Source organism: Musca domestica, unplaced genomic scaffold, assembly GCF_030504385.1.
Source record: "Musca domestica strain aabys unplaced genomic scaffold, Musca_domestica.polishedcontigs.V.1.1 6, whole genome shotgun sequence".
Lineage (NCBI taxonomy): Eukaryota > Metazoa > Arthropoda > Insecta > Diptera > Muscidae > Musca > Musca domestica.
Genome location: NW_026712363.1, coordinates 11,872,671 through 12,016,849, shown reverse-complemented (window position 1 = coordinate 12,016,849; position 144,179 = coordinate 11,872,671). Strand labels below are relative to the sequence as shown.

The 144,179-nt window shown below is 34.3% G+C and overlaps 1 protein-coding gene and 1 long non-coding RNA gene across 2 annotated transcripts; one reads left to right on the top strand and one right to left on the bottom strand.

The window, feature by feature from the left end:
* Positions 1-61,448: 61,448 nt before the first annotated feature.
* Positions 61,449-114,539, top strand: LOC131805741 (uncharacterized). The gene is made up of 4 exons (XR_009343801.1): positions 61,449-61,659; positions 71,989-72,103; positions 101,513-101,589; positions 113,374-114,539. It is a non-coding gene; the product is annotated as an uncharacterized LOC131805741 (long non-coding RNA).
* LOC101897790 (homeobox protein Nkx-6.1) lies at positions 99,016-129,886 on the bottom strand. The gene is made up of 4 exons (XM_005178731.3): positions 127,935-129,886; positions 121,288-121,473; positions 108,983-109,179; positions 99,016-99,233 (listed from the first exon to the last, which is right to left on the bottom strand). The coding sequence occupies exons 1-4, from the start codon at positions 128,872-128,874 to the stop codon at positions 99,030-99,032; spliced, it is 1,527 nt and encodes a 508-aa protein (XP_005178788.2). The 5' UTR covers positions 128,875-129,886; the 3' UTR covers positions 99,016-99,029.
* Positions 129,887-144,179: the final 14,293 nt, after the last annotated feature.

The following is a 144,179-nucleotide window of genomic DNA, read 5'->3' as shown; positions in this document are numbered from 1 at the left end:
AATATTTCGTGGTGTTACATAATTTTTGGCCCAATCAAACTTATAATACCCCCAACACATAGTGTTGTAGGGTATAAATATATATCGGAGCCGAGTTTCACCAAATTAAAGCGTACGTCCTGAAATTCACTCCATTTGGGCTGATATTAGCCATTATTTGCACAATAAACCGGAAAACGAATTAAGAATATATATGGGAGCTATATCCAAATTTTATCCGTTCTCTATAAAATTTGGCAAAGGTATTTCCGAGCTCTATAAGATATCTGACAACAAATATCATTTTTGTGGAGTGCATATTACATGCTTCTAGACTGAATTCGGTCGGATGTGCCAAAATTGGCCATTTAGTGCACAATTTAACCGAAATTTGAACCGATTCTCACCAAGTTCAATATGGTTCGTCCTTTGGCCAAACATATATTTTTTTGCAAATTTTCATCTATACATGAACAGACGGACTGATATGACGACGATACTGACGACTCAGACAGTGATTCTATGTAGGTCCTAAAATGTAACTATGGGTTCATATCGCTTCCTTCGCCATGTTACAAACAAATGCACAAAGACCACTATGTGATGCAGGGTATAACCAGTAAGGAAAGACAAAAGTCAGGCGGTGCGACTTTATGATACTCAACACCACTATGACTATTTAATTGGCAATTTAGATGTTAATTGCTTATTAGGGCATTAGAGCGGTTTAAATTTATAATATGTTAAGACTAACCTATAAAAGCTATATCTTAATCGATTTTCAGTAAACTTGACTGAGGTAAATTGTTTTTGTGTGTGACCTCTCGAACCAAATATCGTTGCTATGGAGTGCATATTATGTCTTTCAGAATAGTTAAATATAAAATCCAATGAAACTTCTTAATATGACCAAAAGCAGCGTCATTGATGTATTGTTTACATCCAAGTATATATAGGAGACATATCCAAATCTGAACAGATTTCGACAAAACTTGGATAAGTTATTTTCACGATGTACCGAATATCTTGTACCGGAAATCCTTGTTAAGCCGTGCATTACACGAATTTGGATGAAACATATATAGCCCCCATATATATGTTTCACCCAAATAGCTATGTCTGAACCGAAATTTAACACACTACATTCTACGCTAAATTTGGTAGTGTCTGCCAATATTCATTCCATTTGGGCTGATATTACACATTTGGCGAACAGTATACTTGAAATCGAACGAATATATATAGGGGAGTCACATCCAAACCTGAGCCGATCTCGATATTAGCAGAGGTATTTCTCTATCTGATATCTTGTAACAAATATCATTTTTGTGTGGAGTGCATAATACGAATTTGGGGGACTTAAACACCAAATCTGATGAAACGTATATAGCTATATCTGCACCGAATTTCATCAAATTTTATGCACTTGCTTCTCGGAAGAATTAGGTCATATGTGCTACAGTCCATTCTATTTGGGCTGTTGATTAGGATGTACCTTTAAAAAGGGAGGGGAATAAGACTTCCAAATCTTAAAAATCGCCAAATCTTATTTGATTGTTTTTTTTTCGAGATTCTGAAAATGGGAAATGCCGTTTATTGGGATTTTATTTATTTATTTATTTATTTATTTTTTTTTTTTTTTTTGTGAAAAAGCCCGAAGTGTGACAAGTGCTTAAGTGTTGTGGATGAGACACTCAAAATATCGCACATGACAATCGTCGTCAATATGTAAATATATATAAACAATTAAATTTAAAAAAAAATAATAATATTCTATTTAACTCTCAATTTGACGAATTTTGAAGTCAAAAATGTTTTTTTTTTTTTTTTTTTTTTTTTGATTAAGATTTAATGTTTGAAAATCTAACTTTTTCTTCTATTTTTTCAAGAATTTTCACCGAATCCGGACCGAATTCGTCCAGAAAATCTAATATTTTTTCCGAATTTTTTCAGAAAATCTTTTCGGTGACCACGTCCATACAACTTTCGTACCGAAATCGGAAGGAATTCGGAATCAGAATCGGACATCTTTTCAGAGATTCTGAAAGAATGCGGACAGAATTCGGCAAAAAATTTTTACTGGGTACCTTCTTCCTTGCAAAATAGGTCTTATTTTTAATGTTACAACAACTGCACACATACAAACATAGGGATCTTGCAGGAAAATAAGTTTTAACTTTTTTGTGGAAAGATTACATCAGTTAAACATAAATCAAATCTAACACGGCCCAACAACTCAAACACTTCAATATTGAATTTTTGCAAAGATTTAATTTATTTTATAGCCAAAGGTATTTTTATATATGGATATGGGACACATTTGAAGCAGTTGTTTCAGTTCTTGTATTTAAAACTTCAATTACATAATTAAATTATTTTTATTTAAATCTAAACAAAGTAAATACCTCCAATGCATATTTTGTTGATTGCACAAAAAATATGTTACCCTAACATTACATACCAATAAAATAAAAATTGTTCGAATTTCCAAACAAATAGCAATCACAACAACGCCGTGTGGTGTCGTGTTTTTCGGAAATGACATGAAAATATTTACAAATAATACCCCAACCACAACCAACAAATAAGCCCCCCAATCACATAAAATCAAGCCATAAACACAACATTGCTATGCATAACAATCAACCAAAGGACTCCGCCCCAAACAATTAGGGAAAATGGAACAAAAATGTATTTGTTATTTCATCCAGAAACAACAACATTGCAAATTAATGTCATTAACTGAAATTAAGGCAATACTAATTGACCACAAATTAATTTATGTAAAATAAAGACCCAGAATGTCGTCAGCCAGCCAGCCAACCAACCAACCTCATTATGCGCATACCTTTGGTTAACAAAACTGTCCACCGGAGGCCAACAATACCAAGACCCACAAAAAATCCGTTTAAAAGGGCAAATATTAAGAGGACGACAAAGGCCATAAAATAAAAGGAAAAATTAATTAAAACCACTGGGTGAAATGGAGGTTTCCTCTCGTAAAGCTTGAATTTATCCACATCCTTATATTGTCGCTTAGTTTAATATTAAATGAAAGGACTAATAGCACCCCTGAAAGTAATTTAAATCATTTCAGTTTTACTTAGCACCAATAAGAGTGGGTCGTAAAGTTTAGGGATAGAGCTGCATGAGGAGTTGTGGATTGTTTGCTATGAAAAATGTCTTCACATTTCTAAAGGCCACTTAACAGTTTCCACATTTCTCTTCACCATTTATTAAACGTGGCCCTTTTAATAAGTCTGCAAACAAGGGTTGATGTCACATGTATTATGGTAGAGCATTTTAAACTCTGAAATATGTCTTTGAAGTTCAAATATTTTTGTTTATTTCGTAGAGTGATAAACTTATATGCTGTATCCTAAAATTATAGATACGAATATCGAAATCGAGGAGGTCAAGGCAATGAGCAGACTACAACAAAACGTAGAAAAATATGTGGCTATTTCGTAGGGGGCCGGCCCCCGGCCTATGTCGGTGCCACGTGTATAAACATGACAAATCCAGAAAAGAAGTTTTACACCAGCTCATCTAAGAACAAGGAAAAAAGCAGTAAGTTCGGCCGGGCCGAACTTTTAATACCCTCCACCATTTGCAACGAATTTGGAAATTTTCAAAAAATAAAATCCTTCAAAAATTCTGTTAAAATTTTAAAAATACCGAATATAGCCGTTATATTGGGGTCTATACGACGATGACATACATATGCATTGTTTGTCATAAGCCATTACCATATTCAAATTCGAAACTGGGCCCGCACCGACAATTTTCTGTCACAGACTGTAGTTTCCATAACGAACTTCAAATACCAAATTTTAAACAGTTCCGGTTAATAATGTCGCTAAAATCATCAAAATACCGAACATAGCGAGGTGGCGTTATATGGGGGCTATACGAAGACGTGGACCTGCACAGACAATTTTCAGTCTTAGGGTGTAGTATACATTTGGAACTTCAAATACCAAATTTGAAACAATTCCGGTGAATAACGTCGCTAAAATCATCAAAATACCGAATATAGGGAGGTACCGTTATATTGGGGCTATACGAAGACGTGGACCTGCAAAGACAATTTTCTGTCTTAGGGTGTAGTATACATTTGGAACTTCAAATACCAGATTTGAAACAATTCCCGTGAATAATGTCGCTAAAATCATCAAAATACCGAACATCGGGAGGTACCGTTGTATGGGGGCTATACGAAGACGTAGACTTGCACAGACAATTTTCTATCTTAGGGTGTAGTATCCATTTGGAACTTCAAATACCAAATTTGAAACAATTCCGGTGAATAACGTCGCTAAAATCATCAAAATACCGAATATAGGGGGGTTACCGTTATATGGTAGCTATATGAAAACGTGGACCTACATGGCCCATTTACGAACCTGCCTACTGGAAAAATAAACATGTGTGCAAAATTTTAGCCATCTATCTCAATTCATTCGAAAGATAGCGTGATTACAACAGACAGACGGACAGACAGACGGACAGACAGATAGACAGACAGACAGACGGACATCGCTAAATCGACTTAGAATTTTACGCTGATCAAGAATATATATACTTTGTTGGGTCTGACATGAGTATTTCGAGGAGTTACAAACGGAATGATAAAGTTAATATACCCTCCATAGTATGGTGGAGGGTATAAAAATGCAACAATATAGGGTAAGTGCGCCTAAGTTCAGCATGTCCCAGTAGTCGGCTGTTTTGAAATTTAAACTTAAATAACTAAGGACAGAATTGACCAAATAATGAAATAATTGCAAAAAATGTCAACAGTGTTCTCTGCTCTCTTTCTATAAAAAAAACAATGAGCTCCGATCATTTATTACGAGAGAATAACGGGTTTCGTCAGTGAGTGTCTTCCAACGCTTGCGATAGTGCTTGTTTATAAAGAAAAAATTAGTGGTGGCATCAACTTAATAAACGATTTAAGTAAATTAAATTTAATACTTTTGAAATCAGAAATATTTTATAATGTAAATAACACTCTAAAGATCATTTTATAACTTAAAAACATTCAAATCAAGTATATTTCTTTTATATTATTTAATGCCGACATTAGGAACAGAAAAAAAGAGATTTGCCAGTAGTCGGCAGTGGGTGCCGATTACTAAAAATATCTTTTTCGACCAATTTCACCAAAACTTGAGAAAAGTATTAAAAAATAATCTAAATAAAAATAAATAATAAATAAAAATAAAAAAAATAGTTTTGAGTCGCCAGTTGCTTTTATTTGTGCTTTTTGACCAACTTTTCTAAATTAAGTAGGTTTTTTAAATCAGCTATTTGACGTTTTAGATAGCGGTGGCATTTAAAAAAAAATGTTGGCTATCTAACGGAAAAAGATCAATTCACAAATTCCAAATATAAGAAAGGTACTTTTTTCTTTTTTATTTAATCTCATTTTTATTTTAAATGAAAATCCATACCTTACCGAGGGTAACCATTCCATTCATGAATTTCTACCTATATTTGGTTTAGAATGATAATAAAATGAAACACTATTAAAAACCAAATTCATTTCAAATTCTGGATTAAACTACGTTATTAGTAATATAGCATTGTTTTATACTATTTGAAATAAAACAAGTAAAAAAGCAGTAAGTTCGGCCGGGCCGAACTTTGAATACCCTCCACCATTTGGAACGAATTAGAAAATTTTCAAAAAAAAAAAAAAAAAAAAATCCAATAAAAATTCTTTTAAAATCCTTAAAATATCTAATATAGGGAGGTGCCGATATATGGGGGGATATACGATATTGTGGACCTATAAAGACAAATCTATGTCTGCGTGTAAAGTACTCACAAGGAACTCCATGTGTGGATTTTCAGGCAATACGATTGGAAAATGTGGCTAAAATTATCAAAATACCGAATATCGGGGGTACCGTTACATGGGGGCTATACGATATTGTGGATCTATATAGATAATTCTCTGCCGAGGTATAAAGTACCCACAAGGAACTCCTTGTGTGGATTTTCAGACAATTCCGTTGAAAAATGTGGGTAAAATCATCAAAATACCGAATATCGGGGGTACCGTTACATTGGGGCTATACGATATTGTGGACCTATATAGATAATTCTCTGCCGAGGTATAAAGTACCCACAAGGAACTCTTTGTGTGGATTTTCAGACAATTCCGTTGAAAAATGTGGGTAAAATCATCAAAATACCGAATATCGGGGGGTACCGTTACATGGGGGCTATACGATATCGTGGACCTATATGGACAATTCTCTGCCGAGTTATAAAATACCCATAAGGAACTCCTTGTGTGGATTTTCAGACAATTCCGTTGAAAAATGTGGGTAAAATCATCAAAATACCGAATATCGGGGGGTACCGTTATATGGGGGCTATACGATATCGTGCACCGATATAGCCCATCTTCGAACTTGACCTGTCTGCAGACAAAAGAGAGATCTGTGCAAAATTTTAGCTTCCTATCTTAATTCGTTTAGACTGTAGCGTGATTACAACAGACGGACAGACGGACGGACAGGGCTAAATCGTCTTAGAATTTTACGCTGATCAAGAATATATATACTTTGTTGGGTCTAAAATGATTATTTCGATGAGTTACAAACGGAATGACAAAGTTAATATACCCTCCATACCTTTTTTGGTGGAGGGTATAAAAATATACAAAATAATATTTTTTTTTACTGAAATATCATATGCCAACTACTGGCAAATAGACATGCCGAGCATTAGAAAATGGTGCCGACTACTGGCAAAAAATTACTATTTTAGTAAAAATGGCAAATTTTGCCAATTTAATAAAAACAAATTCAATTTTTGAGTTTTGCCTTATTAAGGCGAAGATCATATGTTTTTATGATTTATGTGTTTGATTTCTCTTTCGAGACGAGCTTAATGATCTGAAATTTACAGTGAAAAGGAAAGCCAGATAGACACTATCACACACTCACCACTATGCGACGCTCATCAGGCATATTTGGTGTGGATGATGGCTTACAAGGACCGTTCTCTTGTAAGCCATCATCCACATGAAATGTTCATTATGCTCGAAAAAAGAGTTCATTATGCTTGGAATCGAATGTTAGAGAACGAAACTTTATATTTTGAATGATTTTAAGTAGTACAATTGTGAATTATTATATTTTAAACTTAGACTTTGCATAATGGTTTTGTTTCGAAACTTTCGCAAACTAAAGACTTTAATAGGTTTATCAAGGTGTTGTCTACTTTTTTTAGGAACATCACAATCCTTGGCGTAAACGATTTGAAGTGAAGATAAAATTGTCGACTGTCCGATCGATAAAACCCCACTATGCATTTTTAGCAGTTCTAAAAAAGCTATGATCGGTATTGAATGAGCTTTTTATACCCTCCACCATACTATGGAGGGTATATTAACTTTGTCATTCCATTTGTAACTCCTCGAAATACTCATGTCAGACCCAACAAAGTATATATATTCTTGATCAGCGTAAAATTCTAAGTCGATTTAGCGATGTCTGTATGTCCGTCTGTCTGTCTGTTGTAATCACGCTATCTTTCGAATGAATTGAGATAGATGGCTAAAATTTTGCACACATGTTTATTTTTCCAGTAGGCAGGTTAAGTTCGTAAATGGGCCATGTAGGTCCACGTTTTAATATAGCCCCCATATAACGGTACCTCCCTATATTCGGTATTTTGATGATTTTAACGACATTATTCACGCGAATTGTTACAAATTTGGTATTTGAAGTTCGTTATGATTACTACAGTCTAAGATAGAAAATTGTCTGTGCAAGTCCATGTCTTCGTATAGCCCCCATACAACGGTACCTCCCTATATTCGGTATTTTGATGATTTTAACGACATTATTCACGGGAATTGTTTCAAATTTGGTATTTGAAGTTCGTTATAGGAACTACAGTCTGTGACAGAAAATTTTCTGTGCGGGTCCAGGTCTTCGTATAGGCCCCATATATCAGTACCTCCCTATATTCGGTATTTTCATGATTTTAGCGACATTATTCACCGGAATTGTTTGAAAATTGGTATTTGAAGTTCGTAATGAATACTACAGTCTAAGATAGAACATTGTCTGTGCAAGTCCATTTCTTCGTATAGCCCCCATATAACGGTACCTCCCGATATTCGGTATTTTGATGATTTTAGCGACATTATTCACGGGAATTGTTTCAAATTTGGTATTTGAATTTGAAAATGGATACTACACCCTAAGACAGAAAATTTTCTGTGCAGGTCCACGTCTTCATAAAGCCCCCATATAACGGTACCTCCCTATATTCGGTATTTTGATGATTTTAGCAACATTATTCACCGGAATTGTTTCAAAATTGGTATTTGAAGTTCGTTATGGGAACTACAGTCTGTGACAGAAAATTGTCTGTGCGGGTCCAGGTCTTCGTATAGGCCCCATATATCAGTACCTCCCTATATTCGGTATTTTGACGATTTTAGGTACAATACCCACCGAAATTTTTTGAGATGTGGTATTTGAAGTTCGTAATGGATGCTACAGCCTATTACAAAAAATTGTCTATGCTGGTCCAGGTCTTCGCACAGCTCCGATATAACGGCACCTCCTTATATACGATATTTTGATGATTTTAACTACATTATTCACTGTTTATTTCAAGTTTCGAATTTGAATATGGTAATGGCTTATGACAAACAATGCCTATATATGTCCACGTCGTATAGACCCCAATATAACGGCTATATTCGGTATTTTTAAAATTTTAAAAGAATTTTTTAAGGATTTTATTTTTTAAAAATTTCCAAATTCGTTGCACATGGTGGAGGGTATTAAAAGTTCGGCCCGGCCGAACTTACTGCTTTTTAACTTGTTTGTTTTAAAATGGCAAAACTTTTAAATTTTAAATTACTGCTATAGAGCAGTATTCCCCAAAGTATGAGTCGCGCCCCACCAGTTGATCGCCAGAAAATATGATGTGGGCCCCGAAATTTTTAGACGGATTCGTTCGTTCATTACTGGTTTTTAGAAATCCACCCTGACACCTATGGCACTTACGCCACCTCATTTTTGCTGCTAATATCATCTTACATTCATTTAATAATAATTACAAGCTTATGACTAACATTAACTTTTGGAAAGACAAAAAAAGATTATAATATTTTGTTCTGAAAGCCAAATGAGCGATGAAATTTTCTGTTCGAATATAAAAGGAATAGGGTTGGAATGGATATGTGTAACGAAGAGAGGGATATGTGCGGGAAAAATAGCAGTGTAGTTACAAGAGAGTTTTTTTTAAAGGTCCCAAGCTTTGTGAACTCTTCGTAGTCTTCACAGAGAACCACATTACCCCATAATTTAAAAACTGCGATGTATTTAGCAAATATTTTTTTTTAATTATCGGCTTCAAAAATTATAATGTATATCAAAGTAAGGCCTTTACAAGCTCCTTTGTTTCAGAAGTTGTGTGAAGATATAGATAGTCTTCAAACACCTCTTTTTCTCAATATCGACAAGTGGAACTACGACATGAAAAAAGTAATATACTTAGAAATAAAAGTCGAATATATTTAACGTATACAGGACGACGAATTCGAACGAAACGAACTGAACTTGTATCTGCAAAGTTCAAACAAAACCGATATGTCGTTCGTGTCATCCCGGCTCCTCCTCCTGGTGGTCTTCTTCTGACCTATGCCGATGATGTCCTTTTAGTCTTTTCCGTTCCGCTCGCTAAGTCGGTTAGTAGACGCGTTAACGAGTACCTCGATACTCTTCATCGGTACTTCGTTACATCACGCCTAAAGTTGAATGTAGGGAAATGTTGTGCTACGGCTTTCCTCGGTCGACCAGGCATAGTATACCCTAATTTTAGATGGTTTCAGCCTGTTCTAAGATTAGGTTCTGAGCAGGTTCCAGTGTCACCTAAGTTGAAATACTTAGGGGTTATATTTCAGGAGAGGTTCAACCATATTCGTCATATAGACTACGTCCTAGTTAGGGCTAAGGGTCTATATTTCGGATGTAGTCCAATCTTGAGATTGAGGAGTGGTCTTTCCCACGATGTTAGGCTTTTGATCTACCGGCAAGTGATCAGACCTATCGTCGCCTATGCCTTCCCCGTCTGGTTTGACATTTCGTCACATCAGATGGAAAGGATAAGGTCGTGGGAAAGAAAACTACTTTCCTCTTGTCTGGGCCTCCGGCCCCTCCGTTTGCCAGATGACTCCTATAGAGGCCGTTCTTGCAGGGCGCAGATAGATAGAATAGATGTCTTTATGACTAAGACTGGACTAGCATTTTTCGACAAAGATGCGGACCAGCTACGGAAGCATTTGCCGCCAGGCTCCCTTTACAGACTGAACGAGCTGGGCTTACTCCACAGAGATGAAGGTCTTCTATTCTACCATAGAAGATTTTTATCCTCGGACTGGAGTAGACTGGTGTTAGGTTAAGTAGTTTTAAGTGCATTGTAAATATTTAGTTTTAATTTTTCTTACCTAGTTCGTAAGATTTTCATAGCCCTTTTTTATATTGCTCCATTCTTGGGGGCATAATTTAAGTTGTAGCTATAAGGCATAATGTAGCTTGTTGTGATCACAAACTTGTTGTGACACTTTTTGTTAACGTAAAGTAGGCGTTGTACAAATGCATGTTTATTTATAGTATAGGGTAAGTGTGCCTAAGTTCGGCATGTCCCAGTAGTCGGCACTTTTAATTTTTAAGCTCAAAGCAATGAAAAAATGTAAAAAGAAATTTTTGTTTGCTTCGAATAAAATGTCAGCTATATTTGTGTACAATTTCGCTAAGAAAAAATTGATTTATTCTAATAAAAACTACATTTTTGTCTGTGAAAGCTCTTAGCATGAACGGGACAATCCATATTCTTAAGAAAAGTACAATAAAGACGTCGAATCAGTTTATCTAATCAAAAATATAATATTTTAGTAAATTGTTTTTTTAATATTATTAATAATCCTTACAAAAAAATCGGTTTGCCGACTGTTGGAACATGTCATACCGACAATTTGCAAGTGGTGCCGACTACTGGCAAAAAAACATTATTTTAATAAAACTCCAAATTTATGATATTTAATAAAAAGTTATAAAAACTTTATTTTTTATTGCAAAAACTGTACAAAATTTCGAATCTGAGTAAATTAACTTTGTAACAATAGAAAAGTTCCGCTCAGAATTGTGAACGATTGAAAACGCGAAAATCCTTAAAGTGACGACTACTGGTACACTTACCCTAGTTAGGTTTTAGCCATTTAACCTATGTTAGTATTAAGACTTGAATTAATAAAATGGCCATAGGCTAAAAATGAATGAATGAATTCGCGCGTTCATGAAAGAGCTACTTTTGTATGTGAGTTGTGTTTGAAGCGGTTAAAATGCATTTTTGGAAACATTTGAAACCGTAGTAGTGAAAACCAAGTTCTTTCTGAATTGTAGCGCATTTATCATTGGTAAGATGTAACATCGACAAACACTTCGAATAGATTAGAAAGCTATATGTATATTCATTCGAAATTTTATTTTTATTCCAGAAGATCACAACAATTGATTAACTGTTGTTGCTCAAATTTTATTTGTTCTGTATTCATCATGGAACTTAATATTCAAGTGAAATGTATTTTTCGAATTATCACTGTGTGAGCATTGGTTTTCACTCATATTTCTTATATGTATGGTCTTGTAGTCTTCAAAAGTAATAATGCATCGTGAAACTAATTTTCGATGGAAAAATATGACATTTATTCAAACAACATCCTTCATCCCTTCTAAAAGCAAATCCTTAATGACTCAAATATTAATTTGGAGATATTTCAATACGTTATTGTGTCTTGCCCAAAAGTCTTTTGCCAAATTGTTCTATATCATATACAAGTAACTTTTCGTTACATACACATTTTATTATTCTCTTGGGAGCAATTTCTGTAAAAAGAAATTACTATGATAAAGAGTTGGTATTACTTCAGCGGTGTGTATGAAAATGTAAAAGCACTAGAGATAAGAAAATTAGTTTGGCACGCCTATTTCTTTGATTAAAAATTACTATGAAGCTGTTGTAGATTATTACAATATCACAGGGTTGCGAATCATTTTGAAACTTTGTTGTCTATGTCATAAATATGTTTTATAACTTATACCTATTATACTGACTTTTTTATAAACCACTTGCATGTCTATAAGGCTCTCAACGATGGTTTCTGGATTTTGGCACAATCTTTTACAAATCCATTACTTCACACCCTTTGAAAAGTGCCTTAAAATTTAAGTACATCGTACCATTTATATTGCTGTAATGTTGTGCTGTTAAGTGCCAAAAAATAATTGCAATCTTGTCAGATTTATTATCTACCGTTTACATTTTTATAGTGCGCAAAGTGGATTCAGATACATATTGTCTTTAAAAGCCTTTTAATGTGTCCGAAAAATAAATATGACGGAAAATCAAATATAAACTGCTGCCCAAACAAGAGGCAGACACATAAAATTTCATAAAAAAAACTGAATAGTAAAAAGCTAGTTGAATGAGATGCGTACGAGATATAATGAATAAGCAAAGAATTAACATTTCCATGTAAAAACAGTAAGGAAAGGTCCGAAATCGGGCAAATATGATACCAAACACTTTTATGCATACAGGGTTGTCCATATTCGACGGACCCATCTGGCAACGCCATAACTTTTGACATATATATAATAAAAGTCAACCAAGGCGATCGGCCGAGAATATCGCTGCCGTACGAGCCAGTGTTGAGAGGTCCCCAAAAACGCCGTTCTCAGCAGTTGGGCATGGCTCGGTCCACTTTACAACGCAAAGATTGTTGCCTGCGGACAAGCCTCGTCGATTGGAATGGGCCCAAAGAGTCATGGGTCCGTCGAATATGGGCAACCCTGTATTTAGTGGAGCTCCCATTACAAAAAAATTTATGTCGGGCATTTATATGAAATAGATCATACCAACTATGAACCTTATTTGAATGCGTATCACGGCCTTATAGCAGTTATAATTAAGTATAATATAATATGGGAGATATATCCAATTCTGAATCGATTATAACCAAATTCGACGGAGGCATTTTTACTTCTCATACCAAATAATATTGATATAGAGGGAATTATACCTCTTTGAGAAGTGATAAATTATAAAATATATATCGAAGCCGAGTTCCACATTTCGGTTGAATGTGAAACAACCTACCCAACCCAACAATCTCGAAATCGGATGAATTTATATATGGAAGCCATATCCAAATCTGAACTGATCTCGGTAAAATTTGGCAGATGTATTCCTGGTACTAAATGTAATTGTTGTGGAATGCATATGCATATATCTGAAACGATTTTCGCAAATTCGAAATACTTGTTTCTACGCTGAATCCGGTCGAAAGTGATGAAATACGGCCTATTGGGACGAATATTACACATTTGGCGCACAATAAAATTAAAATCGAACGAAGATATATATGGGGGCTATATAAAAATTTGGACTGATTATCACCAATTTCAATAGGATTCGTCATTGGGATTAACAAATTTCATCTCAATCGGACAATGAATGCTACCTGAATTTTGTATACAAATATACATGGATAGATAGACGGACTTAAATCCATAAAACGACGTCACCGATATATAAACATACATACCAATACATAAACAGGAAAAGTCTATGGATGGAAGCAGATCATGCAATATCCTCCGTCATTATTCCTTTGACGACGCTGAACGGTAACTGTGAGAGGGCTTGGTCTATAATTTAACCATGAATCGTCTTACAACGCCTGGCTAAATGAAACATATGTAAGCCAGTTGTCTAGTTTGGAGTGAAGATCAGACAGAAACAATGCTACTAATGCATCCTTGGATAGTACTTCTTCATAGATGCTACGAATCGTAACGTTACTGTGAGTGGTGAGATGATATGAAACTTCATTAGCTTAAAATGCATTAGCTTGACTTACATGACACGTGGTTTCAACAAAACGATATCACGCGTAACAATAGACTTATTGAGAGGAGACTGGTGAATTAAAGTCCAACATTCTGTGCTTTAGCGCCTTCAGATTATTTTTATTTTTAAAACACCGAATACCGAGATATAAAATTATGTAATGGACATAGACCAATCTCGTCAATTTTACAATTTTCTTGAAATTTTAAAAAATACGTTAAAAATCCTCAAAAACACAGTATAATCGGATATACTGTTGTATGGCGACAACATATTATTGATCCAAGAATTCTTCGAAAATATGGACCTATATACAGGGTGAGAAAAAAAAACTACAACAAAGTCAAACGCCATAATTTTTACATTTTTTAAATTTAATTGAATGATAGCAAAAAATGTCTGAAATAGCATCAAATATTACAACCTTTGTCACGAATTATGGCCTTCAAGCGGACCATGAAACCATCACACGCTGCCGGAATGTTGCTCTGTGGTAATTTGGCCCATTCCCGGCGAAGCGATTGCTTGAGATGATCGACACTTTGGTATTTTTTAGTGCCGACCTTGCTTTCCAAAATACTCCAGACACAATAGTCCAACGCATTGGCATCCGGAGATTTTGGTGGCCATTGTGCGCTGGAAACGAAGAGAGGTGGCACGTGCTGAGTGCGATGGTGCTGAGTCCTGTTGGAATGTCCAAGGTCTGCGGCAAAAAAGTTTGCGTGCCCATGGCTTTGTTACACCCTACAGAATATTTTCGCAATAATATTCGGAATCTGATGAGCGGAGAGCGACCATCGGCTGTTATGGCAGTTCTGGTGGCCAACCGAAGGTGCACATTTTCAGCTGACCTCTTTGGCAAGCAAATACGATCAATTGGTTTGTTTATAAACTTCTGAACCACGAATGTTTTCTCATCGGAGAAAACCAAATTCGAGCTCATTTTTCAATATTTGCCGAATGGAACATTGCGATATGTTCAGCTAACGAGCCATTTTTTGGCCACTGCGCCACGGGTTCGATCAAGTCGTTTTTTTACTTTTCGAACCATTTCTTCTGATGTCGCTGTTTTCTTCCGTCCACTTCCTTGACGTCGGGCTACGCTACCAGTATCACGGTAACGAGTGAAGGTACGAGACCCAAAAGATTTATTTACATTTAAATGCTGGAGTGGTCTAACGATAGCCACTTGGGGTTTTCCAGCCAAATATAAAGAAATCACACTATCACGCTTGAATTCCATCATGAATAACTTTTTTCTGGAAAATTCTCACCAAAATGGTTTTGTACGCTTGGAAACAATATAATGTGCTGTCACTGGAATAATTTTAACAGCTGTCTAACAAGTGGCTTAGAAATGACAGCAGTATGAAGTTGGTTGCAGCTTTTTTATCTCACCCTGTACACGATATTGGTAGGTCAATTTTCTTCGCAACTAGGACTCACAGTAAAAATCGATAGATCGGTCCACAAAAAGTATAAAACGTCATAAACTTCTAAAATATTGTAATATCCAACAGAATACATCCCAAGTTGGTTGATAAACGTTTAGGTCGTATTATTGATCTCGCTGATCTTAATGAGGATAGTATCCTTGTGTAAGTCTTCCAAATCTGGCAAAGTTACTTCAGATGGCTTAAAACCTGGAGGTGGCGTTTTGTTCCAAAGACACAAAACTGTAAGGATTGAACAAAATACATATTGTTTTTTAATGTCTCGATCAGGCAATAGATGGCCGACGACATGGCAAAAATGCAATAGAAAATTCACAGAAATATGTTATTCCGATATCGCGAAAAAATGGCGTTAAGCTGTGGAGAAAAGTAACAGACATTATAAACATGGACTGGAATACGTATATAAAACTCAGGGAAAAGCCTATTAAAGTGTCCGCTCTGTTACATTATAATATAATGTTATGTTACGATATGTTGTCATTTCAACGCCACCTATTGAATCTATGCAACAATGAAATGTCCCATCTTGTTATATGCCTTTGTATTCAACCACCACGTTTCTGTCAAAAACTCTAATTATTATTTGTTCAAGTTTACAACCTTTTGGACGTATATAAATACGTCTAAAAAGTATGTCATATACGTCAGAATTTCTGACAGACCATCTATGTCAACAATGGTAAATTACTTACGTTTTATATTAAACTTATAGATGGACGGGTTCACATATACAAATATCGTGATATACAATATACAAATATCGTGATGAAAATTATGGGCATAAGACTAATATTTCGGACTTTTAGTAGAAGACTATAAATACTAATACAAAGAATACCTATATCCATTATTTTTGTAACCCTTCCCTCCACAACTCGTTTGTATTGCAAAAATCGCTTTCGGTCACATAAGCCATCCATTTGTACCTTGTACGTCATGGTGATATTTGTCATTTTTAGAATTATTTGTTGTTTATTTGCGTTTCAAGCTCGCAATGAAGAGAGATGGGTTGGGGCGAGAAAAGAGTAACAAATCGATATTTTTGAATGATTTGTTTTGATGATTCTTTTGGAAAGCAATCAAAAGTGGCATTCATATGCACCTGATGTCGTCACAGCGAAACACCTTTTTGATTTTGGCGGAGATTAGACATGATATGGGGGTGGCATAGATCAATGCTAATGTTTGACTGCAATATAGCGTTTTTGTTTATATCCTAAATCAATTCATATGTCAATGTTTTTCAATTGGCGAATCTTTGTAATAACAAGAATTGACAGTCGTAAATATTATTGGACTTCTAAATCAATTACTGAATTAGAATAATAAATATAATGCTCTTTATACCCTCAGCCATATGGCTAAAGAGATATCAACACATGCCTCATCGAAATATATTTTTTCTGCACAGAAAAAGAAACGATTATCCGATTTTGCTTAAACTTTGCGAATCTTAATATTTTCATCAGTGCTGGGTCAGGTGTGAAACTGGACAATATCGCTCCAGTCCATCAAGTACCTCCCCCACAAAGGGTCAACATTTTGAATAATTACAACTCTCATAAAATGTAATGTAAGAGTCAAATTTTCTTCAAATTAAGCGCATCCCAATATTTCTATTAACCCAAGGTCTGGTGTTAAGATGGAATATATCGTTCCATTAGAACTCCCCAACACAATGTCGAAATTTTCAAAAATATATATTTTTTGCACAGAAATGAAACGATTATGCGATTTGCTTCAACATTCTAATCCTAATAATTGCGTCAGTGCTAGGTCTGGTTTGAAAATGGACAATATGGCAAAAATCATCAAAATACCGAATATAGGGAGGTACCGCTATATAGGGCTATACAAAAGCGTGGACCTATACATACAATATTTCGCCAACGGAGCAAGAACTCATTATGACCAACAAATCCGCAATAAAATGTGACAAAAACCATCAAAATACCGAATATCGGGAGGTACCGTTATATGGGGGCTATACCAAAGAGTGGACCTATACATGCAAAGTTTCGCCACCAGAGCTCATTATGACCAACAAATACCAATTTTCAGACAAATTCGTGAAAAAGTGTGGCAAAATCATCAAAATACCGAATATCGGAAGGTACCGTTACATGGGGTCTATGCCAAAACGTGGATGGATATATCTCATTTTTAATATCAACCATCCTAGACTTAATACACATTATTCTGCTAAATTTTGACGCTCTACATCAAATAATGTGGGCTGTATCGTGATTTCAACAGACAGAGAGACAGACGGACAGACAGACAGATGGACAGACAGAATTTTATGCTGATTATGAATATATATATACATTATGGGGTCTACGACAAATTTTTAGGGATGTTACAAACGGAATGATAAAGTTAATATACCCTCCTTTCCAAGGTGGAGGGTATAAAAACGACAGAGATCGGATCATTCCTTCTGGTACCTCCCCCACAAAAGGTCAAAGTTTTGAATAACCAAAACGTTTATAAAATCCGGAATAAGCATCAGGTTATCTTTATATTTCACACAACCCATTATTTTCACTAAAAAAAGGTCCGTTGTGAAGATAGGATGTATCGGTCCACCCTTTCTGGTACCTACCCCAGAAAGGCTCAAAATTTTGAATATCCATGAAACTAATAAAAAACGAACTTGACATCCGATTCCATTCAAGACTTAGTACAATATTTCCATCAACACAAGATCTGTTATAAAGATGGTAGAGATTGGGCCATTTCTTTTGCTACCCGGCCCACATAGGGTTCTAAGATTTTGAAAAACACAACGATCACAAAAAGAGAAATAAGCAATCAACCCTTTTCAAATTTCACACATTTTTGCTTATACAATATCTGTTGTGCAGATGATATATATCTCTGAACCCTTTCTGATTCCTCACTCACAAAGGGTTACAATTTCCCATACTTTTATCTGTCATAACTTGTGAAACAAATCAGCGATTCTTTACAACTTGCTATATCTAAATAAGGAATTTATGATTTTCCATAAATTGGATATAAATGTTCGATTTTCTTGTAATATATGAAGCATCAAAATTAAATACTTCAGTCGAATTTATCTGGTACCTCACACACATTTTAACACTTTCTAAAAATGATCACATGTGTCATGTAAGTGAAGGAAGTAGTTGATATAGTCCAAACCTAGCACGCCCCATATTTACATCATATTTATATAGGTACGATACGAAATGGCTAATATTGGTCCAGTACTTCGGAACCTACTGCATAAGGGTTTAAACATTTGAATATTCATAACAGAAGGCAAAATATTTTTAATAATCGTACCTTGGCTGAGGGTATACATCTGTCGGCAAAACCGACAGATACTTTTCAACTTGTTTTTGTAATTATTTGACACAGAAATTTATAAAAATAACTATGTTTAGATATATTGTTACAAATTCCATTTTAATATTAAAAAAACAAGATGAATCGCAATCAATGGCCAATAATACCATCAATCACTAAACGGCTGCTTATATACCCCTTTTTATTGGCCAAAGGGCTGTTTGCCGTATTGGTGGTCAGTTTTATAATCCTAATTTAATATGTACAAATGTTCGAAAACCAAAACAAATATGTTTACTCCTCGTAACTTAAGGTTTTAAAAGATTTTTTTTCCAATATGCAATGAAAGACAAAAAAAGGCACTCAACTCATCAAAATCATAAATCCCATAACCTTAAAGCAGACGTGGCCATCTTGACCTTCGGATAAGCCAGACCTCTTTCCATTAAATTCTATTTGCTTCGGTAAAATAAGGGTTATAATTGGCTATCAATAAAATCATGTTTCATTGAGGAGGGTGGCCGAGAAAAATAACTTTTCTTTAGAAAAAGTATGCAACACATGTTGTTGATACTGTATTTTGTTATGGTTAAAAGGGGAAAAGGGGTAAAATATATTTTTAATTTGCGGTCCAGCCCTTAACTTTTTTATGGTCAAATATTGTTTGTTTGCATGTGGGCTTTTTATGTGGCTTCTAACTAATCACCTTCCAAACGGCTCACCCACTGGCATATGTGAAATCAATAGCAAGGATACGCCATAAAAATGGTATTTCCATAATCCGTAAAATTGATAAAACGTGCATATCGAATTTTATCTTGTCTTCCAGCCAAAATTAGAAAAATACATATCCCCCTTTTTCCCTTAACCGTTATTTGGTCATAATATAGATAGGTTCAGAAATGATTCATATTTTTTGTCCTTTTGTTGATTGGTTAATTGGTTGTTGTGTCGATTGGTCATTCAATATATTGGAATTATATTTCATTTAGTTTGCGTTTAGAATAACTAATTGAAACAATTATGTTTTCAGGGGAAATAGTTTTTTATACCATAAATCAAGCCATTCGGGAATGTTAAAAATTTAAGATTTTTGATTTATTCATGTGTGTCTTGGCGCTCAGGTGAAGAGATATTATAGTTGTTTAACACAAATAAATAGAATTTAAACATTTTCCTTCGAAAACCGATTCCCTTTATGATATCAAAAAATTGCCAAACAAGTAGATTCATGCAGGTTCTGGAATGAATCTCTTTAAATTTAAAGAAGTATATAAATATGTAGCAATATTTATAACCTACACCACATGGTGGTAATTGTATTATGTTTTTGTGCATTTGTTTGTAACATGGGGAAGGAAGCGAGATAGACCCATAGTTAGTTTTGAGGATCTTCACAAAATCACTTCCTGAGTTGATTTATGCATATCCGCCCGTCGGTCTATAAAATGCAATTCGCATTTATTATCCGATTGAGATGAAATTTTTAAAACAATATTCGCTTTTTGGCAAGGACGAACCCTATTGAAATTGGTGAGAATCGGTTCAAATTTAGATATAGCTCCCATATATATTTTCAATCGACTTTGTGCACCAAATGACCAATATCAGTCAAAATGATCTGAATTTTGCCACATCCGATCGAATTCTGTCTAGAAGCAAGTACATCAATCAGTTCAGGTATAACTATAGCTCCCATATATAAATGTATCATCCGATTTCGTGTTAAAGTCCCTCAAATTCGTAATATGCACTCCACAACAAGGATATTTGATACTGGACATAACATACAGCTCGAAAATACCTCTGTCAAATTGCTTGAGATCGGTTTAGATTTTTACATACCTTCGATATACACTTTCATCCCAAATTGGAATGATGATTTTCATATTCAACGGAATTTTTCCATCTATTGCTCCAATAAATATTTTTTTTCCAACATAAAAGTCATATTATGCGCTATACAGCAATGTTATTTGGTACTAGAGGTACAAAAGCCTCGTTGAAAATCGATTCCGTATTGGATATAGTTCCCAAATTGTGACTACTCTAAAGTCATGATACGCATTCAAATAAGGTTCATAGTTGGTATGATCTACTTCACATACATTCCCAATAAAAACATTTTGTTGCGGGAGCTCTACTGAATACGCATATTGGTGTAGGGTATCATATAATCGGCCCGCCCGACTTTTGACCCTTCCTTGCTTTAATTATAGAAATCAGACAAACTTTCCTTAATTAAGATTTAGCGTCTGTCTAGGAACGTTTCCATATGGAAACGTTGATTTTATTTTGCCAATAACGCCGAAAATGCACATCCTTTATGAAATTGGTGTTCATCAAGAGTTATGCGAGTTATGTTTGACAATCTAATCTACAATAGCATTTTTTTCAAATTCTCGTCACAAAAGGAAAGTTGTTTGCTGCAATTACCGTAATTACCATGAGTTTATAGTTACAGCTTACAACACTTTTAAAACTAATTGAAGATTTATTATGGATGACTTTTGCTGCAGAAAACTTTTTGTCAGTATTTTTAAGTTGTCAATATGTTCAAAATTTTAATTTTTATTTGCTGGTTTTGTAACACCTCGGAATATTTTTTTATCGTTCGTTCCTACGCCTCTCACACCCGCATCTGCCGACCGAGGGGCCACCATGCTAAGTCGATTTAGTTATTTATATCCGTCTGTCTATGTTAATTTTAATTACGCTACAGGTCGCATTTATCGTCCGATCTATACGAAATTTTGCGTGGAGGTGGGGTTATGATCAGAATAGAAGCCTAAAATGGACCGAAAGTACAAATATTTCTTGATTTTGTAGTTGCTATAGAGGTCAGCTTTTTAGAATTTAGATGAGACTAGAATTTAGGGCTGGACAGGAGCCTGGATGACCATCGAGTAATACTTAGCAAGTGGAAAAGACCCTAAAATTTATGTAAAAAACAAGTAAGTAAAGGCTATAGTCGTGCGGGGCCGACTATGTTATACCCTATAACACTACAATATGTTAGAAGCCCCCTTATGTCCAAATCCATATTGGAAGACTTCGCTTTTGAAATTAGGATTTTGACTAGGGACATTAGCCCAACATTTATGCACTCCGTCGTGCTGTTAGTTGTTGTCATCTAAAATGCTAGAATTCTTCCCTGTCCTTAACTCTCTTCACAGGCGTGTCGATTGGCTTCAATTGTGTGATCGGAAAAACATTTCTGTTTTTGGTTAATTTGAACCCCTAAATATTTTGCAATCATCTCCAAAAGCAAGAAGCCCCTCTGTATCTCCAAATTTAGACTCATCTATATTATATGGTTGTCTACGATATTTGACTATATTCGTCAACGAAATTAGCATAAACCAGTAAAGAAAGTCTTAAAGTCGGGCGGGGCCGGCTTTATGATACCCTACACCACTTTGCTAATTTGGTAGAGCTCCGCATAACAATTAAAAGTTCATACACGCTATGATTATAATTTAAAGTTCAAAGGACTGAATATGCCGAAGCATTTGTATCTTTTAAATTCGGACTTGTATTACCCATTTGGTGCTCAATTAACTTGAAATCGGATAAAGATATATATGAGAGCTATATCCAAATCGGAACCGATCTCGATAAAATTGGCAAATATATTTCTGAGTTGTATTTGATATATTTCCTTGAATATCGCCGTTACGGAGTGCATATTACAGCTCCCACAGCTGTAAATATAACAAATCGGATGAAGAGTATATATTGGAGCTATAGCTATATCTGAACCGATCTTCACCAAATTTGACATACTAGCTTCTAGACTACATTCGGTCGTAAGTGGCAAATTCCATCCCATTTGGACAAATATTACACGTTTGGTGCACAATAAAAGGTAAATCGGACGAAGATATATATGGGAGCTATATCTAAATTTTGACCGATCTCCAATTTCAATAGGGTTCGTCCTTGGGCCAAACAAATGTGTTGTGCAAAATTTCATCTGGATAGGACAATAAATGCGAACTGTGCTTTGTTTACAAAAATACATGGACAGACGGACCGACGGACATGCATAAATCGACTCAGAATGTGATTCTATGCAGATCATCAAAAGGAACTATGGGTCTATCTCGTTTCCTTTTGCCTATTACAAACAAATGTACAAAGACACCACCTTGTGGTGTAGGGTATAAAAAGCCTTTTGTGTGTTACGGATATCGCCTGTAAGTAATGCTGGTATTTTTTCACACAAAATTAGTGGTCCCGCTGTGCTAAACTCTAACTTTATTCGAGATTTCGTGGCCTTTGGTTTCTATTTGTGACCTTTATAACGGCTGCAAAATCAGGAAAATTTTTAGTTGTTGGTCCATAATATATTGCGGACATCTTTGAAAACAATAGGCCTAGCCCTTCTAAGCCCAACCATACCCTTGTGAAACTTTTTGTGAGGATCGGACGATATTTGCTATACTTTTATAATATCCAATCTGTGTTGTAAGGTGAAAAAATATTAAAAAATATTAAAAGTCAAATTGAAAAAATCGCATGCGATAAAAAATATGAAAAAATAAAAAATGTCACAAAATGCTACAAAATCTATATTAACATCTTTATTGGGATATTTTTCTGCGATTTTTTTAGATTTTATACTTTTATGTCAAGAGGGCACTCTGAATTGACAAAATTTGTCAAAATCGGTCCAGACATTCTTGAGATATAAGCTTTCTAACTAACATCCCCTTCCTTTGTATATACATATTGTATATATTTCGCTATATGTAACCGATATGTTTACTATCGGCATCTACGTAACGGTCAGAATTGACCTGTTCGTCTATTTGTGATTTCGCCAGGATTAAAAATATTCGCGGTTTAATGGAAAATTTGACTTTTATTTAACACAAATGTTGTGGCCTATTTCACCCACTAAATATTACCGGATGACCATCAAAATTGGAAGGCTTCTGCCCAGCCCTAAGCTCTAGCCCCATGCTAACTTCCGCTTTGATTGGTCTATAATTGCGACCTGTAGAGGAACTGCAAAATCAAGATTTTTTCAGTTTTTGATCCATTTCAACTCCTAAATATTATGCGATCATCTCCAAAAGAAATAGGAATCTATTCTGACCCTAGCCCCACCTCCATTCTAAATTTCGAGAAGATCGGACCATAATTACGACCTGTAGAGTGATTACAAATTAACATGGACAGACGGACGGACGGACGGACATACATAGCTAAATCGGCTCAGCTCGGCGAGATAGGAATATCCATATATACTTTCCTATGTGGGAAACCAATATTTCGTGGTGTTACATAATTTTTGGCCCAGTCAAACTTATAATACCCCCAACACATAGTGTTGTAGGGTATAAATAAATACAATGTTTATTAAACGGCGAATATTTTTAATTCCAGCCAAATGAAATATATACAATCTCATATATCAAAGAATGGAATGTTAGTTAGACTGCTTATAACTCAAGAACGTTTGACGGATTTTGACAATTCTCACCAATTCCGAATGGCATTTTGAAAAAAAGTAAGTCTAGAAAAATCGCATAAAATGATGCTTCTTAAAATGTAAATATTTTTCCGTAATATGAGCGATATGTTCAGCTCACGAGCCATTTTCAGGCCACTGCGCCGCGGGTTTCGATCAAGTCGCTTCTTTACTTTTCGAACCATTTCTGCTGATATTGCTGTTTTTTCCGTCCACTTCCTTAACGTCGGGCTACGCTACTAGTATCATGGTAACGAGCGATGGTGCGAGACACAAAAGATTTATATGGGAGCTATATCCAAATCTAACCGATCTCTGTTTATAATGTAGCTAAAATCGTCAAAATACCGAATATGGGGGGTACCGTTATATGGGGGCTATACGAAGACGTGGACCTGCACAGACAATTTTCTGGCATGGGCTGAAGTATCCATTACGAACTTCACATGCGAAATTTGAAGGAATCCCTGTAAATAAAGTCGCTAAAATTATTAAAATACGGAATATCGGGGGGTACCGTTATATGGGGGCTATATGAAGACGTGGATCTACATGGCTCATTTTTTGACTTTGGATGAAGTATCCATTACGAACTTCAAATACCAAATTTGAAACAATTCCGGTAAACAATGTCGCTAAAATCATCAAAATACCGAATATCGGGAGGTACCGTTATATGGGGGCCATATGAAGACGTGGACCTGCACAGATAATTTTCTGTCTTAGGCTGTAGTATCCATTACGAACTTCAAATACCAAATTTGAAATAATTCCGGTGAATAATGTCGCTAAAATCATCAAAATACCGAATATCGGGAGGTACCGTTATATGGGGGCTATATGATAACTTGGACCTACATGACCCATTTACGAACTTAACCTGCCTACTGGGAAAATATACATGTGTGCAAAATTTTAGCCTTCTATCTCAATTTGTTCGAAAGATAGCGTGATTACAACAGACAGACAGACAGACAGACACACAGACAGACAGACGGACATGGCTAAATCGTCTTAGAATTTTACGCTGATCAAGAATATATATACTTTGTTGGGTCTGACGTGAGTATTTCGAGGAGTTACAAACGGAATGACAAAATTAATATACCCTCCATAGTATGGTGGAGGGTATAATAATAATAATAAATAAATGAAAAAAGCCAAGAAGGCAGTAAAAAAACGAGGAAGCAAAATATACAAAAAAAATATATATATATATAAAAGCAAAAAATGGAAAAGGAGTTCCAAAATCAAAAGTTCCAAGAAGAGGAGCTAGAAAATACAACAGCGTCAGGAGATATTTAGCTCGAAAATCCTGGGGCATTGAATATATCCGAGTATGATATGGTAAAAATGGTACGAGAGTTTCGGGCGTTCCAGAAGGTGATGCTGCAGCAGCAGCAGGAGCAAATGAAGTCGATTATGGAAGAAATCGAGCAAATGTTCCTAATGCAGCACTCCAGCAAAAATAAAAAAGGGGACAAGGAACAAAAGAAAAGGCAAGTCGTCGAAGCTGAGAAAGATGACTTGTCCAAACAACTATGAAGTGTAAGAGAGGGACACAATGCTGTCGAACTAAAACAGATTACAAGCATGGAAAGTAATTCTGATAATTTTTCCCGCCGGAAAGTCCTCATATTGAGGAACGGAAAAAAGGAAGAAGAAAATTCCGCCCTGACCAATGAAGAACCCGAAAAACATAATGATATTGGGGAAAAGGAAAAAGGAATAAAGGCACTAAGCACAGATCATCGCGATGGACTACTAATTCGGTTGCATGGAAAATGAAGCCCGCAGATAAAGGTGGTGGTATCGGCAAGAGAGGCTGGATAGCCGGAGCCGTTTCCTGCCAGCGGCTACCTAGGATAATTTATACAGTATAGTATAATTAGTTTTAAATCTAAATATCTAAATATTTTTTATATAGTCCTGTTCTACACCCATTTAATTTCTAATACAGTCCACTAAACTATACACATTTAAGCCGCCCGGGAGAATGTACAAAATACTTTGTACATGCTTTTGAGTGCGGTTGAGGCGCTGGGAAAATCTAGCAATAAAGTATAAATATTCTAAAATTACATATTTCCCAGCCACCATAAAATATCACATGTGAAGAATTCAGTGACCTTGTGCGCTGACGCATACGATAATGTGTGAGATAATAATGGTTATAACCCACTGGCACAGATACAGATGCGCTCAGTAGATGCACAAGACCACTTGAATGAAATGACAAGCAGCCCTTCAATGTTCTCCATTCAATATTAGAATAGATAAGAATAATTGTGTGGCTGCGATTAGGTTAAGCTAGATTAGTTTCAGTAGCACTTAAGAAACATATTTTTTAAATAAAATCAGAATTGAATCTAAACCCAAGCGAAGCGGTCGTGTTTCTTTTCTCACTAAATATTGCTCCAGTCGAGCCGAAAACGGAATAGAGTTGACAATCGAAGAGGGAGATTGGACTCTATTCTACTTTACACCTTGACTATTTTGAAACTGGAAATTACAATAAGTTGAGGTTTAAGGTTTTTATTATAAATATTTATTATATACGCTTTATTTGCAAATTTCAAAATCGGTGACAAAAAGTTTTTGAAATGGGAGAAAATTTCAACAAAACAATTTTAAGCAATAAGTTTTTCGATATAATTTCTGTCCAACAATAAATAACTGATTTGTCCGTGAATATGTTGCCATTACCTTTTTTACTAGTTTTCTTATGTCGACGCATCATATTTTGTCTGTACGTAATAGTATTAAAAATATTCTATCGGCATTCAATTAAATCTCCCCACTAACTATTAATATTACTACCCACGTATTTAATTAACCAAACTATTGGCTTAGTAATAAAGTATCATTAAATTATATTCTATTTATCATTCATGCACATGAGTTTCAATGCAAATATTGGTTCATTAAGTGCAATTTATTAATAAATATCATCTGCATTTATGTCCATAAAAGAAATTAATGCAGGTTGATGAGATGAGGTATTTGAACATATTATACGACTGTTACATGTCAATGTTGTGTCACCTACAATCCAGGAAGGGCATACACTGTCTGTTGATCAAACTTATTCAAATTAGAGTTTTTATTAATTATATAATCTCCATGGTAGAATTAAGAAGGTAAAGTTATGAAATCATATGTTTACAATTTTTTCAAATTTATTCATTTTATAACATCTCATCGTCAAAATTTACATTTATAAATCCATTGTATACAGAGAAATCAGAGATAGGAACCTAGTTTTTATTTAGTGAAATTTGACAAGGTAAATTACAGATAATGCAGAGATGGATAGTCTTATATGAAATGACTTTACCTTATTAATTTTACAATGGTTATTTCTCTGAAATCTCATATTTCTTGATCTTCAATGGCTCAGTTCATATTGAAAACAAGTAAGCAAAGGCTACAGTAGAGCGGGCCGACCGTTGAATACCCTACAACACTATAATAAATGATACAGTTTATATAGGCGAGATAGTCGAAAGAATTCCACAAGATATTGTGACAGATAATAAAAGAAAACCATCAGGTTTCGTTCTCTAATTTTCGAATAATAGCAACTTAAACTAATTTTCTCATTCCCAATTTATTGGTAAATGGTCTTCCTAGATCTGGAACCAATATTTCCCAAAGACCTATAATCTCTCAGAAGTGGCAAAAGATTAACATTTATTATTGATTTTGACTGAAACGCATCTATATGAGAAACAGACATTTGACTATATTCTTCAACGAAATCAGCCTTAACGAAATAGTCAGAAGTGCGTCTTTCCTGTATTTGTGAATTCTCCAAAAAGTCACTGGAATGGACATTTTCGTATTTTGTCTACAAAAGTTGGCAAACTATTTCGCACATTGAATATTTTTGGATGGCCATCCAAAACTGCTTGGCTTTTGCAATGTCCGGTAACCCCCATTCAAATGTGCGTGAGGATCGGGCGATAATTACGACCTGCTTACAATTTTGCAGTTTTTTGGTCCATTTCAACCCCTAAATATATTGCGATCATCTCCAAAAAGAGTAGGCTTCTATTCTGACCCTCATCTTATAGCCATGCAAAATTTCGTAAGGATCGGGCCATAAATGCGATCTGTATATGATATCCTGATATCCTAACTACTTAGTTTTGTAGCTGTAGAAATATTACCAAATGTTTAATTCAAAATAAAAATATGCCAAAAATATGACAAAATTGAAAAAAATATGAGAAAATTTTTCAAAAACAATATTTTCATCTTTAGAGAGATATTTTTATGCGATTTTTTTAGACGTTTTTTCTTTCCTGCCAAAAGGCCATTCTGAATTAATGAGAACTGTCGAAATCAGTTCAGCCGTTCTCGACATATAAGAGATCTTTCAAGCATATCTTCTTTGATAGATATATATATCGCACATATTTTGCTATATATCCGTTTTGTTGGATGTTAACATCAATGTAAAGATCAGAAGTAACCTTGTCATGGCTTTGTGATTTCGCCGGGATTTAAAATATTCGCTGTTTAATGAAAAATTTTGAATTTTTTCAACACAAAAGATATGGTCTATTTTACCCGCTAAATATTATCCGATGACCACCCAAATTGGTAGGCTTCTTCCCCGCCCTAAACTCTAGATACATGCGAAAATCCGTGTCGATTGGTCTATAATTGCGACCTGTATAGCTACTGCAAAATCCGACATTTTTTCAGTATTTGGTCCATTTCAACCCCTAAATATTTGGCGATCATCTCCAAAAGAAATAGGGTTCTATTCTGACCCTAGCCCCACCTCCATTCTAAATTTCGTGAAGATCGGGCCATAATTGCGACCTGTAGAGTGATTACAAATTAACATGGACAGACGGACAGACGTACGGACGGACATACATAGCTAGATCGACTCAGCTCGGCGAGCTAGGAAGATCCATATATACTTTCCTATATGGGAAACCAATATTTCGAGGTGTTACATAATTTTTGGCCCAATCAAACTTATAATACCTCCAACACATAGTGTTGTAGGGTATAAATATATTTCATATAAAAAATTTTCATATATAAAAAAATATTTCATATTGTAGGATATTAAAAGTTCGGCCATTGATAACACAACCATTTTTTATTTGTTCACTGCATTCATTGTTTTCATTTTATTCAATGTGACATTTTAATAATATATGGTCTGTGATGTTCCCTGATATCAGAACAATTCAATTTATTTAATTGACATAATCAAATAAAAACGGCTCAGTTGATAACGATACACGCATTTTAATTATGTTTACATTCGTTTTTTATTTAAGTTGAAGATAGAAAAAAAATGCTGAACCCATGTGATAGATAAATACGGTGAGGTTAATTAATACTAAAACAGTTAATAATATAATATAGTTTGCAAATAGAAAAATTTGTATAAATAGGCAAATAATTAATATGCTTTAGATATTATCAACGATTGTGTTATTATTAGGAGGAAAAATAAAGGGGAGAAACCCGCCACGTACTTGTATGCAATATGAAATGGTGGTTCATATCATCTTAGAACCTAAAATGCTTAAATACTATTTGACTGGAAGAGACACAATATACCGAATTAGTCTGGTAAATATCTATATATTTTGCTTAAAAAAAAAACTAAATTTTTGTCTGTTGAGCCCGTCGAAATGGTCACGGAGGCATTTCTGGCAAACTCGGTGAGCCAATTTATTCAATTATTGGCGGAAAAGATTTCTCAAATCTAAATATTAGAGCTCATTCGGTCGGAAATGGCAGAAACATGCAAAATTAGAATTGGCAGGTAGTGGAATTATATGAATGCTAATGCTACTGACATACCTCCCTTAATATTAATCATCGTAAGAATCATGTATATGTCTCCACCTTGAAAAGGAGGGTATATTAACTTTGTTTTCCGTTTGTAACATCACTAAATATTCGTCGTAGACCCCATAAACGGCCAATGAAACCGTCACACGCTGCCCGAATGTTGCTCTGCGCTATTTTGGCCCATTCCCGGCGAAGAGCTTGCTTGCGCTGGAAATATAGCTAGGAACCTCATTTTGTAACCATTCTTGGGTGGCGCGTGCTGAGTGCGATGGTGCTGAGTCCTGCTGGAATGTCCAAGGTCTGCGACCAAAAATGTTTGCTTGTCCAAGGCTTTAATACACCCTCTAAAATATTTTCGCGAAAATATTCGGCATTTATTTTGACGCCACGGTCGATTAATACGAGCGGAGAGCGACATTTGGCTATTGTGGTGGACCACACCATCACCATGGCCGGCGCTTGAGTTCTGTTGGCCAAACGAAGGTCCACATTTTCAGCTGACCTCTTTGGCAAGTAAACACGATCATTTTTTTGGTTTACAAACTGCTGGACAACGAATGTTTTCTCATCGGAGAAAACCAAGTTCGGCAGTTCACCACTTTCGGCAAACCGAAGCAACTCTGTAGCACTTTTTATACCCTCCAACATAGTATGGAGGGTATATTAAGTTTGTCATTCCGTTTGTAACACCCCGAAACATACATTTTAGACCACACAAAGTATATATATTCTTGATCAGCATAAAAATCTATGTCGATTTAGCAATGTCCGTCCGTCTATCCGTCTGTCCGTCTGTGGAAATCACTGTAGCTTCCGAACGAAATGAAGTAGGTTGATAAAATTGTACTCAAATGTGTACTATATCTGCAGGACTTTTGGTATTGAAAATGGGCCATGTAGGTTCACGTCTTCGTATAGCCCCCATATAACGGTACCTCCCGATATGAGATATTTTGATGATTCTAGCGACATTTTTTACCGGAATTGTTTCAAAAGTAATATTTAAAGTTCGTAATAGATACTACAGCACAAAACAGAAAATGGACCATGTAGGTCCACGTCTTCGTATGGCCCCCATATAACGGTACCCCCTGATATTCGGTATTTTGATGATTTTAGCGGCATTTTTTTTACTAGAATTGTTTCAAATTTGGTATTTGAAGTTCGTAATGAATACTATAGCCTATGACAGAAAATTGTCTGTGCAAGTTCACGTCTTCGTATAGCCCCCATATAACGGTACCCCCCGATATTCGGTATTTTGATGATTCTAGCGACCTTATTTACCGGAATAGTTTCAAATTTCGCATTTGAAGTTCGTAATGAATACTAAAGCCTATGACAGAAAATTTTCTGTGCAGATCCACGTTTTCGATCAAGTCGCTTCTTTACTTTTCGAACCATTTCTGCTGATGTTCCTGTTTTCTTCCGTACACTTCCTTGACTTTGGGCTACGCTACCAGTATCACGATAACGAGCAATGGTATGAGACACAAAAGATTTATTCACATTTAAATGCTGGAGTGGTTTAACGATAGCCAATTTTGGTTTTCCAGCCGAATATAAAGAAATCACACTATCACACTTGAATTCTGTCACTAATATTCCAAATATAAAGAAATCACACTATCGCACTTGAATTCTATCACGAACAACTTTTTTTCTGGAAACAATATCATGAGCTATCACTGGAATAATTTTAACAGCTGTAGCGTAAAAATGTTAGCAATCTGAAATTGGTTGCAGTTATTTCATCTCAACCTGTAGGTCCACGTTTCCCTATAGCGCACATGTAACGGTATTTTCCGAATATCGGTATTTAGACGATTTAAGCCACATTTTCAAAAAGATTTGTGTAAAATTTGGTATTAGTACTTCATGATGGGTTCTGCAACCGGTGTCAACGGTTTCCATATAACAGTACCCACCGTTATTTGTTTTGATTTGGTCCCATTATAACGGCTCTAGCCAATTTCTTGAAAACTTTAATTGCATTCTCCTACCGATCTTATTGGTGGTTGTAATTTATGCAATGGAACATGTATGAGTCCAGACAAATTTATATAAAAATATTTTCTTCGCCTAATGATAGAGGGTCGGGCTGAAGTTAATGATTTTTTTAACAGAACCGAAAAAGTTGTTAGGAAGAGATGGACTTTGATAGCTTCGTCAAAACTTCGTCGAAAAATATCTTGGTAGTTGCCCCAGAAATTTATAACTATCCCATTCACTTTTTCCGAAATAGTTAAATAATTATTAACAAATGAGCGAAAATTGAAGTAAGTACGAGAATCTGTGGCTGCACTTGGTTTTCTAAAATTAGTGTTTCTAAATAATCATATTTACTGCTCTTAACTCCCGATTTTTTTTATACCCTACACCACAAGGTGGTCAGGGTATTATGTCTTTGTGCATTTGTTTGTAACAGGCAAAAGGAAACGAGATAGACCCATAGTTCCTTTTGATGATCTGCATAGGATCACATTCTGAGTCGATTTATGCATGCCCGTCCGTCTGTCCATGTATTTTTGTAAACAAAGTATAGCTCGCATTTATTGTCCTATCCAGATGAAATTTCGCACAAATCATTTGTTGGGCCCAAGGACGAATCCTATTGAAATTGGAGATAATCGGTAAAAATTTAGATATAGCTCCCATATATATCTTCGTCCGATTTGCTTTTTATTGTGCACCAAACGTGTAATATCAGCCCGAATAGTATGGAATTTTGCACATACAACCAAATTAGGCCTGAAAATAAGTATGCCCAAATTTTATCGAAATCTGTTCAGATATAGCTATAGCTCCCATATATATTGTTCATCCGATTTGTTATTTTTGTTCACCGCAGCCATTATATGCACTCTGTAACAACAATATTTGGGGAAATATATCAAATGCAGCTCAGAAATACCTTTGCTAAATTTTATCGAGATCGGTTCAGATTTGGATATAGCTCCCATATATAACTTCGTCCGATTTACCATTTATTGTGCACCAAACGTCTAATATTTGTTCAAATGGGATGGAATTTGGCACATACGACCGAATTTAGTCTAGAAGGTAGTATGACAAATTTGGTGAAGATCGGTTCAGATATAGTTATAGCTCCCATATATATTGTTCATCCGATTTATTGTATTTGTTACCCACAGCCGTAATATGCACTCCGTAACAACGATATTCAGGGAAATATACCAAATACATCTCAGAAATATCTTTGCCATATTTTATCGAGATCGGTTAAGATTTGGATATAGTTCCCATATATATTTTTATCCGATTTCAAATTAATTTCGCACCAAATGGGCAATACAAGTCCGAATTTAAAAGATACAAATGCTTCGGTATATTTAGGACTGACATGCATAAATCAACTCAGAAAGTGATTCTATGCAGATCATCAAAAGGAACTATGGGTCTATCTCGTTTCCTTTTGCTGACCACCTTGTGGTGTAGGGTATAAAGATACAAATGCTTCGGCATATTTAGTCCTTTGAATTTTAAATTATAATTATAATCATAGCATGTATGATTGAATTCTCCCATAAAAACTTTTAATTATTAAGTGGAGCTCAACTAAATTAACAAAGTGGTGTAGGGTATCATAAAATCGGCCCCGCCCGACTTTAGGACTTTCTTTACTGTTTTTTTTTTTTTTTTGTGAATTGCAAAAATATGGGTTTGTTTTGAATCTTTGCAGATACAAGTTCCTTTTCGGAAAAAAATATCTGCAAATATGTTAACTTGATCACGAATTCTTCGCCCAATAGGTGAATTGCAACCCATACTTTCCGAAATACTAACAATAAAACTAAAGGTGAGCAACTCAGGCCGGGTCAGCTAGTTTTTCATACATTACATTTTTACAAGCCATGTTATATTAAAAAGGATAAAATGTTTTTCATAAAATAGCATATGTTTCAAAATTATTGAATAGTAAGAAAATTGATAAGAAGTCTTCATTATTGTGGTTCTACAATTGCTAATATATATTTTTCACCGATACTGAACTTAGTAATTGATTTCTGAATTCTATCATTTCAGTGGCTTCACTCACTCAAATCACTCACCGCGTTCTAAGAACAAAACAAAGCCATTAATTCGATAATACGAAAACAATCCCAACTACTTGTTTTATTGTTGGCAAACATTTCACCCTAAAAGCTTTTCAGCAATTCTTGACACCATGAATTTATGTGTGACACTTTCTTGTGGCTTGTTAGCCACAACAAAAAGTGACGTTGATGTTAGCATAAAATGGCTAATTGCTTTGTTTGTCTTGAAAAGTTAAATTAGAGAATCAGACATTGAGGCGTTGTTCTGATAGTAAAATTAGTTTGTTGTTGACCACAAAATTTAGGTAAGTAGCTAAGCCAATTTATAGACAGAGTCTCCCACTAATTACATAGTTTCTTACGACAATTTATAGTGTTGACACGAATAAGTTTAGCATATTAATTGATCTCAGCATAATTAAAATTTTTGCTTCATTATTCCATACGCCATTTTCAACTTCTGAGGTTTTGTGGAAATTATAATTTTTAAATTTATAATTTTTAAAAATATTACATAAATATTGATCAATTTGGCTGCAGCCCGTGCATTATAAGACAGTTATATAAGTTATATAAGTAGTTATATAAGTATTCTCACTGTTAAACAATATTTTTTATACCCTACAACACTATGTGTTGGAGGTATTATAAGTTTGATTGGGCCAAAAATTATGTAACACCTCGAAATATTGGTTTCCCATATAGGAAAGTATATATGGATCTTCCTAGCTCGCCGAGCTGAGTCGATCTAGCTATGTATGTCCGTCCGTCCGTCTGTCCGTCTGTCCATGTTAATTTGTAATCACTCTACAGGTCGCAATTATGGCCCGATCTTCACGAAATTTAGAATGGAGGTAGGGCTAGGGTCAGAATAGAACCCTATTTCTTTTGGAGATGATCGCCAAATGTTTAGGGGTTGAAATGGACCAAATACTGAAAAAATGTCGGATTTTGCAGTAGCTATACAGGTCGCAATTATAGACCAATCGACACGGATTTTCGCATGTATCTAGAGTTTAGGGCGGGGAAGAAGCCTACCAATTTGGGTGGTCATCGGATAATATTTAGCGGGTAAAATAGACCATATCTTTTGTGTTGAAAAAATTCAAAATTTTTCATTAAACAGCGAATATTTTAAATCCCGGCGAAATCACAAAGCCATGACAAGGTTACTTCTGATCTTTACATTGATGTTAACATCCAACAAAACGGATATATAGCAAAATATGTGCGATATATATATCTATCAAAGAAGATATGCTTGAAAGATCTCTTATATGTCGAGAACGGCTGAACTGATTTCGACAGTTCTCATTAATTCAGAATGGCCTTTTGGCAGGAAAGAAAAAACGTCTAAAAAAATCGCATAAAAATATCTCTCCAAAGATGAAAATATTGATTTTGAAAAATTTTCTCATATTTTTTCAATTTTGTCATATTTTTGGCATATTTTTATTTTGAATTAAACATTTGGTAATATTTCTACAGCTAACAAAACTAAGTAGTTAGGATATCAGGATATCATATACAGATCGCATTTATGGCCCGATCCTTACGAAATTTTGCATGGCTATAAGATGAGGGTCAGAATAGAAGCCTACTCTTTTTGGAGATGATCGCAATATATTTAGGGGTTGAAATGGACCAAAAAACTGCAAAATTGTAAGCAGGTCGTAATTATCGCCCGATCCTCACGCACATTTGAATGGGGGTTACCGGACATTGCAAAAGCCAAGCAGTTTTGGATGGCCATCCAAAAATATTCAATGTGCGAAATAGTTTGCCAACTTTTGTAGACAAAATACGAAAATGTCCATTCCAGTGACTTTTTGGAGAATTCAAAAAATACAGGAAAGACGCACTTCTGACTATTTCGTTAAGGCTGATTTCGTTGAAGAATATAGTCAAATGTCTGTTTCTCATATAGATGCGTTTCAGTCAAAATCAATAATAAATGTTAATCTTTTGCCACTTCTGAGAGATTATAGGTCTTTGGGAAATATTGGTTCCAGATCTAGGAAGACCATTTACCAATAAATTGGGAATGAGAAAATTAGTTTAAGTTGCTATTATTCGAAAATTAGAGAACGAAACCTGATGTTTTTCTTTTATTATCTGTCACAATATCTTGTGGAATTCTTTCGACTATCTCGCCTATATAAACTGTATCATTTATTATAGTGTTGTAGGGTATTCAACGGTCGGCCCGCTCGACTGTAGCCTTTGCTTACTTGTTTTAATTGTAATGTGAGGTGTGTAGCATATTTTTAATATTCCAATTTTAATGGTAGACGAAATGGGCAAATGCTTGCCATTTTTATCCTAACTTAAATTTCATAAAAACAAGTAAAAAACCAGTAAAGAAAGTCCTAAAGTCGGGCGGGCCGCCTTTATGATGCCCTACACCACTTTGCTAATTTAGTAGAGCTCCGCATAACAATTAAAAGTTTTTACGGGTGAATTCAATCATACACGCAATGATGATAATTATAATTTAAAGTTCAAAGAACTAAATATGCCGAAGCATTTGTATCTTTTAAATTCGGACTTGTATTGCCCATTTGGTGCACAATTAATTTGAAATCGGATAAAAATATATGTGGGAGCTATATCCAGATCGGAACCGATCTCGATAAAATTTGGCAAAGATATTTCTGAGCTGTATTTGATATATTTCCCTGAATATCGTTGTTACGGGGTGCATATTACGGCTGTGGGTAACAAATATAACAAATCGGATGAACAGTATATATGGGAGCTATAGCTATATCTGAACCGATCTTCACCAAATTTGACATACTGGCTTCTAGTTTCAATTCGGTCTTAAGTGCCAAATTCCATCCCATTTGGGCAAATATTAGACGTTTGGTGCACAATCAAAGGTAAATCGGACGAAGTTATATATGGGAGCTATATCCAAATCTGAACCGATCTCGATAAAATTTAGCAAATGTATTTCTGAGCTGTATTTGATATATTTCACCAAATATTGTTGTTACAGAGTGCATATTATGGCTGCGGAGGACAAATATAACAAATCGGATGAACAATATATATGGGAGCTATAGCTATATCTGAACCGATTTCCGATTTTAAATTTGGCATACTTATTTTGAGGTCCGATCTGATCGTACGTGTAAAATCCCATACTATTCGGACTGATATTACACGTTTGGTGCACAATATAAGGCAAATCGGACTAAGATATATATGGGAGCTATATCTAAATTTTGACCGATTATCTCCAGTTTCAATAGGGTTCGTCCTTGTGCCAAACAAATGATTTGTGCAAAATTTTATCTGGATAGGGCAATAAATGCGAACTGTACTTTGTTTACAAAAATACATGGACAGACGGACGGACGGACATGCATGCGTGATTCTATGCAGATCATCAAAAGCAACTATGGGTCTATCTCGTTTCCTTTAGCCTGTTACAAACAAATGCACAAAGACGTATGTAATACCCTGACCACCTTGTGGTGTAGGGTATAAATATTGGTCGGCCTTACCGACAGATATATACGCCCTGCCAATGTCCGTTTTTAAATGTACATAAATTGTCATTACAATTATGATTGTTCAAACTTTTGACTCTTTATAGGAGAGGTTCCGAGGGAATGGGCCAACATTGTCAATTTTGTACCAATATTGTCCATTACGTATCTGACACAAAAATGATATACGTGATGCAACGTACCAGATTTTGGACTTAACTTTATATGAGATATGTTATAATAGGAAATTTATAAAAAATTAATGAAAATCGAACATTTATTTAAAGTTTTTGCCGGAACATTTGGATATACCTAGTTTAAAAATAATCGTTACTTGCCTTGCAAGTAATGGGAAATTGTTTATGAAAGTATTGATTATTATAACCCCTTGTGAGTCAGGTACCAGAAGGGGAGGGCCGATATCAATCATTATATCACCAGATGTTGTGTAAGTAAAAATATTGGGACGTGTGAATTTCACAGTGATTTGAATGCGTAGTTCGCATTTTATGAGCATTGTGTGGAAGATATCAGATAAAGTAGACCGATATCTACCTTAAGATGGAATCAGATTCTTGTTTAGCAGTGTATGTGCGTTGTGGTTTTTCAAAATATTGACCTCTGTAGTGGATGTAAGGAAAGGAGTGAACCGATATATTCCATCTCCACACTATATCTTGGGTTTGTAGATGTATGTGCGAAAAGAATCGTAAGCTTGTTTCGCATTTTAGGAAAGTTATAATTGTTCAGAAATTTACCGTTATATGGAAGTTACTAGAAGTGGTCCGCTATATCTCATCTTCACACCAGATACTGTGTTAACGTATATACTGCAATGTGAAATATTTGAATCGGACTCTTATTTTACATTTCAGAAGAGTTACAATTATTCACATTTATGACACTTAGTAGGGGAGGTATCAACATCATTTAGGGTTTAAAAAATGTTGTTATTTGAGAGGTGACAAAATGGGCTGATGTTGTACATACCTAACCCATGTCAGATAGGAATTTCATGATATTTGAAATTACAACCTAATCGGATACACCATCCACCTCCCGGGAGCGATATAATTTGTATATATTTTGTATACCCTACACCACATAGTGGTAAGGGTATTATGTCTTTGTACATTTGTTTGTAACATAAAGAAGAAAGCAAAATAGACCCATAGCTATTTTTGAATATCTTCATAGAATCACTTTCTGGGTCGATTTATGCATGTGTGTCCGACCGTCTGTCCATGTATTCTTTTGAACAAAATGCAGGTCGAATTTATTATCTGATTGAGATGAAATTTTGCAAACAATATTTGTTTGGCCCATGGAAGAACCCTATTGAAATTGTTGCGAATCGGTTCAAATTTAGATATATATAGACCGAATTCAGTTAAAAAGCAAGTGTATCAAATTTGGTGAAAATCGGTTCAGATATAGTTCTAGCTCCCAAATATAAAAAATCAAACGCCATACTTTTTTTTTAATTTTAATGAATGAAACCAAAAAATGTTTGAAATAGCATTATATTTTATCCATTCTTGGGTGGCGCGTGCTTTAGCTCTTTTGAGTCTATTTGAGAATTTCAATGGCTTTAACCAGAGCTCATTTTTCAATATTGGCCGAATGGAATATTGCGATATGTTCAGCTCACGAGCCATTTTGCAGCCACTGCGCGGTGGGTTTCGATGAAGTCACTTCTTTACTTTTCGAACCATTTCTGCTGCTGTTCCTGTTTTCTTCCGTCCACTTCCTTGACATCGGGCTACGCTACCAGTATCGCGGCAACGAGCGATGGTACGAGACACAAACGATTTATTCACATTTAAATGCTGAAGTGCTCTAACGATAGCCACTTCCACTTCCAGCCAAATATAAAGAAATCATACTGTCACGCTTGAATTCCATTACGAATAATTTTTTTTCTGGAAAATTCTCACAATAATGCTTTTGCTTTGCTTTGCTTTGTAAACAGTATAATGAGCTGTTACTGGAATAATTTAAACAGCTGTCGGACGAGTAGCTTAGAAATGACAGCAGTCTGAAGTTGGTAGCAGTTTTTTCATCTCACCCTGTATATTTCATCCGATTTACTGTTTAAGTCCTCACATTCCTCACATCATATTTGGTACCAGATATCAGATACAGCTCAGAAATACCTCTGCTAAATTGTATCAAGATCGGTTCAGATTTGGATATAGCTTGAATGTGAATATGTCTTCAACCGATTTCGTGTTAACTGTGCACCAAATGGCCAATATCAGTCCAAATTACTTGAATTTTGGCACATCCAACCGAATTTAGTCTAGAAGCAAGTGTATTCAAATCGGTTCAGATATAGCTTTAGCTCCCATATATATGTTTCATCCGATTTCATCTTTAAGTCCCACACATTCGTAATATGCATTCGAAGCCATTCATTTGGTATCAGATATCTTATAGAGCTCGGAAATACCTTTGCCAAATTTAATCGGAATGCGGTCAGATTGTTATATAGAGCCTCGATATACATCTTCATCCGATTTTATGTTTATTGTTCACCAAATCAGCCCAAATTGATAAGCTGCAATAAATATTTTTTAAAATATAATCCTTATCAAAGTCATATCATACTCGTACAGCAATGTTATTTGGTTCATAGTTGGTATGATCTACTTCACAAAAATTTCCAATGTAAACACTAAATACTCTTAGTGACTAAATACGCATAGTGGTGTAGGGTATTATTTAGTCGGCCCCACCGACTTTTGACCTTTCCTTACTGGTTAAAAATTTGGGGGTGAGGTAGTGGACCTGTCCTCGAAAACGACATCGATTTTGGCAATAGAATTTTTTATCCTCTGGAAATGTGGAATAATCAATATTAAAATGTAATGCAACCTTGATGATCCGAGCGACTCAAGTTTCAGAAAGAAAGTTTCATATGAATTCATTTTTTGAAAAGGAGAAAAGGAAAAGGACATGAGGTATATAATCCATGGTATGTATGCAAAATATTTGGATTCAAACGCGCTACGCTTTGAATTGAATTCGCCTTGCAGCAAACTGGTGCTCTCCCAGGGAGTCTTGCCACAGTCGATCAAGATGTAAAATGGAGAGTGCATCTTATAAACATCAAGTATTTACTACGTATATTTGCTGTCTATAACTCTTTCACATACCCTGAAAGCTGCCATGAGATCAGACATTCAGGTCGGAATTTATATTTTCCACAGAACTTATTCTTAAAATTTTGCAATTTTCTCTAAAAAATCTACATCAAATTCGTCGTGAATATTTTCAATATTGTAGGCATGTGTTATTAACGAACTAAGTTGTAAACATTAGTTGCTGTTAGTTTAGAAACTATAGTAAATATTAACGTTCTTAGTACTCTCATAAATGTTGTCCATTTAATAATGTTTGTTAATCATTACTAATAAACATATCCCATTTCGAAATCCTGTTTACAAATCGTTTAATGACATTTCCCATGACATATACAGTTTACTCATAAGCTTAGTGACAGGAGGTAAATTGTAATGGACATTTTCTTTTTGTTTGATTTGTAATGTTTTTTATTTGTTCTCAAAAGTTGAAAAAGTGGTAATTAGATTTTATGAATGTATTTTCTTTACATATTTAAATACTCATGTATGAAAGTTAATTATCAGTTGGGATTAACTATTTTAACTGTATTGCTGCGAATATTCTCTTAACATATCAAATTATAATATTCCAACAATATTTGTGAATTTTTAAAGCGCATTTGGCAACAGGGAACATTGAATTGTTTTTTATGATTTTGGAGGATTGGTTTATATTCGGTTTAAAAATTAAGTTACACTTAATGTTAGTGTTTTATCTACAATATTTAGTTGAATGTTATGGTTAATGTTACTGTGAATATTTTTCACTCTATTCTCACTTCTAGCTGCAGTAAAAATAAGCTTAAAATGAAACTTGAAAAAAATCCAGTTAATAATGTCGCAAACAATCAAAATTCCGAATATAGGGAGGTACCGTTATATGCGAAGACTTATTCTATGAAATTTGAAAAAAAATTCTGGTGGATAATGTCGTTAACATCATCAAAGCGCCGGATATACGGAGGTACCCATTTTTAAATGAGGTATATAGAGTGATTTCCATAGACGGAAAGACAGAACTAAATAGAACCAAATTTTAGTATAAGTTTAAATTTATTCGAATTGGTCACTTTTTGCACGAATTATGGCCTTCAAACGGCCAATGAAACCGTCACACGCCGCCCGTCACACGCCACCCGGCGCAGCGCTTGCTTGAGGTGATCGACACTTGGGTATTTTTTAGTGCCAACCATGCTTCCCAAAATACTCCAGCCACAATAGTCCAACGGATTGGTATCCGGAGATTTTGGTGGCCATTATGCGCTAGAAATGAAGCGAGGAACCTTCTTTTTTAACCATTCTTGGGTGGCGAGTGCTGAGTGCGATGGTCCTGAGTCCTTTTGGGATGTCCAAGGTCTGCGGCCAAAATGTTTGCGTGCCCAAGGCTTTAATGCACCATCCAGAATATTTTCGCGATAATATTCGGTATTTATTTTGATGCCACAGTCGATTAATACGAGCTGAGAGCGACCATCGGCTGTTGTGGTGGTATGGCGGCCAACACCATCACCATGGCCGGCGCTTGAGTTCTGGTGGCCAACCGAAGGTGCACATTTGCAGCTGACCTCTTTGGCAAGTGAACGCTGTCAATTTGTTTGTTTACAACCTGCTGGAGAACGAATGTTTTCTCATCGGAGGAAACCAAATTCGGTTTGTTTTTCTGTTGCGGTGTAAAATTCTCACCAAAATGCTTTTGTACCCTTGTAAACAATATAATGAGCTATCACTAGAATAATTTTAACAGCTGTCGGACGAGTGGCTTAGAATTGACATTGAAGTTGGTTGCAATTTTTTCGTCTCACCCTGCATATAAACTTCTTTGTTGCGTGAGCTCTACTATATACACATAGTGATGTATGTATCGTATAGTCGGCCCGCCGAACTTTGACCTTTCCTTATTGGTTTTATTTTAGAAAATTGATTAAATAGATATAATATATGAGTATTTGTTTAATTAACATAACAAAACAGTTAATACGATTAACACAACAATGCTCATTTACTGGCGCAGTGGTCACACAATTAACCCATAGCTAACTGTCGTCAAATACACCCAAATAAAAGAGGAGAAAAAACTTGCAATTCAGCAGCACCTTTTTCCACTTTTATCAAATTTATTGTTGAAGTACACAAACGAATCAACAACCCCTAATTAACTTTTTGATACCCTTATGATCATCTGCAAATGATCAAAAGTCTGTTCTTCAAACGCTACCTCTACATTACATTTGGAAGTCACATCGGATTTTTCCTCGATTTTCCTCATTGTTTTATAAATTGATTGATGACTTTTAGATCGAAACCATACATTTTTGTCTCTAGAATTTTAACCTAAAATTGTTGACAAATATGACAAGGGATTGACAGCGTCGAAAAACTAATTTGGATTTTTTTGGGAATAATTGTTTTCGGACAATTGTTTTTTTAAGAGATAGTATCTCATGCCACAAACCGAAAAAATGTACATAACATGTGTACCAGTTTTCTTTTTGTGAATGAAACTATGTTTATTCGCATTATATGCTATATACTCCAATGGTCTTTACCAATCTTGCTTTCCCAATCAGTTAATCCTATTACCCTCTATTTTCCATGAACTACAAAATTTGCACATTTGGCTGATAAATAAAACATATGTTATATAATATTAATCCTGGCCTTTGTTGTTGGATTAAGCTAAACTACAGGCAAGTAGCATTTTGTTTTTGTATCCTGCGTTTATCTTAGTCTTAGGGATACCTTTTAGTGATATAGACCCGCCTGTTCATTACAAATTTTACAGATATACCTTAAAGTTGGAACTAAGGACAGAGACCAAAAACTGAAAAATCTCGACTCGGTATTTTTGCATGTATGATTGGCAGAAGCCTACCAATTTGGGTGGTCATCGGGTAAAATTTAGCAAAATATATATAATTTCATATATCAAAGAAGGGGGTGTAAGTTATACTGCTTATAACTCAAGAACGGCTAGGCCGATTCTGACAATTCTCTCTTATTCAAAATGGCCTTTTGGCAGAAAAGGATGATATCTAGAAAAAACATAAAAAGATGCTAAAAAAATGAGAATATTTTTTGTCAGAGATATTTGTATACCCGCCAACATAGAATGAAGTTAAGTTTGTCATTCCGTTTGTAACACCTCGAAATATACATTTTAGACCCACAAAGTACATATATTCTTGATCAGCATAAAATTCGATGTCGATTTAGCAACGTCCGTCCGTCTGTCTGTCTGTGGAAATCACTCTAGCTTCCGAACGAAATGAAGTAGGTTGACAAAATTTTACTCAAAAATATATTATGTCTGCTGGCCTTTCGGTATTGAAAATTGGCCATGGAGGTCTACGTTTTGGTACAGCCCCATATAACGGTACCTCCCGATATTCGGTATTTAGACGATTTTAACAACATTATTCATGAAAATACCACATATCGGGAGGTACCATTTTATGGGGGCTATACGAGTCGCTAAATCGACATAGAATTTTATGCTGGTCAAGAATATATAAATTTTGTGGGTCTAAAATGTACATTACAGCAATAACTGTAAATATGTCTGGTATCAATGTCTGGTATCTGATGTCTGGTATCAAATTTCATTGTTGTGGATTGCATATTACGTATGTGTAAACACCAAATCGAATGGAACCTATATATGGGAGCCATAGCTCTATCTGAACCGATTTTGACCAAATTTGATGTACTTGCTTCTAGACTGAATTCGGTTGGATGTACAAAAAATCAGGATTTTTGGACTGACATTGGACATTTGGTGCACAATTAACCGGAAATCGGTTGAACATATACATGGGAACTATATCCAAATCTGAACCGATCTCGATACGATTTGGCAGAGGTATTTCTGGGGTGAATTTGATACCAGACACCATTCCTGTGGTATGCATATTAAGAATGTGGGGAACTTAAACACCAAATCGGATGAAACATATGTATATATGAGAGCTATAGAGTTATATATATGTCTGAACCGATTTACACTTAATATAAAGCGCTTGTTTCTAGGATGAATTCAGTCGGAATTGCCAAGATTCATTTTATTTAGGCTGACATTAGTCATTATTTGCACAATAAACCTGATATTGAAAAAATATATATATATACGGGAGCTATATCCAAATCTGATCCGATCTCGATAACATTTGACAGACGTATTACCAGGCTGTATATGATATCTGGTACCAAATATCATTGTTGTGGAATGCATATAACGAATCGGACCAAATCGGATAAAACATATATATGGGAGCTAAAGCTACATCTGATCCGATTTTCAAATTTGAAGTAATTGCTTTTAGAATTAATCTGGTCGGATGTGCCAAAATTCAGGTCATTTGGACAGATATTGGCCATTTGGTGCACAATTAACCTAAAATTGGTTGAAGATATATATGGGAAATAAATCCGAATTCAGTTTAGAAGCAATTACATCTATTTTGGTGAAAATCGGTTCAGATATAGCTATAGCTTCCATACATATGTTTTAACCGATCCCTCACATGCGTAATATGCACTCCATAAGAATGATATTTGGTACCAGACCGACTTTAAGCCTTTCTTTACTTGTTTTTTAATAATTTGTTGCCATCATGCGAGGAAAGTATTGACATTGAAATGCATGTCTAATTTATCTTACTTCATTCAGCCACTAATTCTTAATGAAAAATGCTTCCATATCTAATCTTTTCAAAGATCATAACAGGTAATTGATCCTTAGCACCGGAAATCGGTTTATAACTTAAGAGACGTGGAAATAAAAACAACATTGTTTTTGTGTACCATTCAATGGCTTAAAATTACTGCATTCAACTGCAGCTTGTATAAAAGTGTATTCTGTTCAGGCTGCAAAACAAGTGAAATATTATGAATGAATATATGATTGATTGACGAGGCATCAACTCTTTAAATGAAATAATAGAGTCAATACCTTATAGTTCATTCAATAGACGAATTAGTAACGATTTCAGTTCATACTTAATTACTTCTAAAGGAAATATGAAGATGGATTTATATTTCATTTCAATGAGGTTACACAGCGTGGATTCAATATTTCATATATTACAAAACGAAGTATAATCAACTTTGTAATTGATTTCTATAATTGTATAAAATTAAAATTGACATATCCACTTATCCATCGCATCAGGGTATGATAACGAACTTCAAACAAAAGTGAACATAGCCTGTTTTAAGTCATTCTTGGTTGAAATATGCACCATTGATCGACTGCTGAAGGGGCTCAAGATTAACTCAACAGTATGTATAGTTCGTTTCTAGTATTTATTTTGGAATGTCGTTTGTAACACGTTCCGTTCGTCTTTTAAAAACAACATACAGATTACAATTTCCAATACAATTGAATGAAATTTGGTATATATAATTGTAGTACTCCTCTGACGTTTGGTAATAAAAATATTTAGGTATAGCTCTCACTTAATGGTATCTTCTGAAAAGTTTAAACCTTAATTCCAACCAAATCAACTGTTATTAAATATATATTATATAATATATCTGGTCAACATTTCGTACTTAACTCCTCGAAAGAATGCATTTAAAATGTTAGTCCAAATCAGAAATTTCCGATTAGATCTCATTTTGTTGAGCTTTCGTCGCATGGATATCTCTGGTTCTCAGCGGATATTAAAACTTCTCAAAAAAGGGAAAAAATTATCAATATAGATACTGTCCCCATATAAAGGAACATGATAGATTTCAAGTCAAAGACTTCAAGTGAATTAAGTTTTTACCTAGTGGAGTATAAAAATGAAAAGATTGGATGATACAAGGTTAACTTTCGAGATTTTCGCATTAATCAAGTTACATTTCACATTTAAAAATACGAAACATAACAAAAATAAATAAAACGACATACAGTTTGAGAACAATATTATAGAATGGAGTTTATAATATTTTTTTCAAAAATCAATTCTCAAATTTGTCTAAAAAATTGTCAGCTCTTGTTTCCAACCGAATTCTTTAGGTAATGATTTATTTTTTAGGAAATTTGTGACAAAAAAGAGTTTTTTAGGAAATCGACCGGAGTTCATAAATCTGATAAATGAAGTATAATACTTGTGAAGCATATGTAAAAGATGAAAGAGACAACGAGAAACTAATGAATAAAAATTAGCATAAATAAGGTTTTATGCTATTTCAGGAATAAAATTAAAAAATATTAGTTTCGTAAGATTATTGTATATTTAAAAGCATACCCTTATAAGTAAAGGTTCAATTTTGAGTATTCTTTCTTTCTTACAGAAGTATTTTAAAATATATTTTCAAGTCCAGTATTATTATCAGGCCATTTCTGTTTATTTGGTTTTATTACTCACTGTATGATTTTTAATTATGACTGTATGACTTAGTCCATTGAACTGAACTTTGAGCTGTCCTAATTGGGATTAGTTGTAAGAAAATATATCCAAGAAACATTATTCTCTTGCTTCTTGGCTAAATCCGGTCGTATAATTCGTTTTATCTAGGCATATATTAACACTTGGCAATACACCTAAAATCAGGCGACTATATATCGGACCTTTATCTTATACTTCTAATTTTTTTCTGTTTACAAACAATTTTATTAGGTTCGCCATTGGGACAAACATATGTGCTATGGGTCTATCTATATTCCTTCTTCATGTTAACAACAAATACACAAAAATATAATACATGATCTTTTTTATACCCTCCAAAATTCTATGGAGGGTATATTAGCTTTGTCATTCCGTTTGTAACTTCTCGAAATATTCATAATAGACCCTAAAAAGTATATACATTCTGGATCAGCGTAAAATTCTAAGACGATCTACTGATGTCCGTCTGTCTGTCTTTTGTAATCACACTATCTTTCGAACGAATTGAGTTAGAAGCCTAAAATTTTGCATACGTGCATAGCTTACCAGTAGGCAGGTTAAGTTCCATGTTTTCGTATAGCCTCCATGCAACAGTACCCCCCGATATTCGGTATTTCGATGATTTCAGCAACATCATTCACCGGAATCGTTTCAAATTTCGGACTGGAAGATTTTAATGTGGACTACAATCTATGGCAAAAAATTTCGTAAGCACGTCTTCCTATAGTTCTCATATAACGGGTTTCATTTAAGTGGTAGTTTTCGGAATTTTTATACCCTACAACACTATGTGTTGGGGGTACTATAAGTTTGATTGGGCCAAAAATGATGTAACACCTCGAAATATTGGTTTTCCACATGGGAAAATATATATGGATCTTCCTATCTCGCCGAACTGAGTCGATCTAGCTACGTATGTCCGTCCGTCCGTCTGACCATGTTAATTTGTAATCACTCTACAGGTCGCAATTATGTTCCGATCATCAAGAAATTTAGAATGGAGGTGGGGCTAGGGTCAAAATGGAACCCTATTTCTTTTGGAGATGATCGAATAATATTTAAGTTGAAATGGACCAAAAACTGAACAATTTCATGATTTTGCAGTTGCTCTACAGGTCGCAATTATTGACCAATCGACGCGGAAGTTAGCATGGGGCTAGAGCTTAGGGTTGGGCAGAAGCCTTCCAATTTTGATGGTCATCGGGTAATATTTAGTGGGTGAAATAAAATACAAAATTTGTGTTAAATAAAAGTCAAATTTTCCATTAAACCGTGAATATATTTAATCCCGGCGAAATCACAAATAGACGAACAGATCAATTCTGACTGTTACGTAGATGCAGATAGTAAATATATCGGATATATATAGCGAAATATGCACAATGTATGTGTACAAAGGAAGGGGATGTTAGCTAGAATGCTTATATCTCAAGAATGGCTGGACCGATTTTGACAAATTTTGTCAATTCAGAATGCCCTCTTGACATAAAAGTATAAAATCTAAAAAAATGCAGAAAAATATGCTAATAATGATGTTTTTATAGATTTTGTAGTATTTTGTCGCATTTTATTTTATTTTTTATACCCTACAACACTATGTGTTTGGGGGTATTATAAGTTTGATTGGTCCAGAATTTATGTAACACCTCGAAATATTGGTTTCCCATATAGGAAAGTATATATAGATCTTCCTAGCTCACCGAGCTGAGTCGATCTAGCTATGCATGTCCATCAGTCCGTCCGTCCATGTTAATTTGTAATCACTCTACAGGTCGCAATTATGGCCCGATTCTCACGAAATTGAAAATGTAGGTGGGGTTAGGGTCAGAATAGAAGCCTATTTCTTTTATAGATGATCGCCAAATGTTTAGGGTTTGAAATGGACCAAATACTGAAAAAATGTCGGACCAAAAATGTAGACCAATCGACGCGGAACTTCGCATGTAGCTAGAGTTTAGGGCGGGGAAGAAGCCTACCAATTTGGGTGGTCATCGGATAATATTTAGCGTTAGCGTTAGACCATATCTTTTTTGTTGAAAAAATTTAAAATTTTTCATTAAACCGCGAATATTTTAAATCCCGGCGAAATCACAAAGCCATGACAAGGTTACTTCTGATCTTTACATTGATGTTAACATACAACAAATCGGATATATAGCAAAATATGTGCGATATATATGTCTATCAAAGAAGATATGCTTGAAAGATCTCTTATATGTCGAGAACGGCTGAACTGATTTCGACAGTTCTCATTAATTCAGAATGGCCTCTTGGCAGGAAAGAAAAAACGTCTAAAAAAATCGCATAAAAATATCTCTCTAATGATGAAAATATTGAATTTGTAATATTTTCTCATATTTTTTTCAATTTTGTTACATTTTTTGGCATATTTTCATTTTGAATTGAACATTTGGTAATATTTCTACAGCTAACAAAATTAAGTAGTTAGGATATCAGGATAACATATACAGTTCGCATTTATGGCCCGATCCTTACAAAATTTTACATGGGGATAAGATGAGGGTCAGAATAGAAGCCTACTCTTTTTGGAGATGATCGCCATATATTTATGAGTTGAAATGGACCAAAAAACTGCGGAATTGCCAGAAGGTCGTAATTATCGCCCGATCCTCACGCACATTTGAATGGAGGTTACCGGACATTGCAAAAGCCAAGCAGTTTTGGATGGCCATCCAAAAATATTCAATGTGTAAATGAGTTTGCCAACTTTTGTAGACAAAATACGAAAATGTCCATTCCAGTGACTTTTTGGAGAACTCACAAATACAGGAAAGACGCACTTCTGACTATTTCGTTAACGCTGATTTCGTTGAAGAATATAGTCAAATGTATGTATCTCATACAGATGCGTTTCAGTCAAAAACCAATAATAAATTTTAATCTTTTGCCACTTCTGAGATATTATAGGTCTTTGGGAAATATTGGTTCCAGATCTAGGAAGACCATTTACCAATAAATTGGAAATGAGCAAGTTAGTTTAAGTTGCTATTATTCGAAAATTCGAGAACGAAACCTGATGGTTTTCTTTTATTATCTGTCACAATATCTTGTGGAATTCTTTCGAGTATCTCGCCTACATAAACTGTATCATTTATTATAGTGTTGTAGGGTATTCAACGGTCGGCCCCGCTCGACTGTAGCCTTTGCTTACTTGTTTTTTCATAAATTTTATCGCATGCGATTTTTTTCATTTTGACTTATTTTTTACCTTACAACAGAGGTTTTGGTTATTATATACAGTCTGCAAATATCGTCCGATCCTCACGAAAATTTTCACAAGGGTAGGGTTGGGCTCAGAAGGGCTAGACCTATTATTTTCAAAGATGTCCGCAATATATTAGGGGTTGCAATGGACCAACAACTAAAAATTTTCGTGATTTTGCAGCCGTTATAAAGGTCACAAATAGAAACCAATCTCAATCTCTCAACCAATCGCTTAAAGTTAGAGTTTAGGACAGCGGGTATAATGGACCACTAATTTTGTGTGAAAAAATACCAGCATTACTTAAGCGCGATATCCGAAACACACAAAAGGCGAACTTCTGGCGTTTTTATGCTAATTTCGTTGACGAATATAGCCAAATATCGTAGAAAAGCAAATCATATAGATGAGAGGGCTTTTGGGGATAATTGCAAATATAATATCGGATAAAATATATAAATGGAGGCTATAGTTATATCTATACCGAATTGGCCTAGATTTGGTACATATTATTCTAATCGAAACTTGATCGTATGGTCGATAAATTTATCTAATTGGACCAGCGTAATAAGTTTGATATACCATTATGAAATCAGAAAAAAAACATACGAAAGCCATATCTCTATCTAAGAGCAATTTGTAGGCTAGAAATATTCTATCAAAAATATTTTGACAGAATATTATTTTATTTATTTTTTTTTTTGCTTTTCCCTGTTATAAAGCGAACGTTTGATAGCAATTTACAACCATTTTGGAAGGTAGAGTAATTTCCACGAACGCATAATGCTTTATCGAAGTGAAGTTTCATGCTGATCAAGAATTATTAATATGTGGGGTCGCAACCGGAATGTCAAACTAAGTATACCCCCAACCTATATTGATGTGAAAAAAAGTTATTTTAAAACCAGTAAAGAAAGCCTTAAAGTCGGGCGGGGCCGACTTTATGATACCCTACACCACTATATTAAATTAAAAGTTTTTATGGGAGGATTCAATCATACACGCTATGATTATAATTATAATTTAAAATTCAAAGGACTAAATATGCCGAAGCATTTGTATCTTTTAAATTCAGACTTGTATTACCCATTTGGTGCACAATTAATTTGATATCGGATAAAAATATATATATGGGAGCAATATCCAAATCGGAACCGATCTCGATAAAATTTCGCAAAGATATTTCTGAGCTGTATTTGATATATTTCCCTGAATATCGTTGTTACGGAGTGCATATTACGGCTGTGGGTAACAAATATAACAAATCGGATGAACAGTATATATGGGAGCTATAGCTATATCTGAACCGATCTTCACCAAATTTGACATACTAGCTTCTAGACTAAATTCGGTCCCAAGTGCCAAATTCCATCCCATTTGGACAAATATTAGACGTTTGGTGCACAATATAAGGTAAATCGGACGAAGTTATATATGGGAGCTATATCCAAATCTGAACCGATATCGATAAAATTTGGCACATGTATTTGTGAGCTGTATTTGATATATTTCCCCAAATATTGTTGTAACAAAGTGCATATTACGGCTGCGAAGGACAAAAATAACAAATCGGATGAACAATATATATGGGAGCTATAGCTATATCTGAACCGATTTCGATCAAATTTGGCATACTTATTTTCAGGCCTAATTTGGTTGTATGTGCAAAATTTTATACTATTCGGTCTGATATTACACGTTTGGTGCACAATAAAAGGCAAATCGGACGAAGATATATATGGGAGCTATATCTAAACTTTGACCGATTATCTCCAATTTCAATAGGGTTCGTCCTTGGGCCAAACAAATGATTTGTGCAAAATTTCATCTGGATCGGGCAATAATTGCGAACTGTACATTGTTTACAAAAATACATGGACAGACGGACGGACGGACATGCATAAATCGACTCAGAATGTGATTCTATGCAGATCATCAAAAGGAACTATGGGTCTATCTCGTTTCCTTTTGCCTGTTACAAACAAATGCACAAAGACATAATACCCTGACCACTTTGTGGTGTAGGGTATAATTAGGTAATAAATTATGCATATAAATAAAAAGACAACAGTTCGTCAAAAATAATCAACAATACATCACTACACGCAACAAGAAAATATTTGGTGTCTTTAACATACGATTGTTTTATGATGCACCAATACCACACACAAATAGACACATGGTTGCCCCGACTGGACATATCAATGAAATATATGACACTCATGAAATGCTATGTAAAATGTCTTGCCATTTGCTGGCAATTGTTGTTGCTGTTTTATTGATGTCATACTGGCACCTCTGGGGGTTTCTTGGTTAAACTCCAAGAAGTTGCACCTATAAATATCGGGTCTCATAAATAAAAATTTTATAGACAACAGTTGGAAGCCCATGAAGAAAATGTTTAAGAAACTACGATTAAAACTTGAATCTGCATTGATGTGTTACATTTACATGTCTGGTGGGTCTGGTTTATTATTATTTATTGAGGTTTTTGGTATTGTTACTTTCTCAAATAAACATTTAAACACAGATAAAATTTACGGGCGTAACTAATTAAATTTTATCATTGTCTTGCCTTGGAAAATAAAATGAAAAAGGGCCTCTCATGATCGGCGGTCAATTCTAACAAGTCAGGTGTTATCAGGCCACAAATAATATCAAAACAAAGCATGTGTATCATGTTTTTTCGTTGTGTGTGCCGTAATAAAACTGCATATTTTGTTCGAATGATATAATTGGTTGGGAAACAATTCGAAAGAGATACAAATCGAACCATTTGCAATTTTCAGTATGAGGAATATGTTAAAAGATTTAAATATTAATAACAATTTAAGCGCCAGTGTTATTATATTAAATTTGTGAAGTTTTAATATATTTCGGAACAATATTATTGTTTTCGCCCTCGTTCAATTGGCTTTTTAACACCCGTGAGTCTTAACGCGGAGGCTGTGTCGTGATCTTCGCTGAAACTTTTTTGCTTGTAGAAAGTTTATTTCACTTATGTGATTATATGAATTATGATTCGATATTTTTACAAGTGCAGTTAATATCTCACCACCTCAGAAAAGGATATGTTGTGATAATATTTGTAGTCTATGAAAAGTACCGCAATTCGAATCATTGTGGCATGATTTCTATATCCTTGCCAGCTTGTCTGGATCCATTTGTTTAATATCATGGCGGGAGAGGCGTCTAAGGCTGCCGGAGCTTAGTATTTGTAATTATATGTATTGTGGAAATACTCAGGCACTATATACCCTGGAGAAATGCCTGCCATTATCGTTGTTTTACATATCTCTAGACTAGCTTATATATAAACCAACTGTTACAATATTGAAAGGAAAACACTATTGCGGACGGCTTTTGCTCCAATTTTCCTATAAGCTTGGCATGCTATCTCAATTAATCAATTATATATCCGAGGGTCCAAAAGGTCCAACATTTAATACCACCCACAATAAAACGCAAATAAGAAAAGGCTATAGTTGGGTGGATCGTCTATTTGACACCCTACATCACTACAATTTGCGGATCTTAAACCCGTTTGAATGAAGAAACTTAGATTTTTAGTCCCTTTTAAAACCTTAATTATTTTGTGGACATCTTTCAAAAACAATAGGCTTCTAATCCGAAGATCGGATGATCATTGCGACCTGAATGTAAAATGCCCAACTAATAGTGTTGTAAGGTGAAAAATTATTACAAAATGTACAATTCAATATTGTTAGTCAAATTGAAAAAAATCTCATGCAATATAAAATACGACAGAAAATTACAAAATATTACTGCTCCATAACAAAGTCAGAATTTCCACCCACCCAAATAATGGAAGTCAAGAAGGAAGTTAGAATGTTAGTTACTTTGTTGAATGTACAAAATATGGCCAAAGAGGATTGCACATTTATGTATTTTTGGGAACATATTGCCCTTCATTTCACATTCAAACATTTACATATAATTTTCGGAGAATTGTAAATTTTCTAGAGCCTATCCAGTTGCTGATGTTTACAACATAAATGTAATTATGCAAATTGACAACCAATGAAATTTGAAAATCTTTTAATCTTACAACCAAAATCATAGCTAGACAAAATGACTTCCATTTTATAATTGAGAATGCGAACAGCAATTGATTGCAAAAATTATCGACAAATGAAATACATTTGAAAATTGAAAGGGTCTGTTGACAAAAACTTAAAAGGAATGAAAGAACCATCGCTCCAGAATAAGAAATAATTCGATATTGCTGATATTTACTGACATGCATAAAATGCTTTATAAATGTATCCCTCTTTATGATACTATTTTTGTGTTCCTGTAGATCTCACTTCTCCAGAATATACGGGATATGAAAACTAGTCAAAATGTAAAAAAATAGCTCTCTAAATGATATTGTTGCCATTTTACTCTAAAGCCTAGTATTTTTATGTTGCTGGAGAAATAAGTTAATACGGAAATAAGATAAAAACTATTTGTCGGTGTTGACGACATATATATACCCTCAACTTATGTCTGATAATAAAATACATTTGGACTTGATGATTCAAAATATTTACCATTTATTGAGAAGGTACCAAAGGAGTGGGGCAATATTTTCAATTTCGCATATGACCTAAGTCTGATAAAATTATTGCGAGATACCAAATTTGGACTATACTACTTCCTCCCCTTATTTAAGATAGTTGTACATATTTTTTTCCGAAACCGAGGTATCCCCTGCCTTACCCCCTGGTAAACATTACCATCGCTCTCCACTAATAAACAAATCATGGTACAATAAGAAGTACAACAGCTTCGTAAAACTTCAAAAATACAGCCCTGAGGCTATGCCAGCTTCCTGTCAGACTCATTCAAAATTATTGTTTTCATTTTTTTCATATTTTCCCCCTTATTTTAAATTATTTCAATAGAGCGAAGAATGAAAAAAATGTCTGGATTTTTCTCTCAAAAATATGATCCTCACTGTTCAATCTTTCAATTTCATGGCTGTACTGGTTAATAGCTTTAATGCGCGAGCCGCAATTCATGTGTCTTCCAATCATTGGTTGTGAAATTTTTTTTTCATTTTTCAAAACAATAAATACATACACAAATTTGGTAGAAGTCGGGCACACTTAGAAAAAATTGTAATCAGCTGTTATCTCTACCTTACCTTTTTATTGTACCATGAAACAAACGTTGTTTTTATAAAAACAACAATAAAGGGATTAAGCCTGGCCATTTGGCAACGACAAAGTACTATGGTATACTGAAAAAACAACCTAACGCTGTTTTAAAATTTTGAACTTTTGTGGAGAAGGAAGGACTGATATATTAAGATAGTACTAATACTGATAATAATATTGAAATGTGCAATATTTACTTATTTCCAGTTGTACGGGATTAATTGATTCTCATATTTTGTAGGAGAGGTACCAGAAATATTATTATTTTACCATTTGTGGGGGAGGTACCTGAAATAAGGGGCCGATGAGTTCCGCATTCACACTAGAAACAATGTAGATGAAAATATTGTATGATGCTAGCTTAGAAGAAACATAGAATAATTATTTTCTATTTTATGACAATAGACTTTATAAAAAAAAATTGACCCATTGAGGGAGAGGCATTAAAAGGTGAGAATCGATTTATAATTATTCAAAATTTAAACACTTTGTATTGGATGTACTTGATGGAGTGGTCTGTATTTACACTAGATCTTGTGTTGATATAACTATTAAAATGTGCTGAGTTTGAACGGAATCAGATACTCATTTCCCGTTTTATAACCTTCATGTTGAGTCAAAATTTTGACCCGTGGGGGAGATACCAGAAGGAGTGGTCTGATAGAAATATTGGTATATTTGACCTTTTGGGGAAGAGGTAATGGAAGCAGGGGGCTGAAATATTCCATTTTTGCACCCAGCTTAAACCTGATAGACCGCTCTTTTCGTACCCAGATAGACCTCTCTATGAGATATTAAATGTTTATAATTTTGTCAATTGTCACCCTTCATAGTGGTACCAGACGGGAAGTAGTGGATCCATATTACACATCTTCACAACTGATCTTGTGTTGACAGAAATATCTACCATCTTCACACCAGATGGTTATTCAAAATGGTCATGGTTATTCAAAAATTGGCCCATTGTGGGGAAGGTACCAGAAAGGGTGGTTCTATATATTCGATTTTTACATTAGATTTTGTTTTAGTAGAAATATTGGGAGTATTAGTAGAAATATTTACGAGCTTTATGTGTATTCAAAATGTTGACCCGTAGTGTGGGAGGTACCAGAAAGAGTGAACCGATATACCCCATCTGCTGATCAGATCATGTGTTAATAAAATTATTGAAAACATTTGGAATAATTATAACTTTTTTAAAAAGTGAATATTGGAATATTGAACTTATGTGGGGGAGGTATCAGAAGGTGTGGGCTGTTGTTGCCCATCTCCGAACCTGATGTACGTACAAAATCAGATGCTCCCTTAGAGAGTTGTCGTACGTATCAATCAGACAGATCGACTTCAAATGCCATAAAACGGATTTGGTCATATGGCGCAGCAGTGAAGACTAAAAGACATGCCCATATCTACTACATAATAAAATCAAATGTTAAACCCAATTGCTCCACTTTTCGTATGCTCATATATTTGGAACCAATATTTTTCAAAAACAATCGGTATTTGACGAAACAGATGATACTACTTACTTCATTCTTGAGATAATGCCACAGTCCACAGAAACCACGGGGTCGTGCAAATCTTAGTAGCATTTTGCCTATATTTACGCCCTATGTCGTAATACAGTCGACTCTGCTTTACTGAAACGACAAAAAATTGGCTTGTTCATTTCAGTTATCCGAAGTTTTCGCTTAAGCGAAGTTCGCATAACTGAAAATTTTTTCAGTTATCCGAACTTCGCTTCAGTGAAATTTTTTTCATTTATCCGAACTTGGCAAAAATGAAAAAATCAATAATCCAATTGCATACCCGTTCAAAACAAAAACACACATTTATTGAGTTAAACAAATTTTATTCGCAGAGATCATACAAAATTAAATCAATATACTTTCAGTCTAACAGTGATAAAAATACTATGAAAAATATTAAATTAAAGGAACTTCAGTCGTATCATTTAAGTTAAAATTAAAAAGAAACATTAAAATAACATTCACTATTTTAAAATATATTATCGGAGATATTATTATTTAATTACATTGGAAATAATCTTGCATATTTTTTTGTGTCAACCGTTTTATATTTAATTAGCACATCACGTTTTCAAGATCGTGAATCTTTTGTCGTGCTTCAGGATTGGGTCGAAAATAATCAGTTAAAACATTCATTGCAGCAAAAGCCTCTATTAAAGTAGGTTTTGGCGATGTCTTCTTCAATTACATTATTTTCAGGACAATCTTCATCATTATTTTCTTTTGTACACAGTGTAATATACTATACAATACCATCATCAGTCAAATTTTCGCAACAGGGTTCATTTTCGTCTACCCTAATAAGTTCTTCTATATCAAGTGCAAATTCATCATCCATAATTTCCATGTCTTGACAGTTTAACATACATTCTGCCGTAACGCTATTCCATGATAATTTTATCATATTTAGGGCTTCTAACAAATCTATTTTTTCGAAAAATCTTGTGGGGTAGACCACATTCTAAATGCAAGATTTGCTTAGACACTAACCCCTTTCTGTACTGCGATTTAAAAGAACGTATTATTCCTTGATCAAGAGGTTGAATTAGGGAAGTGGTATTTGGTGGCAAAAATATTGCGGTTATGTTGCTTAAAACTACATCATCCACTATTTGGTGACACGATGCATTGTCAACAAAAAGAACATTTTTTTTATTATTTTCTTTCGACTTTATATCCAAATCTTTTAGAATTTCCGTCCATAACAGTTTTGTCATCCATGCTTTAGAATTAGAATAATAATTTACTGGTATTGTGTTTTTTCTAAAACATCTTGGACTTTTGGATTTTCCTACACAATAAATGTGTTTGTCATTGCCAGTTGAATTTGTTATGAACAACAGTGTTACTCTATCTTTAGACATTTTTTGTCCGGATGGATGTTCATTTTTATGCGCTAAGGTTCCACTTGCAACAAGTTTATAGAATAATGCGGACTCATCAGCATTATATATATTGTCTGCTGAATATTCTTCTAGGTATTTCGGAAGAATGTTTTCTAGCCACTCTTTAGCCCCGCCTGTATTAGCAGAACTTTTTTCACCGCTCAGGTTTTTGAAGTGAATATTTTCTCGTTTTTTTCCACCGCTCGAGCCAACCATTCGTTGGTTTAAAATTTACATTAAACTTTTTTGCAAAATCATCTGCTTTCTCCAACAATAACGGCCCAGTTATTGTGGCCTGTTTTGATCGCATATCCTTGAACCAAATGAGTAAAGCATCTTCCACATTTTTATGTGATCCTGTCCTTTGTCTTTTCATGAAAACATTTCTGTTTCGATCCATTACATTGGTGATAACTTGTTTATTTTTTACAATTCGACTTACTGTCGCGGCACTACACGTAAATTGTTCACAAATTTCTTTTCTGGGAACACCCGATTTCAGATTTTTTATTATTTCCATCTTTTCCTTATAAGATAAACACTTATATTTACTGGACATGTCTGATTTCTTTGAAATAATTTGAATAGAACGTTCTTTTGATTCTTCTGTTTATTTTGTTTTCGTTTCACTTATCCAAGTATGTAGAAAGAAATAACGAGAATTGTGTTATCAAAATGTTAATAATCGATATCAAATATTACATGTTCCGTCATTCTCCTCTTTTCTAGTGAGTTTGTTCAGTTATAATTATGTAAACTAGATGGCATTATCTAGTAATTAAAAAATATATGGCAATATTTGTTTTTTCAGTAAAGCGGAGTGATTTCAATAGAAATTGCAATATTTGAAATCAACCACCATTTCACTTATCCGATATTTTCAGTTATGCGGAGTTTCAGTAATGCGAATTAAATAATAAGAAAGTGACCTAAAAATGTAATGGTGCAGGAACTCAATTCCAGTTATCCGATATTTTCCAGTAAAGCGACTTACAGTAAAGCGGAGTCGACTGTAATGGGTATTCAAAAACAAAATTTGAAATCTCTTCATTTTCCTACATATGATTTCCTTTATCTCCGATATTTCACTCGTCAACGAAATCAGTAACAACGTGAAAGTCCGAGGTGCGCCTTTTCGTTACTTTTTATATAAGCAGTCCAACTAACCTCCCCCTCTTTGTTTTATGATTTAATATATATTTTGATATATATACGATAGCTTGTATATCAGCATCAATGTAACGGTCAGGTGTTACCTTTTCGTGTACTTGTAATTTCGCTGGAATTAAAAATATTTGCGGTTTACTGAAAATGTTATTGTTTTCTATATGAAATATTATTGGATAACCATCCAAGTTGGTAAACTATGTAAAATTCCGAGTCGATAGGTATATAATTGTGTCCTCTAGAGCAACTGCCAAATCAAGAAACTTGTCTGTTTTTGGTCCATTTCAACCTATAAATATTTTGCGATTATCTCCCCCACGCAAATTTCGTGGGGATCCGTGTTGTAGGGTATAAAATTTAAATTAAATTATTTTATTTATATTATATAAATTTTTTGTTTTCATCATTTCACCACATATTCAATGGGATTATCGTGTGTTTCGAATGGTCATGTAGAAAACTCCCATTTATTTCATATTAGAAGACATAGGAACTACGGCCTTGTCGAACTAGGCGTTTCACTTGCTTAACTTCTTAAATTGTTAACGTTCATAGTCAAAATTGGATTTTAGACTTCGTTTGCAACCCCAGACTCTGAAAATATTGAAGTTGGCTTTCTTTATTACAATTATTGTTAATTACCTTCAACCAAATTAGCGACATATGTAGCCATCTCATTTGTCGTTAACTTAGCTAATAGCTTCCATGTATGTTGCTGAACATATGCAATAATTGTTATATTCTCGTTTTGTTCATTGAAATCCTTTACTCGAAGGATGTGCGACAAAAAAGTTGTATGTGGTTTGTTGGGTGTTAAATGAAAATCCTTTTTACTTGTTACATTTATCGTTTATAAAAAATAACTTGAAATAATTGTAGAGTGGTATTTTGTACATAGCATCAAGAAGAGCAACACTTAAGCATATACCTTTTATCTCCTTACCCTGGTGGTGTTTGGCCTTAGTAAAATATACAAATTGTGTAAATGTCTATATTTACAATTCAATTAATGTTGAAAACCCTAAATAATATGTACTAAATTATGATGACAAAAATCATAAATTGATTTTAATATTATGTTATTATACCCTCCATCATAGTATAGAGGGCACATTAAGTTTGTCATTCCTTTTTTAACACCTCGATATACATTTTATATCAAACAAAGTATATATATTCCTAAACTGCATAAAATGCTATGCCGATTTAACGATTTCCGTCCGTCTCTCTGTCTGTCCGTCTGAGGAAATTACTCTAGTTTCCAAACGAATTGAAAAAGGTTGATAACATTTTACTCAAATGTGTGTTTGTTCTGCAGGACTTTTGGTATTGAAAATGGTACTTCCCTATATTCGGTGTTTTGATGATTTTATCGGAATTGTTTCAGATTTCACCTGGATTGTTCCAGATTTCGTATTTGAGGCTCCTAATGAGTACTTCTGTCTATGACAGAAAATTGTTTATGCAGGTCCAGGTCCTCGTATAGCCCCCATATATCAGTACCTCCCCATATTCGATATTTTGAGGTTATAGCGACATTATTCACCGGAAATGTTTTAAAATTTGGAATTTAAAGTTCGTAATGGGTACTACAGCCTCTGACAAAAATTGGTTATTCAGGTCCAGGTCTTAGTATAGCCCCCGGTATATAACGGTACCTACCGAATATAGGGTATATGTGCGAATCAATAATTTATCAATAGTGTCAGAATGTAGATTGAAGAGAAGATTGTATTCATTAAGAAAACGCGCACGGTCACTTGCCTCAGACTGCCTTAGGCTCTTGCCATAAAGAACGGAAATTATGATAATACCCTTTTATTTCAACTCTCTTACAATCTATCTACAATTTTATGTTTACCATAGGACCCCAACTTTTACAGTCAATGAAAAATAAATATTTTTAAGAAATTAAATTCCATTTAATCTTATTATGTTGTGCGTGCAATATTTTTCTCAATCACAAATTATTCATTTGTTTTGACGACAATGCTTTATCGCGGAAATAATAATATCAATGGCACATTACATTTATCGAAATATCGATCTATTTGAAGGACATCTCTTCCGCTGATTGACATTTTGGATGGATGATTATTGGAATATGTTGGCTCTTAGAAGATTCAAGTAAGTTTTTATACCCATAGCCATACATGATATTAATGATGTTAATTTTTGACGAATCGTCTTGTGACATGGAATAGGAAACGATATAGGTCTGCATAGTATCAAAATCTGAGTTTGTTAATGCATGTTCGTCAATCTGCCTGTCTACTCAGCTCACTGTTCGCCCATGTATTTTGTAAGTAACAGTACAGGACACATTTATTGTCCAATTGTCAACCCCCAAACATAAAACTAATTTTATGCCCTGAACCTAATTTTATTTAAAAACATTGGCTATTGGTTCAGTCTTCAATAAAGCTATACATTATCCCTGGGATACGACATTAGCACCGAATAAAAATGTATTAAGTTTTATAAAAATGAACTGAACTCTCAAGATTAGATAGGCATCAATTTAGATATAGCCTCCATATATGAACAAGAAAACTTGTAGTTTCTATTCTAGCTCCTACACATGATACTCCGACCATATTTAAATGACTTTACATATGTCAAATTCAATTCAGCTTTCCAAGTTAGGCTAAGTCGGTTTAGGTATTTCTCATACATATATGTCATTCGACTGCACATTTACATTGTTCAATCGGCCAGCAAATGCTTGTGTTTTCATTAACCATGTGGTATACCAAAATTATCAAAATTACGGTTTTAAACCTCTTACTCAATATCGGCAATATCGGTATACTTCTTCTGGTACCTTCCCCACAAAGGGTCAACGTTTGGATATCGACAACTCTAATAAATTTCTAAATAATTCACTACGTTTGATATGTATTCCCATACATTCTAGTATTTGTCGCACAAACGGTAAATTGTTTCCAAAAAAGGAAATGCAAAGCAGTGGAGGCTCCCGAACAAGATGAAATTATGCATAACGCGAAAATAAGCAATATCTGTCTATTCCTCTGATACCATCCATAAAAATAAACCAGTAAAGAAAATCTTAAAGTCGGGCGGGGCCGACTTTATGATACCATATTTCTGAGCTCTATTTGATATATTTCCCTGAATATCGTTGTTACGGAGTGCATATTACGGCTGTGGGTAACAAATATGATAAATCGGATGAACAGTATACATGGGAGCTATAGCTATATCTGAACCGATCTTCACTAAATTTGACATACTAGCTTCTAGACTCAATTCGGTCGTAAGTGCCAAAATTCATCCAATTTGGGCAAATATTTGACGTTTGGTCACAATCCAATGTAAATCGGACGAAGTTATATGTGGGAGCTATATCCAAATCTGAACCGATCTCGATAAAATTTAGCAAATGTATTTCTGAGCTGTATTTGATAAATTTCTAAATATTGTTGTTACAGAGTGCCTACACCACAAGGTGGTCAGGGTATTATGTCATTGTGCATTTGTTTGTGACAGGCAAAAACAAACGAGATAGACCCATAGTTCCTTTTGATGATCTACATAGAATCTCATTCTGAACCGATTTATGCATGTCCGTCCGTCTGTCCATGTTTTTTCTTTTTTTTTTAATTATAACTTTTTAAATTATAACTATAATCATAGTTGGTATGATTTAATTCTCATAAATTCTCATTAAAAACTTTTATTTGTTATGTAAAGTTTTTTTCCGGTCCCGCCCTGCTTTAAGACATTCTTTACAGTTTTTTTTTTTTTTTTTTTTTTTTTTTTTTTGTGATAGTGATACATAATTTTTGGTGATTAAATTCTTTATTTTTTATTTGAAGGAGTGCAATTTATAGATACCCTGGCTGCACTGTTTTTTTTAAGTATATGTACTTGTGTATTGAGGCTAGCAGTACTCGCATGTATTACTGTATATTGCATATATATCGAAGTATTTTTGGAAATGTATTATGCGAATTATTGTAAATTTGTTTGATGTAACTCTAATATTTTTGAGGAATGGTTTGCCTTCTAGATGACTTTCCAACCAACTTATAGTTTGTTCATAGAGTTTTGTTCATAAATGCATTATTCTAGAACTAACTACAAAATGTTTTGAAAGTCATAAGGAGATCAACCAGTTGAGGTTACTTAACTAAGCCAAAAATATGATCTACATTGCTTTAATATATTTCCTTTTTTTTGTCATAGCACCCATACAGCACAGAGGTATTTTGATAACCCAATGCAAATCGGAAAAATATTATACGCATTTTAAATTGAATGGGTTTTGTACTTGTTGTGGATTCCAAATGGAATCCACCATTACTTGCAATCTCAGTGGAAGGAAACATCCTCGAAAATAATTTTAATGGGAAAAAGGGATATGTTTTGTTGCATTATACAAAATACTTCCACTAACCATAGTACGCCGGCCCCCTCTTTCATCTTATGAACTTAATATTTCTATACAAAATTAAATAAATTCTTTATACAAAGTAAGGATAAAAATGTTAGATTGGAAATATATTAACATGAATATATCAAATTCCAAATAAAATAGTAATTTTATTGAAACCAAGAATCAGTCATACTGAGGTCAAGTCACGCACAAATTTCTAAATTTGATTGAAAAAATGTATTTTTCGATCAATTCACACTTTCACGCAGGCAATTACCAATGTTAACATAAACAAAAACTAACGTCCATAACATTGATAATTTGCTTCCATTTGTTTGTAATACGGATAGTGCTTCATAAAAGTGTTTGTTCCGGCTATTTGGATGGTATCCTGTTGTTTAAATATGTAAACAGAATTGCATTCGTTCTTAAAATTAACCCTTTTATACTGATGTTACTTTTGTTATCAACCGTAAAAGCCATTACAGGTAGCAAACCGAAAATCCAGAAAAATGCAATCAAACACGCCAACACATTTTAACGTTGTGCGAGGGCGGTTCGGAAACTTCTTTGCGTAGTTTGTCAAAAATATTATTATTTTTCAATATAATTTCCTGAAACTTCAATATATTTCCGTTTCCAAACGTTTCCGAACTGCCCTCGTATTGGTCTGTGTAGTCGTACGCGTTTGAATTGATTGAGAGTTATTGATAAATAACCAAAAACAAATCAACCTACTAAACCGTTACTTCAACAAAAGCTGTCGCAAGAAATAAGTGGTTATTTTTTAGGTATTGGAACCGAAAAATATGCAAAAAACATTTTTTTTAATTTTAAAATTAATGTTTCATACAATAGTCTTGGCATGTTTTTTCGGGATATCGTAGTTATTTTGCTGTTGCAAAATAGTTAGACTTAATCATATTATTGCTGTTTTTATTTTACCAGCGGGTAAGAAAGGGAATAACATGGTTTCGGAAAAACCCACCGATCCTGATCAATTCCCCGCCTTACCCCCTGTTGTTTTTATAAAAGCAGTAATAATAGGATTAAGCCTAACTATTTTGCAACACCCTCCAGAATATTTTCGCGATAATATTCGGCGATGCCACTGTCGATTAATATCGGCGGCCCACACCATCACCATGGCCGACGCTTGGGTTCTGGTGGCCAACCGAAGGTGCACATTTTCAGCTGACCTCTTTGGCAAGTAAACACGATCATTTTGTTTGTTTACAAACTGCTGGAAAACGAATGTTTTTTAATCGGAGGAAACCAAATTCGGCAGTTCACCACTTTGGGTCAAGCGAAGCAATTCTTTAGCTCTTTTGAGTCTATTTTCTTTCTGTTGCGTTGTAAGTTCTTGCTTACTTTACCCCGAGCTCATTTTTCAATATTTGCCGAATGGAATATTGGGATATGTTCAGCTCACGATCAAGTCGCTTCTTTACTTTTCGAATCATTTCTGCTGATGTTGCTGTTTCTTCCGTCCACTTCCTTGACGTCGGGCTACGCTACCAGTATCATGGCAACGAGCGATGGTACGAGACACAAAAGATTTATTCACATTTAAATGCTGGAGTGCTCTAACGATAGCCATTTGTTGTTTTCCAGCCAAGAATAAAGAAATCATACTATCACGCTTGAATTCCATCGCGAATAACTTTTTTTTTCTGGAAAATTCTCACCAAAGTACTTTTGTAAGCTTGTAAACAATATAATGAGCTGTTACTGGAATAATTTTAACAGCTTTTGGATGAGTGGCTTAGAAATGACAGCAGTCTGAAGTTGGTTGCAGTTTTATCATCTCACCCGTATATCTCAATTCCAATACCAACAGAGACCACAACATCCAATTTTAGTATTCTAACTCTATCCTTTCACCCAACAGATCTTAGTAATTGCCGTAAAATTATAGCATACATTTCCAAAATTTTAAATTTTAGTTCCATTTAGTACAATTCACATACTTTGTACACATTTCCAAAACCACTTTCATATATCAAACTCACCTGATTGTCATACCAAATTTTTTATCCGACCACATAATTTCAAGGGTACCATTCTTCCAGAATTCTAGTTTAAGTACATTTTAGTACTATTCGTATATAACATTTTCATCAGCATTGAAATGACAACATTTTCTTAAACATTTTTTTACCATATTTGGCCTCTACTTTTTCAAAAAATTTTAAACGTGCACTATGTACAAGATACAGTGGACCGAAGTTCCACTTCCTCTAATATTGACAAAAATATTTGGATGCACAAAATTTAAAGAAATTCGAACACTTATTTACAAATCTATATTTTTAATTGTGAGTTGTTTAATTGTTAGTCAAAAGTTCAACCAGAAGAATATCTTAGATCTATGGATAACATAAATATAGATACACAAAGCTTGATGAAAATCACTGACTTGTTTCACATGTTAAAGAGTTATTATTATTTAGAATGTTAATCCATATTCTCATCCGATTTCTGGATGTGAGATATGTAAAGATAAACCAAGTTTGAAAAGAATAACTGACTACTAGAAAAAGTGGTCCCATATTGGGATGTTTGAAATTATAAGATCTTATGATTGTTTTTGTTATTTAAAATATGTATCCTTTGTGGGAGAGGTACCAGAAGGAGTGGACCGATTTTTATCATATTCACAACAGATCTTATGTTGATAGAACCATTGGGGTGTTACGAATTTCAAAGGGATCGAATGCTAATTTTGCGTTTTACGAAAATTTTGACCTTTTGTGGGGAGGTATAAAAAGTTCTAAGTTCATTAATAGTACTACAGCTGTTCATTAGTACTACAGTTCATTAATAGTACTACAGTGTATAGCAAAATGTATACACTTTAAAACAAACACAATAATTTTTGAAATAGTGACAAAACTACAGTTTAATATTTGAAGAGGTGGAAAATATATCTTACATAGGATATTTACACGACCGTTTCATAGGATATTCTCTTATAATCCCAGTCTATGTATTGGAGAAATACAGATTCAGCCTGAAACATTGTTATGTTTATTTTTACTTAACAGCTGGTCTCAGGCCAATTTGGAACATGGAAAATTAGGGAGGCAAGTGTTTCTTTACCGCCCCTTAGAGACTACATAAATAGACCTTTGCGATCTTGTTAATTTTCTTAAGACATCAGAATGTATATAAGTAGAAGTAACATCAAACTGCCATAGGATAAACCAAACATCCGATAAGAGGCAAAAGTTGTCATGATTTTCCTTTAAAATACTACTGCAAATGTTGGTTGGTTGGTTGTAGAATTTCTTACATATATTTACAAAATCTCGATTCTAAGAATTCGACCATCCGCTCGACTCCCTGTCGGTCTTGTTGGTGCGAACACTCGATGGGAACACCCGATTGATTCAATATTTGCATAAAATATTTCTACCATGCCTTTCTTGAGTTCGAAGATAGGTATTAAACACCCGATATTTTGGACACATAACTTGCACCTAGATTGCTATCATGCACCTCGAAAACTTAATTGTTTTATCTTCTGGATCAAATAAAGCCTCGATCATGGAACAGCGAAAACGAATACATTGAAGATGAGAAATTGACGAACTTTTTTGCAAATATCGCGGAGGAAAATCGATGTTGTCTCTAAAGATAATATTTCTGCCAATTTGTTTCTTCCACACCAATTCTCTAATTATGTCAAGGAAAGCTTAACAAAATTACCATTGGATTCCGAAATATAGCTATACTAATATCTCTGTTAGTGTAGAGAATGTCAAGAAAAATATATTATCATAAAATCGGTCAGCTAAACATTTAAACCCTAATTGGCTTCTCTAAGGAACCTATTTTAGTTAAGTACACATTTATGTTGTTTGTTTTTTAGTTGGTTGTCACTATAATATTGAAATGAATTGTTACATTTTTATACCCTACAACACTATGTGTTGGGGGTATTATAAGTTTGATTGGGCCAAAAATTATGTAACACCTCGAAATATTGGTTTCCCACATAGGAAAGTATATATGGATCTTCCTAGCTCGCCGAGCTGAGTCGATCTAGCTATGTATGTCCGTCCGTCCGTCTGTCCGTCTGTCCGTCTGTCCGTCTGTCCATGTTAATTTGTAATCACTCTACAGGTCGCAATTATGGCCCGATCTGCACGAAATTTAGAATGTAGGTGGGGCTTGGACCAGAATAGAACCCTATTGCTTTTGGAGATGATCGCCAAATGTTTAGGGGTTGAAATGGACCAAATACTGAAAAAATGTCGGATTTTGCAGTAGCTATACAGGTCGCTATTATAGACCAATCGACGCGGAATTTCGTATGTAGCTAGAGTTTAGGGCGGGGAAGAAGCCTACCAATTTGGGTGGTCATCGGATAATATTTAGCGGGTAAAATAGACCATATATTTTGTGTTGAAAAAATTCAAATTTTTTCATTAAACCGCGAATATTTTGAATCCCGGCGAAATCACAAAGCCATGACAGGGTTACTTCTCATCTTTACATTGATGTTAACATCCAACAAATCGGATATATAGCAAAATATGTGCGATATATATGTCTATCAAAGGAGATATGCTTGAAAGATCTCTTATATGTCGAGAACGGCTGAACTGATTTCGACAGTTCTCATTAATTCAGAATGGAGTCTTGGCAGGAAAAAAAAACGTCAAAAAAAATCGCATAAAAATATCTCTCTTAAGATGAAAATATTGATTTTGTAAAATTTTCTCATATTTTTTTCAATTTTGTCATATTTTTGGCATATTTTCATTTTGAATTAAACATTTGGTAATATTTCTACAGCTAACAAAACTAAGTAGTTAGGATATCAGGATATCATATACAGATCTCATTTATGGCCCGATCCTTACGAAATTTTGCATGGGGATAAAATGAGGGTCAGAATAGAAGCCTACTCTTTTTGGAGATGATCGCCATATATTTAGGGGTTGAAATGGACCAAAAAACTGCAAAATTGTCGGCAGGACGTAATTATCGCCCGATCCTCACGCACATTTGAATGGGGGTTACCGCACATTGCAAAAGCCAAGCAGTTTTGGATGGCCATCCAAAAATATTCAATGTGTGAAGGAGTTTGCCAACTTTTGTAGACAAAATACGAAAATGTCCATTCCAGTGACTTTTTGGAGAATTCCCAAATACAGGAAAGACGCACTTCTGACTATTTCGTTAACGCTGATTTCGTTGAAGAATATAGTCAAATGTCTGTATCTCATATAGATGCGTTTCAGTCAAACACCAATAATAAATGTTAATCTTTTGCACTTCTGAGAGGTTATAGGTTTTTGGGAAATATTGGTTCCAGATCTAGGAAGACCATTTACGTGCAACATCTACCAATAAATTGGAAATGAGCAAATTAGTTTAAGTTGCTATTATTCGAAAATTAGAAAACGAAACCTGATGGTTTTCTTTTATTATTTGTCACAATATCTTGTGGAATTCTTTCGAGTATTTCGCCTATATAAGCTGTATGGTTTATTATAGTGTTGTAGGGTATTCAACGGTCGGCCCCGCTCGACTGTAGCCTTTGCTTACTTGTTATTCCATAGCTCTTTACAAACAGACACATGCATGTAACTGCTGCAACGCCTGATAATGAAATTTAATTAAATTTAATTATGTAGGTATAAAAAGTAATAATGCCAGACAACTTTCCCAGGTGTAAAGCAAAAGTTAATAAAGCTTCATTATTTGTCAGAATATTGTTAATACATACATTGTTTCATATTGTTAATGTGTATGTAAATACAATACATTAACATAAATATGTTAATGATGATTTAACATTAATTGAATCATGTAATACCTTTATTTATTGACGAGTAAATACAAATTGATATAATAAACTTGACATTTTTTGCAATGGCATACACTTTGGATCCAATGGGAATTAAATCAATTTCATCAACATGTTCGGAGGACATAAACAGGTGTGTGTGTGTGTGTGCATGTGTGTATATTGTGCCAGACAAACATCAATTATAAATAGATTATGTCAATGATTCATGTAATTGAATGGATTTTTTTAATGATGAAAATTGTCTGCAGCATGGAGTAGTTTTGAGTTGTATTTTGCAAATTGGTTGGTATAATATCGGATTGAAGTTTCAGAGGCGGCTGTTAGAGAAGTTGTTTTAAGTATTTCTTCTAAAGAAACTGACTTCAGGGAGACTGACTATGACGTGGGCTAAGAAGACTAACAAGTCTTCAAATGTTATCTGCTATCTGTCAGATAACATTTTGAGAAACAACGTGGAAATACAAGACATATATCATTTGATTTCTCTTATCCTTTTTATATCCTCCACCATACATAGTATGGACGGTATATTAAGTTCATCATTCTGTTTGTAACTAATCGAAATAATAATTTTAGACCTAACAGAGTATATATTTTCCTGATCAGCGTAAAATTCGAAGACGATTTAGCCATGTCTGTCCGTCCGTCTGTTGTAATCATGCTAGAGTCAAGACGAATTAAGATAAGATTTTGCACAGATCAGCCTTTCGTCGGCAGGCAGGTTCGAAGATGGACTATATTGGTCTACGATATAATATAGTCCCCATAGAACATAGAATGTAGATATTTTTTCAACGAAAATTTAAATTTTTATTGGGCACCACAGCCTCTGACAAAACGAAATTGTTTATGCCGATACAATTCTTCATTTTTCAGGTTTTGTATTTGAATATTTTAATGGTATAAGACAACAAAAGTTGCCTATATAAGTCCACGTCTTCCTATACAGGGTGAGATGAAAAAAATACAACCAACTTCAGACTGCTGTCATTCCTAAGCCACTCGTCCGACAGCTGTTAAAATTATTCCAGTGACAGCTCATTATATTGTTTATAAGCGTACAAAAGCATTTTGGTGAGAATTTTCCAGAAAAAAAGATATTCGTGGACGGAATAAAAAACAGCAACATCAACAGAAATGGTTCGAACGACTTGATCGAAACCCGCGTCGGAGTGGCCGAAAAATGGCTCGTGAACTGAACATATCGCAATATTCCATTTGTCAAATATTGAAAAATGAGCTTGGGGAAAAGCCATTGAAATATCAAAGAGTGCAAGAACTTACACCGCAAGAGAAAGAAAATAGACTCAAAAGAGCTAAAGAGTTGCTTCCCTTGGCCGAAAGTGGTGAAATGCCGAATTTCGTTTTCTCCAATGAGAAAGCATTCGTTGTCCAGCAGTTTGCAGTTGTTTACCTGTCGAAGAGGTCAGCTGCACCTTCAGTTAGCCACCAGAACTCAAGTTATGGTAATGGTGTGGGCCGCCATAATAGCCGATGGTCGATCTGCGCTCGTATAAATCGACCATGGCATCAGAATAAATATCGAATATTATAGCGAAAATATTCTGGAGGGTGTATTAAAGCCTTGGGCTTGCAAACATTTTGGCCCCAGACCTTGGACATTCACACAGGACTCAGCACCATCACACTGAGCTCGCGCCACCCAAGAATAGTAACAAAATGAGGTTTCTCGCTGCATTTCCAGCGCACAATGGCTACCAAAATCTCCGGATACCAATCCGTTGGACTATTGTGTTTTGAGTATTTTGAAAAGCAGGGTTGGCACTAAAAAATACCAAAGTGTCGATCACCTCAAACAAGCGCTTCGCCGGGAATGGGCCAAAATACCGCAGAGCAACATTCCGGTAACATTTGAAGGTTTCATTGGCTGTTTGAAGGCCATAATTCGTGCCAATGGTGACTAATGCGAACAAATATAAACTTATTACAATATTTGATGTTATTTCTGACATTTTTGCTTTTATTCAATGAAATTAAAAAAAAATGTAAAAATTATGGCGTTTGACTTTGTTACAGTTTTTTGTCTCACCCTGTGGACCACAACATAACGGCGACTTTCCATATTCGGTATTTTTAGGATTTTAGCAGAATTTTTAACGGATTTAATTTATTTATTTATTTATTTTTTTTTTTTTTTTTTGAAAATTTCACTTGTTTTAATATTCAATATTGGCAACAAAAACTTAATATTATTCTACTTCTGAAATTGTAGCAGCGAAGAATTCTACCAGTTCGGCCCAAGAGACAGTACAAAGGAATGGAGAGTGAAAACCACTTCATCATGAAGCCAAGGTTATTTTGGGACAACAGGGATACATATGCCAGAGGTGAGTCCGTTTGTGATTTTATTTTATTCGAAAATAGGAATTTTAGGAAGGAATTTTAAAAATGTAATGCGAGGAGCTGTTGGTAAAATTCCTCGGTGGTTTAAAAAAATACTAATTAATTAATTCTTAATAATTTTTGGTGATATTCTAGTGTATGCTATAAACATTCTTCGAAAAACTGGTTAAAACTGGCTAAAATCTCAGCGGGAGTTAAGTAGATTTTGCAAAATTATCTAAAAAGCAGTCGATATAACATCTTTTGTTCTTATTCAGAAAACCGCAGATATACTCTAGAAATTATTTCCTTCAAATTATTTCCTTCAGAATCACACACTAACAATTTTAATTATATACAGAATCACAAAAATTAAAAATTCTGTAATCTCCTCATTAAAACTTAGTTAAATGTAATTCGTTATACCCCATAGATTAATTCATTACACACGGTGATCAATCATAACACAGCAGACTAAAAAGACATCGAGGACATTTGCTACACTCCAGACAATTGTCAAAGCAAAGCATTTGTCTGGAAAAAATAGAAAAAACGACGCAAGCAGGGAAAAAACGTAAATTATTTTCGAAACAACGAAATAACACAACTATGTTCCTGTGAATTATGTACCCCGATTTAAATTGCCTGCTTTGTTATAATGGACAAATTAGTAGGGGATGAAATGGGACGAATCTAATGATAGATGATAATCTGAAATGCCGTTATAATTGTTGTGCCCTTATTTTGCTTGAAAAGGGAGACAATATTTCGATGGTAGTAAAAATCCAGCCAAACACTGTTGATCTTTTTGCTAATTTTTTCTCACCTTTGTTGAGGCCAAAAACTGGATGTGGCACATTTTTTGGGGGTTGTTTTCATTCATAGCACGCATTATGCGTGCCAAACAAATTGTCTCGCTTATTCTTTACAATATTTTGCTTCCAAATAATGACGCATTCATTCAATTGCTGATAGAATTTGCTATACGTTTGAATGTTTATAGAATTGTGATGAATGGTTATTTAAACATCGCCAGTATTTACTGACAATTTTTAATGACTTCTAAATGCTACTTTCAATTGCCCATCCTGCATCTGTCCTCAATTATTTTGTATGATTTTGGAAGTGGAGATTTTGGGTGTAATTATTTTGGTAATATCGACCGAGTGAAGGGAGTTGTTTCCGATCGTCTCTTATATTGAAGTTTTTGGATTATTATTTTAGGTATAAATAAAAGGTAGTTTAATTTTTGATGAGGTTTTTTCTTGGTTTCGAAACACAAAGTACAAAAGCAGTAAGTTCGTCCATGTCCCACTATGAATTCCCTCCACCACTTGGAAAGAATTTGGAAATTTTAAAAAAAATTAAAAACACGTTGGAATTTACAGTTAAAATCATAAAAACACCGAATATAGGGAGTTACCGTTATATGGGGCTATACGAAGACCTGAGGCTCAATTCTTGTTCTATGAAAATGTGAAATGAAAACTTTTATAAAGAAGAAAAATGTCAAATGAAAAAAAATATAAAGAAAATATTTTTCATTTCATGTTTTCATAGAACAAGAATCCAGCCCCTGGACTTGCATACAAACCGGAAACACAAAATTTAAAACAATTCCGGTGAATAATGTCACAAAAATCATAAAAATGCGGAATATAGGGAGGAAACGTTGTCACAGGCTGTTGTATCCGTTACGAACTGCGAATACGAAATTTGAAACAATTCTGGTGGATTATGTCGGTAAAATCATCAAAATACCGAATAAAGTGAGGTACAGTTATATGGGAGCTATACCAAAACGTGAACTTATGTAGCTCAATACCAAAATCCTGCTGACCTAACACGCATCTTATTATAGTTTTAGCGACCTACATCTATTCGTTCGGAAGCTACATCGTTAAATTGACAAAGAATTTTATGTTGATCAATAAGAGGTGTTACAAACGGAATGAAACTTAATGAACTTAATATACCCTCCATACTATGGTGAAAGGTATAAAAATAAAAAATGTTTTTTTTAAGTTTTTCCTAAACTTTATTATTCGCCTTCATTATCAGTAACGAAAGGGATAATTTTTGATTAAAATTTTCACATTTTTCAAACTTTGTGCCATATTTGGTACGATTTTCCTTATCTTTTGCTTTCTTGGTCATGAAAACTAAACAACAGGACGTTTGCGGTCGATTTATCAATGTCCGTCTGTCTTCAAACTTCAAAGTATTAATATTGGACTAAATCAACGATTTATATTAATAAAAGAGTTGAGTGATTACTTCACCGATTGACTCGTTTAGGACCAGACAAAACGCCCTGAATTTTGGGTGAGAATCAACCTATGGTGCGAGATAAGGTTGGTGTAATCGAAATTCTTCCTATTCAAAAATATACTAATTAAGTTGCCGTTAATATTGAGCGATTGGAAATGCTCAACCTCTGAATTTTTGTGCGTAGGTTTGTCTTGGAAACGAAAAGGTGTACGGAAAAAATCGTACTGGAAGGTACGAAAATAACTTACAGTTGCTAAATATGACATAATTTGTATTGTGCAAACGGATTGAGCAAGAAATTTGAAATGAGTGGTCACTGAGGGAGCACAAATATAGCAAAGAGTTTTGAAGTGTACGATGAGCAATAAAAATTACTAGTTTGGTACCATGATGAAATTTTTTTAACGAACAGATCTAAAATGTTTTTGTAGATAAGTAGATGGATTTGGAAATGCATAGTATATACGATAAATACTTAATTTGGAATTTAGGATAACTATGAGTGTGTAGCTTTTGGATAAGGAGGTGGATATGGAAATTCGCACTATATAGTATACAAAAAGTACAAAGAGGTACTAAATTTTGGTATATAGTATTGCAAAAATGCTTGAATTGTACATCTTGATATTGGGATCGCATTTACATAATTTGGAGATGATTTTGGAAAAAATTACATAATTTTTACGAAAATTACTAAGGTTCAGTGTTTGAGTGATGATTGGAAATGAAAACACCATTCGAATGTTTTTTATATTTTTAATTTAACGCAACAAATAAGTATGAAATCTTTTTTGGAATTGTGTTTCTTATTCGCATTCTCCTTACGGGAACAGGCGCCAAATTGTACTGTGAGTGTGTAGCATCCAGATAAAGAAGTGGATTTTGAAAATAGTCTTACATTGCGTAGTAATATATTCTGGAGTTTCCTACGCATTTAAAATTCATCCTTATTTAAAATTATATAATAATAATACTTCGTCGTAAGTTTGAAAATAAAATCAAAGTTATCTTTAGATAATTGCCATTTTCGCTAACGAAATAGCGGCTCTTGCTAGTATTTTTATAAACTTAAGTCGTGTCCGGAGATGGGCAATATCAGTTTCTGTTTTTCTGGTACATCCACGAAAAAGGCTCAAAATTTAGATGAGTTAAAAGTGAGGATCCTCAAAATTTTGAATATCAATCTGAAATCAATTTCCGATTATCTTCTAAAAATATAGCAATATTTTCAGTAATATTAGATCTGATGTAAAGATGTGTCAAATACTGAGGCACGTCTCTGTCGAAACACCGACTAAAAGTCCTTCTGTCAGTTCATGTATTTTCTTGAACAAATTGCAGGTCGCGTTAATTCTCGATTGTGATGAAATTTTGCGTGATGATATGTTTGGCCCAATGACGAACCCTGTTGAAATTGATAATAATAATTTTTTATTAAATTTTATTGAATGAAAGCAAAAAATGTCGGAAATAGCATCAAGTTTTAGAATAAATTTGGATTTGTTCGAACTGATCACCTTTGGTACGGCCAATTCGGCCTTGATTTGGCCAATGAAACCATCGTACGTACCAAAATACTACAGACACAATAATCCAACGGAGATTTTGGTGGCCATTGTGCGCTGGAAATGAAGCGAGGGACATCATTTTGTAATCATTCTTGGGTGGCGCGTGCTAAGTTCGATGGTTGGAGTCCTGTTGGTATGTCCAAAGTCTGCGGCCAAAATGTTCGCGTGCCCAAGGTTTTAATACAATATTTTTGCGATAATATTCGGCATTTATTCTGATGCCACGGTCGATTAATACGAGCGGAGAGAGACCATCGGCTGTTATGAGGCCCCACACCATCACCATGGCCGGCACTTGAGTTCTGGTGGACAACCGAAGATGCACATTTTCCGCTTACCTCTTTGCTGAACAACGAATGTTTTCTCGTCGGAAAAAAACCAAATTCGGCACTTCACCACTTTCGGTCAAGCGAAGCAACTCTTCAGCTATGTTGGATCTATTTTCTTTCTGTTGCGGTGTAAGTTCTTGTACGTTTTGGAATTTCAATGGCTTAACCCCGAACTCATTTTTCAATATTTGCCGAATGGAATATTGCGATATATTCAGTTCATGAGCCAGTTTCGGCAACTACGACGCGGGTTTCGATCAAGTCGCTTCATTATTTTTCGAACCATTTCTGCTGATGTTGCTGTCCACTTCCTTGACGTCGAGCTAAGCTACCAGTATCACGGTAACGAGCGATGGTACGAGACACAAAAGATTTATTCACATTTAAATGCTGGGGTGCCCTAACGATAGCCACTTGTGGGTTTCCAGCCCAATCAATCGTACTCAAAAAGAATACCGAAAGGGGAACGCTGTTATGACAGTCGCACCGTCTCCGACTTTGTAAAACATTTAATTCACAATCACAATTTTTAAAAGCTTTGTAACACTCCTTTTAGTCCCACAAACATATACACAGAAGATCTCACTCAGCTTTAACTACTCTTTATAGTTTTATTGCAGTTAAACAGCTTCATCTATTTTTAGATAATTTTTTATCACAAATTAGCCCATTTAGCCCTTGCACTGTACTCAATACGAAAGCAACAATTTTCAGTATTAATATCCATTTGACACGAATTTTCAGATTTCTTTTGACGTTCCATTTTATTAATTATAGACATTTCCACATTCTATATAATATGTTATCTAGTACCATTTATTACGCATCTTCGGTAATCGAGTCTTTTTACACGCACCAATAATGGTCTAGATTCACTATTGCAATATTCGGTTCCAATCGACTAAACTTTGTGTTAAAATTATGTGATTGCACATATTACAAGAAAAAAGAGAGCTATTAGCAAACTGCTATATACAACATAAAATATTATTTCACAAAAAAACATCGTTGTTTTTAGCAACTTATTATGGCTGACAATCTTTTTAATTAATCTAATAAACCGATTAATACGCTCAACGCCACAATTCTCATTTACAGCCACAACGGTCATACAATTACCCCATATCAAAACATGAAAAGCAAGATTCTGTTCATTCACTAAAAAAAATAGTTGGAAAGTACAACTTAGGGCGCAGCAGCAGCACCACCTTTTTCCACTTCAGTGAAAGTCATTGTGAAGTGTACACAATGGAATCACCAACCCCTAATTAATTTTTTGATACCCTTGTGATCGTGTGTAAATGATCAAAAGGAAATCACTCATTGCAATATTATCTTGTTTGCACATGAGAAAAAAAAACAAACGTCACACACAAAAGATTTAACTTTGTTGTTGCCTTTCACATTCGACTGGCTTGACTTTTTGAAGTCAATTAGGAAATTATTTTTCCAGTGTCACTACCCTGATATTTTTGACAAATTTGACGAGGGACTGACAGTTTAGGAAAACTAATTTCGCTATTTAGCAAACGATCTTTGTCCTTTTGGAAATAAATAGCACAAATTCCGCATTCTATCCAAGGATATACTTTTAATATTTTCCCCCATATCACACGCAGTTAATAGGTACCAATATATGTTACATTTTTATCTGCAGACACAATTGTATACAATCTGCAATGGACTGTCCATTTTCTGGACACGGTCCATTTGACTTTTTACTCGTCGATCATACATTAAGTATTTTAGTAAATTGGGAGATTAAGCCTCAACATAAATTAAATGTATAAACCACAGTTTTTACAATATACGAGGGCAGTTTGGAAACTTCTGAGCTTAGCACAAAAAGCGCGGTATAAACCAAAAAAGTTAAGTGTTTTGGAAATTTCCATCTCTGTTATGAATACATCTTAAATTTCCAGTTGCCAGTTTCGGTTTGGCAACTCCTTCATATAGAAACAGATGTTCAACAAAAAAAGAAGACGCATTTTTTACAATGGAAAAATTCGAAATGCCCGCTGTAATTAAATATTTACATAAAAAAGGTTTATCGGGACAATAAATTCACAATGATATGGGGATTGTGTCAGGTGAAAGTGATCCTTCATATGCAACAGTAAAAAATTGGGTTGCTGAATTTAAACGAGGTCGTAAAAGCATTGACTATGAACCACGTAGTGTACGTCCAAAATCAGCAACAACAACAGAAATTGTAGCCAAAGTGAATGATATGGTATTAAATGATTGACGAATAAAAGTGAGTGAAATTGCTAATCTCATGGGCATCTCAAATGATCGAGTCCATTTAATTTAGCATGAAGAACTACAGATGAAAAAGCTTTCTGCAAGATGGACATTTCTCAAGCTTGTTTGGATCGTTTTAAGCGAAATAAAATGGATTTTAAGCGTCGTTTCACAACTGTTGATAAGACATGGGTCTACCACTATACTCCAGAGACCAAAGAACAATCCAAACAATGGACTGAAGCTGGAGGCAGTGCCCAAAGAAGGCAAAAACAATTCAATCGGTTGGTAAGGTTATGGCAACGGTTTTTGGGACCTCAAAGGTATTTTATTGATTGACTATCTGCACAAGGGTAAAACAATAAATTCGGAGTACTATTGAAACCTTTTGGATCAATTAAGAAAATAATTTTTCATCAAGACAACGCACCAGCGCACAAGAGTGTTTTAACAATGGCTAAATTCAACGAATTAAAGTACGAGTTGCTTCGCCTGATATGCCTCCCAGTGACTTACTTGTTCCAAAAACTAAACAAATTCCTTGCTGGCAAGTGATTTACCTCTAATGAAGATGCAATTACAGTTGTAAACCACTATTTTGAAGACCTTGAGGAAAACTATTTTAATCAAGGGATAGAATTGCTAGAAAAGCGTTGGACTAAGTGTATTGAAGTTTCAGGATATTATATTGAAAAATAAAAATATTTTTGATAAACTAACTATCCTCTTTCGTTGATAGGCTAAGAAGTTTCCGAACCGCCCTCGTATCAGCGAACGAAAACAAACGAAACGATTAACGTACAGCTCACACGAAGTCACAAACTTTTACAAACCTTTCAATGCCAGAAATACACAAACAGTACGTTTGCTTTGAGTTGTCAATCTGTTCTGTTTGCGAACAAATCGCCAGGAAACGTTTCCAAACGTTTGCTGAGTGAAATTATGACTTTTTTATATTTTTCCGTTGTATGCTGGACATAATTATAAGTTTATTTTTGCACAACACTGGCAACACTGAGTGTATTCAACAGGCTAGTTATACAATGAACTGTCAAAAATGTAAATTTAAATTAAAAATTTGTATGTTTGTTAAACTTTTTTAACTATAATAAAAACGACACCAATCACACTGTGCAAAACATTATTTAAAAATCTACTTATTTTTAAAGTATTACTATAGCATTTTTATACCCTCCACCAAAAAAGGTATGGAGGGTATATTAACTTTGTCATTCCGTTTGTAACTCATCGAAATAATCATTTTAGACCCAACAAAGTATATATATTCTTGATCAGCGAAAAATTCTAAGACGATTTAGCCCTGTCCGTCCGTCTGTCCGTCTGTTGTAATCACGCTACAGTCTAAGCGAATTAAGATAGGAAGCTAAAATTGCACAGATCTCTCTTTTGTCTGCAGACAGGTCAAGTTCGAAGATGGGCTATATCGGTTCACGATATCGTATAGCCCTCATATAACGGTACCCCCGATATTCGGTATTTTGATGTTTTTAGCCACATTTTCCAATCGTACAATACCCTACCCAAGTACCTTCCCCACAAAGGCTCAACATTATGAATAATTATAACTCTTATAAAATGTAATGTAAGAGTCGATTGTCTGATGTGAAAATTGAATATATCAGCTTACTCCTTCTGTTACCTCCACCACAAAAGGGTCAACATTTTCAATATCCATGAAGCTCATAAAACACGAAGTTTAAATCCGATTCCATTCAGACGTGGCACATTTCAATACTCCATTCCTTCTGGTACCTCCCCCACAAAGGGTCAAAGTTTTGAATAACCAAAACGATTATAAAAACTTAAATAAGCGTCCGGTCCTTTTCGTATTTCACACATCCCATTATCTCTACTAACACAAAATCTGCTGTGAAGATGGGATATATCGGTCCACTCATGCTGGTATCTCCCCCACAAAAGGTAAAACATTTGAATATCCATGAAGCTCATAAAACGCGAAATTAACATCCGGTTCAATTCAGACTTGATATCTCAATCATCACACAAGGTAAAGATGAAAGCGAAATTAGCATCCAACTCTCTTAAGATTTCACACATACAAACATACATAAATATTTCTCTCAACCAGAAACCTAAAATGAATATGGAATTTATGATGTCGCATAAAATTGGATATAAATGTTCGATTTTCTTGTAATTTTGCCCATACCAATATGTTTAAGTCTATTTAACGATGTCCGTCTGCCTGTCTATTAAAATCACGATACAGCTACATTATTTGACGTAGAGCTTTGAAATTTGGTACAAAAGTGTGCATCTGGGATGGTTGGTATTGAAAATGAGTTACATCGGTTCAGGTTTTTCTATAGCCCCCATAAACGGTATTGGGAATTTTAATGATTTTATTCATATTTGGAAACGGAATTGTTCCAAAGTTGATGTTATGAGTTTTTAACGACTGTATGGGGGCTATAGTAAAACGTGGACCCTAAATCCTAATATTCGGTATTTTGAGGGTCCTAGTCACATTTGCACATGGAATTGTTTCAATTTTATCAATATTGGTTTCCGTTTTGGTACGGCCCTTATATAACGTATCCACCCACTTTATTGTTATTTAAAAACTTTAACTGCATTTTCTAACCGATCTCATCGGTATTTGCAGTTTGGAGAGTAACACGTGTGAATCCAGAAAGTCTTATATAAAAATGTTTTCTTCATCTATTGGTGGAGGGTATTTAATGTTCGGCACACCACATAGTGTTAAGGGAATTATGTATTTGTGCATTTGTTTGTAACATGGACGAAGAAGCGAGATGGACTCATAGTTACTTTTGAGGATCTTCATAGAATCACTTTCTGAGTCGATTTATACACGTCAATCTGACTGTCCATGTGTTTTTGTAAACAAAATGCGGATCGCAGTTATTGTCCAATTCAGATGAAATTTTCTAAACAATATTTTTTTAGCCTAAGGATGAACACTATTTAATTTGGTGAAGATCGGTTCAAATTTAGATATAGCTCCCACACATATCTTCAAGAAATTTCGGGTTAATTGTGCAGTAAAATGACAATATCAGTCAAAATGACCCGAATTTTAGCCCATCTGACCGAATTCAGTCTAGAAGCAAGTACACCAAATTTGGTGAAAATTTGTTAAGATGTAGCTATAGCTCCCATATATATGTTTCATCCGAGTTCCTCACATTCACAATATGCATTCAACAACAATGATATTTTGTACCAAATAACAGATACAGCCCAAAAATACATCTGCCAAATTCTATCGAGATCGGTTTAGATATAGCGCCCATATATATCTTAAACCGATTTCTGATTAATTGTGCACCAAATGGTCAATATCAGTCCAAAAGTCTTGAATTTTGACACATCCGACCGAATTCAATTTAGAAGCAAGTATATCCAATTCGGTTCAGATATAGCTATAGCACCCATATATATGTTTCATCCTATTCGGCCTTTAAGTCCCTCACATTCCGACATTCGACAGTAATAATATTTGGTAAAAAAAAAATTCTTGAACGTCTAAGATTTGGATATAGCTCCCATATATAGCATCAATCCGATTTCAGCCCAAATGGAGAGAATTTTGGGATGTACGTTTCCATTTTGTGAAAGTCGGTTCCGATATATATTTTTTTTAATATAATCCTTCTTCGAAGTGATATAATGTAATCTATAGCAATATTATTTGGTATAAAAGATTAAAATGTCTCCGTCAGATTTAGTGAAAATTCAGAATTGAATATGCTTCCACCATATTAGTTCCGTCTGAAACCAAATTATAACTGCTCTGAAGCTACTTCTTGATAGGTGGTATGATCTACTTCAAATAAATTATATTGTTACAAGAGCTGTACTAAATTAGTGGTGTAGGGTATCATATAGTCAGCCTCACCCGACTTTTGACATTTCCTTACTGGTTTTCCTTGCGAAGTCAAAGAAACTCCTCACATTTACATTAATGCCGGTTTGTTCAACGTAAATTGTCAGAGACTGGAAATGTACATAAGTATATGCTATTTAGTCAAAAAATTTGTAATATTTTTTTGTATTGTTATAAGCACGACAGAGAGATTAGGCATATTTTAAGTGTCATGAAATTTTTTATGGTCTTGTGGCTTCGGTAACAAGCATTCGGTAACCGTTCTATTTTGATATTATTCGAATAATAAGAGCATCCGCATATTAGTAAAACATTTAGTACATTAAATATAACCCGTAACAATCGAAAATTATGTTTTTACGTTAAAAATCGCTCATCCTATTAAAAGGGTTTCAGGTCCAAAGAAACTTCAACCTCTATGTAATGGCATTTGCTTACTTGTGTTTAGCGAATCTCAATCTAAATAAAACCGTACAAACAACTTCAATGAAATGAGCTGACAATACAAAAGTAGAAACGAAATGGAATTAAACCAAACTCTTGTTAGGGTTCAATGAATTCATTCTCGAATCGAGAATGTCGACCCTTGTTAATGTTGTACAAAGAGAGAGAGAGAGAGGGAATGTTTATTTCATTGTTTCAAATGTGGTTGCTTGTTGCCAATGCAAGAAGGCGGAGCTAAGTCTTTGCCGTTATTCTCTTATACAAGCATCTACAACGAAAAGAGAGCTGATGCGTTTTCTTTTTGAAATGTTTGTACTGATTTGTGTGTCTTTATAAAATAAACTGACTCTTCTATATCGTTTATTTTACAATGTTGCTGTAGGAAACACATATCTGGACGGCATGAGGCAGAGGGTGAATAAGAAAGCAATAATTGTTTTCAACTTTATTAAATATTTCATAGTGAAGTACTTTGTGCTACCATGCCACAATTCTTTGACGGAGCATTTGAATTATTTATGGAGTTTGTTTAGAAACAACAAAACTATTTAATCATTAGTATTATGAATTTAAACATGGACTACTTGAGAAAAAAGTAGGATGTACCTACAGGAGATTAATTTCTGTTATGTTTTACGGTTGAAAATAATGTTCAATAATGTTGCAAGAACTGGAAGTCGGAATATCATGAGGAGTACATATCTGCGTCATTATATATTAGACATGAACATTTACCAACTTTAAAGTTGATGCCAGTTTATCTTAGGATTTATAAAATATCTAATCGAAATTTATTTGTTATTACACCCTACACCACATAGTGGTAATAATAATAGGACAAACCCTATTTAAATAGGTAATAATCGGTTCAGATTTGGATATATATTTTCAATCGATTTCGGGTTAATTGTGCACCAAATGCCCAATATCAGTCAAAAAAATCCTGAATTTTGGCACATCCAACCGAATTCAGACTAGAAGCAAGGACACCAATATCAGTCCAAAAATTCCGACCGACCACAGTGTACGATTTAAATATCCCGTATTGGTTGAGTATATTTTAATGCGCAAACGACCAAAAAATCTGTGCTAAATTTTATTTGTATGTATGGTATTTCAATAGGATAGGACAATGGTGAAGGCTATTAAAGTAGCGCCATTAAAAACCATACAAATGCTGAACAGCACTATACTTTATGTGTTTTTCACCTAATAATAATAATAGCTTCTCATAGACTTTTATGATCTTACAAACTCATTTCAGTTGTTATTTGAGAAAATACTTCGTGTTAATATCGAATAATGCATTAGCGAAATAAAATTTTTATTGATAAAATACTTATGCACATGGGGCATCAAAAGATAATGGAAAGCCTCAAATATTACAGGATAAGATCCAACATTTTTAACGGATCATAGCATAGGATACTTTAATGTAATATGAAATTTACATTTTCAAACTGCTGTAATTCTACTCTGGAATTTTAAGACCAATATCTTGAGAGCGAGGCCTGCTATTGATACCATTTACTAAATATAATGGTAATTGATTGCGTGCTATGGCTTTAGATCGGCTTATATATAAAATCGTATTGTATTAACATATGGGACTATATCTAAATCGATGTTCACTTCATTTGACCAAGTTATTATCATATTGTATGAAATAGCCCAAATCATTGATAGGGTTTGTGTTATGACTTTGAAACATAAATCGGAGCTATAGCTATTTCTCAACCGATTGTCACGAAATAGGGTTCGTTCTTGCCCCAAACAAATGATTTGTTGAAAATCTAATTTCAATCAGAAAATAAATGTGGGCTGTAATGTACTAAAAGTACATGAACAGACTGATGGACAAACGGACGGTCAAAGTTTGTTAAGAGTTATTTTTATGTAACTTCTGCGGAAAATAACCCTAGATAATAACCAACGGCACTGATGAGGTTTTGTGGCTTTTTCCGAAACCGTGGTATTCCCTGTCTAACCATCTTACCATTTACAGTACCATTTTTCTTCACCGGACAAGAGCCTTAATATATATATTTAAGATTTCCTGGGCAAAATTGGAATTATTTCAAAGTCTTCACTCTAAAAATTATAGATATAAGCATTATAAGTATAAGAATATTTTTTTAAAGAACATTTTTATAGATTTCCAGCAACTTTTCTTAAGTGCGATCCTATTCAAGAACTTTCTGGGATTTCCCTTTTAAATTCTCCCGTCTTTTGCATTTACTGCGGATTCAGTACTCTTTTGTATCCAAATTCAATAAATGTAAGTTATTTGACCATTTAGTATTTTAAAAATATCATTAATTATTATAAAAATTAACAAGCCCAACAAGATCCACAAGTTGAGTTGGACAAAAATTTTTCATTTGTCAAAAAATTGATGTTTTTCCGATTTAACAATTTTTCTAGCCCTCAAAGAGCCATAATAAGTAATCACTTCTTAAAACCAGAAGTCAGATTAATATTAAAAAATCATAGAAATTGTCTTATACAAAGACCAAACATGTGCTATGATGCATTCACAAAGAGCTACTGCATCCAACTGCAACATGCTTCCTGTAGAAAATTCATTCATGTCAAAGAAAAAAAATATAACGACAAAGACAACAAGTGAAAAATCATGAATGAAAGAAACTGTGATTGATTGACGAAGTGCCAGTTGCACAAAGGTATTATATTTCTAAAATAATTGAAAAAAGGCAACGTCTTCCAAATTCAAAAGACGAATTAGTGCCGATTTCATGTCATACCGTATTATTTCTTCAATTTCAATTTAATGAGTTTATCCAAAGAAACTTCGGTGGCCACTCTTCGAGGCAGACAATTTCTCATTCACTTCTTGTTCGAAAAAAACCTTTTTTGTATTGTCGTTTGAGACTGAGGAACATGTGAGACCTGAAATGTATAATTCAATTATGTTGCTTAATGATATTACGTTAAGAAAAGGCAGGTATACATTTATACCTTCCACAGCATTGCTAGCAATCAATGACTTGATGGCACATTAATCATGCTTTAACTGTAAGAACGACCTGTAAGCTTAACAATGAAAAGAACTTCAACCTGCCGTCAGTTATGGTGAAGGTTTGAACGTAATACATCCAAAGGGTAATTACCGTCAATAAACTCCACTCACACCCAGCGGTGTGAACAAATAATTTTATTCGGGTACCAAAAATACTATCATATCAAATTATTTATATTATTAATGGATTATTTGGGAAAACATCACATAAGTAAGTGATAAGTTTGTTTTGGCCAAAAGATTTTTATTACAGAGAATAAAAGTTCTAGACCAACGATTTATTGTGCCAATTGACCTGACTTGAGATTCTTCTTCGATCTGATCCCCCATCATTCAGATCACAAAATGAACCTCGCAATAAAGTTATGCCAATCAACAATGAACTCTTCGTATTAAATTTAGCAAAAATCAGAAAGCATTTTCGGGAATCAAAATCAACTAAAAGCTTTTGGCATTGCTGTACATATTTTAGAGACTAAAACGTTTTAAGTAGCCGATATAATTTATAACTCTATTTTGAAAGGGTTAATGCTTGTCTTCATAAAAATTGGAAAATTTTGAAAATAATTCTAATGATGGGGTCAAATTTTTTATTAAAAGAAATTATATTAAAAAATAAAAAAGCTGTAAGTTCGGCCGGGCCGAACTTTGTATACCCTCCACCTTTGGAACGAATTTGGCAATACTCAAAAACAATAAAACCTGTTAAAAATTCTGTTAAAATCTTAAAAATACCGAATGTTATGTTAGAGTCTATACAACGACATGCATAGGTAACATTTGTCATAAGCCATTATAATATTCAAATGCGAAACTTAAAAAAATCGATAATAATGTAGCCAAAATCATCAAAATATCGAATATCGAGGTACAGACAATTCTCTGTCTAAGGCTGTACTTATATTTCGAACTTCAAATACCAAATTCGAAACAATTGCCGTGAAAAATATCGCTAAAATCATCAAAATAGCGAATATCGGTAGGTACCGTTATATGGGGCTATACCAAAACAGCGACCTACACGATCCATTTTCAATACCAAAAGTCCTGCAGACATAACATACATTTGAGTAAAATTTTATCAATCTATTTCGGAAACCAGAGTGATTTCCACAGACGGACGGATATTTCTAAATCGACATAGAATTTTATGCTGATGAGAAGATCTAAAATGTATATTTCGAGGTGTTACAGACGGAATGACAAACCTCCATACTATGGTGGGTATAAAAATCACAATTTCTTGACACTACGCCGTACAGGGAATAATAGTCTAATATGGAGCCTAAAAAGCATGATAATAATAACAGCATTTGAAATGGCAGGAGTGTTTTAAAAACTGTCAATGTGTCGGAAAACAGGTAAAGAAGCAGTTAAGTCCGGCCAGGCCATACTTTGGAAGAAACTTAAAAAATTAAAAAAAAAAATCCATCGAAAAATACCGAAAAGCTGTTATATGGGGGCTATACAAAGACGTGGACCTGCTTAAAGAATTTTTGTCATACGCTGTAGTAACGGTTCCGAACTTCAAATACGAAATTTGAAACAATTCCGGTGAATAATGTTGCAGTAATCATGAAAATACGAAATATCTGGGAGTACCGTTATATGGGCGCTATACTAAAACGTGGGCCTATGTGGACAACTCTTTCCTAGAGGTAAAGTACTCAGAAGGAACCCCTTGTGTGGATTTTATGACAATTCGATTCAAAATTTTGCAGGAAATAATCAAAATACCGAACATTGTGGGTTACCGTTGTATGGGGGCTATACGATATCGTTGACCTATATATACAATTCTCTTCTAGTGAATGACGTACTCACAAGAAAATCCTTGTGTGGATTTTCAGATAATTCCGTTGAAAAATGTGGCTAAAATCATCATCGTGGATCCAGGGGGTACTGTACTCAAAGGATCTTCATTGAATACTTTGGCTGAAATCATCAAAATACCGAATATCGTAAGGAAATGTTATATGGGGATATACGATAATGCGAACCTATAAATACAATTCTCTTCCAGAGGGTAATGTACTCACATGGAACTCCTTTTTGTGAATTTTAAGATGATGATTAAAATCATCAAAATACCGAATATCGAGGGTACCATTTTCTGGGGGATATACGATAAGGTGGACCGATATAGCCCATCTTCGAGCTTGACCTGCCTGCAAATAAAAGACAGATTGGTGCAAAATTTTAGCTTCATATCTTAATTCGGACGGACAGAAAGGGCTAAATCGTCTTAGAATTGTACTGATTAAGAATATATGTACTTTGTTGAGTCTGAAATTATTATTCGACAAGTTACAAACGGAATGACGAACTTAATACTATGTATGGTGGAGGTATAGAAAGGGTTGCCATTACCGTTTAAGTAAATGAGACTACCTCGTTCATGATATATGGCATTGAAAACCCGCTTCAATTTTGGCGTATTCGCCACTTTTTCTGCTGCAAACGGCCTCAATATTTTTAAGCGTCCACCATGGTATGGAGGGTATATTAAGTTTGTCATAAGATTTAATGACAATTTAGCGGTGTCCGTCCGTTTGTCCATCGGTGGAAATCACTTTAGCTTCAGAACTATATGATGTAACAATACCGGCAGGTTTAAGTTGATTGGTTTAATTTAACCACGAATTTGTACCTCTATTTATTCGGTATTTTAAGGATTTTAGCCAAAATTTTCAACAGAATTATCTCAAACTTGGTATTTGGAATTCGTAGATATTTGGTACTTTGATGATTTGTGTGAAACTTTTCACCCGAACTGTTTTAAATTTGCTATTTGGAGTTCGTACCTTCTACAACAAAAATTGCTTATGCAGATCCACATCTTCCTATAGCCCCCATATACCTACGCCTATCAATTTTCGGTATTTTAAATATGTTAGTACATATTTCAATAGAATTATTAAAAAAAAAGGTATAAAGGGTTCGTAAAAGGCTCCGCCTTCTCTGGCAAATAGTTGGCTATAGAGGTCCACGTTTTTGTCAGAAAATGGCCTATACAAATTCATGTCTTCGTATAGGCCACAAACAGGGTGAGATGAAAAAACTGCAACAACTTCAGACTGCTGTCATTTCTAAGCCACTCATCTGACAGGTGTTAAAATTATTCCAATGACAGCTCATTATATTTTTTACAAGCGTACAAAAGCATTAGGGTGAGAATTTTCCAGAAAAACGTTGTTCGTAATGGTATTTAAGCCTGATAGTGTGATTTCTCTATATTTGGCTGAAAGCTACAAGTGGCTATCGTTCGAGCACTCCAGCATTTAAATGTGAGTAAATCTTTTTTGTCTCGTACCATCGCTCGTTATACTGGTAGCGTAGACCGACGTGATACTGGTAGCGTAACCCGACGTCAATGAAGTGGGCGAAAAAAACAGCAACATCAGCAGAAATAGCTCGAAAAGTGAAGAAGCGAATTGATCGAAACCCGTGTTGCTGTGGCCGAAAAATGGCTCGCAATATTCCATTCGGAAAATATTGAAATTCCAAAAAGTGCAAGAACTTACACCCCAATAGCGCAAAAGAGCTTAAGAGTTGCTTGGCCGAAAGTAGTGAACTGCCGAATTTGGTTTTCTCCGATGAGGAAACATTCGTTGTCCAGCAGTTTGTAAACAAACAAAATGATCGTGTTTACTTGCCAAAGAGGTCAGCTGAAAATGTGCACCTTCGGTTGGCCACCAGAACTCAAGCGGCGGCCATGGTGATGGTGTGGGCCGCTATAACAGCCGATGGTCGTTTCCGTACGTATTAAGCCACGGTGGCATTAGAATAAATGCCGAATATTATCGCGAAAATATTCTGGAGAGTGTAATAAAGCCTTGGGCACACAAACATTTTGGCCGCAGACCTTGGACATTCCAACAGGTCTCAGCACCATCGCACTCAGCACGCACCATCCAAGAATGCTTACAAAATGAGATTCCTCCCTTCATTTCCAGCGCACAATGGTCACCAAAATCTCCAGATACCAATCCGTTGGACTATTGTGTCTGGAGTATTTTGGAAAGCAAGGTTGGCACTAAAAAATACCAAAGTGTCGATCACCTCAAACAAGCGCTTCCCCGGGAATTGGCCAAAATACAGCAGAGCAACATTCGGACACCGTGTGACGGTTTCATTGGCTGTTTAATGGCCATAATTCGTGCCAAAGGTGACCAATTCGAACAAATCTAAACTTATTCTAAAATTTGATGTTATTTCCGACATTTTTTGCTTTCATCCAATAAAATTTAACAAGAAAAATGTAAAAATTATGGCTTTTGACTTTGTTGCAGTTTTTTATCTCACCCTGTATTTCTAAAAATATTACAAAAACTTTTGAAATTTATATTTTCGCCTAACCTACAGATTCATGTGTGAGTCATTGGTGTACACACAATATTAATTGTACTCAAAATAAATGTTCAGCCATTTCAAAGTCCTGCGATAAATGAGTCATATACCATTAGCATCTATGTTAAAATCAAATTGATATCCAACTACTCATTTTTATCCATAAATCATTTTCAAAGAAATACATCTTTGGGCAGTATTTGTTTCCTTAAATGGTAATGCATTCCAATAAACACGTTCGTCTGTTTAAAGAAATTCCAACAGATATTAGGAAGCAAGTAGATTTTCTAGCGCTTCATCTTTCACTCGTGTTTCGAAGATTGCCTGCGCATGTACAGAGTATTTCCCAAAACGTAAATTGCCTTCCGGCTATAGTGTTTGTATCCTGCCGTGTTCAAATGTAAATACTACAACTCAATATCTTCGACTTTTACAGTTCTCCATTATAGGTAACAGGTTTGCATTTAACAACAAACAACCTTTTTCAATGTTTACCGTGCTGTCAATCACGGGAAAATTAGCAACCAGCTGTGAAATTCAAATGCATTCACACCACTTTGGCATTGACCGGTTGAGTATTGTTTTCTTTCGAGCTCATGCTGCACAAGAACGTGTCTTCCACCCCAGTGAAAGATGATCTTGTTTCTAGGAACAATATTGCATTTATTTTCCAGATTAATCGTTTCACCACCTCAAAAGTCAATAAGCAAATTCCTGTTGTTTACCTGACTTTAGACTTCCGCTTTGATAAACCCAAGTTAATCTAGGATTAAATGATCGACTGCTGTTCCTTTCATTAGAGAATTTCATTCATAATTTTTGCTATTTTAACAATTGATCAATTAGGAAACATGCGTTTTTTCCCAAGCGATTTGCGAATTTTGTGTAATCCGATTAGATAATCTTTTAAACCGGAAGGCTCTACAAAAGATTTACAAAGTCAAAATGCGATGCATAGGATTGTGCTAAGAATGAGGAATGAAAGTCTGCAGTAAATAAGGAATGTAAAAGATATATCACATACACCCAAGAACAAGGCAGGTATAATTCTTTCCTGTTCTTCTACCTAAAAGAGAGGTAGAAGAGAGCTCGAAACAGCGCAATTACTGAGACATTGCAAATTCTTATTGGCGAAATTTGCTCAGCAAATATTTTCTTGTATAATAATCTTCTTACAAAGACTATAAGCCCTTAAACTACTAACATAGAAATGTACGGATAATGGGAAGTACCGGTTTATAAAGTATATATTCTAAAGTAAGGCTTTGTAGATCTATTTCCTACAAGGTAGCAACCTATAACAAATATTACATTGAAAATGTGCAATTATTCTGAGCCAATTTTGGAAACCTATCAATGACTGCAAATGAAAAAAAAAATGCAGAATTTCATCAGAAACTAGTAAAAAATGGTCAAAAGTCGGGAGGGCAGACTATATGATACCCTACACCTCTATGCATGTCGATTTCCTCTAAATTGGAGGTTTGACATACAACTCGGCCGAAAAGTTGAAGTTATATCCAAACCTCAACCGAATTCAGAATAATTTGGTAAAATTATTTTGGTGCTAAATTCCAGTACACATTTAAAATTTGAAGATTGTATTTATAACCAATCAAATCTAAATTTTCAGACAAAATTTAAATTTTTTTGGATACACTTACGTTCGGACACCTCCGATCCTTCGATATCCAGTTCCAAGTGGAATTTACAAATTTATATAGCCTATGTTACTTTCAGACGGTGCTGTAATATATTTAGAAATTTAGAAACGGTAGCTCCCGATATTCGGAATTATGATGGTTTTAGCCAACTTTTTCACCAATTTGTATAAAAAATTATATTTGCAGTTAGCAATATATTATTCCACGTTTTAGTATAGCCCCTACATAAGGGTACCTCCCAATATTCGGTATTTTGATGATTTTTGCCACATACGTTCACTGATTTGACTAAAAAATGATATTTATAGTTCGTAATGGGTTCTAGCTCCCGTGGAATGTTTGTAACGGTAACTTCGGATATTCGGTAACTTGGAGATTTAAGCCACATTTTCTCATAGATTTGTATGAAATTTCGTATTTGTACTTCATGTGTCAAAAAATTGTCTATATTAGCCAATGGTTTCCATACAACGGTACCCCATAATATTCGGTATTTTGATAATCCTAGTCCCATTTTCCCACGAAATTATGTCAAATTTGGTATTTAAGACTCGCAACAGATTACAATTTTTATATCATAAAATTATATAGGCTCCAGTTTTGGTATGGCAATATAACAGCTCCAGCCGCTTTATTGTTTTTTATATCCTTATATAGCATGGAGGGTATATTAATTTTGTCATTCCGTTCCACAAAGTATACATATTCTTGATAAGCATAAAATTCTATGTCGATTTAGCGATGTCCGTCCGTCTGCCCGCCTATCCCTCTGTGGAAATCACTCTAGCTTCCGAACGAAATGAACTAGATTGATAAAAGTTTACTCAAATTTATACAATGTCGGCAGGACTTTTGGTATTGAAAATGGTCTACATAGTTCCACATTTCGGTATAGCCATATAACGATACCTCCCGATATTCAGTATTTTGATGATTTTAGCCACATTATTCACCGGCATTGTTATAAATTTGGTATTTGATGTTCGCAATGGATACTACAGCCTAAGACAGAAAATTGTCTGTGCAGATCCACCACGTCTTCTTTAACGGTACCTCTCGATATTCAGTATTTTGATGATTTTAGCCACATTATTCAGCGGCATTGTTACAAATTTGGTATTTTATGTTCGTAATGGATACTACAGCCTAAGACAAACAAGTAAAAAAGCTATAAGTTCGACCGGGCCGAACTTTGAATACCCTTCAAATTCGAAACTTGAAAAAATATGTTTATAATGTAGCTAAAATCATCAAAATACCGAATATCGGGGGTACCGTTGTATGGGGGCTATACGAAGACGTAGACGTAGTATCTATTACGGGGTCGACTTTATGATACCCTACACCACTTTGCTAATTTTGTAGAGCTCCACATAACAATTAAAAGTTTTTTTTATGGGAGAATTCAATCATACACGCTATGATTATAATTTAAAGTTCAAAGGACTAAATATACCGAAGCATTTGTATCTTTACAATTCGAACTTGTATTGCCCATTTGGTGCAAAATTAATTTGAAATCATATAAAGATATATATGGTAGCTATATCCAAATCTGGACCGATCTTGATAAAATTTGGCTAAGATATTTCTGAGCTGTATTTGATATATTTCCCTGAATATCGTTGTTACGGAGTGCATATTATGGCTGTGGGTAACAAATACAACAAATCGGATGAACAATATATATGGGAGCTATAGCTATATCTAGAAAAAAATACATAGAATCAACAAAGAAATACAAAACTATCTGCACGTCCAACAAACAAAGTTACAACAGATACCTGTTAGATACAATCAACAATGTTAATGACTCAAAACAGTGGTGGAAAGCAGTGAAAACGATAAGGAACCAAACACAAACAATTGATCAGGAGATATAACGCAATTTTAAATAAAGAATGTATTGATAATGCTTTTAAGAAAACCATAATTTTCCCAATCCACAAAAAAGGAGATATGTCAGAACCATCAAACTACCGAGGAATTGCTTTTATGAATAGTATTGCTAAAATAATGATGGGAATTTTAAATCAGAGACTCTATGATTGGGTAGACTATCATCAAGTGCTTTGCGAATACCAGGCAGGTTTCCGAAAGGGCTATTCGACGGTGGATAATATATATAACCTGGCATCAATTGTGAATATTAAACAAAACGAAAATAAGAAAGTATATGCTTTCTTTGTGGACTTTAAAGCCGCTTTCGATAATATCTTCAGAAAATCTTTAATATATAAACTAGCTCGGCTTGGTGTTTCGAATAAATTTCTAAAACTGATTGAAAGTATATACAACAACACAGAGTATGCGGTTTTGACAGGTGAAGAACTGTCAGACTACTTTGAAACCAGTTCAGGGGTGAAACAAGGTTGCCTCCTGTCGCCATTGTTATTCTCGCTCCATATAAATGATCTACACGAACATCTAGAAGGAGGTATTGATATTCACAATACAAACATTAGGCTTTTGCTCTATGCAGATGATATTGTGATTTTGTCAGATGATATAAAAACGCTACAACAAATGATCTCAAACCTGGAAAGCTATTGTGAAAAGTGGAATCTGAAAGTCAATATGAGCAAGTCTGAAATACTCATATTCAGAAAAGGAGGAAGGCTGGGTAGAAATGAGAAATGGAAGTTTAATGGAAATGAAATTAAAAATGTAAATGAGTACAAATACTTAGGAGTCACATTTACCCCGAAACTTTCATTTTCAAAACACATTAAGAAACGAACTAGCCAGTCAAAGATGGCAATAAACTCTACATGGATTGATTTCCTGAGGAAGAAAGATGTAAACATGAAAATGAAATGGAAGGTCTATGAGGCTGTTTGTAGATCAGTACAAACTTATGCTGCACAAGTATGGGGATATTCGTATTTTGACGAGGTCGATAAGTTGCAGCGTTACTTTTTAAAGAAAATCCTCAAAGTACCGAGTTTTACACCTAACTACGCTCTTATGCTTGAGACCAATGTCGAAAATTGTCACTTATATACATTCAAACTAAATCAAGTATTGTACAAATACCAAGAACATCGGTTACCGAAAATATTAACCAATATATTGTTAGAAAAAGAAGGATTCTGGGTAGAAAATATTAAAAGTATGGCTCATCGGTTAAACGTTCAATGGCCAAATACCGCAAATGAAGATGAATGGACATTATTTACCAAATGCATTATTGGTAAAGAAAAAACATATTTATTACAGGAAAACTTGAGGCTAAAACAACAAAGCCAAGATAGAATTTATAAACATTTAGACTATAGAATGGGAGAAATGTACTTTACTGACTCTTTTACTAGCGATCAAATTTCATGGATCTTTAAAGCACGATGTGGACTTATCAATTTGAATGCAACCAGATTTAACACTGAAAATGCAGAACGTAAATGTACGTTATGTAATCTGATTCGTGATGAAACATTGCAGCATTTCATTGGTCGGTCTCCGCCAGAGGAGTTGTAGAGGAGGTGCCTGTGTGCCAATCAGCATCCGTGATTGATCGAGCATTGGAAAGTTGTGGTGGAACGTATCGAACATATACAGTTGGTATAATGCATTTGTAATATAAACGTTTATTTGTTGCAGGTAACTCTGCTGCAGGTAACTCGGCCCGCACGCCATTTGACCTCTCTTTACGGATTTTTGGTCTGAAATTTGTATAAGATTGGAAATAGTAGTCATTACGTTTGTGTATAACTCCCACTTTATAGTACCAGCCGCTTTTTTCGAAATATAGTAAAAGTATATTGGCTATAATTAAAGTATATACAAATAAATTTATTCAATCCAGGATTTGGTGTAGCTATTGAACTCGATTTTTTCGCAAATACAATATTCTTATTATAATAGGAGATAAGGAAGTAATTATTAAGTTTAAGGAAAAAATGTTTTTGTTTGGTTTATTAGAGTATGTTTTATGGCTAATTCTATAAAAACTAATTTAAGGAATATGACTGCAACTCTCGGAGCTATATTTTCCATTCTCTCAATACCAATTAATAGTCTTACCCTCCGACATCAAGTAGGACAACTTTCTTCAGAAAATTCGAATATAAAAGAGAAAATTACTGTTTTTAATTAATTTCTTTTGTATAGATTTATTTTGAATCATTTTCAGTTTATCCATTTTGTCATCTAACAAAATGGCAAATATCAGTTTATAATATTAAATTATTTATTTTAAATATATTTTAATTTTTATTTATGAATTATAGATAAAGTCATATTAAGTATTTATTAAAACTAGAAATTTACAAATATGAGACAAGGTAATTGAAAAGAAAACTATTTAATAAAACTTGTTAAAAATAAGTTACAAATTCGTTAAGTTGTTTTCTAGGCATTTAAAATCATAAAAATTAAGCTTTAGTTTAGATAAAAATGGAATGTTGTGTATGGTTTTATATAAGGTGTAATTATGGACTATTAAATAAAAATGAAAAGGTGTTTATATTTTTAATGTACATTTCTTATGTTTGCTTTATATTAAATTATTTTATAAATTATTTTAGCTGCTATTTAATTTTTTTAATTATTATATATTTTTTATTTTATGTTTTTATTGAAGAATAGTAGTCGTTTATTTTGTATGTTTATCATAAAATATTGTTTTTATATACAAAGAGTTAAGCAAAAACTGGATTTTAGTTAATTTAAGACATTTCATAGCCGTAATTTTGAACTCCATCTTACCGGAAAAGTTTAAATAACGCCAACTAAAATGTCAGTGGAAAATGAAATATTTTTTTTTTTTATATTATATACATGGCCAAATTAGCCCTGTATACATATATTTACAACAAAGCTAATGTGGAAAGTTGGGAAAAATCATTTGCCAAGTGAAGATCTCCATTTTTCGATTCAGTCTATTAACGTAAAATCTAGACCATAAGAATGATAAAAACATTTGTTTTGAACGTATTTCTTTTTTTGTGAATTATTTTCGTCATTTATATTTAATCCTACGGAGGCTATGCTCGTCGTGAGGAATTTCGACAGTCTGACAGTTAATAAAATCCATTTAAATTAAATAGAATTAGTTTCTGAGCCTAATATACAGGTTGAGATGAAAAACTGCAACCAACTTCAGACTGCTATCATTTCTAAGCCACTCGTCCGATAGCTGTTAAAATTATTTCAGTTACAGCTCATTATATTGTTTACAAGCGTACAAGAGCATTTTGCTTAGAATTTTCCAGAAAAAAAAGATATTCGTGATGGAATTCAAGCGTGATTTCTTATTTTTTGGCTGAAAAACCACAAGTGGCTATCGTTAGAGCCCTCCAGCATTTAAATGGGAATAAATCTTTTGTGTCTCGTACCATCGCTCGTTATCATGTTACCGTGGTAGCGTAGCTCGACGTCAATGAAGTGGACAGAAGAAAACAGCAACATCAGCAGAATTGGTTCGAAAAATAAAGAAGCGAGTTGATCGAAACCCGCCTCGCAGTGGCCGAAAACTGGCTCGTGAGCTGAACATATCGCAATATTCCATTCGGCAAATATTAAAAAATGAGGGTTATGCTATTGAAATTCCAAAAAGTGCAAGAACTTACACCCCAAGAGGAAGAAATTAGACTCAAAAGAGCTAAAGAGTTGCTTCGCTTGGCCGAAAGTGCTGAACTGCCGAATTTGGTTTTCTCCGATGAGAAAACATTAGTTGTCCAGCAGTTTGTAAAAAAAAAAAAACAAAATGATCGTGTTTACTTGCCAAAGAGGTCAGCTGAAAATGTGCACCTTCGTTTGGCCACCAGAACTCAAGCGTCGACCATGGTGATAGTGTGGGCTGCCATAACAGCCGATGGTCGCTCTCCGCTCGTATTAATTGACCGTGGCATCGGAATAAATGTTGAATATTATCGCAAAAATATTTTGGAGGGTGTATTAAAGCCTTGGGCACGCAAGCATTTAGGCCGCAGACCTTGGACATTCCAACAGGACTCAGCACCATCGCACTCAGCACGCGTCACCCAAGAATGGTTACAAAATGTGGTTCCTCGATTTATTTCCAGCGTACAATGGTAATCAAAATCTCCAGACACCAATTCGTTGGACTGTTGTGTCTGGAGTATTTTGGAAAGCAAGGTTGGAACTAAAAAATACCAAAGTGTCGATCACCTCAAGCAAGAGCTTCGTCGGCAATGGGCCAAAATACCGCAGAGCAACATTCGGGCAGCGTGTGATGGTTTCATTGGTCGTTTAAAGGCCATATTTCGTGCCAAATGTGACCAATTCGAACTTATTCTAAAATTTGATGCTATTTTCGATGATTTGTGTTTCATTCAATAAAAATTAAAAAAATGTAAAAATTATGGCGTTTGACTTTGTTGCAGTTTTTTTTTTATCTCGACCTGTACAGTCCTCAGTTTCGCATTTGGATTTGTGGAAAGGGGGAAAACCTACTTGGCAAATACGTGCTTTATTATAATAATTAATTATATCCTACCATAAAGGCCAGGGGGATTATGGTAATTTATAATTGAAGTCTGAAATTGTTTTCAACCCAAGCAAAGTAAAGCACACCAAAATTATGAATGTATATTTGTATAAAAGTAAAAAATATCAAATGAAGAAAGATATGAAAAAAATAATTTTCGTTTCATATTTTCGTAGAACAAGAAGTCAACTTGTTCAACTTGTTATGAAATGTCTTAGCTGTTCAAAATTTTCTAATTATGGTTAAAATAAATTTGTCTTTTGCATTAATTCAAAACTATGTACAATTGTTGAAATAAATAATTATAAAATATAGAGGCTTTTCAAATGATTTTGAAACAAAAATTGTCTTCAAAAGACTTTTAAAGTATTGGAACAAAATATTTTTTTTTTTCGATATATATATTTTTTATTTAACATTTCATGTTGTTGGAAATAAAAATTCAAATAAAGAAAAACTAAAACAAATATCTATAACTAAAACTAAGTTCATTTGCTTATTTTAAAAAGTCTCTATAATATCATTTGCATTAGACTTAAATTAATATTAAATATAGTTGAAATTTTCATTATTTATAAGAATATTTTCAAATTAAATTCGTTTTTTTGTTTTGTGTGTGTGTGTGTATTTAATTACTAAAATTTTAATAATTTTTTAATAATAACTAACGGGGCACAACTAATGGCGATAATTATCCTCCATGCGATTTCGTTTCCGTTGTGCCGGATTTTCATCGATGTCTAAACTTTCATTGTCACTGTCCATGGGTTCACTACAGTCGTCACCATTGTCGCCACCAATATCGTCCTGTTTACGTTTAGCTGTGGCCATTTCAGCAGCATGACGTTTACGCCATTTGGTGCGACGATTTTGAAACCAGACCTGAAAATATTACAAAAAAATATAACATTTAATTTAATCTTACTTATATATTTTATTTCTTTAGGATAGTGTAGAGTGGGAAATGTAATTAATGAAACAAGGGTATTAAGGAATATTTAAAAAGTTACCTTTTAAAATATCCCTTAACAAGGACAATATGTGTAAAAAGTCATTAAGTTAACATTCTGAAAATATATAATCTAAGGTCAATATATGACACAGATTCTCATTTTCACACACATACATAAACACACACATACATTTTGAATATACCTCATCAACGCCGGTTAACCCTCAATTAAGAGAAAATAAAACACCCAAAAAACGGCAATCTGTGTCCATGGCCATTGTAGCATGTGACGTTTTGGGGTTTATACAAACCATGACTAATTTTTTTCGTAAATTTTCCTTTATTTCTCCCTTGTTTGGGCATTGGGCTTCATTTGTATCTAGTCTGTCGTGTTTTTGGCTACCATGTGTTACACGCCAACCCAAATGTTTATGAAACAGCAAGAATTCCTTTGTAAATGGTAATCACGTTTTTTTGGTTGAAAAGCGTTACAGTTGTAGAAATATTGAATTAAAGTCCAAGTTATTTAATGTTAATTTTTTTTATAAAACTGTTACCTCCAGAAAAATAATAAAAGAGATACCCAGTATACAAGAGACGTAAGTTGCATTATTTGATAGAAAAAACTCCTCAATTTTCTGTTGCCATTTTTTTGTTGCCTTTGGAGCTTCTTGTTCACTTTATTTGTATACCCTCCACCATACATAGTATGCAGGGTATATTAAGTTCGTCATTCCGCTTGTAACTCATTCCTGATCAGCGTAAAATTCTAAGACGATTTAGCCTAGTCCGCCGACTGTTGAAATCAAGCTAGAGTCAAAACGAATTAAGATAGGAAGCTAAAATTTTGCACAGATTAGTTTTTTGTCTGCAGGCAGCTCAAGTTCGAAGATGGGCAATATCGGTCCACGATATCGTGTATATGAACCATATAACGGTACCCATGATATTCGGTATTTTGATGATTGTCGCCAAAATTTTCAATGAAATTGTCTGAAAATCAACACAAGATGTCCCTTCTGAGTACTTTACCCCCTGGAAGAGTACTGTATACATAGGTCCATCCCCCATATAACGGTACGCACCTTTCTATATTTGGTATTTTAATGACTTCAGCTTCCTTTTTTAATATACTTGTCTGAAAATCCACACAAGAAGTTCTTTCTAAGTACTTTATCTCCTGAAAGAGAATTGTCTATATAGGTCGACGATATCGCATAGCCCCCATACAACGGTACCCCCGATATTCGGTATTTTGATGATTCTATGGACATTATTCAACGGAATCGTCTCAAATTTCACATTTGAAGATCCTAACGGGTACTATAGTCTATGACAGAAAATTGTCTATGCAGGTCCAGGTCTACCATATATCGGTACGTTCCTATGTTCGGTATTTTGACAATTTTAGGTACAATATTCACCGGCATTATTTCAAATTTTGCATTTAAAGTTCATAATGGGTACTACTGCCTGTGGCAGAAAATGAATTTGTCTATGCAGGTCCAGGTTTTCGTATAGCCCCCACATATCGGTACCTCCCGATTTCAACATTTTTTGTAATTAACAGGAATTTCGTGTTTAAAGCTCGTAATGTCTACTACAGCTTATGACAAAAAAAATAATATGCAAGTTCACGCATTCTTATAGCCCACATATAACGATACCTCCCAATATTCGGCATTTTGATGATTTTTGGGAATTATTAACCAGAATTGTTTCAAATTTCGTATTTTAATTACTGAAGCCTATGACAAAAAATTGCGTATGCAGGTCAACGTCTTCGTATAGCCCCCATATAACAATACCTCCCGAAATTCGGTATATTATGTCATAGCTCGTATGCTCGTATGGATGTGATGTGCGTCGATCTGCCTTTAAGCTTGATGGTGATGGGCAATCAAAAAGAGAGTAAAAAGCCAAAGCGATTTGGAAAATATATTTGCAAATTATACCAACCTCCAATTTGTAAGAGGGTTTGTTTAATAAGAGAGGACAAATGAGAGGAATAATAGATAGAAGAGGGAAAGTATGAACCTGATTTTAAATGTAAACATTTTCTTGTTATTATGCAGATACAAAGCTTTCGTTAATACTCTAATTAGGAAGACGCCATCTTTTATATTTTACTCTTTTTACCACGATGCTAAATTAATAGTTACATTTTAACTAGCTTTTTTTACTGATCTAACATTGTGTTGATTTTCAGCTACATGCCACAGATTAAATTCCGAAAGTATTACCAAAAACTCGGCATTATAATGTGAAGAAATATAAGTCCAGCAGGTAAGTAAAATTTGTTCGTAAGAAGTATACATCACTTCAAAACTCCCAAATGTTTCACTTAAAGACAGTAACAACACTAAGTAACAGTGACATTAATGAAATCTACACTGGCCTTAAGTGGGTGTTAAACATTGGCAAACATCTCGTTTCCGAAAGTACCTTGTGGACATTGTTGCAAGGTAAGGTGTTGGGGTATCCCCCCGCCCATTCCTTAAACAAAAGAATGTTAAACAATGAGAACATAACACAGACATATTCATCGGAGGCAAATTAGTAAGTCACAGCTGTTGCCACAAACATAATGACCATGAAAATTCTTCTTAATGATGCCAGAATAATGGGGCTCGTTTTTATTTACAGACATGGAAATAATAGGACCGACAACAATGTGGTTGAATGGCTGTGTATATGTTTGAGGATGAAATGAAAACTGGCATAATGAGGATAATAAAGACAGTTGAGATTTCTACATAGATTGGGTCTGCAAAGGAATAAATTAAAGTGAATAAATAAAGTTAGATAGTAAACCATTTAAGAATTTTCATTGTTAGAATTGTTAAAAAAAATCGTTTAAAAATTTGTCTAAATCTACTTATTTATTACTCAACAGCGATTCAATACTTCCAGCTAAGCTGAGCTTCAAGCTTATCTTATTTATTTTTGCAAAAGGTACGTAGTATACATGAATTTCAGCCGCAAAAATTTAATTTGTTCTTGATCTGTTGGCGAATATCATAAACTATTTAATAATTACTCAACGCGTTTTTAAAAATTTAATTCCCCGAAAATAAGCTATAAGATTTTCCAAATATGTTAGAAATTAAAAAAAAAACACAAAACAATACGACTTAAAATCCATCAATTTGAGTCATAAATAAAGAATATGTATAAAATTAAAAACAATAATATTTATTAGTCGTAGTACCGGTCACACCAAGACCCTCACAACATGTCTACAACATCTTCAAATTCTTCTGTGAAATTATAAATAAAATTAGCCAATGAAATTGGAATCCCAACTTGAACAATAAATTATGCATATAAATTTATGGCATAAACATGTCAAATATAATCAACAATACGTCACTAATATTTCAAAAAAGAGAAATGAGGACAGACTGCTTTTTTGATGGATTTCCATCATTTGAACAAAATGTTCTTTTAAATATTTTTATGGCTCAGCAATACTACATACATACAAAGCCATACATGCTCGATGGGATATCAATGAAATATATGACGGCCATTAAATGCCATGGGGAACTTATTGCCATTTGATGGCATTTGTTGGTGGCTTTTTTATTGATGGCATCCTAGCACCTTTGGTGTTCCCTTGGCAACTCCAATGAAGTCGAATTCGAAAAAAAAAATGAACGGGGTATTGTAAAATGGAAAACATTGAAATACAACTGTGCAATGCCAATGAAGAAAAGTTAAAGAAAATTAAATTTAAAGTCTTCATTTTTTTTTGGATGTTTATATGTTTGTTTGGGGGTTTTTTATTATTATTTATAGGTGTTATTGGTTTTAAATTCTTTTCTTCTTATTAAATAAACACGCATCCGTAAACTTGTATTGCCGTGACTAATATATTGATTTTGTAAAATAAAAGAAGTCTGTGAGATTCCATGGGAAGCTAGGAAAAAGACAGAGTAAGTGTTATCAGGCTAAACTAAAAATACCAAAAGTAGCCGTCATATTAGAGTCTAAATGACGACGTGGGCCTGCATAGGCAGCTTTTGTAGGTAAAATCATCAATATAAGTAGGTACTATTATATGGGGGCTATACCAAAACGTGGACCATTTTCATACGAAAAGTCCTGCAGACATAATATACATTTGAGTAAAATTTTATCAATCTACTTAATTTCGTTCGGAAGCTAGAGTGATTTCCACAGACGGACGGGCATCGCTAAATCGACATAGAATTTTATGCTGATCAACATAATATATTTCGAGGTGTTACAAACGGAATGACAAATTTAATATACCCTCCATACTATGGCGAAGGGTATAAAAACTTAGGTCATTTCCAGGACAATAAAGACAATCCAACACCGAGATAAAATACTGAAATAAATTATGATTGTCCTGTACGAAGTAAAAAGAGAAAATATGGCTTTTTTAACTTCGTATACTGGAGAAAGTGCTATTTTATATCAAATTAGCAATTCCAGCAATCCAGGTTTCAGAAACAGCCTGAACCTCAAAACCAATCCGGTAATGTGTGTGCTTCCGTCTGTCAATGTCATCGCAACTATGACCTGACCCTCAGGATAAGGGTTAAGTTTTCAACAGAAACCTTTAACTTTGGAAATTATCGCAAAATTTTAAGTTGAAAAAGTAGACAAAAATTGTCACAATTTTACAGGGATTTTACAAAGGGTTCTATTTGAGGAGAGCGTAGAAGCCAACAATTTTGCATGTTGGTCGTATAATATTTTGCATATGCGACAAATATTTTGTGTCGGAAATTCCAATATTTTCATTCTATCAGGAATATTTTAAGAACTCCAGACCTTAACACTGATGTCAGATATCAGAGATATATAGTTGAATTTTTTCGGATGTGTGAATTAAGCAAAGGCTAAGGACGTGGGGGGCCGACCATGTAATACCCTAATATTACACTACACTATGTTGGAAGTTCCTATGTCCAAATCCTTTTTGGAAGATTTCGTTCTTGCAATGATGTCATAGAGCCCTGCCCAGATGTTACCCTTAGGGTTTTCACCGGGGCTATTTGCTCAATATTTACGCACTCCGTAATGTTGATAGGTATTTAAAACAATTTTACATGGAAGATGTGGTCCATTTTACAGCTAAATCCAATGTTCATTCTAGATGTTACAACTCTTCCCTGTCCATAACTTCTTTTTCAGACAAAATTCTGTATCGATGGGGTTTAAACGACCTAGAACGACTGCGAAACCAGGAAAAATTTAATATTTTTGTTACATTTGAACGCCTAATTGTACATCTTCAAAAACAATAGGCTTTAATTCTGATCCTCCTAGACTCTAAATCCAAATTTTCTGTTTTTGGTCCATTTCAACACCCAAATACATATTTTACGATCATCTCCAATAACAATAGACATGTATTCTGACCCTTACCCTGACCCTAAATCCACATTTATTTTCAATTTCTTGAGAATCTGGCCATAATTGCCACCTGTAGCGTGGTTAAAAATTAACGTCGACAGACGAACAAATTAACATCGACAGCTCGGCGAGATAGGAAGATCTATATATAGTTTCTTATGTCGGGTACCAATATTTAGTTGTTACATAATTTTTGGCCAAATCAAAGTTTTAATACCCCTAACACATAGTACTGTAGGGTATAAAAAACAGAATTTAGACTTTAACCTTGAATTCCTCAGGAAGAGAAGAACAGTTCTCAATAAGTAAGTGGTCCTGAAAGCTACACCTGTAAAATACCGTAAAGTGTACTTACATCATGCTTTTAATCGCCTTCACCATGATGTTCAGGAAGCCTTTGTTAGTGTCGAGGTTCAATATTCAAACGAGAACCTTTTTACAGTGCCAGTGAAATCCGTTGAAGAATGTAGTTAAAATTATTAAAATACCATCCACCCCTAATTGTGGCTACGGAAAACGTGGAGCGATTTGGAAAATGTTCTGCCATTACGAACTACAAATTCCAAGCTTCAAACAAATCCCACAGAAAGTCATTCTAAAGTCATAAAAATACCAAATACCTGGCCCCTGCGAAAATTCTACTTTCTTTCATTCTTTTCTTCAACTCTTATAGGTTTTACATAAATGTTTCCCAAATATTGGGTTGAAATGCATTCATATGTATATACTGACAAATATATGGCAAATTTAATATATCGTCCTTTACCCGGTTTAAGCTATGATAAATAGATGCTCACAGCAAGACAAAAATGCCATAGTCGCTCCCTTTTTAAGTGGCGCCCAATATCGTAGTTTGTAAGAATTCTAAAACAATGTTCTACTGATTGCAAAGATAGAGACAAGGATTCTGTCGGTACCGTAAGATCATTTATTGCTTAATAAGCAAGTCCTTCTAGCAAGTCACACCAACCAAAGAATTTTTCTAAAAGTCTCCAGAACTTTTGTCTGACATGCCTACTAAGTAAATGTAGAAGTACGCATGTACCTAATTAACTGTCGTTAGATGTGTGTTTTTCTCGTCTCGTTCTACGTAATTGTTTAGTGTATCCTAATTTACGATTCTGCTACAGACTGATAAGTTCTGTGAAAAAATCGACGTTATACTGTATGCACTAAATTATACTTAGGATAACCTTTATACAGTGTGAATTTCATAAAGAACAACATCACAAATTAATTGCATTTGTATGCGTATATGCTGTCTGCACATATACAGACAAAAGCAAATTACACTGTCTTTTCAGCCATGTTGTGATTAATCACCAAAAAATGAGGCAACTGCCTCATGGTGCACATAATCTGTTACAAGTATCCCCCTATGTGCATACAATTCAGTCATGCCCCGTTCTAGAATAACGAGAATTACTCCGCTTTCACATCCATCTGTTGCAAAGCTAATATTAGAATTCAATTCGAGGCAACGACTCCATCACAATCAATGTCGAATGAATAAACTCCCCTAGCCCAGTTAGGAACTGTGCCTAGCGTTAAACCCCAAATACGTATCTAAACCACCCACTGTATGCAGTTTAGAATAGAGAATTAGAATCATGACTTCATGCATATTCATCACTTTGATGGTAGGACTGTACAAAATATATGACCAAACTTAATTGCATATGTATGCAATTTTGAGAGAAGAACAATTTCCAACACACATTCAAATATTTAGATATAGTTTTTCAGGGAAATGCACATACATGCAGATATGTTGTACAGAGGAAAAAGCCTTGTCTAGTTTGTCTTTGATATTCGGAACACAAATGTTATTATGCTAATTGACATCTATAACATGTAACGACTTGTGTTGTTTTCCAAATTTTATTTCAAATGAAATTTGTATAATCTGAAACTTGTTTTGTCTTCATAGTAAATAATGTCCTAATTGGAATGCGAAAATTAGTATTGACAAAAATTACAGCATTTTCCAAATTTAATTGTGGGAGAATGAAAGAGAAAAATGTATTTTGAATGAGTTATGGAGGGCATTTCAAATACGTGAAAGATAAATATTATTCGGAAAGTATTGGTAATGAATATGTGAAAGAAATTTTTATAAGATATTGCTGAAAACCGATCATACAATGTGTGGGGGGTATTATAAGTTTGATTATGGAACACCTCGAAATATTTGTCCCCGACATAGGAAACTATATATAGATATTCCTATCTCGCCGAGCGGAGTCGAAATAGCTATGTACGCTACGATCCTCACGAAATTGAAAATGAAGGTGGGGATAGGGATAGGGTCAGAATGGAAGCCTATTTGTTTTGGATATGATCGCAAAATATTTAGAGGTTAAAGTGGACCAAAAACAGAAAAAAAATTGATTTTGCTGTTGCTCTGCAGGCTAAAATTAAAAATTAATCGACACGGAATTTTGCATGGAGTTAGAGTTTAGGGCTGGGCAGAAGCCTACCAATTTGGACTGTCATCGTACAATATGTAGCGGGTAAAATAAACTATAACTTTTATATCAGAAAATTCGAAAATGTCCACCACATTGCGAATATTTTTTAATCCGGCCAAATTACAAATATATTAAAAGGTCAAAATTAAAGTGAAGCAGATAGCCAAGATATGGAATATACATATATATTGGTATTTTCCGAAACCGTTTTCTCGTATATTATTTTTTGTCATAGGCTGTAGCACCCATTACGAACATCAAATACGAAATTAGAACTAATTTCGTTAAATAATGTCGCTAAAATCATAAAAATACCGAATATCGAGTGGTACCGTTGTATAGGGGCTATACGAAGACGTGGACCTTCATAGGAAATTTTTCCATAGGTTGTATTAACCATTAAGATCTCCCAATACGAAATTTGAAACTATTCCAGTGAATAAAATTACTGAAATCACCAAAATACCGAATATCGGGAGCTACTGATATATGGGGGTTATAAGAAGACTTGGACCTGCATACAAAAATGTTTGTCATATGCTGTAGTATCCATTACGAACTTTAAATATGAAATTTGAAAAATTCCGGTAAATAATGTCGCTAAAATCATGAAAATACCGAATATCGGGAGTTACCGTTATATTGGGCTATACCAAAACGTGAACCAACATGGCCCATTTACGAACTTGACCTGTCTACTGGTAAACTATGCATGTATTCAAAATTTTAGCCTTCTATCTCAATTTGTTCGAAAGATAGCGCGATTACAACAGACAGACGGACATTACTACATCGTCTACTTTCTCTTTGGCTCTACATTGTCAGTGACAACTACGAAACCAACCACTCATCACGCCATGAAGGATATAACAAAATGAAAATGATTGATATTTTATTTCAGCCCCCCCTAGCCACCTTAATTCCTATGCCGCACAAAATCCCTGTTGAAATCGTGATTTGCTTTTACGCACCGCTTTGGGGACATAATTTGCGCTAATAAGGGGATCACAATAAATTTAAATTGCACGCCTGTGAGTGTTGTCGGGGAAAAACACCCTCTTCCATCAACAAGAACAACAGCAACAACAAATCCTCATAACCACACCTGAGCCTCTAAGCCTTGGGCGTATAAAACACCAACGCGAACAAGGGATTTATTTAATACCACAGAAACACGTGCCTGATTACGGCCATGACAATAACGGCAAGTCAATGGAGATGGAATAGAATGACGATGGCTGCTTTCTCCACAATGGCTTTGGCGGGGATATAAGAGTAACGATAGCATTGTCATGAGGACATTGAGTGAAATAAAATGTGGGTGTTTTGCCAGAAGATTACAAAACAGAATTTGACGAAAGAATTATGTAGAGAAAGACATGAATGATGAGGAAATATTCGTACGTTGCCCATTAATCTTTTGATTCATGGATTTTTTTGGAGAGCTACTATATCCAAATATTTGGGGATGGCTATATATTAAAAAAAATATATCACCCGACATCAGTCATACTATATGATTTCGTAGGCTAAACTTGTTAAATAAGCAATTTTTAAGGAATTCCCTTCCCTTAAATTTGCTACAAGTTTTGCTCCTTCAGGTCAATGCAAACGGTATTCTAGTAAAAAATGTCAAAAATGGTAATTGCTTGTTCTTTTGCAGAGTAGTAGTATGTCAGTCTTCTAATTGTAAAAAATAGCGAAATTTTTGCAAACAAAAAAATCTCGCACACAAATTTGTAAAAATACACACATGATATTTTGAGAAATATTTTCATATAATTTTAAGATTCTTTTCTTTGAAATTGTTTACTCACCTTAACTTGTGATTCAGTCATTCCTAAGGCATATGCTAGTTTAGCTCTCTCTGGTCCAGCCAGATATTTGGTTTGTTCAAATGTCTTTTCCAAGGCAAAGATTTGTTGACCACTAAATGTTGGGCGGGTGTGTTTCTTTTTGCCATCCTTATCGTTGGACTGATGGTGTTGATGTGACTGGGATAAATTGGCAGACACTAAAAAGAAATATAAAATAAAATGAAAAAATATTAGGAATTAAACCAGTAAAGAAAGTCTTAAAGTCGGGCAGGGTCGACTTTATGATACCCTACACCACTATATTAAATTAAAAGTTTTTATGGGAGAATTCAATCATACACGCTATGATTATAAATATAATTTAAAGTTCAAAAGACTAAATATGCCGAACCATTTGTATCTTTTAAATTCGGACTTGTATTGCCCATTTGGTGCACAATTAATTTGAAATCGGATAAAGATATATATGGGAGCTATATACAAATCGGAACCGATCTCCATAAAATTTCGCAAAGATATTTCTGAGCTGTATTTGACATATCGTTGTTACGGAGTGCATATTACGGCTGTGGGTAAAAAATATAACAAATCGAATGAACAGTATATATGGGAGTTATCGCTATATCTGAAACGATCTTCACCAAATATGACGTACTAGCTTCTAGACTAAATTCGCTCCTAAGTGCCAAATTCCATTCCATTTGGACAAATATTAGACGTTTGGTGCACAATATAAGATAAATCTGGAGCTATATTCAAATCTGAACCGATCTCGATAAAATTTGGCACATGTATTTCTGGGCTGTATTTAATATATTTCCCCAAATATTGTTGTAACAGAGTGCATACTACGGCTGCGAAGGAAAAAATTACAAATCGAATGAAAAATATATATGAGAGCTATAGCTATATCCAAACCGATTTCGATCAAATTTGGCATACTTATTTTCAGGCCTAATTTGGTTGTATGTGCAAAATTTCATACCATTCGGGCTGATATTACACGTTTGGTGCACAATAAAAAACAACTCGGACGAAGATAAATATGGGAGATATATCTAAATCTTGACCGATTATCTCCAATTTCAATAGGGTTCGTCCTTGGGCCAAACAAATGATTTGTGCAAAATTTCATCTGGATAGGGCAATAATTGCGAACTGTACTTTGTTTAAAAAAATACGGACGGACATGCATAAATCAACTCAGAATGTGATTCTATGCAGATCATCAATAGGAAGTATGGGTCTATCTCGTTTCCTTTTGCCTGTTACAAACAAATGCACAAAGACATAATACCCCGGACATGCATAAATCAACTCAGAATGTGATTCTATGCAGATCATCAATAGGAAGTATGGGTCTATCTCGTTTCCTTTTGCCTGTTACAAACAAATGCACAAAGACATAATACCCTGACCACCTTGTGGTGTAGGGTATAATTATTAAAAAAAGAAGAAAGAAAGAGGAATAAACAAAGAAAACTTTTCTTTGATATCCAATGCATTTATATTTGTTATTTATTCTTCATCAGAGAAGAGATTTGTTCGTTTTTACTAGCTACTGAAATATACCCTCGAGCGAGAGTGCTCGAAAAACAGGAGTTCTACACGAAGTTTACACTCCACATAAAAAAAAATTCGGTGAACAATGTCGCTAAAATCATCAAAATATCGAATATCGGGATTTACCATTATATTGCGGCTATACGAAGGCGTGTTCCTGCACAGACAATTTTTTGTCATAGGCTGTAGTATCCATTACGAACTTCAAGTACCATGTTTTAAACAATTCCAGTGAATAATGTCACTAAAATCATCAAAATACCGAATATCGGGTGGTGCCGTTATATGGGGGCTATGCGAATACGTGGACCAGCACAGACAATTTTCTGTAATAGGGTGTAGTACCCATTCCGAACTTCAAATCGCTAAATCAACATAGAATGTTATGCTGATCAAGAATATTTGGAGGTGTTTCAAGGAGAATGACAAACTTAATATAACCTCCATACAATGGTGGAGGGTATAAAAAGTAGAATCTCAGCGATTTCCAAGACCCACTCGCTAATATTCGACTATGCCCAAAATCTATTTTCACTGGCAGAAGCACTTCCTCTCGAGTTCGAGTAAAAAGTGGAACTAATTGGCATTTCAAATCTATGCTCTTGATTAGTAATTTTTGTCTGGGATATTCTACCCAGAAGTTATTTTAGAATAACTCTATGGCAATTATAGCGACATTATTCAACCCATGAAACATCGAGGATGGTAAATATCTTTTACTATATTCAATGAAACATTGAGTTTGTCCCAACAAACATTTTAGCTCTCACAATGTGTCGTTCATTTATCAACTCCAGAACAAAAAGTAATGACATTACCTAATACCCAAATAAATACTAAGTGACAATTCTGTACATTTGTTTGCCCATTTTTTCTCCTCTGCTAAACAATCTTTCATAGAGGACATCATATGCCTTTTTTATTGCAAATGTTTCATAGAACTCTCAGAAGTAGTAGCAGTTGTGCCGAAACGTTTAAATCACCCCATTTTATTATTTTCTGTGCAAATATTACCTTCATATAAAACCCATAAAATAATTTCTTCCAATGTAAGCGAAAACAAAACACCCCTCCAAATTGAATGAAATTCAATACGTGTCAAATGTTATTGAATACCTCGGAGGATTATTTTTATCAGCATCATCATTACAATATCCCTTCGGAGAATATATGACAATACGGAGGATTTTGTTATGATAAATTGTGTATTTTGCAAAATGCCAACAATTTAACACATTGTCAACAAAATTAGGCAATGCGAAAAAGTGTGAATGCAGGGAGATACTGCTTATACGAATATATTCAATTCATTGGTTATAGAAACAATATTCCCAATTCAAAACAACAATAGAATTTTTATCAACTGTGCTTACAGACAGTCTCCCGAATTAAAATCTACCATGGATAAAAAATTCGATAATTGAAGATTTCCATGAAATTCCAAAAAATTAATTTTTGTCGACATAGATAGTATTTTAAAAGGTCTTAGGTGGTAAAAATCTTATTCTTCAAATAATATCAGGAAATCAGTATCAGAGCAATTGCCCTTCTGGAAGATTAACGAATCCTTTATTCTTTGTAAAATGATAATTTCCTCCATATCCTTTTTTGGTCTAGAATATCTCCTGTAATATCACCTATTAAAATTTTTACTTTTCAAAACCCTCGATAATTTTATAGAGAACTCTCAGACATCTTTCTTGATAGGATGATTACAGCTTGTCTAAATTTATAATACGCGGAGTTTAAATTAAGAAGTCTATAGAATCTCCTGTAATATTCAATGTAATAATTTTTGCTTTTTATAAAACCTCGATATCTTAGCAAGCTTTCTGACTTCTATCTTGATAGAATGCTAAAAAACTCCACTTAATATTCTGGATTTTAAATTCAGCAGACCTCCACAGTAGCTGGGCTAAGTACATGCATCACGACATTAACGCCTTATTTGGTTACACGGTAAAATTAATGGCTCACTCGTCGTTAAACATTTTCGTTGTGGTCATTAATGATGACAAATAACCACCCCCTTTTTTAATTCTTAATGGTTGTTGGTTGCAGAGCAATAAAGGTAATGCGGGCATATTCGAAGAAGCAATTAGGGGAAAATGTCAAGTAGCACGACCAAGGGGAGGCGTTTTATTTGTACCCTTAGATGGTGTTTTATTGGCTTCAAACAACCTCCACCTAGAATTTTTATTCCTTCCTCTTGTATTTCGTTTAGCAGCAACAGCAGCAGCAGCAAAAACAAAATGGCTAATGCAAATTGAAAATGTTTTCGAAATGATAGCTTAGGGAATATGCTGTTGCTGGAATGTGAAGAGAAATTGCTTTTGGGTTTGTGTGCGGATGGAATGGTTGTGCGCTCTTGCCAAACAATGTGCTGCTATTATTTATATTCTTTATTAAGCTTTAGAGACTTATTCTTTTAATTAATTTATTTTCCAATTCTGGTTAGTATCTCTTCTCTACTTAATTAAGAGATTTTGTATTTCTTTTGTGGTCTTAATGTGGAGTGACCATAATAAGCAACAGGGGAAGTTTAAATTAATTTGTGGGGAATTAGATTTGATTTTAGTTTCGTATTACGACATTAATTTGTCAGTTGCTCATATAGAAGAAGAAGATAATGAACAAAATCGCCAATCTCAGGCTTTTAAACAGACAGAAATCAATCAAAAGTTCTTTATGTGTCTAGACCAAGGTCAGCCAGAATGAGACCAGACAAATATTAGAAAAGAATAATATTCATTAGAATATACATATATGTCAATCAAAGCAATTGTATACAAAAATCACAAAACTTCTCCTCTTTACTATACTTGCAGGAGACATTTGGTTTGCATGCATGTGAAAGGTCGAAAAGCCTTGTCGCCTAATTGGACTTCTGTTGGAACCTGGTCTAGACCTACGAGAAAAGACTTAATTATGGAATTTGAAAGATTTGATGATCTATCGGAAATATAAGCACATTCTAAAAATGTCCCAAAAAGTTCGGCAGGGGCACAATCCAAAAAAAAAAAAACAAATCTACGGATTAACTTATCAATCAGATCACACCAAAATGTATTCGGGACACTCAGAGCGGGTTGTAGAGTCGTCCCTGTTATTACCCCAGAAAAAGGCATTTCCTTAAGCTCTTGTTAAGAGACGTAACGTAGAACATCTGAAGAATTAGAACGAGCGCTAGTAGCAACATATATACAAGAGTAGTAAAATAACTGTCTGACTGATCAAGAAACAACGACCAGACGAAACGGCTAAGGCTAGAACATTGAAATTTCACACGATGATCAGTCCTGGTGCATCGGCGTGTGCTAAGGCTTAGTTTTGAAAATTCGTACTAAGAGGATTCGAAAAGTACTAAACATTTAATACTTTGTATTGGACAAACGGAATGAGCTAGAATTCTAAAATTTGGAATGAGGCACTGATGAAAAGCAAGATAGATGTTTTTGGAAATTCGAACTTTAAGGTTACGGAAAGTTCTATAGTGGTACCATTTGGTATTATATGAGCGGATAAAGCTAAGTTTGATATAAGAAAGAGGTGTACTAAGTGTGCGAATTGTACTAAATGGTGCTAAATTTGGATCAGTTTGGTTAAGGGTGAACGGATGAAGCTAAAATTCTGTATTGGAGTCCCTGTTGGTGTTAGGTTTGTTATAAAAAGAGATGGGTTTGGAAATGTGTACTAAAAGTGCACGAAAGTACTAAATGATACGAACTTTAGTACAATTTGGTGTTGGGAGAATTTTTGTCAAAATTTTGTATTGGAGCGTGTAAAATATGGAGGTGGTGTCGGAATAGTGTGCTATAATTGTACGAAAGTACTGAATTGTACCATATTTGGTATTGGATGAAGGGATATGAATAAAAAAAAAATTAACGTTTACTTTTCTATGGTATCTGTGTTTGAAATTTGGCAGTGGCTTTGAAATACGCTCTATATTTGTACGAAAAGTACTAAAAATTTGGTATTGGGTGGATGGATAGGGCTTAAATTTTCAAATTTAATATTGAGGTTTCTGTTGGTATTAGGAATGGAGGTGGTTTTGGAAATGCACTATAATTGTACCAAAAGTACTAACTTATTTTAGCAATGAGTGAATCCGTATATCTGGAATCCGAAATTTGATATTGGGATCACTTTTAGTTAATAGGGTTTGAAAGCTTTGGGCAGTAAAATTGGATGTAGCTCCATTATGCAATGGTTTTACTAATATCCTTTAAATGAAAGATTTTGAAGACTTAGTCTATCCGAAAAAGGAAAAACTTGAATAATATAAAAAGATTTGAAAGTGTGAAAATTTAGTACGATATATGTAGTTTAAAAAAAAATTGTCAAACTGAAAAATTGTTCACTTCGAGTAATAATAAGGCCTAACACGAACTATTGGGAACGAATCTTAGATTTTAAGGTGGATTTTTCCCTACAAAGTAATGGACTCTTGTTGTAATAATGTAATAATGTTTTTTTTTTTTTTGTTTTTTTATTTCAATGAAATTAAAAAAAAATATTTGCAACTCGTAAAATTGCAATTGTAATTCAAGAATTCAATTTTTGAAATCTTCGATATTTCCAAAAAAAAAACATCTAAGATACTCTAAAAAGAGATTGTCTTCAAGCTCGCGACACCCACATCTTTAACTACGAGTATGTTCATCTAATTTTTGGCCACCTTAGTTTTAATAAATTTAGCATCAAATCTCATAAATATTTTTAAAATCAATGATATCTAAATAATGGGATTTTGGTCTGTAAACTCGAATTCGTAGACAAGCACAGATGAGTAATAGTCAATACAAGTGTGGATCATAGTCAACTAGCCAACCAACTATTTCCGACAATGATAAAATTAAATTCCAATTTTCTAAATGTTCTTAATTCTCTACGGATATTTATATTTAAATTTTTATTTTTAATGCTAAAAAAATAGTTCAATAAATAGAACGAATTTAATATTAATACTACCAATGCTTTCATACACTTGTATATAATTTATGTTAATTTTTTGTGCACCTTCATGAATATCAGATTTTTAAACCGCAACATCTTCGCAATATTTTTTATTATCGAAGTATAAAGAAATCAATTTTCACGTAACATAAAATATCACTTCGTCTATTGTTTTCACATAAAGACGACGCCATGTTTCTAACAAAGCTATTTTATTTACAAATGGATTTTTATATTTACATATTTAATAAAATATCTATTCTGGGGATGATGATGATGTTGGTATTTGTTTTTGTGACCATTGTTTTCACATACAGAATTCATGCAACACACTAAATAGATACAAAGTTATTGAATTTACATTTTGTACATGTGTGTGGAACACATATGTATATCTACTGAATTCTATTTTCATTTCTATTCGATATCAATGGCGCAAAATACACAAAACCTTTTTAAATATGTAAATTTTATACGTCACACGCACACTAACACATCCACACAATATTGTTGTGGTGAGGCACATATTGAAGAATTTAAAAGACCACTTTACACACATATATATTCCCTATTTTTTGTTGACTGTTTCAAAAACAAATCGCTCTTACAAGCTGACGATGTCTTCATCGCCATCACCCTCACAAGCAGAGAAAGCTGATTTTTTGTCTGGAGAAAAATATGTTGCCACATCGTCTCATCATCATCATCCGTATCCAAGCTGAAATCGAGTATAAGGACAATGCTCTTTCTCTGGGCTCTTAGATTTAACACAGAGATTTGATGGCAATAGACATACCAGAAGCAAATAGCAGTTTGAAACATATTTCCGTCTCCCAAATCTTTATGGTGTGCTTATAAGTCTTTTGATTGCCCTGCCCCCTCGTCAATGGAATCCATGTTCTTGTCATGTTAACAACCATACTAACAGCAGCAGCATAGAATTTTTATAAGACAAATTTTATTTGGAGCAAAGACTTGAGGCTTTGGGGTATATTTGAGTGTGTGTGTGCCTAGCAAGGATTCCAGCATCCTTGGGAGGGTTGTTTATTTACAAAAGTCTCCATCAGCAATGTATCTACTGGCTTCCTTGTTTCCCAACATAGTATATGCATAATATATTTCTTGTTCATTGTGTGTTTTGTAATTTGTATATATTTATGTATATATGTATATAACAATTATTTTTTTGAGGAGAAAAGCTTTTGTTCGACGCACATGCTATCATAGTAAGCACAAAAATATCTTCTACAAAAGCTTTTACTCAACATAAACATGTGTTGCAGAGATTTTATACAAACAAGCTAGGCATATTAAAGAGTTTTACATAAAAATGTATCCATGTGTGAGTTCTTACACATACATACGTATATATTTGGGAAAATTCATTATACGCCAGTTATTTATGCACAAACAAAATTTAAAAATATTTTTGGTTTTTATTCTTTTTCAATTGAATTTAAACAATGAAGTTGTAAAATCTGACTTCATGGAAGGTCTCTTTAGAAGGAAGGTGAATTTTAAATTTTAGTTGCGAATCAGTGTAAGTTCACAGTTCAATTTGTCCAAGAGTGTTATAACATTTACATGTGTCTTACTTCTTCCAAAATCTTAGTCCAAACTTAGCAGACTTGATTTTAGTCGGAACGCCTATCTCGAGAAAAGTTGGCAAATCTACCTGTACCAAATATCACTGATATGAGACGCATCTCATGGTTTTGGGGTCTAAACATAAAATCGGGTAATACATCAATTTGGTAACGATTTTTACCAAATTTGACAGACTTGCTTCTAGGCTGAATTGGTGGACACCCGGAAAATCTGGGACCGCAACCCCACCGATATGCTCAAGTTTTATACAGTTTTTTGAAAAAGCTCAGTTTGATCTTATGGGCCACGCTCGTAATGGGAAGTTTTTTTTTCTCAGGTTAAACTTTATTATTCCACCAAAACTTAAATCTATTAAGTCTAAGAAGCACTTCTAAAAGCTGGACTATTTTGAGAGTGTCATCTCTCAGCTATATGCAGTGTTATAACACCACCACTATAGAGGGTGTCTAACATGTGGTGTCTAATAAAAAGTATGTATATTATTGATCAGTCCGTCCATTTTTAGAAATCACTCTAGCTTCCGATCAGAATGAAGTAGGTGAACAAAATTTCACTCTATATATGGATATATGTGTCCAAGATTATTTGCAGTCCCCCATAAAGATACCACCCAATTCAAGTTATTTTTGGGGTTCTAGTAATATTTTAGATCCAACATTTAGGTCCAAATTTTTTCGCTATTTTTGCTATATTTTTCAAAGGAACTTTCTAGAGTTGGTATATAGAATTCACAAGTCCTACTTTTTTCTGGTAAATAAGTGTCTATTCGGGTCCATGTTTTATGTAGCCCGCATAAAACGGAACAATCCGAAACTCAGTATTTTAATTACTTTAGCCAGATCTTTTAATTGAATTTTTTGAAGCTTGGTATTTGTTACTATCCCATTTGGTAGGAAATTATCTATGTGGTCACGGCACTTCCCGAAATTTAGTTTTTGATGAGTATAGCCACGATTTTCTTAGTAAGAGATATAACAGATGCCGCTCAAAAACTGGAATTGCCCATACTCATTTTAAAAAATGTAACTTTTCAAATGATTAAGGGTATTGAAAGTTCGACCTGGTCGAATTCAACAGCTGTCTCTGCCCGTATTTTTGTAAACAAAGTTCATTTCGTAATTATTGCCAGATCAGATGAACATTTGCAAAAAACAAAAATCTTGAAATTGGAGATAATCGGTCAAAATTTAGGTATAGCACCCATATATATCTTCGTGCAATTTAAATTTTATTGTTCACCATATGTACAATATTCGTCCAAATAGGACGCAAATTGGCACATGCTATCAAATTGATTAGAGCAAGTCTCTCAAATTTGATGAAAATCGGTTCAGATATAGCTATAGCTCCCATATATTTGTTTCATTCGATTTTGTGATAAAATTTCTTATATTCACAAAATGCACTCCAAAACAATAATATTTGAGAGAAGATATGAGATATGATATGATTTGATAAGATATGAAATACTGCAAAAAAATGCAACTGCCAAATTTTTTCCTGATCAGTTCATATTTGAATATCAAATCATTCTATATCTAGTGTATTGTGCACTAAATTCGTAATATTCGTCCAAATATTGACACTTGCGATCAAATTGAGCCTAGGAGCAAGTATGTTAACTTTTGTGAAAATCGGTTCAAATATAGCTATAACTCCCATATATTAGTTCCATTCGACTTTAAATTATAAGAGCCCTGAAGACATAATAACCGTTCAAAAACGATCGCAGTTGGTTTGATCTGCTTCACATAAATTCTCTATAAATGCTATTATTTATTACGGATAGCTCTGCTGAATATGCATAGTGGTGTAAGGTGTTAGATAATGAATTTTAGAAAGGTGTTATAAAATCCAATGAAAAACTAGTATATACAGGATTGCCCATATTCGACGGACCCATCTGGCAACGCCATAACTTTTGACAGAGATGTCACATCGCTTAATGACATACCGCGTTTGAAGCGTCAGTCCAAGCAGATTTTTACCATGAATCAATACACGCCACGCAAGCGCTCTGAAATAGTTGAAATTTGAAGAAGTCAATTGTGAAAACTCAACGTGCTTTTAAAACATTAAAACATGTGAGAAGTGCGCCTTCTAAGAACACCATTAAGCGTTTATACGAAAAATTTTCGACTGGTAAGGCTCTTTCTAATCCGAAGAGGCCATATAAAAGTCGACCAAGGCGATCGGCCGAGAATATCTCTGCCGTACGAGCCAGTGTTGAAAAGTCCCCAAGAAAATCCCAAAAACGCCGCATAAAATGGAACAATTCGAAACTAAGTTGTTTAATTACTTTAGCCACATTTTTTAATTGAATTGTTCGATCCTTGGTATTTGAAATTCGTATTGGTTCCCATCCCATTTGGTAGGAAATTATCTATGTTGTCATTGGTTTTCACATAGCCGTTATAACGCGGCACTTCCAGAAATCAGTATTTTCATGATTATACCCACGATTTTCTTAATAACAGATATAACAGATGCCACTCAAAAACTGGAACTGCCCACCTATAGACATATTTTAAAATGTGTAACCTTTCAAATGATTGAGGGTATTGAAAGTTCGACCTGGCCGAACTCAACGGCTTCTCAACACGTATTTTTGTAAACAAAGTACAATTCGCATTTATTGCCCGATCGGCATGAAAATTTGCAAAAAACAAAAATCTTAAAATTGGAGATAATCGGTCAACATTTAGGTATAGCGCCCATATATATCTTAGTGCAATTTCAATTTTATTGTTCACCATATGTACAATATTGGTCCAAATAGGATGGAATTTGGCACATGCGATCAAATTGAGTCTTAGAGCAAGTCTCGGTAGCAAGTCGGTTCAGATATAGCTATAGCTCCCATATATTTGTTTCATCCGATTTAGTGATAAAATTTATATTCACAAAATGCACTGCAAAACAATAATATTTGATAGAAGATATGAGATACTGCAAAAAAATGCCACTGCCAAAATTTTTCCTGATCAGTTCATATTTGGATATCGGATAATAAATACGTCATATAATTTTCTTACCAAAACAGACATACGTAAATGCAGCATCAAATAATTTAGTTTACCACTTCATTAACGCGCTACACTTCACAATGATCGCCACAATGGTCCCAAGTCTTAAAAAACCCCACAAAGCGATTCCAACTAATGACATTAACAAATGCTGCAATAACAAGGACACTGATGACAAAACCAGATCAATGTAAACGTTGCATTCGTACAACAACAATGATAAGAAGAATTGCTCTGGCTGTTGCAGCCAAGTCAATGCATTCATTCATTCATTGATTATTTGTAAAAACTACTCATCCAAAAAAAAAAAAAAAAAAATATTGAAAAGAAAAAACACAAACAACCAAAGAAAACACTTGACCACAAATATAACAGATGGTGTTGATTAACAATGGGAACTGATGCCCTGACTCTTGTGATTTTATTCCCTTTTAGTTGTGTCATTCTGAATGAATTTAATGAGTTTTTTACATTGTTATTCTTGCGTTGAGTTTAACAATGATTTCTTCAGCAGATCAGATCGGCACATTAGTAACAGCTCATCAGCGTCCTCAATACACTAAATAGAATATAATTTACTGGAAGTCTGCTAAAGAGGCCATTCATCTGATCATTATTTCTTTTATTCACGTGTTTTCTTTTTTCTTCACCAATAATCCGAGTTGGATGACTTTCTGGTTGGATGGGGGGAGAGCAATTAATTATCGCTTGATCATGATCATTAGCAAATAAATAATAAAAAGCAAAATCATCAGCTTTTGTATGTCTCGGGGGAAAAGAATGGGTGCTCCCGCCAATTTGGGCAGATGCAGAGCAAGTGAGAAGGAATTGTGTTACATTAAACATACATTTTTGGTTTTGGAGGGGCTTTCTTACATTCGGCCAATTCATCTTTATGTCATCAACTGTCTGTATTTTCTTTCTTTTTTTTCATTTATTCTTCTTTTCTTTTTTAATGCCATATCATCATATTATGGCTGTGATTAATTTGATTTTATTGTTTTCTTTCTTCTTTTCTTATCTGTGTGTGTGTTTTTTAGGTTCCGGTTTAATTTAATTTTTGAGATCATTACAATTTCCCCCATTGGCGGTGTTAATGAGTTGGAACAAATTATCCCAAAACAGGCTTAGATGTGGTTAGTTACTTACTTGTATTCGATAACCTTTCTCTCCACGCCATTGGATTGGCCACCAGACCCTGCAAACCGGGCCAATACAGATGCGTTCGTTCAACCATATGAGCGCCATGAGGTTTCAGAGGTGTTCCTTGATTTTGTGACAAATATTGAGCCATGCCCGCCGCGGCGGCAGCTATTGAGAAGCGTGGTATGCCACCTGGAATAAAAAAGGTTGAAAAATCTTTAATACCACATTTATAAAGTTAGGAAGAATATATAAACAATTTAGATTTTTTTAGGGGAATTTTTCCACTAAATGTATGTGTTTGTATGACTATATATTGGCGAAGCCGACTATATGAAACCTCCGCTACCCCACATATTCAGCAGTGCTTCGTTTTCGTTTTCGATTTGAGTTAAGTAAGTCATGACGATTATGATCGTTGCCGAATTCGTATACAAGTCTTTTGATTAAAATTAATGACAGCTGCAAAAGTTATAACTAAATATGAAACGAGAGATTTCGACTAAATTTGTCGGAGGTGTTTCAGGCTAATTGCGATATGCTGAAACGAATATTATATAGACATATTTTGGCTTGGGGAAGGCTTAGATATCTAAACAGATTTTGACCATGCTTTTATACATGCATGTGTGCGGGAAACCATTTTTACAGGGAAATGAATTTAACATGAATTTAAGTACTAAAATGTACCTTAAAAGGTACCAATTTTCTAAAATTGTAGGTTAAAAAGCTGGTTTTGGAAATGTGTAATACAAGTGCACGAAAAGTTCTAAATAGTACTATATTTGTTACAATTTGAATTTGGGTGAACAAATAGTGCTTGAAATCTGTCATTTGGCTTTAGGGTCAATATTCACGTGTAGTCTGGATGTATGGAGGAGGTTTCGGAAATGTGTGCTATAATTGTACGAAAAGTACAAAATGAAAAGTGAAGGAACAGAGCTTAAATCCTTAATTTGATATACAGGGTGAGATAAAAAAAATTCCAACCAACTTCAGACTGCTGTCATTTCCAAGCCGCTCGACCGACAGCTGTTAAAATTATTTCAGTGACAGCTTATTATATTGTTTACAAGCGTACAAAACCATTTTGGTGAGAATTTTCCAGAAAAAAAAAAAGTTATTTAAATGTGAATAAGTCTTTTGCTCGGGGTAAAGCCATTGCAATTCCAAAAAGTGCAAGAACTTACACCGCAAGAAAAGAAAATAGACTCAAAAGAGCTTAAGAGTTGCTTCGCTTGGCCGAAAGTGGTGAACTGTCAAATTTGGGTTTCTTCGATGAGAAAACATTCGTTGTCCAGCAGTTTGTAAACAAACAAAATGATCGTGTTTACTTGCTGAAGAGGTCAGCTGAAAATGTGCACCTTCGGTTGGCCACCATGTGGGCCGCCATAACAACCGATAGTCGCTCTCCGCTCGTATTAATCGACTGTGGCATCAGAATAAATGCCGAATATTATTCCGAAAATATTCTGGAGAGTGTATTAAAGGCCTGGTCCAAGAATCGTAACAAAATGAGGTTCCTCGCTTCATTTCCAGCGCATAATGGCCATCAAAATCTCCGGATACCAATTCGTTGGAATATTGTGTCTTGAGTATTTTGGAAAGCAAGGTTGGTACTAAAAAATACCAAAGTATCGATCACTTCAAGCAAGCGCTTCGCCGGGAATGTGCCAAAATACCGCAGAGAAATATTCAGGCAGCTTGCCATAATTTTTGTCAAAGGTGACCAATTTGAAAAAATCTAAACTTATTCTAAAATTTGATGCTATTTCCGACATTTTTTGCTTTCATTTGATAAAACTAAAACCAGTAAAAAATGTCTTAAAGTCGGGCGGGCCGACTTTATGATACTCTACACCACTTTGTTAATTTAGTAGAGCTCCGCATAACAATTAAAAGTTTTAATGGGAGAATTCAATCATATACGCTATGATTATAATAATAATTTAAAGTTCAAAGGACTAAATATGCCTAAGCATTTGTATATTCAAAATTCGGACTTGTATTGCCCATTTGTGCACAATTAATTTGAAATCGGATAAAAATATATATGGGAGCTATATCCAAATCGGAACCGATCTCGATAAAATTTGGCAAAGATATTTCTGAGCTGTATTTGATATATTTCCCTGAATATCGTTGTTACGGAGTGGATATTACGGCTGCGGAGGACAAAAATAACAAATCGGATGAAAAATATATATGGGATCTATTGCTATATCTGAACCGATTTCGAGCAAATTTGGCACACTTATTTTCAGGCCCAATCTGATCGTACGTGCAAAATTCCATACAATTCGGACTGATATTACACGTTTGGTGCACAATAAAAGGCAAATCGGACGAAGATATATATGAGAGCTATATCTAAATGGTGAACGATTGTTCACTAGAATATATGGACAGACGAACGGACGGACATGCATAAATCGACTCAGAATGTGATTCTATGCAGATCATCAAAAGGAACTATGGGTCTATCTCGTTTCCTTTTGCCTGTTACAAACAAATGCACAAATACATAATACCCTGACCCTGTAGATGTCACTATGGGTGTCTGTGGTTAATATATGGGTGTAGTTTTGGAAATATGTACTATAATTGTACGAAATTTGATATTGAGATCTCTGTGGTTAAGATATGGAGGTGTGTCTCGGAAATTATATAATTATAAAAAATTATACTATAATTATACAAAAAGTACTAAATTTGGATTACTGTTGGTGTCTAGGATGGAGATATACAAATTGTTTTAGATATATGTACAAAATATTACAAAAAATGCAATTGGATGAAGAGATAGAGCTGAAATTCTCAAATTTGACATTGAGATCATTGTTGGTTTCTAGGGTTTGCATATCTATACGTTGAAATATTTTTGAACAGAAAAAGTGTAAACTCCAAAATGAAAGATTTGGAAGAAATTTTACTGTAATTTACTGTAAAAGGTATTTTTTTTTTTTCAAAAAAAAAAAAAAATAATATATAAAATTTTGAAATCTTGTACGATCTATGAAGTTCTGATTAAAAAAAATTGTCAAACTGAACAAATAGTAAATTTTAATTACTAAAAACCTAGCATGACATGTTTTAACCAATCTAAAATTTTAAGGTGGACTTTTCTGACTGACGATGTAGCGAGCACTTGCTAGTATCTACATATATCCAATTCGCAAGACCAAATTCAGAAGAGGATATATTTGTAAAATTTATATATCATCATATTTTTTTTATAAATTAAAATGTATTTTTTTCCTGTACAATTTTATAGCCAATCTTTAAAATTTCTAGCTCTATTTTGATGTCAACAAATTATCAATGTTGCACATATTAAGAATATCATATTTTTCAAAAATAAGCCCTTTAGAAAATAATGTTTAAAATCCCTCTCTAGGTATCATCCTGTGTATATTAGTTTTCCCTTTTTAGAGATTTAAGTTTCTTGCTGATACAAATATATTTTAATTTTTCTTAGCCAATTTTGACTGTAAAAATTATATTTTAACAATAACAAATTAACTTTCCAGTTATTAGTTACACAGATACTAACGAGCAAAGTGAAAACTATGCACACACTTCTTCAGCTCAATTTTCCAAAGTAAAAAATGGGCTATATGAGATCTAAAAGGACCACTAAGTAATGTCAATTAAACCGCAATTCTAGCTTTTTTCGTTTCAGTCTCCAAATTAAGGTAAGTTGAATTTCTAATTAAAAAAATATTTAAGTTTTCCATATTCCGACTTTAACGATCACCTAACTACAAAGATGATTTAAAACACCCATACCCTATTAAAAAATACCATCATTAAAAAAACGCGAGTAATTAATTAATTGAAGGTCTTTACAAAGTATTTTAGCAGTTAAAACTTAAACGATGCCATTTGATATGAAAACAGTATTTAAAAACAACAAGATATGATATGGCACGGATAAATACTGCCAGTCATTTTTACAAACGAAAATCAAATAAAAAACACTAAACTGTCAATCAATTGTCATAAAATCTAATTGTTAATAGTTTGGTACACGTATATTGTTGTTATTTTTAAATACAAAATATATTGTGACCAAACGTCCACCCCAAATCAAAATGCCAAAATCAATTAAATACCATAACTAATTGTCATTAAATAAAGCGAATCAAATTTGTGAAGACAATGTGAATTTTGCCTTTGTTAACAAAGCGATAGACAAGATAACAATTATTTTGACTGTCCCACTGTCTATTTTTAATGTGTCAAACAAGAAAATTGTTATAAAGATCAGTGTTGTTGTTTTTCTGTGGGGATTTTGTTAACATTCGTGATTGAATTGGACTTTGGCGTTTCGTCGTTGTTGTGTTATTATTTTGCATTAAATCATTGTTGTCATTGATAATTGTCAAGATCACTGTGTGACAGAGAGCCAGAAATCAAACATTAAATAATTTTTGAAAAATAAATAAATAAAAATTGTTAAGTGTTCAATGGTGTCAAAACCTCATAATAATCATTGTGGAGTATTGCATAATTATCGTTGTTTTCTGTTGAAGAGGGTGGCTTAGTAGGCCGAATTTGAGGTTTTTTTAATGTACAAATGTGTTTCAAATGCTTTTTGTTTTTCTAAAAAAGATATTGATTGTTTATGAAAAACCTTATAATATTACTCTTTATAATGAATATAATTTCGATTTTCCTTTTCAAAGTCTATTTAGACCAGTCTGACCGTCGGATATTCATATTAAGGTTGTAATTGCTCTAAAGACACAATTTTAGGGATATCAACTGGAAAGTTTTAGCTTAGTTCTTTTGGCAAAAATGCATGGATTTTATAAAGATCGGGGAAATATTTTGGTATTAAAATTGACAGAAATTGCTCAAAATGCAAAATTTTTTATTCTTTAATAAAGAGTTTATCCTGATTTTTTTTTTAATCCGGAACTGCGAAAATTTTTAAGTGAAATTACTTGATATTTAAAGAATTTCTTTATCATTTTTTCATGTATTTTTATTATTTAAAAATTATTGGGCTTCATTTTCAAAATTAACAATTTTTTGTGATTTTAATACTGCCTCAAATTTTTACACACACAATCTCGAACTGACAAAAATGTAACATAAAACACTTTTGTACAAAGAATATTCAGCAAGCAGGCAATCTTATAAACAATTTTGAGAAAATTTTACAAAAATAGAATAAACCCTCGGAATTTGTGAATACCAAAAATTTTTCAAATATTTTCTGAAATAAAAATATTTTCCGCACCATCTCCAATTTTTTAAAAGATATTTTTTTATTGCTAACTTTCCCAAATGCCTATACGATTGCAACGTGTCTTCAAACCCCTCAAAAACCCCTCAAAAAATATCGTAACATGGATCCGTATCGAACTCTTATTGCTAAAATGTTGCATATCCATTAAAAAGTCAAAATTCTAAATTGTAAAAAAACAAGTAAAAAAGCAGCTAAGATTGGTCCGGCTAAACTTTTAACACCCTCCACCATTTAGAAGGAACTAGCAAAATTTCAAAAAACTCCGCTGAAAAAATTCAGCAAAAATTATATAAATACCTGATATTGGGCGGTACAGTTATATGTGGTCTAAACGAAAATGCATATGAGACAATTCCATTAAAAAATGTTGCGAAAATCGGAAAAATACCATTTTATGGATATGGAAGTGGTACCCATTACGAAATCCACATATATAATTTGAAAAAATCCCGATGAAAAATGTGACAAAAGTCTTCAAAATATCGTAAGGTATAGTTATATGGGGGATGTAAGAAAATCTGGCCCTATCTAGTTAATTTGCTATCAGAGAAAATAGTACATATTGTCATACCCAAATACCAACTTTGAAATGATTCCGTTTTAAAAACATGCAATTAACAAAATATCAAATATAGGGAGATACCCTTATATGGGGCTGTACAAAGACATGGACCTGTATAGACAATTTCCTGTCATAAAAGGTAGTACAAAATACGAACTCCAAACACCAAAATAAAAACATTCACGGGAAAAGTGTGACACAAATCATCAGCACACCATATTATGGTTATGGAGCCAATATTTACTAAAATATTGGCCCCATAATATGGACCAAAAAATACATTTGTGTTCGGAAGCTAGAGCGGACAAACGACGGGCATAGATAAATCGACATAAAATCTTATCGAGGTGTAAAAAACGGATTGAAAAATTTAATATACCCTCCATAGTATGGTAGAGGGTATAAAAATGTATAAAAACATTTTGCATTGGATATACCAAATAGTTATTCAACATTTTTGTATGAATGGGAAACCGAAATAATGAATTATATTCAATTCCATTTGGAAAACAGAGCCAAAACCACCAATTTTTCGAAACTACTTTCTTCTAATATTTATCTAAATAACCAATTAGTCAGCATTTCTAAATGTATTTTTGTATATTCATTAAATAATTTGTTTGTTTGTTAAAATTATAATCCTATAGGCTATAGGTCATATTGCATTAATATGAAAAAGAATGCTATAGGATTATTTAAATACAAATTCAGAAAATAATAAATATTTATGTCTAATTAAAAAACTGTAGTTCCGACGCTTTCGAAATATTAATTACTCATAAGCCCCTTAATTATAGTCTCACAACGAAAATTACCCAAAAAAACTTTACTTACCTCCCGTTAATGCACTTAATCCGGCCGATGTGACTGGAGGTGGTTTCGATAAAATCGTATCAATACCATGTGGATTTGCCGTACCATGACTTTGGGTATTTGTCGTTGTGCCAACACTGCCCGACGATGATGACGACGAAGATGTTATACGATTTTCCGACATTAAATGTGAATTTTGTGATGAGCCATAACCGGAACCCGCATTGGGACCACCATTTGCCGCCGCAGTTTTCATTTCAGTCATTGAGTGCAGTGCCGCCAAAGGTGGACCCAAAAAACTCAAAGGTAATTTATGATCCAAACTTATATTGTTGTTATTGTGTATGCCCAGCGGATGGCCTGTATTGGAGGAGGTAAATTTACGACTCGAGAGATTTTCTGGACTATAATCTGCCGGAGGTGGACTTGATTCACTGTTATTGCCAGCTTCTTCACTGGAACGTTGACTGACTGAAAACGATTTCGAACTATCTACACCGGGACTAGAGTTATTGTCATATCTTGATCTTTGATTCAGAGAGTTATGACAATTATCGGGCGATTCAGATTGTAGGCGGGATGATGTTTGTGAATTATTTGAATGATTTTGTTGATGATCGCCAATGTTGTGAGGCGGAGGTGTTGACGAGTCCTCAGGCGATCTTGGTGACTTTGGTTCCATGTGCATTTTATCAGATGCGGAATTATTCTTGAGCAGTATCAAAGGATGATTATTGTTGTTGGCAGCATAGGCTGCTGCCGCAGCGGCATTGTGATAATCCAGTAATTGATTTTGATAATCCATTTGTGTGGGATCTGGAAAACCATTTGCTAAATGATTGCCGTGATGATGTAGCGGGGGACTTCGATTCAAAAGGCTAACAGCGCCAGGTGAAGAATTTTGAGAGGCGGCAGCAGCGGCGAATGTATGATGCCGCATATAGGGATTAATTAAATCCATGGCTAGATCGCGTTCGTTGTGATTGGCTGTATTATAATTTAAGCTCTCGTCAATACGTTCGTTAAAGCGATACAAATTTGACGTTGAATTGAAACCGTTTATACCGGCGGCAGCCACGGCAGCTTGAAAAGCGTTCAAAGAATTGGACGAGGAACGAAATGCCAAATTAAATGCCGAATTTTGTGATAATTGAAGGGGTTTAGTTACAGTTGTGGCAGCAGATGAGGCAAGCGAAGCAACAGTAGCAGGAGCGTTAGCATCAGCAACAGAATTGAAAAGAAGCGGGCTATCCGGGCCCGTGGGCGTATTTTGAAGATATGGACTACCCAGGATGGTATGTTTGTTTTTTGGGATATACAATTAACACTCTTAGATATACAACTAAGATTTTTAGTTACACTTGTTTCACATTCAGGTTTTATATATCTCTTTCGAATTGTTGATTATTTAATCGAAAAAAATAATTCAATTTTTTCTTGAGGAAATTTTATATATTTTTATAGATTTTCTTCTTGATTTCACTCACAGTGGATATTTTTTATCATCACTTCATGTATTTGTAATCCATTGCTAGAATATATTTTTTGTTTTAATTTTTTTCACTTAACATTTTTATAATCCATTTGAAGCTGTTATTGACGACGGTTTTTCGTTTCAATTTAATTTTCAATTAGAACCGTTTACGCGTCCTCTTGTTTAGGCCTACAGCATAGAAGTGATTTGGAAATTGAAAATTTTCCTAAACGTTCGTCACCTAACACCTAAACGGCCGTATGTGCGTGCGTACGTTCCTGCGTGTTTGAGAGTACGAACACCTTTGTGAAATAATTGTCTGCTGTGATATGAACCCGTCGTCCAGAATTACACACAAACAAGATGCAGTAACGAAAACCTATACCACCATAACGGCCATAGCCAGAAAAAGAAGACGAGAAAAAAACTCGACGACGATTATAATGGCATACCATGAAAATAAGAAACTTCAACCACCACCAACTACTACCGACTGCTACCAATTTAAATGAGCACTGCACACCACCACTGCGATTCCGATAACGAGAGTATCAATTTGTGTTGTCGTTGATTGTCAGCCGTCGTGCCATTTGCCTTCAACTCTCGCTGGCACAACACACTCTCCTCCTCATACATCGGAAAACAGTAAATCCGGTTTGGTTGGCAATTCTGCTCTCAATTGGTTTAGCATCCCCCAGAAGTAAGTGTATGAGTGGAAATATCTCTGACACGCACGCAGTCATATATTTTGCCAGGCCGCTGCTAAACATCACACTGGTATGAAAGAGAGAGACTATGACATGTTTGAGTATCAAGTAAGTCAAGGGAGTAACAATGCTGCAGCCAACTGTCAAAGTCCTTTCTGAAATCTCAGCTATTCGTTTGTTATTTGCTCTTGTTGTTGCCGTTGTTGTTGCTGCCCAATCTCTCTATTATTAGACGAAAAGAGTTTAATACTCTGAGCATCGTCAACATCATCAACACAACACAGCACCGGGTAAGCAACAAAAAGAATGTGATTTTTATTATGTACGTCATTAAAATGTACTAATAACAAAAAGACGCTTGGTTTATTTCTTTTCAACCCACTCAAGTTTTAGCCACACATTCTCTCTCTTCTCGAGCACTGTGACTCTTTTTTTATAGTGAAACCATTAACTGAATGTGGGGGTACTATGGTACAGTGATCTCCTTCCTTTTCTCTCCTCCAGTATTTTACCATATGTAAAGAAGAGTGGTAAACACGTACATAAGTATACATGAATGTTTTTGTTTCTTGTTTAGATTTCTGCCATAGATTTACACAAACCCGCAAGAAACCATTTAGTTTCAGTGTGAGTCCAAAAAGGGAGGGACCACCGTTTTCAGTGAATACAGTAACAAATAATGTCAACTCTTTGCTTAGCTATTCGTTGTTTAGTGAATAGACAATTTTCATTGAGACGTAGTCACCCTAGCCAGGGATGGATAATTGGGTTATCATAGTCTTAATTGTTTAATTAAAAAAACGTTATTTTTAGAAGAGAAACCATTGACAAATGTGGGGGAATATTTCAATGACTTTAAATAAAAAGGACTGTAAAATCAAGGAAAATGTGTGGCTAAGATGTCAATATGTCTCGAAATTAATTAATATAATAAATTAAATAAGCATGCAACTTTCTACTATGAGGATATCAAATAAATGATAATCGAAGTTTGAATAAACTTTTCAATATATCACTATATTGATACCATATTCAATTCCAACTGAATGAACGCTAAAATACTTGAAAGAGTAATCACAATTGATTTATTCTTTGGAATTTCTAGGAGTGAACTAAATTTTAAAAAAATAAGTGTACAAACACAATTTCATATTTGGGCTTCTCACGGACTACGTCAACTATATGCATGAATATTCGAAATAGGTTTACATTATGATTTTATAAGGGCTGGTATAAGGGCACCGTCCAATTTTAGGTATTTTGAGGTAAAATAAAAATAATTCGAAATTGGTCCACGTTTAAGTTTAGTGTTCGATATAACGGTATTGCCCGATTTCTGAGCTAAATTTGGTAGTCTCCGCCAAAATTCATCCGATTCGGATATTACTCATTTAGCAAACAATATACTTGAAAAAGAACGAAGATGTATATGGAAGATATATCCAAATCTGAAACGATCTCGATAATATTTGGCAGAGGTATATCCGAGATGTATCTGATATCTGGTACCAAATATCTTTTTTGTGCAATGCATATTTCGAATGAAACATATATTTGGGAGCTATGGCTATATCTGAACCGAGTTTCACCAACTTATTTTCTTTCGCTTCTTGGCTTTATTAGGTCATATGTGCCAAAATCAATTCTATGTGGGCTGATATTAGATATTTGGTGCACAATAAACCTGATATCGGATAAAGATATATAGGGGAGCTATATCCAAATCTGAGCAGCTCTAGATAAAATTTTGGAGGTGTATTCCAGAACTGTATCTGATATCTCTCTCCAAACATCACTGTTGTGGAGTGCATATTACAAATTTTGGGGACTTAACACCCAAATCGGATGAAGCATATAATTGGGAGTTATAGCTATATCTGAACCGATTTTCACCAAAATTGTTTACAAAAATACATGGACAGATGGACGAACATGTATACCTCGATTTAGAATGTGATTCTATGAACTATGTATCTATCTCGCTTCCTTCTCCTGAACCACAGTGTTGTGTCGGGTATAAAAATATGCCAATGCAATTTATGTATTTTGGTAACAAACAAAATCATTTGAACAAAAATTACACACATATCGGAAATATTGAAAACTTGTTCCAATTACTAATTTTGAATACAAAAATTACAAAATCTGTTGATAAGGACTGAAATGGAAAATGTATCGAGTTCAAGCCAATTATATCATCAATTGTATATAAGGAGGTAAAAAAACAGTTTTGTAAAATTACAGAAATACAGCCTTGAGGCTATGCCCGCCTTTTGTCAGTTTTGTCAATTATTTAAAATTATACGCAACAAGCAGTTTTCATTTATTTTATATTTTTTTTTTTAATTTTTGAAAGGAGTTAAAAAAGTAGGAAAAAATAATAAAATGCCTGGATTTCCTTCAAAAAATTATACCAAGTGTTTAATTTTTCAATTCCATGGCAAAAAAACGTTAATATCTATCTCCAAGGCAAGTTCCTTGTAATCATTGATTTTATAAATATTTTGTTTTTATTTTTCAAAATATTAAATTATTTAAGAACACAACATTTGCAGAAGTCGGGCACACTAAGAAAAAATGTATTCAGCTTATTCCTTTTTTATAAAATATGGATGCGTTAATTTGGGATTTTTTTGTTTTTTAATGCAAAATTTTTGAACTTTTGTGGGAAGGTAAAAGAAAGAGTGGAGTAATTTATTTAATTTCATACTAGATCTAGCACAGGCCAAAATGTTGGAATGTGCTAAGTTTTAAACAATTGAACATCGATTTTACATATTACGAGAATTATTATTTGTAGGAGATATACTAGAAGGAGTGGGCCAATATTGTCCCTGGCCTAAGACTTAACTAAATATTACGATATGCCTAGTTGGAACTTCATTCCTCCCCTCTTCAGCCATAGTACAATGACAGATGTCTTGGCAAAGAACTTTTTTTACCAATAACGAACGGGAACCAATATCGAACCAATTGAGAAAACGAATGCTCGATGTGATGCCGCTATATTTGGTAGAAATCGGTTCATATGTATGTTTGTTTAAAACCGTAAATTTCCCACCATAACTGAATAGAGTTTATTGGATAAAATAAAAGTTCCACACAATTCCATACTTCCATCCCTGCCACACAACCAAGCGAACGAACATCGTGCAAAGTACATACTTACTTTGAAATAAAGTCGGGGCATGGCTTTTTCGTGTTTATTTGTTTAAAATGTTATAAATATTGAGAGGAAGTCAATGTTTTTTATTCATCGTTTTAGTCTCGTGTTTCTTATTTTAATACTGCTCTCTTTGTTTTCTTTTCGTTGCTCCTAGTGTTGTTGCTATTAATTTTATTTTTAACGTCTATCTAAAAATGGATATACATATAAAGCAATTTAAATATACAATTTGTGTGTGTATGCACACATACATATATGTTGTATTTTCGTGTTGTCCTTACAACCGTTTGTATCATTGTATATATATGTGCATGAATGCTTATTTTTTGTGTATATCATAAAAATGAATTGATAACAAAGAAGAAAAAAACAAAAAAACTATTTAACATATTTCTAATTGATTTATTATATAATAATTATCTTTTGCATGGATATTAATGAACACGTCGAGTAAATTTATTATTTGAGTCTTTTTTATCATTTCTCGTTTCATAATTTATTCAAACTCTTAATGAAAATTGGATTTGAAAATAGATAAAAAAATGCCGTCGGAGAAATGCGAGTAATTGTAGAAGAACGTAGCTAAGATTTTTTTTTTTTTGAAGCAGTCTTTTCAGTCTTTCTGAATAAAAGCCTCATGAAAACTTTTATGCGAGGTTTGGTTTTGTGTAAGGAGCTCATTGACCCAGCCCACATTTTGCCCTTTATTATTGCTGATTTGAATATAAACTCTACGAGTTTTTTAAACAAAGATATTTAAGGTAAGGTTACCGAAAAACTAATATTTCAACTATTGTTGGGATATAAACATTAATACAAATACAAAAAGTAAAAAAGTATCAGTCGGTTTTTCCGACAGATGTATACCCCCAGTCTTGAGTTATAATTATGCAAACTGTTTTGGGGGTGGTTCCGAAGCAGTTGGTCAATATTGACCAATTCGTATCTGACCTGAGAGTGTTATAAATACTACAACATGCCAGATTTGCACTACATGGACTATTTCCTATGTTTTATAGGATATACTCGTTTGTGCAAAATTTTCGAAAATGTGAAAAAATGCGTGAGGTGCAAGATATAGCAGATCGAAGTATTCCATTTTCATACTTCATCTAATTCAGATAAAATTTAGGTATGTGCAAAATTTGAAGGAAATTGAACATTTATAAATTTCCATAAATAACATATTCATATAAGATTTCTGGTTAAGAGAAATATTTAGACAGTTGTAAAGAATCACCCGCATGTTTCGCACGTTATTACAGATATAAGCTTTGGAATTTGTGACCCTTTTCGGGTGAGGAGCCAAAAGTGGATGGCAGATAAATATTATCTTCACAACAGATCTTGCGTTAGCAATTTCGCTTTCTTCGAGAGTTTTGTTTTTCAAAATCTTGAACCCTATATGGGGGAGGTCCGAAGGGTCCGATCTCTATCATCCTTATAACAGATAGTTTGTTGATGAAAATATTGAAACATGCCAAGCCTGAATGGAAATGGATGTTAATTTCACGTTTTATGAGCTTCATGGATACTCAAAATGTTGACCCTTTGTGTGTGTGTGTGTGGGGGTGGACCGATACATCCCATCTTCACACCAGACCTTGGTTCAATAAAAATATTGTGATGTGTGTAATTTGAAGAGAACCGGATCCTTATTTCAGATCTTTGACCCGTTGTGTGGGAGGGACCAGAAGGAATGATCCCATTTCTACCATCTTTATAATAGTTCTTATGTTTATGGAAATATAGATATATGTCAAGTCTTATTGGAATCGGATGTTAATTTCGTGCTTTATTAGCTTCATGGATACTCAAAATGTTGACTCTTTGTGGGGGAGGTATATATCAATAAAAATATTGTTATGTGTGAAATTTGAAGAGAAACGGATGTAAATTTCAGGTCTTACGATCGTTCTAGTTATTAAAAACTTTGAACCTTTGTTGGGGAGGTACCAGGAAGAGTGGTTCGATTTCTACCATCTTTATAATAGATTGTGTGTTTATGGAAATATGGATATGTGTCAAGTCTTAATGGAATCGGATGTTAATTTCGGGTTTTATGAGCTTTAGGAATATTCAAAATATTGACCCTTTGTGGGGGAGGTACCAGAAGGGGATAATTAAAAATACAGACTTTGGATAATTAAAAATATTTTGATGTGTGTAATTTGAAGAGATTTGGACACTTATATCACATTTTATAAGAGTTGTAATTATTCAAAATATTGACACTTACGGGGGTACTTAATTGGAGTGGACCGATATCGTCCATTTTGGAACATGACCTAGCACTGATGCAAATATTAGGATTTGCCAAGTTGGAACAAAATCGGATGATCCTTTCTCTTTATGTGCAGTAAATAATTTTCTTTGAAAATGTTAAAATTTTGTGGGGGAGGTACCAGGAGGATTGAACCGATATTGCCCATCTCCAAACTCGATCTAAGTTTGATAATAATATTACGATGTACCAAGTTTGGATCAAATCGGATACTCCCTTCGAGAGTTATCGTGCTCATCAACCAGCCAGACTTACGGACGGACATTAGACCAACCCAACATGCTCAAAAGCGGATTTAGTCCAAAGGCACGTTTTGGCCATATGACAGAGGGTATAAAAAAAGAATATCCTTTAAATTAAAATAGCAGATACATCTAACAGTTTTAAAGTCATACTGATGGTTATTCAGATAGGTGTGTGTGTGTGATAATGTATATCCTATGTAAGGAAAGTATTGCACAGAGTAAAGAATGTGAAATTTGAATAAAATTAGGGAACTAGATGATATCACGCCTAAATAAATCTGTCAAAAAAATTGAACGGACTTTACAATATACCTGAGTCAAAGCCCTTTAAAAATTTGACCTATTGTAAGGAAAGTACAAGACGCGGTGCCCTACGATTTACCATGTTGGCTGTTGACCTAGGTCTAATGTAAGTTTTGATATTGAAATATATCGGGTATTCTTCTTGCTTTATTTGGGATATGTGCATATATTGGGTAGGGTAATGTGCGGATTGGGTAGGAACCAAGTCTGATGTAAAATTGTGATGGGCTAAGTTTGAACTGTATCGGATAAGCCTCTTCGATAATATGTTTGTAAAATGTTTAACTTTTTTGGAACTGTACCAGAATTCGACTTGGGTCTTAGTTTGAAAAAAATATAACGATATAAAAATTCAAGACTAACCGGACTAAAAGTTTTATACGTTGCAAACGGAATACCAAATTTAATATACCCTTTCTGTTTCTTTAATAATATCAAAGTTCAATTTCGTGTGAACCCCAGTTGGCTCCTTAATACTTATTCTTCTCATTTAAGACATCATACCTAGCCCTCTTCATTTCGGATATTTAATCATATTTATAGCATCATTACGAACCATAATAATTATTACATTATTCAACATCATTATTTTTCATTAAAAAGTTGACGTAAAGTGATATTGCGGACAAACTGCAGCAAACTCAGTCACAACTGTAGTTTGCTGTCAAGATGTTAAATGTTTTCAATTTAATTTAAGGTACAGACTATATTTGCTGCTCCTCCCGATGCGGATGTTAATGTGTCCAACAACAACAATACAAACATATAAACGAAATAGTCTTGACAAAGGCGCCGTCGCCATGCTGTTATTCTTTTATTTTGTAGAGCAGCAAACATACACACGTATATACATGGACATGTAGCTCCATTTAATAATAAACTTCCAATATAAAATTTAATTTACTCCCCATCACATACAACAATGTACAAAAACAAAAACACACAAACACTCAAGCAGAGAAACAACACAATGTAGGGACCCCGCTGCAGTATTCTAACAAAGAAATAGCTACGAAAAATAATCAACTACTTGAACTCTAAGCGTTTATTGATATTCTTATTGGATGCGCCATTGTTAATGCAGCGGAATCGAAACATTCTTGTTTTTCTAACTGGAAATATAAACACACCCCTTGACAAACGAATGCTGCCATTGTTGTTTAGAGTCGTATTAATTGTGTATTTGTCTCTCTCTCACAATCACTCACTCTATTGATATGTACGTTAATTGAGCGCCATGATGCTTATGAAAGGCCATTTCCATGAGAGAAAGAGAATTCAGAGATGATAAGAATTGAGTGAGATAACGAGATTGTTTATCTGATTCGTGTTGAGTTTTTATATTGTTTGGCTACATTTTCGAAAAAGACGTCTTTTTAAGTGTTATCCGAACATAGATAATTGAAGCCGCAACATGATTTAAAAGACAAAATTATTTGAGGTAAATGCACATCCCTTTGTAAAAACACTCTGTACTTCCCACAGCCAAATATTTATACCCTGAAATATTTTACATTTATATCTAATGAGGGGATATACCTATTTGTATCGGTGTTTCTAGCACCTCACCTCAATCGGATAATAAAGCCGACCTGCATTTTGACTCAGAAAGCGATTCTATGAAAATCCTCATAAGTAACTATGTGTCTATCTCACTTCCTTCTCCTTGTTACAAACAAATGCACAAATACCCTTATCCTTACCACTATGTACCTTCAAATATATTTTATTTATATACCTCCTATATCATATGATGCAGCTAAAACGTGCCTCTTCGAAATAAAGTTCTCAGACCCTAGAGCTATTAGAACGAAATCCATTTCAGGACATTTGGCAAAAACATGCCTCATCGAAATAACGGTTTTAGGCCCTAGGTTCCTTTAGACCAAATCCGTTTCAGGACATTTAGAGTAGATCTAAGGATGACCGTCCGTCAGACTGGACGCTCGGTAATGCGAGTATCCGATTTGATCCAAACCTTTAACATCGTAATATTTTTCTTAAACTTAGATCGAGTTCGGAGATGGGCAATATCAGTGCACTCTTTCCACAAAAGTTCAAAATTTTCACAGAAAATAATTTACCGTAAGAACAAGAAAAGGCAATAAAAGGTCTAATTTGGTCCAAAATTTGCAAATCACAAAATTTATACCAGTGCATGTCAGGTGTGAGAATGGACAATATCGGCCCACTCCACCAAGTGCCTCCCCTCAGAGGATCAACATTTTGAATAATTAGAACTCTTATAAAATGTGCGAAACACCAGATTGTTCGTAACAAAGGGGTTATACAGGGTGAGATGAAAAAAACAGCAACCAACTTCAGACTGCTGTCATTTCTAAGCCACTAGTCCGACAGCTGTGACAGCTCAATACATTGTTTACAAGCGTACTAAAGAATTTTGGTGAAAACTGTCAAGAAAATAAAATTATTCGTGATGGAATTCCAGCGTGATAGTGTGATTTTTTTATATTTGGCTGGAAAACCACAAGTGGCTATGGTTAAAGCACTCCAGCATTTAAATGTGAATAAATCTTTTGTGTCTGGTACCATCGCTCGTTACCGTGATACTGGACGGAAGAAAACAGAAACATCAGCAGAAATGGTTCGAAAAGTAAAGAAGCGACTTAATCGAAACTCGCGTCGCAGTGGCCAAAAAATGGCTTGTGAGCTGAACATATCGCAATATTCCATTCGGCAAATATTGAAAAATGAGCTCGGGGTTAAGCCATTGAAATTCCAAAAAGTGCAAGAACTTACACCGCAAAAGAAAAAAAAGACTCAAAAGAGCTAAAGAGTTGCTTCGCTTGGCCGAAAGTGGTGAACTGCCGAATTTGGTTTTCTCCGATGAGAAAATATTAGTTGTCCAGCAGTTTGTAAAAAAAAATAAAAAAAAAAAAACAAAATGATCGTGTTTACTTGCCAAAGAGGTTAGCTGAAAATGGAAACCAAAACTCAAGCGCCGGTCATGGTGATGGTGTGGGCCGCAATAACAGTCGATTGTCGTTCTCCGCTCGTATTAATCGACCGTGGCATCAAAATAAATGCCGAATATTATCGCGAAAATATTCTGGAGGGTGTATTAAAGCCTTGGGCACGCAAACATTTTGGCCGCAGACCTTGGACGTTCTAACAGGACTCAGCACCGTCGCACCCAGCACGCACCACCCAAGAATGGATACAAAATGAGGTTCCTCGCTTCATTTCCAGCGCACACTGGCCACCAAAATCTCCTGATACAAATTCGTTGAACTATTGTGTCTGGAGTATTTTAGAAAGCAAGGTTGGCACTAAAAAGTACCTAAATGTCGACCACCTCAAGCAAGCGCTTCGCCAGGAATAGGCCAAAATACCGCAGAGATATATTAGGGCAGCGTGTGACGGTTTCATTAGCCGTTTGAAGGCAAGAATTCCTGCCAAAGGTGATCAATTCGAACAAATCCTAACTTATTTTAAATTTTGATGCTATTTTATTCAATAAAATTAAAAAATGTAAAAATTATGGTGTTTGTCTTTTTGCAGTTATTTATCTCACCCTGTAATTTGTAATCAGAGGGAATGTATAAATGGGAGGTATAAACAACTGGGAATCAAAATCCATCAAATTTGAGGGAGACAAATTATTACCTCTCGCACCAAATACTTCGAGAAGCCTATATGTATATAGAAGCGTGGAAACCGAAGCTATAAACCAAACTTCTGAACTGTATCTGATATCTGGTACCAAATGTCATTGTCCTTTACGATTGTAACGTACTGAAACACCAAATCGGATGAAACATAAATATATTTATATGGGAGCTACATCTACAATGATTTTTACCGAATTTGACACACCTGATTCTAGGCTGAATTCCGTTCCAATATTACACACTAAATATTGACCAAAAATGTTAAGTTCAGTAGGGTTCGTCCCCAGGGAAAACAAAGGATTTGTGGAAAATTTAATCTCAATCGGACAATAAATGCGATCTGTACCTTCATTACAAAAATACATGGACAGACGGACGCACATGCATAAATCGACTCAGAATGTAATTCTACGGTTACCATCAAAAGGGTCTGTTTAATTTCCCCTTCTTTAGCAGGTTACAAAAAATGCTTAGGATATGGCGTAGGATATAAACATATTTACGAAAGGACAAATGTGTAATATTGTAATTGCAAATTCATTTGAAGTAATGTCAAAAATTATGTTTACAAACAACGACAAATGTCCAGCTATGCATTAAATCTTACTCCATTTAACAAGAAGAAGATTCTCCAACTGTTATAGTCGACTTGGTGAAATTCTTCAATTTATGAATACCACCCAAAATAAATTGAACCCCCCCATAGCGCCGACACTTGATTTCCCTCCCCAGATGGAAATTCATTGCTAAACACTTTCAATGACGTTTGCAAACATATGAAAATGCTAGCCCCCTTTGGGTGTAATAAAGAGGAAGTTGTGGTATTCTCGACGGTCAGAGTGTGCTTGTCCTGGAAAAATGGTCCATTCATGCTGTTAGCCAAGACTTTTTTGTTTCTATTGTCGCTTCAATGATTTTATATTCTGACTCTATTACGATTATTGTTTACAGTGTCAAAGTGAATGCAGCTAAGGGAGGAAAGTTGTTTTCTCTTTCCTACAATCGAATGAGGAAATTTATGGACAACATCACCGTTTAAAGTACACATATAGAAGGAATGGTATGGGAGGAAGGATATGACAGTCTTGCGTTTTAGCATTTAAGTGATATCCATCGTTCCGGTTTTTAACCATGATGATATGAAAATGCCTCCAAATAATCAGAGGGGTTCTGTTGTCTTGTTGATTTATTGTTCCATTGGTTTTTCATTTGCGTTGTTGTGTAAAAAGAGCGATAACGAGGGTTTATGTTTAAATAGAAAATATTTTTTTAATTTGTTTTAAGTGAAAGGAACATTCTTTGAAATACTTTGAGATTCGGTTAGTTCCGATAGAATATTTTATAATTTAACAATTATATTTCTTTATTATGCCAATTTATTTCGAAAACATTTCGAAAAGTATAATTGTTACAATTAGGTATTTATTAAGAAGTGGTTATAATATGACATATTGCAATCTTAGAGAGTAAAAGATACTCTGGAAATTTTTTTATCATATAATAGAACGTTGAAAGTTACAACCACATTTTTATTTTAATCAACTACAATTCCGAATTTTTAAAGATTTGAACTAATTTTACAATAACACTGTGAAACAAAGTTAAATTATTTCAATATTCTGTGCAATTCTACAACAACTTACAGTTTTTTTTAAATAGCTTAGCACTACTTTAATAATCCGCTGAATCTTTCCTGTATTAATTTTTGTGTTGCACAATGTAAACAAATGCGTTGTGCGCCCGATAAGTCTCAAATGCAGTATTCGATTTGCTTTAACTTGGACTATCTTAATAGTTTCACAAATTATCACAATATTATATTTGGTATGAAATTTAAATATATCGGTCTTCTCTTTCTGGTATCTCCAATAAGGTCCACATTTCGCTGAGTGCGATGGTGCTAAGTCCTGTTGGAATGTCCAAGGTCTACGGCCAAAATGTTTGCGTGCCCAAGGCTTTAATACACCCTCCACAATATTTTCGCGATAATATTTGGCATTTATTCTGATGTCACGGTCGATTAATACGAGAGGGGAGCGACCATTGGATGTTATGGCGGCCCACACCATCACCATGGCTGGCGCTTGAGTTCTAGTGTCCAACCGAAGGTACACATCAGCTGATCTCTTTGGCAAGTAACCACAATAATTTTGTTTGTTTGCAAACTGCTGGACAACGAATGTTTCCTCATCAGAGAAAACTAGAATCGGCAGTTCACCACTCTTTTAGCTCTTTAGAGTCTATTTTCTTTCTCTTGAGGTGTAAGTTATTGCTCTTTTTGGAATTTCAATAGCTTTACCCCGAACTCATTTTTCAATATTTGCCGTATGGAATATTGCGATATGTTCAGTCGCTCCTTTACTTTTCGAACCATTTCTGCTGATGTGCTTGTTTTCTTCCGTCAACTTCCTTGACGTCGGGACACAAAAGATTTATTCACATTTAAATGCTGGAGTGCTCTAACGATAGCCAATTGTGGTTTTCCAGCCAAATATAAAGAAGTCACACTATCACGCTTTAATTCCACCACGAATAACTTTTTGTCTTGAAACTTCTCACCCAAATGCTTTTGAACGCTTGTAAACAATATAATTAGCTGTTACTGGAATAATTTTAACAGCTGTCGGACGAGTGACTTAAAAATGACAACAGTCTGAAGTTGGTTGCAGTTTTTTCATCTCACTCTGTATACCGGTTCCTTCGGATTTAAATGATTATGTAGGACATAGCTAATTTTCCAACCAAAGTTGTTGCAATTTTATGTTTGATATCTTATAATAAACCAGTAAAGAAAGGACAAAATTCGAACCGGCCTACTGTATGACAACCTACGCCACTATGCGTATTTAGTAGAGCTACCTGTTACAAATATCTAGTGAAATTATGTGAAGAAAATAAAAACAAATAACGTTTCTAAATGAGTATAAGCATTGCATATAAACAACAAACGTAGCATTGTTGGTGTATGATAAACCTCAAATTATAGGAGATATATCTTAATCTGAACTTAAGTCGTCAAAATTTGGAAAAAGTATTTCTGGGGTTATCTTGTACCGAATATCATTTTTATAAGTGCATATTATGGCTTTGAGAAAATTGCAAATCAGATGAAATATATCCAAAAACTAAAGGTATATCTGAACCGATTCTCACCGAGTTTGACTTAAACTCGGAATATATGGAGCTATGTTCAAATATGAACCGATTATAACCAATTTCATTTGCGTTCGGCCTTGTCTCACAAAAATACACAAAAAACAGAAGGACGGACGGAAGAAGTAAATAGTTTCTAAGATATTCATAATATGTTTAATATTTTAAGAGCTGTTTTTTTCTCTTCTATCAACAAATTATTGTTTGTTTTGTTTTCAAGTATCATCGTCCTAACCGTCTTATACCCTTGTTAAAATCATTAATTCTCTAACACACAAACTAAAACACTACCTAACGGCCTATTTTGTATCAAACATTTTGCTAGGCGTACACATACATATATTGTATATGAATCCGGCCAATTATTGTAATATACATTCAGTCGCATATGTAGACATACACCTTTTTATATTTGCAGAAATGAGTTTTCTATTATTATTGTCAATTTCCATTTTTGGTGTCCTATGTCTGGGCTATGTCAAATGGATAACAAGCTGTGTTCGCAGGCAACTTATTGAATAAGCATGAAGAGCGAGCTGACATCCTACGTATATGAGGTAGATGAGATGACTTTAAATCAATTAAAATCCGTTATATGGGGGCTATATTAAGACGTGGACCCACATGACCCATTTTCAATATCAAAAGTCCCGTCATAATATACATTCGAGTACAATTTTATCAACCTACTTCCTTTCGTTCGAAAACTAGAGTGCCACAGACGGACGGACATCGCTAAATCGACATAGAATTTTATGCTGATCAAGAATATATATACTTTGTGGGGTCTAAAACGTATATTTCAAGGTGTTACAAACGGAATGACAAACTTAATATACCCTCCATGCTATGGTGGAGGGATCCAACTTTATGATACCGTACACCCCCATGCATATTTAGCAGAGTTACCCGTTTCTGATAAAGGTTAATATTGAAAGACGATGTGAAGTGGATCGTAATACATTCGGTGCACAATAAATTGGATGAATATAAATGAAAGCTAAATCCAAATCTGAACCGATATCGATACAATTTGGTAGAGGTATGTCTGTGCCGTATATGATATCTGATACCAAATATCATTGTTGTGAAGTATATATTACGAATGTGACACCAAATCGGATGAAAAATATATATGGGAGCCATAGCTATATCTTAATCGATTTTCACTAACTCTGAGGTATTTGCTTTTTGGCTGAATTCTGTCGTATGTGCAAAAATCCACACAATTTGGGTTGATATAAACCATTTTTGTTTACCATAAACGTCAAAGCGGATAAAGATATATGGAAGCTTTATCCA

Coding starts and splice junctions, on each gene's coding strand:
- LOC101897790 (XM_005178731.3), bottom strand. CDS start 128,874: ATGGATTTAATTAATCCCTATATGCGGCATCATACATTCGCCGCTGCT. Junction 109,180..121,287: donor AGAAAGGTTATCGAATACAA/GTAAGTAACTAA, acceptor ATTTCTTTTTAG/TGTCTGCCAATTTATCCCAG. Junction 99,234..108,982: donor TGACTGAATCACAAGTTAAG/GTGAGTAAACAA, acceptor TAATATTTTCAG/GTCTGGTTTCAAAATCGTCG.